Source organism: Somniosus microcephalus, chromosome 17 (genome assembly GCF_052327205.1).
Source record: "Somniosus microcephalus isolate GS21.2 chromosome 17, FLI_Smic_1.0, whole genome shotgun sequence".
In the NCBI taxonomy this organism is placed as follows: domain Eukaryota; kingdom Metazoa; phylum Chordata; class Chondrichthyes; order Squaliformes; family Somniosidae; genus Somniosus; species Somniosus microcephalus.
In genome coordinates this window covers 7,411,454-7,544,130 of record NC_141003.1, presented here as the reverse complement: position 1 = coordinate 7,544,130, position 132,677 = coordinate 7,411,454, and the positions used below count along the sequence as shown (strand labels likewise).

Sequence of the window (132,677 nt, the reverse complement as noted above, 5' to 3'; positions counted from 1 at the left end):
AAAACAGTAAACAATGCATGCAGGGCGGAACTAGGCCAATATCCATTAAATAATCACTATCCAAAAAAGAGCCACCAAATTTTGGAATCACCTACAAATGAGCAACCCCCAATGCTATCACTACGACGCCCTGAAATGCCAAGAGCTGACCATAAAGAAGAATACCCTCAGTCAACTAGTCCTGGGACTCAGTGAAGTAACTACTAACAATACTAACAATAACCAGCCCCAGGACAGTGACAGGGTAACACAAAGAATTCGACCCCAACACAATCGTCGCTAAGCAAAAGGAAAAATATCTGACATATTGGGCAGAAACAACAAAAACCCAAAGCAAACTCAATTGCTACTTGGCCCTAAACAGACAATACAACATAACTGATTACCTGACCATGGTAAAGGATAACAAACTGAGAAGAACCTTGACAAGGTACAGACTTAGCGAACATAGCCTAGCGATCGAAAAAGGCAGACACAGGCAGACCAGGCTGCAAGAGAAGACAGGATATGCGCTCACTGCAGTCAGGAGTAGTAGAGACAGAGATGCACTTCCTCACAGCCTGTGGAAAATATCAGGGCATCAGGGAGAATTCTACCAAAAATTCTCACAAATATGCCCTGAATTCAGAAATCTGAATGACAACCAAAAACTCCCATCCTACTGGGGGAGGAGAGAAGCTGTGTAACACTATGTTACAGCTTGCCATGAACAGAGGGACAACCAGTAAACTAAGACAAGAGTATATATAAACAAGGCGAATGTATATTTATACACTCAGGGATATACCTGTTTATACACTGTATGAATAGAACTGCGTTTATGTGTTCAACCATAAATGTATTTTGATGCTTTGGCAACATAAGATGTACCTTATCATGCCAATAAAGCGATTGAATCTGAATCTGAGCGAGGGGGCGGGGAGGGGGGGAGAGCGAGGGGGCGGGAGGGGGGGGGAGAGCGAGGGGGCGGGAGGGGGGGAGAGCGAGGGGGCGGGAGGGGGGGAGAGCGAGGGGGCGGGAGGGGGGAGAGCGAGGGGGCGGGAGGGGGGGAGAGCGAGGGGGCGGGAGGGGGGGAGAGCGAGGGGGCGGGAGGGGGGGGAGAGCGAGGGGGCGGGAGGGGGGGGAGAGCGAGGGGGCGGAGGGGGGAGATCGAGGGGGCGGGAGGGGGGGAGAGCGAGGGGGCGGGAGGGGGGAGAGCGAGTGGGCGGGAGGGGGAAGAGCGAGGGGGCGGGAGGGGGGAGAGCGAGGGGGCGGGGGGGAGAGCGAGGGGGCGGGAGGGGGGGAGAGCGAGGGGGCGGGAGGGGGGGAGAGCGAGGTGGCGGGAGGGGGGAGAGCGAGGGGGCGGGAGGGGGAGAGCGAGGGGGCGGAGGGGGGGAGAGCGAGGGGGCGGGAGGGGGGGAGAGCGAGGGGGCGGGAGGGGGGGAGAGCGAGGGGGCGGGGGGCAGAGCGAGGGGGCGGGAGGGGGGAGAGCGAGGGGGCGGGAGGGGGGGAGAGCGAGGGGGCGGGAGGGGGGAGAGCGAGGGGGCGGGAGGGGGGGAGAGCGAGGGGGCGGAGGGGGGGAGAGCGAGGGGGCGGGAGGGGGGGAGAGAGAGGGGGCGGGAGGGGGGAGAGAGAGGGGGCGGGAGGGGGGGAGAGAGAGGGGGCGGGAGGGGGGAGAGAGAGGGGGCGGGAGGGGGGAGAGAGAGGGGGCGGGAGGGGGGGAGAGAGAGGGGCGGAGGGCGGGAGAGCGGGAGGGGGGGAGAGAGAGGGGGCGGGAGGGGGGGAGAGAGAGGGGGCGGGAGGGGGGGAGAGAGAGGGGGCGGGAGGGGGGGAGAGAGAGGGGCGGGAGGGGGGGAGAGAGAGGGGGCGGGAGGGGGGAGAGAGAGGGGGCGGGGGGGAGAGAGGGGGCGGGAGGGGGGGAGAGAGAGGGGGCGGGAGGGGGGGAGAGAGAGGGGGCGGGAGGGGGGAGAGAGAGGGGGCGGGAGGGGGGAGAGAGAGGGGGCGGGAGGGGGGGCAGAGAGAGGGGGCGGGAGGGGGGGAGAGAGAGGGGGCGGGAGGGGGGGAGAGAGAGTGGGCGGGAGGGAGGGGGAGAGAGGGGGCGGGAGGAGGGGGAGAGAGGGGGCGGGAGGGAGGGGGAGAGAGGGGGCGGGAGGGAGGGGGAGAGAGGAGGCGGGAGGGAGGGGGAGAGAGGGGCGGGAGGGAGGGGGAGAGAGGGGGCGGGAGGAGGGGGGCGGGAGAGAGAGGGGGCGGAAGGGGGGAGAGAGAGGGGGCGGGAGGGGGGGAGAGAGAGGGGGCGGGAGGGGCGGGAGGGAGGGGGAGAGAGGGGGCCGGGAGGGAGGGGGAGAGCGGGGGCGGAGGGAGGGGGAGAGAGGGGGCGGGAGGGAGGGGGAGAGAGGGGGCGGGAGGAGGGGGAGAGAGGGGGCGGGAGTGAGGGGGAGGGGAGGGAGGGGGACAGAGGGAGGGGGCGGAGGGAGGGGGCGAGAGGGGGAGGGAGGGAGGGGGAGAGAGAGGGAGGGAGGGAGGGGGAGAGAGAGGGAGGGAGGGAGGGGGAGAGAGAGGGAGGGAGGGAGGGGGAGAGAGAGGGAGGGAGGGAGGGGGGAGAGAGGGAGGCGGAGAGAGAGGGAGGGAGGGAGGGAGAGAGAGGGAGGGAGGGAGGGGGAGAGAGAGGGAGGGAGGGAGGGGGAGAGAGAGGGAGGGAGGGAGGGGGAGAGAGAGGGAGGGAGGGAGGGGGAGAGAGAGAGGAAGGGAGGGGGAGGAGAGAGGGAGGGGAGGGAGGGGGCGGGAGGGAGGGGCGAGAGGGGAGGGAGGGAGGGGGAGAGAGGAGGAGGGAGGGAGGGGGAGAGAGAGGGAGGGAGGGGGGGAGAGAGAGAGGGAGGAGGGAGGGGGAGAGAGAGGGAGGGAGGGAGGTGGAGAGAGGGAGGGAGGGAGAGGGAGGGAGGGGAGAGAGAGGAGGGAGGGAGGGAGGGGGAGAGAGAGGGAGGGAGGAGGGGGAGAGAGAGGGACAGAGGGGGGAGAGAGAGGGAGGGAGGGAGGAGGGGAGAGAGAGGGAGGGAGGGGGGAGAGAGAGGAGAAGGGAGGGGAGAGGGAGGGAGGGAGGGGGAGAGAGAGGAGGGAGGGAGGGGAGAGAGAGGGAGGGAGGGAGGGGAGAGAGAGGGAGGGAGGGAGGGGGAGAGAGAGGGAGGGGGAGAGAGAGGGAGGCGGAGAGAGAGGGAGGAGGGAGGGAGGGGGGAGAGAGAGGGAGGGAGGAGGGAGGGGGAGAGAGAGGAGGGAGGGGGGGAGGGAGGGGGAGAGAGAGGGAGGAGGGAGGGGGAGAGAGAGGAGGGAGGGAGGGGGAGAGAGAGGGAGGGAGGGGGGGAGAGAGAGGGAGGGAGGGAGGGGGAGAGAGAGGAGGGAGGGGGGGAGAGAGAGGGAGGGAGGGGAGAGAGAGGGAGGGAGGGAGGGGGAGAGAGAGGGAGGAGGAGGGAGAGAGAGGGAGGGAGGGAGGGGGAGAGAGAGGGAGGGAGGGAGGGGGAGAGAGAGGGAGGGAGGGAGGGGAGAGATAGGGAGGCGGAGAGAGAGGGAGGGAGGGAGGGGGAGAGAGAGGGAGGGAGGGAGGGGAGAGAGAGGGAGGGAGGGAGGGGGAGAGAGAGGGAGGGAGGGAGGGGGAGAGAGAGGGAGGGAGGGAGGTGGAGATAGAGGGAGGGAGGGAGGGGGAGAGAGAGGGAGGGAGGGAGGGGAGGGAGGAGGGGGAGGGGGAGGGAGGGAGGGAGGGGAGAGAGAGGGAGGGAGGGAGGGGGAGATAGAGGGAGGGAGGGAGGGGGCGAGAGAGGGAGGGAGGGAGGGGCGAGAGAGGGAGGGAGCGAGGGGAGAGAGAGGGAGGGAGGGAGGGAGAGGGAGGGAGGGAGGGGGAGAGAGAGGGAGGGAGGGAGGGGGAGAGAGAGGGAGGGAGGGAGGGGGAGGGAGAGGGAGGGAGGGAGGGGGAGAGAGAGGAGGGAGGGAGGGGTGAGAGAGGGAGGGAGGGGAGAGAGAGGGAGGGAGGGGGAGAGAGAGGGAGGGAGGGGGGAGAGGGAGGGAGGGGGAGAGTGAGAGAGGGAGGGGGTGAAGAGAGGGACGGAGGGGGAGAGAGAGGGAGGGGGAGAGAGAGGGGGAGGGGGAGAGAGAGGGGGAGGGGGAGAGAGAGGGGAGGGGGAGAGAGAGAGGAGGGTAGAGAGGGGGGAGAGAGAGAGAGAGGGGGAGAGAGAGAGGAGGGGGGAGAGAGGGAGGGGGGAGAGAGAGGGAGGGGGGAGAGAGGGAGGGTGGGAGAGAGAGGGGGAGGGGGGAGAGAGAGGGGGAGGGGGGGAGAGAGAGGGGGAGGGGGGAGAGAACATAGCCTGGCGATCGAAAAAGGCAGACACAGGCAGACACGGCAGCCAAGAGAGGACAGATATGCTCTCACTGCAGTCAGGGAGTGGTGGAGACAGAGATGCACTTCCTCACAGCTTGTGGAAAATATCAGGGCATCAGGGAGAATTTCTCCCCAAAATTCACAAAAATATGCCCGGAATTCAGAAATTTGAATGACGACCAAAAACTCCCATACCTACTAGGGGAACAGAGAAATTGTGTAACCTTAGCGGCACACTATGTTACAGCTTGCCATAAACAGAGGGACAGCCATTAAATCTAAAAAAAGAGCATATACAAATTATATGAATGTATATTTATACACTCAGGGATATATCTGTTTATACACTGTATGGATAGATCTGCGTTGATGTGTTCAACCATAAATGTTTTTCGATGCTTTGGCAACATAAGATGTACTTTGTCATGCCAATAAAGCGATTTGAATTGAATTGAATTGAATTGAGAGAGGGAGGGGGGGAGAGAGGGAGTGGGGGGGAGAGAGGGGGTGGGGGGAGGGGGGAGAGAGGGGGTGGGGGGAGGGGGGAGAGAGGGGGTGGGGGGAGGGGGGAGAGAGGGGGTGGGGGAGGGGGAGAGAGGGGGTAGAGAGGGGGTGGGGGGAGGGGGGGTGTGGGGGGAGGGGGGGAGAGGGGGTGGGGGGAGGGGGGGTGGGGGGAGGGGGGGAGAGGGGTGGGGGGAGGGGGGGGAGAGGAGAGAGGGGGTGGGGGAGGGGGAGAGAGGGGTGGGGGGAGGGGGAGAGAGGGGGTGGGGGGAGGGGGAGAGAGGGGGTGGGGGGAGGGGGGAGAGGAGAGAGGAGAGGAGAGAGGGGGGGAGAGAGAGAGGGGGGGGGAGAGAGGGGGGGTGGGGGGAGGGGGGGAGAGGAGAGAGGGGGTGGGGGGAGGGGGGAGAGGAGAGAGGAGAGGAGAGAGGGGGGGAGAGAGAGAGGGGGGAGAGAGGGGGGGTGGGGGGAGGGGGGGAGAGGAGAGAGGGGGGGAGAGGAGAGAGGGGGGGAGAGAGGGAGGGGTGAGAGAGGGACGGGAGAGAGGGAGGGGGGAGAGAGGGAGAGAGGGGGGGGCAGAGGAGAGAGGGGGGGGAGAGAGGGAGGGCGGGGAGAGAGGGGGGGGGGAGAGAGAGAGGGACGGGAGAGAGGAGAGGGGTGAGAGAGGGAGGGGTGAGAGAGGGAGGGAGAGTGGGCGGGGGAGGTGGGGAGGGAGGGAGGGGGAGAGCGTTTTCTGACACCGCACAGGGAGCGGGCGGTTTCGGGGCTCGGAGGCGGGTCCATGCGGAGGTCGGGCAGCCGCCAGCGAGCAGCGAGCAGGGAGCAGCGAGCTGGGTGATGCGGATCGCCAGGAGATCGCGGGACGGAGCAGCCTGAGCCCCGGGCTGTGGGACATGCTGAGGGACCCTGTCCGGAGAGCCGCGGCCACCGATTCACTCTGACTGCAGCGGCTCGGGGATGTGCCGCACACCGAAGATGAGCCGGCTGTGGGTGGCCGCTTGCGTCCTCCTGTCGCTGGGCTGCCAGCCCGGCCTGCCGGTAGGTACCGAGACTTGTCCATGGGGTAGAGACAGCGAGGAGGGTCCCCAGGAACCCGGGGAGGCTGGTGTAGACCAGCCAGGCTGGAGATGGGACCAGCGGGCAGTGTCTGCGCTCACTCCTGCTCATGTACTGTCGGTGCTTCTCCCCAGAGAGTTTCCCCCAGGTTGTGAACACAGTGAAGTGAGCTCACAAACCGGGAACATTGGAGCCTTGGAGCGGCCGGTGATGGATCTTGGCTCTGATCTCTGAAGCTGAGGATTCCTTCTCATAAGCAACTCAGACTGAGAGCGAAATCTCAGACCACCACTACTGCCAATACTAATAGGTTCGGCTTTGCCATGGAGACGAGCCAACTGACCAATCTCAGGGAAAATAACTGGACCAGGACAATAAACTGACCAATCTCAGGGAAAATAACTGGACCAGGGCAAAACACTGACCAATCTCAGGGAGCGCAGTAACTGGACCAGGGCAATAAACTGACCAATCTCAGGGAAAATAACTGGACCAGGGCAAAAAACTGACCAATCTCAGGGAGCACAGTAACTGGACCAGGACAACAAACTGACCAATCTCAGGGAGCGCAGTAACTGGACCAGGACAATAAACTGACCAATCTCAGGGAGCGCAGTAACTGGACCAGGACAACAAACTGACCAATCTCAGGGAGCAGAGTAACTGGACCAGGACAATAAACGAACCAATCTCAGGGACCGCAGTAACTGGACCAGGACAACAAACTGACCAATCTCAGGGAGCGCAGTAAGTGGACCAGGACAACAAACTGACCATTCTCAGGGAGCGCAGTAACTGGACCAGGACAATAAACTGACCAATCTCAGGGAGCGCAGTAACTGGACCAGGACAACAAACTGACCAATCTCAGGGAGCGCAGTAACTGGACCAGGACAACAAACTGACCAATCTCAGGGAGCGGAGTAACTGGACCAGGACAACAAACTGACCAATCTCAGGGAGCGCAGTAACTGGGCAAGGACAACAAACTGACCAATCTCAGGGAGCGCAGTAACTGGACCAGGACAATAAACTGACCAATCTCAGGGAGCATAGTAACTGGACCAGGACAACAAACTGACCAATCTCAGGGAGCGCAGTAACTGGACCAGGGCAATAAACTGACCAATCTCAGGGAGCGCAGTAACTGGACCAGGACAACAAACTGACCAATCTCAGGGAGTGCAGTAACTGGACCAGGACAACAAACTGACCAATCTCAGGGAGCACAGTAACTGGACCAGGACAATAAACTGACCAATCTCAGGGAGCGCAGTAACTGGATCAGGACAACAAACTGACCAATCTCAGGGACCGCAGTAACTGGACCAGGACAACAAACTGACCAATCTCAGGGAGCGCAGTAAGTGGACCAGGACAACAAACTGACCAATCTCAGGGAGCGCAGTAACTGGACCAGGACAACAAACTGACCAATCTCAGGGAGCGCAGTAACTGGACCAGGACAACAAACTGACCAATCTCAGGGAGCGCAGTAACTGGGCAAGGACAACAAACTGACCAATCTCAGGGAGCGCAGTAACTGGACCAGGACAATAAACTGACCAATCTCAGGGAGCATAGTAACTGGACCAGGACAACAAACTGACCAATCTCAGGGAGCGCAGTAACTGGACCAGGGCAATAAACTGACCAATCTCAGGGAGCGCAGTAACTGGACCAGGACAACAAACTGACCAATCTCAGGGAGTGCAGTAACTGGACCAGGACAACAAACTGACCAATCTCAGGGAGCACAGTAACTGGACCAGGACAATAAACTGACCAATCTCAGGGAGCGCAGTAACTGGATCAGGACAACAAACTGACCAATCTCAGGGACCGCAGTAACTGGACCAGGACAACAAACTGACCAATCTCAGGGAGTGCAGTAAGTGGACCAGGACAACAAACTGACCAATCTCAGGGAGCGCAGTAACTGGACCAGGACAACAAACTGACCAATCTCAGGGAGCGCAGTAACTGGGCAAGGACAACAAACTGACCAATCTCAGGGAGCGCAGTAACTGGACCAGGACAACAAACTGACCAATCTCAGGGAGCGCAGTAACTGGACCAGGCAATAAACTGACCAATCTCAGGGAGCGCAGTAACTGGATCAGGACAACAAACTGACCAATCTCAGGGAGCACAGTAACTGGACCAGGACAACAAACTGACCAATCTCAGGGAGCGCAGTAACTGGACCAGGACAATAAACTGACCAATCTCAGCGAGCACAGTAACTGGACCAGGACAATAAACTGACCAATCTCAGGGAGCGCAGTAACTGGACCAGGACAATAAACTGACCAATCTCAGGGAGCGCAGTAACTGGACCAGGGCAATAAACTGACCAATCTCAGGGAGCGCAGTAACTGGATCAGGACAACAAACTGACCAATCTCAGGGAGCGCAGTAACTGGACCAGGACAACAAACTGACCAATCTCAGGGAGCGCAGTAACTGGACCAGGACAACAAACTGACCAATCTCAGGGAGCGCAGTAACTGGATCAGGACAACAAACTGACCAATCTCAGGGAGCACAGTAACTGGACCAGGACAACAAACTGACCAATCTCAGGGAGCGCAGTAACTGGACCAGGACAACAAACTGACCAATCTCAGGGAGCAGAGTAACTGGACCAGGACAATAAATGAACCAATCTCAGGGACCGCAGTAACTGGACCAGGACAACAAACTGACCAATCTCAGGGAGCGCAGTAAGTGGACCAGGCCAACAAACTGACCCAATCTCAGGGAGCGCAGTATCTGGACCAGGAAAATAAACTGACCAATCTCAGGGAGCGCAGTAACTGGACCAGGACAACAAACTGACCAATCTCAGGGAGCGGAGTAACTGGACCAGGACAACAAACTGACCAATCTCAGGGAGCGCAGTAACTGGACCAGGACAACAAACTGACCAATCTCAGGGAGCGCAGTAACTGGGCAAGGACAACAAACTGACCAATCTCAGGGAGCGCAGTAACTGGACCAGGACAATAAACTGACCAATCTCAGGGAGCATAGTAACTGGACCAGGACAACAAACTGACCAATCTCAGGGAGCGCAGTAACTGGACCAGGGCAATAAACTGACCAATCTCAGGGAGCGCAGTAACTGGACCAGGACAATAAACTGACCAATCTCAGCGAGCACAGTAACTGGACCAGGACAATAAAATGACCAATCTCAGGGAGCACAGTAACTGGACCAGGACAACAAACTGACCAATCTCAGGGAGCGCAGTAACTGGACCAGGACAACAAACTGACCAATCTCAGGGAGCGCAGTAACTGGACCAGGACAATAAACTGACTAATCTCAGGGAGCACTGTATCTGGACCAGGACAACAAACTGACCAATCTCAGGGAGCGCAGTAACTGGACCAGGACAACAAACTGACCAATCTCAGGGAGCACAGTAACTGGATCAGGACAACAAACTGACCAATCTCAGGGAGCACAGTAACTGGACCAGGACAACAAACTGACCAATCTCAGGGAGCGCAGTAACTGGACCAGGACAATAAACTGACCAATCTCAGCGAGCACAGTAACTGGACCAGGACAATAAACTGACCAATCTCATGGAGCACAGTAACTGGACAGATGGAGCTCAATGTTGGGGAACATAGGGTCTGATGAAAGGGAGGAACTGATAGAAATCAGTATTTGTAGGGAAGTGGTGTTAGGGAAATTGATGGGATTGAAGGCCGATAAATCCCCAGGGCCTAATAATCTACATCCTAGGGTACTTAAGGAAGTGGCCCTGGAAATAGTTGATGCTTTGCTGATCATCTTCCAGCATTCGATGGAATCTGGAACAGTACTCATGGATTGGAGGGTAGCTAATGTTACCCCACTATTCAAAAAAGGTGGTAGAGAGAAAATGGGGAATTACAGCCTGACGTCGGTAGTGGGGAAAATGCTAGAGTCCATTATAAAGGATGTAATAGCAGAGCACTTGGAAAACAGTGACAGGATCAGACAAAGTCAACATGGATTTACAAAAGGTAAATCATGCTGGACTAATCTATTGGAATTTTTTGAGGATGTAACTGGTAGAATAGGTAAGGGAGAACCAGTGGATGTGGTGTATTTGGACTTTCAGAAGGCTTTCGATAAGGTCCCGCATAAGAGATTAGCGTGTAAAGTTAAGGCACATGGGATTGGGGGCAAGGTATTGACTTGGATAGAGAACTGGTTGGCAGACAGAAAGCAAAGAGTTGGAATAAACGGGTCTTTTTCTGAGTGGCAGGCAGTGACTAGTGGGGTACCGCAGGGATTGGTCCTTGGACCCCAGCTATTCACAATATATATTAATGATCTAGACAAGGGAACTAGATGTAATATCTCCAAATTTGCAGACGACACAAAGCTGGGTGGGCGTGTGTGCTGTGAGGAGGATGCCGAGAAACTCCAGGATGATTTGGACAGGTTGGGTGATTGGGCAGAAGCATGGCAGATGCAATATAATGTGGATAAATGTGAGGTTATCCACTTTGGTGGCAAAAACAGGAAGGCAGATTATTATCTGAATGGCAATAGATTGGGAGAAGGAGAAGTGCAACGAGACCTGGGTGTCCTTGTGCACCAGTCGCTGAAGGTAAGCATGCAGGTGCAGCAGGCGGTTAAGAAGGCAAATGGCATGTTGGCCTTCATAGCGAGAGGGTTTGAGTACAGGAACAAGGATGTCTTGCTGCAGTTGTGCAGGGCCTTGGTGAGACCACATCTTGAGTATTGTGTGCAGTTTTGGTCGCCTTATCTGAGGAAGGATGTTCTTGCCATGGAAGGAGTTCAGCAAAGATTCACCAGGCTGATACCTGGGATGGCAGGAATGATGTATGAGGAGAGATTGGGTCGATTGGGCTTGTACTCGCTGGAGTTTAGAAGAATGAGAGGGGATCTCATTGAAACTTATAAAATTCTGACAGGACTGGACAGACTAGATGCAGGAAGGATGATCCCGATGGTCGGGGAGTCCAGAACCAGGGGTCACAGTCTAAGGATAAGGGGCAGGCCATTTAGGACAGAAATGAGGAGGAATTTCTTCACCCAAAGAGTGGTGAACCTGTGGAACTCTCTACCACAGAAGGCAGTAGAGGCCAATACATTCAATATATTCAAGAAGGAGTTGGATATATTTCTTAAGGCTAAAGGGATCAAGGGGTATGGGGAGAAAGCAGGGACCGGGTACTGAATTTGGATGATCAGCCATGATCGCATTGAATGGCGGAGCAGGCTCGAGGGGCTGAATGGCCTACTCCTGCTCCTATCTTCTATGTTTCTATGTAATGTGGGAAAGTGTGATGTCATCCACTTTGGACCTAAGAAAGATAGATCAGAATATTTTCTAAATGGCGAGAAGCTCGGATGAGCAAAGAGATTTAGGATCCAAATACAGAAATCACTAAAAGCTAGCGGACAGGTACAAAAATAAATATAAAAGGCTAATGGTATGTTGGCCTTTACCTCAAGAAGGCTGGAATACAAAGGGGTGGAAGTTCTGTTACAGCTGTACAGAGCTCTGGTGAGCCTCCACCTGGAGCGCTGCATTCAATTCTGGGCCCCGCACCTCAGGAAGGATATATTAACTTTGGAGGGGCGCAGTGCAGATTCACCAGAATGATACCGTGGCTAAAAGGGTTAAGTTATGATAACAGGTGGCATGGACGAGGCTTGTATTCTCTTGAATATAGATGATTAAGGGGTGTTCTAATTGAGGTGTTTAAGATAATTAAAAGATTTGATAGGGTAGAGAGAGATAAACCATTTCCCCTTGTGGGGAGTCCAGAACAAGGGGGCAGAACCTTAAAATTATTGTTAGGTCATTCAGGATGAGGTCAGGAAGCACTTCTTCACACAAAGGGTGGTGGAAATTTGGAACTCTTTACCCTATTGGTATGTTGGCCTTTATTACAAGAGGATTTGAGTATAAGAGTAAAGACGTCTTACTGCAATTATATAGGGTCCTGGTGAGACCACACCTGGAGTATTGTGTACAGTTTTGGTCTCCTTGCCTAAGGAAGGATATACTTACCATCGAGGGAGCGCAACGAAGGTTCACCAGACTGGTTCCTGGGATGGGGGGATTGTCCTATGAGGAGAGATTGAGTAGACTAGGCCTATATTCTCTAGAGTTTAGAAGAATGAGAGGTGATCTCATTGAAACATACAAAATTCTTCCAGGGCTTGACAGGGTAGATACAGGGAGGATGTTTCCCCTGGCTGGGGAGTCTAGAACCAGGGGTCACAGTCTCAGGATAAGGGGTCAGCCATTTAGGACTGAGATGAGGAGAAATTTCTTCACTCAGAGGGTGGTGAATCTTTGGAATTCTCTACCCCAGAGGGCTGTGGAGGCTCAGTCGTTGAGTATATTCAAGACAGAGAGCGATAGATTTTTGGATATTAAGGGAATCAAGGGATATGGGGATAGTGCAGGAAAGTGGAGATGAGGTAGAAGATCAGCCATGATCTTATTGAATGGCGGAGCAGGCTCGAGGGGCCGAATGGCCTACTCCTGCACCTACAGAAACATAGAAACATAGAAGATAGGAGCAGGAGTAGGCCATTTGGCCCCTCGAGCCTGTTCCGCCATTCAATGAGATCATGGCTGATCATCCAAATTCAGTACCCTGTCCCTGCCTTCTCTCCATATCCCTTTAGCCTTAAGAAATATATCCAACTCCTTCTTGAATATATTTAATGAATTGGCCTCTACTGCCTTCTGTGGTAGAGAATTCCACAGGTTCACCACTCTCTGGGTGAAGAAATTCCTCCTCATCTCTGTCCTAAATGGCTTACCCCTTATCCTTAGACTGTGACCCCTGGTTCTGGACTCCCCGGCCATCGGGAACATCCTTCCTGCATCTAGTCTGTCTAGTCATTCCTGCCATGGCCTTGTACAACTGCAGCAAGACATCCTTGTTCCTGTACTCAAACCCTCTCGCTACGAAGGCCAACATACCATTTGCCTTCTTAACCGCCTGCTGCACCTGCATGCTTACCTTCAGCGACTGGTGCACAAGGACACCCAGGTCTCGTTGCACTTCCCCTTCTCCCAACCTATTGCCGTTCAGATAATAATCTGCCTTCCTGTTTTTGACACCAAAGTGGATAACCTCGCATTTATCCACATTATACAGGAGACTTTGGTTTATCCGGAACCTCGATCTACCGGCAGAAATCAGGAGCCGTTTTGTTAGGTTTTTTTTCTTCTCGTGGCTTTTTTTTCAACAGTCAGGCTCTGGAAAGTCTCTCTGAAGCTGTTGCTAAGCTACAGAGACGCTTCCAAGGTATGGGCCGACTGTTTAGAAGCTGTTGCTAAGCAACAGTGTTTGTTGTCAGATACGGAGATGAAAACCTCCGTATGCTTCAACATTAACTTTGTATGTCCGGCAGTTTTGATAGACCGGCAACAGCTCGGTCCCGTCGGTGCCGGATATAACAAAGTTTCCTGTATTGCATCTGCCATGCTTCTGCCCAATCACCCAACCTGTCCAAATCATACTGGAGTTTCTCGGCATCCTCCGCACAGCACACACACCCACCCAGCTTTGTGTCGTCTGCAAACTTGGAGATATTACATCTAGTTCCCTCGTCTAGATCATTAATATATATTGTGAATAGCTGGGGTCCTAGGACCGATCCCAGTGGATTTCTTATGTTCTTATGTTATGGTCTTATTAAGTTATTGAGGCTGGGGGTCAATTGAAAATTTCAAAACTGAGATTGACAGATTTTTGTTAGGCAAGGGGATTAAGGGTTACGGAACCAAGGCGAGTAGATGGAGTTAAGATACAGATCAGGCATGATCTAAGTGAATGGTGGAACAGGCTCGAGAGGCTGATTGGCCTCCTCCTGTTCCTTTGTTTCTGTGACCAAGGGCAACAAACTGACCAATCTCAGGGAGACTGAGACATGGTTGCAGGGTGACCAAGGTTGAAAACTAAATAGTCCAGGGTACTTGACTTTTATAAATAATGGGCAAAATGGAAAAGGAGGTGGGGTAGCCCTGATAATAAAGGATGCGATAAAGGCAGTAGGGAAAAATGATCTTAGCCCATAAAAACAGGATGTAGAATCAGTATGGGTGGAGCTACAAAATAACAAAGGACAGAAAACACTGGTGGGAGTGGTTTATAGGCCCTCCAACAGTAATCATAGTGTTGGAAAGTGTATAAATCAGGAAATTAGAGGAGCATGTAACAAGGATAGGTAATGCAATAATCGTGGACTTTAATCTTCATATAGACTGGACAAATCAAATTGGCAAAAGTAGCTTGGAGGATGAGTTCATGGAATGCATTCGAGACAGTTTTTTAGAACAATATGTCGAGGAGCCAACTGGGGAACAGGCTATTTTAGATCTAGTATTGTGTAATGAGACAAGGTTAATAATAATCTTATCGTAAAGGAACCTCTGGGGAAGAGTGGTCATAATATGATAGAATTTCATATTAAGTTTCAGAGTGATGTGGCTAAGTCCGAAACTAAGGTCTTAAATTTAAACAAAGAGAATTACGGAGGTATAAGGGGCGAGTTGGCTGAGGTAGATTGGAACATTAGATTAAAAGATATGATGGTAGATAAGCAATGGCAAACAATTAAAGAAATAATTTAGAATTCTCAACAAATATACATTCCCTTGAGGAATAAAAACTCCACTGGAAAAATGGTACAGCCTTGGCTAACTTAGAGAAGTTAAGGATAGTATTAGATTAAAAGAAGAAGCTTACAATGTTGCCAAAAAGAGTAGTGAGTCTGAAGATTGGGAGGGTTTTAAAAATCAGCAAAGGATGACCAAGACATTGATAAAGAGGGAGAAAATAGAATATGAGAGTAAACTAACAAGAAATATGAAAACAGATTGTAAGAGCTTTTATAATTATGTAAAAAGAACAGATTATCGGAAGTAAACGTAGATTCCCTTAGAGGCACAGGCAGGAGAAACTATAGTATGGAATAAGGAAATTGAAGAAATGTTAAACAAATATTTTGTGTCTGTCTGCACAGAAGAAGACACAAAGAATATACCGGAAATTGTGGGGAACCATGGGTGTAATGAGAGTGAGGAACTTAAAGTAATTAATATTAGTAAAGAAAAATTACTGGAGAAATTAATGGGACTAAAAGCCAACAAATCCCCTGGAGCTGACGGCCTACATCCTTGGGTTTTAAAAGAGGTGGCTGCAGAGATAGTGGATGCATTGGGTTTGATCTTCCAGAATTCCCTAGATTCTGGAATGGTCCCTGTGGATTTGAAGGTAGCAAATGTAACCCCACTGTTCAAGAAAGGAGGGAGAGAAAAAATTGGGAACTTTAGGCCAGTTAGCCTGACATCAGTAGTAGGGAAAATGCTCGAATCTATTATTAAGGACGTGGTAACAGGGCACTTGGAAAACCACAATATGATTGGGCAGAGTCACCACGGTTTTACGAAAGGGAAATCATGTTTAAAAAATCCATTCGATTTTTGAGGTTGTAACGAGCAGGGTAGATAAGGGGAAACCAGAGGATGTAGTTTATTTGGATTTTCAGAAGGCATTCGATAAGGTGCCACACAAGAGGTTGTTACACAAGATCAGGGCTCATGGGATTGAGGGGAATATATTAGCATGGATTGAGGATTGGTTAACAGACAGAAACAGAGAGTAGGAATAAACGGGTCATTTTTGGATTGGCAGGCTGTAACTACTGGAGTGCAGCAAGGATCAGTGCTGGGGCGTCAGCTATTCACAATCTATATCAATGAGCTAGATGAGGGGACCGAGTGTAATGTATCCAGGTTTGCTGATGATACAAAGCTCGGTGGGACAGTAAGCTGTGAGGAGGACGCAAAGAGGCTGCAAAGGGATCTAGACCGGTTAAGTGAGTGAGCAATAAGGTGGCAGATTGAGCATAATGTGGAGAAGTGTGAGATTATTCACTTTGGTGGGAAGAATGGAAAAGCAGAATATTTTTTAAAAGGTGAGAGACTAGTAAATGTTGGTATTCAGAGGGATTTGGGGGTCCTTGTACATGATCACAGAAAGTTAATATACAGGTTTCTTTAATTTATTCATTCCTGGGATGTGGGTGTTGCTGGCAAGGCCAGCATTTATTGCCCATCCCTAGTTGCCCTTGAGAAGGTGGCGGTGAGCCGCCTTCTTGAACCGCTGCAGTCCGTGTGGTGAAGGTGCTCCCACAGTGCTGTTAGGGAGGGAGTTTCAGGATTTTGACCCAGCGACGATAAAGGATCGGCGATATATTTCCAAGTCAGGATGGTGTGTGACTTGTAGGGGAACTTGGAGGTGGTGGTGTTCCCATGCACCTGCTGCCCTTGTCCTTCTAGGTGGTAGAGGTCGTGGGTTTGGGAGGTGCTGCTGAAGAAGCCTTGGCGAGTTGCTGCAGTGCATCTTGTAGATGGTACACATTGCAGCCATGGTACGCCGGTGGTGGATGGGGTGCCAATCAAGCAGACCGCTTTGTCCTGAATGGTGTCGAGCTTCTTGAGTGTTGTTGGAGCTGCACTGCACAGGCAAGTGGAGAATATTCCATCACACTCCTGACTTGTGCCTTGTAGATGGTGGAAAGGCTTTGGGGAGCCAGGAGGTGAGACACTCACCGCTGAACACCCAGCCTCTGACCTGCTCTTGTAGCATAGATTGATTCCTGGGATGAGGGGGCTGTCCTATGAGGAGACATTGAGTAGATTGGGCCTATACTCTCTGGACTTTAGAAGAATGAGAGGTGATCTCATTGAAACATATGAGATTCGTAGAGGGCTTGACAGTGTAGATGCAAGAGGTTGTTTCCATTGGCTGGAGTGTCTAGAACTATGGGTCAGAGTTTCACACGCAGCCAGTGTCGGAGCAGTGAATGACTGACTGCAACTTCAGGATTTTCACGTTAGAATGCGCATGCACTAAATCCCAAAGTTGCGGTCAGTTTCAAAGTAACAGTGAACGCTGTTCGTTCGCCGTTCTTACCCACTGCAAATTCCGGGCCAGTAACTAGACAGGGGCATCAAGCTGAACTTGGAATAATTTTAGATTGAGGGTGACACTTGGAATGTGCACATTTTCACAACCATGAATTGGATTGATGTGTTTCACTTCATGCATCAAAATCCACGCTTAAAGATTACTCGATTTGAAAATAATTTTACGCCTGAATAACATTTGTGTTAGTTTTATATTTATTGATTGATCATTTTCTTTAAAGTAGTTTCGCCTCTCTCGTTATGTCAGACCGAGTGAAAGTGGATTGAGTACATCAGGAACTTTTGATAGCATTTTCGGGCAGTGGCCTACAATGGTGTGTAGATTGTGTGGGACGTGCTGGGTGCTGATCGTAACTTGGATTCCTGCTTGTGTCCTTTTCAGAATCGACAGACGTGACCGGGGTGAGGCGGCACTGTGAGTCCGGAGCCTGTAACCCTCGGCTGGGCAACCTAGCAACGGCCAGAGAGCTGCTGACCAGCACCACCTGCGGCATTAACTCCACCGAGCTCTTCTGCTCCTACTCCGGGAGGGGCTGTGAGAATCTGCCCGAATGCGAGAAGTGTAGTTCGGCCCGTGGCCACCGCCATTCCCACCCACCCACTGCGATGACCGATTCCTCATTCCGGTTCCCAAACACCTGGTGGCAGTCGGCCCAAGGGAGGCACAGGGAGATCATCCAGCTGGATCTGGAGACCCACTTCTACTTCACCCACCTCATCATGATCTTTAAGTCCCCCAGGCCCGCCGCCATGGTCCTGGAGCGTTCCCAAGACTTTGGTTCCACCTGGAAACCCTACAAGTATTTTGCCAGGAACTGTAGTGACACCTTCAGGCTGCCAGACGATCGGAACCAGGTTGGGGCGATTTGTACTTCCAGATATTCAAATCCACTCCCTTGTACCCGAGGAGAGGTAAGAACATTACCCCTGTTTATCAGAATGACACTGACTTAGGCTGTAAATGACCAGTGGCCAAATTAGTGACTCCTCGGTGGGACATCCATCAGTGCCCTATTTAAGACAGAAATAACCTGCATTTATATAGCGCCTTTCACATCCTCAGGACATCCCAAAGTGCTTCACAGCCAATGAAGTACTTCTGAAGTGTAGTCACTGTTGTAATGTAGGGAAACGTGGCACCTCATTTACGCACAGCAAGCTCCCACAAACAGCAATGAGATAAATGACCACTTAAGCAGTTTTTTGATGGTGCTCGTTGTTGGATAAATATTGGCCAGAACACCGGGGATAACTCCCCTGCTCTTCTTCGAATAGTGCCATGGGATATTTTACACCCACCTGAAAGGGCAGACGTGGCCTTTGTTTAATGTGCACTCCCCCAGTACAGCACTGGGAGTGTCAGCCTAGATTTGGGTCATTGAATATATTTAAGGTGGAGATAGACAGATTTTTGAACAGTAAGGGAGTGATGAGTTATGGGGAGCGGGCAGGGAAGTGGAGTTGAGGCCAAGATCAGATCAGCCATGATCTTATTGGATGGCGGAGCAGGCTCGAGGGGCCGAATGGCCGACTCCTGCTCCTACGCCTTATGTTTTTATGTATTATGTGCTCAAGTCTGGAGTGAGACTTGAACCCACAACCCACAAGCCTGACACCTAAATGACATAAATGAAATACTCATGCATTCCAACCAATTACTTTACCAATGACAAGCCAACTATGAGTACACCTGTTACAGTGCATGAATAGTTACTATTACTCGTACTTAAAAAAATATTGACACATTTAATTCATCTCCCTTATATATCAAGCGACTCCACATTAAGGGTGGTGCACTTGTCAGCTCATTTGACTGAATGTTTGAGTTGTGATTGGAAGTTATGCTCGGCGAGCAGGGTGGACATCAGGAGTTAGGTTAAGTTACAGAGTAACAAAATCTTCTTTGGGCCACTTTCACGATGTTTTTCACACTTCACACCTGGAATGTTGACCTTTTCATCGCGTCTCCCAGCTCAGTGCCAATGTGGGTGCTTGAGAAGTGTGAGAAACATCATTATTTCAGATTGGCCAGCACACTGATCGAATTTGCTTTTCACAAACTCAACGGGAGGACATCTTGATTAGCGGGTGATTAAAAAAAATGAAAACCTTCACAAAACTGTTCTTTCTAAAGGGGGAACATATCCCCCTCAGCAAGTCTTCAAGCATCTTCATAACAAACGTGATACTGATGACCACGTATGGTAGAGTATGCTGAACCACAGTAACCAGACCTGGAATGTGACCACAGCCTTGCTAAGATGTGGTTGCCATTTCCTGATCCTCCACAACCTGTCTTTCCAGTGTAACAACCGAGGAATAAAATTACCCATGTGTCAAAACTACATTCCCAGTAAGAGATAATCCACCCATTAACTTTAATAGATGGAAAATCGTGAATTTTACCCCTAAAGACTAATATATATGCTGGAAATTTCCTCGGGTTTCTCCCGATCGGCAGCCTAGAAGAGCGGCATGAACCTTGTTTACATGTCGTATCCGGGGAGGGAGGTTCCACCGATCTTACTCTGATAAGACGGCAGCCAATCAGGAGTACCCCTGAGGAAATTCCCGGCGATAGTCTACACCTAACTTAAGGAAAATAATTCGCTGGCTCCCTATATTAGTTTCTGTAGTCTGATTTCCATCCATCGCCTACCCCTTCTAATACACCACTTCAATATTCCCAATAGGTTCACCGTGTTTATTGTTTTTTTTTTAAATGTGTGTCACTTATGAGTGAGCTGATTGTTTATCTGATTTTCAAGGACCAATAAGCAAGCCACAAGTCAGGACTGGTTTCACTTATTTTCAACACGTGTTACCTTTTGTAAAGGGCTGTAAAATGAAACCACCAGAATATCATTATTCCCAGTTTAAAAGGATTCCTGCCTCCAATCAGTCTCTAGATCTTTAAAAGCTGCAATATCAGTTTGCAGGAATAACACCGCTCACTCTCTTCCATTAGGATGTCACAGCAGGACATGACAGCAGGCAGTGTGGTATCCGAGATAGAGTAACGACTGAGAGGGAAAGGAAGATTGGCATTGTTAGCTGTGGTCATTTGAAATCGTTTCTGACTTAAAATAGCAAATTTCGAAGTCAGACAATAGAGATAACTCGCATTTATATAGCGCCTTTCACAGCCTCAGGATGTCCCAAAGCACTTTACAGCCAATGAAGTACTTTTTGAAGTGTAGTCACTGTTGTAATGTAGGAAACGTGACAGCCAATTTGCACACAGCAAGATCCCATAAACAGCAATGTGATAATGACCAGATAATCTGTTTTAGTGATGTTAGTTGAGGGATAAATATTGGCCCCAGGACACTGGAGATAACTCCCCTGCTCTTCTTTCATGGGATCTTTTACATCCACCTGAGAGGGCAGACAGGGTCTTGGTTTAAAGTCTCATCCGAAAGACGGCACCTCCGACAGTGCAGCACTCCCTCAGCACTGCACTGGAGTGTCACCGTAGAATATGGGCTCAAGTCTCAGGAGTGGCATTTGAACCGCTGACCTTCTGACTCAGAGGCGAGTGTGCTACCACTGAACCACAGTAACTGTCAATCATATTGTGAATGTGTTGAATGTTGTCTCTCCGTGCTCAGATCAACTTTGGGTTGAACCACACTACTCTGAATACAGGCCGTTTACTCCTGGGCTGAATCCGTTTCCCAGTCTACCTCTGGACTGACTCTCGGGGGGGGGGGGGGTGGGGCTTGCCATTTCCCACCTCCTCTCCATAGACCCAATCTCTGTGAGGTCAGGCACTTTCTCTCCCATCCTGGGCGCTGGGCCTTCCCACTCTCCCAGTATCGGCCCTTGTGCTCCCTTCACTGGGGAAACGGAATCAGTGGGAGAGTCAGCAGTGGGCTGCTCTCATGGCAGCCAGTATTGGAGAGGAACTGAGAGGTCAGGGAATAGGTGTGCTGGCCCATCTCCTCAACCATGTGTGACCCCCTGGTGCAGGGAATCCAGCAAAGGGCAGAAGGAAAAGAGAGTGAGTCTCATTGTCAAAGAGAAGACCGCTCTAAATGGTGTAAACTCTTTCAATGTAGATGAGCCATAACCTTACCAGTATAAACACCTGTCACTTTCCAGGATTTTCAATCATTCAATTCTTCATGGAAAAGATTTGCGATTGAGTTCTGTCTCAGCATTATGTTTTAAAACAAAGTGAATTTGCACACATTTTTACAAAACAAAAACCCAGACTGCAACACTGAGACGGAGGGGTTTGATGTGTTCATGATTCAGCTATCCTATCTATTGCCTATAACGGCCAGGGACATTAAGCAGTTCGTTATCTCATCACCGATGGCCTATCAAAGCATCCACACCTATTATGGTAGCGATGATTCCATTCATATGAGCCCAGCATGAGATATCTGCCGATAATACTGGAACTACTGGTCTCAGACCAGAAGCTGCTTATGGCTTCGAGCCTGCTTGCACTGGCTAGCTGGGACTGCAAACCACATGCCCAGGACAGTGTTCTGCGAGTGTGTGATTACACATCTGCACAGAGCTCCTCTTCCAGTAGTTCATGGTAAAGGTAGAGATAGCACAGGTGGCAGTAACGACACCATCTGAACATTTAACTGAACTCCTGGTAGGTTGATAAGTGTTCAGGAGAGCTGAGGGACCCCAGGGCACTTTGTACTCCCAGTTTGCCATGACACTGAAGTTACTGCCCATGCCATGTCAGTCCCAAGCAGTGCGAAATGACCTCCTTCCCCGGGAGGTCACTCTGCTTATCTCTGGAGTTCTGTTGGCTCTGGCGCTGACTCTCGAGTTACACTGCAACATGTCAATGTGAAGCAGAAATCGCTTTGGAGCAACGTAGCGGTTGAGCCAGATCAACTTTGTTCTTCAGCCCATCGAACCCAAAGGATCATTTATTTTTACGGCTCGTTTAATTATTAAAATGACATCGAGAGTACAGCACAGGAACAGGCCATTCTGCCCAACTGGTCTGTGTCGGTGTTAATGCTCCACACAAGCCTCCCCCCACCTCTCTTCATCTCACCCAATCAGCATATCCTTCTATCCCTTTCTCCCTCATGCGTTTATCTAGCTTCCCTTTAATTGCATCTCTGCTCTTCGCCTCAACCACTCCCTGTGGTAGCGAGTTCCACATTCTCACCACTCTCTGGGTGAAGAAGTTTCTCCTGCATTCCTTATTGGATTTATTAGTGACTATCTGATATTTATTGCCCCTAGTCTTGGATTCTCCCACAAGTGGAAACTCCTTCTCTACGTCTACCCTATCGGACCTCTTCATAATTTTAAAGACCTCCATCAGGTCACCTCTCAGTCTTTTTTCTAGGAGAAAGAACCCCAGCCTGTTCAATCTTTCATGACTGAAAAATTACCTTTATCGATTGAAATGGAGAGTTTTTATGTGTCCTTGAATTGTCGGCTTGTCACTCAAATCATTGGAAGAAGCTGAAAGTTGAAATCCCTGCACTAAAATCAACACCATCAACTCCCAAAGAAAGGGATTCATGTTATGAAGTATCCCGAGTGAAATTCTTGGCACTCTGAGCAGTTGGCCAAGTTGAATAATGAATGTGTTACCCAGCGATACCCCAGTCAATGACTGCGTCTGGGGGAGTTCAAACTTACTCCCCACTTAAACAGTTACTGTGAGCTCACAGGAGACTGAACAATGGAAGAAAAATCTATTATTTAATTCTCTTCAATTCCGAGTGATATCAGTCAAGTAAAGAATGATTTACCTGACTGAGAAAGTAGCATTGTGAGTCAAATAGAACCACATTTAAATGACATTTATAAAAAGAAGATTTAGAACACTCCTCACATGGTTGTCTACTCATCGCTCTCCCTCCTTCCAAAGACTTTGGGGCCTCTACCACGCTACCCCACACCTACCACCACATCCCAAATGGCGGTCCCGAGGAGTGGCAGGAACTGGGGCAGACAGGAGGGGACTGGGAGGGGAACCCGGGAACATGGTACCCACCCCTGCCAGCCTTTACTTGTGGTGCGCTGGGAACGGGCAGTCACCAGTGGTCCAAGTGGGGGATGGGGAAATCAGCAACAACAACAACAACTTGTATTTATATAGCAGCTTTAACATAGCAAAACATCCCAAGGCACTTCACAAGACTATTATAAGACAAAAAATCTGACACCGAGCCACATAAGGAGAAATTAGGGCAGGTGACCTTGGTCAAAGAGGTAGGTTTTAAGGAGCGCCTTAAAGGAGGAAAAAGAGGTAGAGAGGCAGCAAGGTTTAGCCGGGAATTCCAGAGCTTAGGGCCCAGGCAACAGAAGGCACAGCCACCAATGGTTGAGCGATTATAATCAGGGATGCTCAAGAGGGCAGAATTAGAGGAGCGCAGATATCTCAGGGGGTTGTGGGGAGATTACAGAGATAGGGAGGGGTGAGGTCGTGGAGGGACTTGAAAACAAGGATGAGAATTTTGAAATCGAGGCGCTGCTTAACCAGGAGCCAATGTAGGTCAGCGAGCACAGAGGTGATCGGTGAACAGGACTTGGTGCGAGTTAGGACACGGGGCAGCTGAGTTTTGGATGACCTCAAGTTTACGTAGGGTGGAATGTGGGAGGCCAGCCAGGAGTACATTGGAATAGTCAAGTCTAGAGGTAACAAAGGCAGGGATGAGGGTTTCAGCAGCGGATGAGCTGAGGCAAAGGCGGAGACGGGCGATGTTACGGAGGTGGAAATAGGTGGTCTTGGTGATGGCGCGGATCGAGATCCAGAGGTGGGTGGGGTAGGGTGGGGGGCAGCAGTAATCCGAACCGCCCCCAGCTCTCCCACCGTTTCCTCCACAATCCCACCGGGGATCCCAGTGGAACATCCAGCCCATTGTGTCCAACTGTCACTCTCTGTTCTAAGGTTGACAGTAAACCCCAGATTGAGGGGGGTTTCTGCCGATCCTGCACCGAACCTACAGCAGCAGAACGGGAAGAATAAAGCAGCTGACAGGGTCGATAGAGAGAACCTGTTTCCTCTGGTGGGGGGAGTCCAGAACAAGGGGGCAGAACCTTCAAATTAGAGCCAGGCCGTTCAGGGGTGATGTCAGGAAGCACTTCTTCACACAAAGGGTAGTGGGAATCTGGAACTCTCTCCCCCAAAAAGCTGTTGAGGCTGGGGGTCAATTGAAAATTTCAGAACTGAGATTGTTAGATTGTTGTTAGGAAGGGTATTAAGGGTTACAGAACCAGGGCGGGCAGATGAGATACAGATCAACCATGATCTCACTGAATGGCGGAACAGGCTTATGTTCCTACGTTTCTAGAAACCCCTCGAGGAAATTCTCAGAAAGAAACTTACCAGCAAGAAAAGGTGGGATTCACTAATGATACTTGAGTTCGAGAAGACTTTGAATGTGGCCCAAGCTCTGTGAATGGGGGGAATATCGGTGAATGGGGAGAATATCGGTGAATGGGGGGAATATCGGCGAATGGGGTTATCTGTGAATGGGGGGTTTATGTGAATGGGGTTATCTGTGAATGGGGGGTTTATGTGAATGAGGGGTTTCTGTGAATGGGGGGAATATCTGTGAATGGGAGGTATCGGTGAATGGGAGGTTTCTGTGAATGGGGGTATCTGTGAATGGGAGGTATCGGTGAATGGGGGGCGTATCAGTGAATGGGGGGTTTCTGTGAATGGGGGGAATATCTGTGAATGGGAGGTATCTGTGAATGGGGGTTATCTGTAAATGGGGTTATCTGTGAATGGGGGGGTTCTGTGAATGGGGGGAATATCTGTGAATGGGGGGGTTTCTGTGAATGGGGGGAATATCTGTGAATGGGAGGTATCGGTGAATGGGGGGAGTATCAGTGAATGGGGGGTTATCTGTGAATGGGTGGGGGTTCTGTGAATGGGGAGGGTATATGTGAATGGGTGGGGTTCTATGAATGGGGGGGTTCGGTGAATGGAGTAATGACGTATTACTGTACTTAGGTTAGAAAGGATCAGCCTTGATGTGCGACGGGTGCAGTGCAGCCTCTGTGCACGTGCTAATCCTCTAATATCAGGTTGTTCCGTGCAGTAATTCTGTCATCATAAAAACACATTAATTTTCAACTTTTCGTTAGTCGCACGGAAGATTGTGAAGCTGGGTGAAATTACCGGTCATTAGTTTGCACGCATCTCTGAAATACACCACACATGTGATAATTCCAGTTGAAAGATCAACTGCAAATTTGCACTCACATCAAAGAATGAAAGTGCTTCAGGGTGTGGGTCACTGAGGTATTGAAGAATTTGAAAAGAATTCTGAAACATGTTAACTCACGCACTGTGCAGAGGGGTGATTACACTCCATGTGTTTGTACCGTGTTTGACAAAACTGAAAAATGTTTCACCTTTATCACAGTCACTGGCTCACTCCCTTGTTGCTGTGGAGACGGGGCTTCACAATAAGCTGCTCACTCCACAATTGATTCCTCTCTGGAAGGCCGATGGGTGCAGGGTACCCGCGTCCCGTCTGCCAGACGAAAGGATCCTGTGATTCTCCCCACCCGGCCCAGTCACACTCCCAGTGCAAGCCCATCACCCGGTGGGGCTTGAGCCTTGAGTAAGGCGGGACGCGGGAGTACAGCGGTAGGCCATAAAAGCCTCAGGGCCCTATAGCGACATACCCTGGCCACTGGTACGATGGCTTGCTCCCCATCTCACTCACAGCGGCATTCTTTCACCCCCACCCATCAGTTCACACACACTTCCCCCTTCTTCAAGTTTATGGATCCCTGCTCCACCACCACCCCCCCCCCCCCCGCCCTCACCCGGTCCACTAATAGTCTTCTCCCTTGTCCCCCTCAGCTGGTACCTTCATATGCACAGTGGGTGGTGGTGAGCTATTTGACTACACAAGGCGTCACACCTGAGCCCACACCTGACTACCCAGCAGCCACGTTTTCCAACAGGGGTTGCTGGATGGTGATCAGCAGTGTGTCCCGCCCCGATTCTCCCCTGCCTGGTCCAGGGATACAAAGGCAAATGAATAGAAACATTGGAACAGGAATCGGTCATTCAGCCCCTCGCACCTGTTTCGTCATTCAATTCGATCATGTCTGATCTGTACCTCAACCCCGTTTATCCACCTTAGTTCCCTATCCCTCGATACCCTTACCTAACCAAAATCTATCAATCTCAGGCTTGAAAGCTTCAATTGTCCCCCAGCATCCACAGCCTTTTTGGGGGAGAGAGTTCCAGAATTCCACTGCCCTTTGTGTGAAGAAGTGCTTCCTGACATCACCCTGAACGGCCCGGCTCTAATTTTAAGGTGATGCCCCCTTGTTCTAGATTCCCCGCACCAGAGGAAAGAGTTTCTCTCCATCTACCCTGTCAAATCCTTTTATCATTTTAAACACCTCGATTAAATCACCCTCAACCTCCTAAACGCAAGGGAATACAACCTGTCTTCATAATTTAACCCTTTTAGCCCTGGTATCATTCCGGTGATTCTGCGCTGCTCCCCCTCCGAGGCCAATCTATCCTTCCTGAGGTGCGGGGCCCAGGACTGAACACAGTGACTCCAGATGGGGGTCTGTCCAGAGCTCTGTACAGCTGAAATATCACAAAATGTAGCATGTGTAGAGCTGCATTTATATAGCACCTTTTACGACCTCAGGACATCCCAAAAATGCTTTACAGCCAACAAAGTACTTTTGAAGTGGAGTCACTGTTGTAATGTAGGAAACGCGGCAGCCAATTTTTGCACAGCAAGCTCCCACAAACAGCGATGTGATAATGACCAGAGAATCTGTTTTAGGTGTTGGGTGAGGGATAAATATTGGCCGGGACACCGGGGAGAACTCCCTGCTCTTCTTCGAATAGTGTCATGGGATATCTTACTCCCTCAGCACTGCACTGGAGTGTCAACCTGGAATATAGGCTCAAATCTCCGACGTGGAACTTGTACCCACAACGCTCTGACTCAGGTGAGAGTGCTACCACTGAACCACAGCTGGGGTCTAGCCTGCACAGTCTCTTTCAACGTTGAACCTTTATGCTCTCCTTTGTTTGAGGAAACCTGGTCTTGGAGCAGCCTAGCAAGTAGTCAATGTTCACAAGCTGCCGACTTGGTAAACAGGAAACCCTTTAAATCGCAAGTATTTCATTTGTTTCTGCAAATCTCTTTTATCCAGGGTTTTTTTTTACTTTTTATTTTTACTTAGTGGACTTTGGCCTGAATTTACATCGAATCATATAATCTCACAGCACAGAAGGAGGTCACTTGGCTCATCGTGTCAGTGCCAGCTCCCCCCAGCTCTTTCCCCAGAGCCCTGCAAATTTCTCCTTTTCATTTATTTATCTAATTTCCTTTTGAAAGTTACTCCTGAATCTGCTTCCACCGCCCTTTAAGCAGCGCGTTCCAGATCATAATTTATCTCCGTTTGGTTCTTTTGACAATTATTTTAAATCTGTGTCCTCTGGTTACCGACCCTTCTGCCACTGGAAACAATTTCCTCTTATTTACTCTATCAAAACCCTGCATGATTTTGAACACCTCTATCAAATCTCTCCTTAACCTTCTCTGCTCTAAGGAGAACAATCCCACCTTCTCCAGTCTCTCCACATAACTGAAGTCCCTCATCCCTGGTACCATTCTAGTAAATCTCTTCTGCACCATCTCCAAGGCCTTGACATCCTTCCTAAAGCGCGGTGCCCAGAATTGGACACAATACTCCACAATACATGTCAGGTCCAGTCAGGTTGTACAGTGTTCACACAGAATAGATACTCTACAGATGGCGATGAACTCTGCAGGCCTGGGTCGCATTGCGCAACAGAAGGTCACTGTGTGTCCGTGGGGAACAGAAATGACCAAGTGCTACACCGACTCATTCTCCCCTCCCACCCCGATGTACTTTATTAATCAATCTCCCATGGTCAAGACCCAATGCAGTCTTCAGGGGAAATGTGGTTAGAGGGCGGATGATAGTTGGACCCATTCAGTCCTCATTTTAAAGTCATGCATTCTGCTCTTATTTTTATACTTTTATTATTTCTATTATAAATTCCTATGTCCACATTTATAATGGCCACTGCCTATGTAAACGTGTCACACTGTAATTACACCCTCCCACCAGTGGTGGCGCCAGTTTCCATTATAAATATGGGCATAGAAATCTGTAATGGAAAGTTGACAGAAAACTTCCGTAAAAGATTTCTAACACATTATAGATATGACACATGCTGTAGTGATCTGTACAGTGATCAAATATTCTGTCACGCTCAGCACTACCTGATGTCTAAGTTAAAATCTTGTTGTTTTCATTCGTTAAACAGCAATTAAACAGCTTGAGCAAGACCTATACTTAGCAGAATGGATAAACACAGGAATTACAAGCCTGCAACCTAACCTCATAATCAAGTCTTGATGCAAAGCTTCAATGGTGTATATTCATTAACTGACACTGGATTACTGCCATAATTTACTCTCAGATTGCTGCCAGCAGTTTTGAACAACACGCAGCATTTTCTCTTCCCTTTTCCAATGTTCTCTTTTCTCCCCTGCTGCCCTGTGGGTTCTGTGCCGGGGCACTGGTCGCCCTTCAATAACTCACCCAAATTGGCCACTCGCCATGTGTGACCCTAAATAGAGAAAGCTGGTAGGGGTCACAGCTAATGCTGTCCTCATTGAGTATCCGCACACTTTGCCCTTTGTAACAGGGATCGCTGGATAGCGAGCAGGAAAAAGGAAGCAGAAGTAGGAAGCAGGAGCCCCCGGCTGACTTTTTCCTGAGTGCTGAGACTGAATGTAACAGATCAATTAATTCAGAATGGAATCTTTTTGATAATCATTCTCGGCATCTGGGTGTCGCTGGCAAGGCCGGCATTTATTGCCCATCCCTAATTGCCCTTGAGAAGGTGGTGGTGAGCCGCCTTCTTGAGCCGCTGCAGTCCGTGTGGTGAAGGTACTCCCACAGTGCTGTTAGGGAGGGAGTTCCAGGATTTTGACCCAGCGACGATGAAGGATCAGCGATATATTTCTAAGCCAGGATGGTGTGTGACTTGGAAGGGAACTTGCAGGTGGTGGTGTTCCCATGCGCCTGCTGCCCTTGTCCTTCTGGGTGCTGGAGGTCTCGGGTTTGGGAGGTGCTGCCAAAGAAGCCTTGGCGAGCTGTGAGTTCAAATCCCACCATATAGACAGTACACACTGCAGCCACCGTATGTTGGTTGATGTTTAGGCTACTGGATGGGCTGGCGATCAAGTGGATTGCTTTGTCCTGGATGGTGTTGAGCTTCTTGAGTATTGTTGCAGCTTCACCCATCCAGGTAAGTGGAGAGTATTCCATCACACTCCTGACTTGAGCCCTCCCGCTCTGTGTGGCGCAGTATCACTCTTTTAGATTGTCCACTCTCAGGGGAATATAACAGACCATTTACATTACATCTATCTCTCTGACATACAGGTTGTCTGATCCACTTTGAATTTACTGCCAGTAATTGTTACCTTTAGATAAAAGATTGAGAAATATTAATTGCCTGATTTTCATTTTACTTCAAACTGTTTCGATATGCTGCTCTGTGAGTTGATGTGAAAATTAAAACTCATCCGCAATAAACCTTCAAAAGAGAGCAGCCCTCTCAGGAAAGCGTCAAATGCAATCAAACTGTGCACCTCACATCATTTGGATACCCGAGGGACCCGGGATTAGAGTTTTTATAAACATAAATAAACATTAAGTAGTTGATATGAAAACAGCTCGGGGAAATGTTTACACAACGGCACCAACTCAACAGTCAGACATATAGTCATCGAGTTATACAGCACAGAAAGAGGCCCTTCGGCCCATCGTGTCCGAGCCGGCCATCAAGCCCTGTCTAATCTAATCCCATTTTCCAGCACTTGGTCCGTAGCCTTGTATGCTATGGCGTTTCAAGTGCTCATCTAAATGCTTCTTGAATGTTGTGAGGGTTCCTGCCTCTACCACCCTTTCAGGCAGTGAGTTCCAGATTCCAACCACCCTCTGGGTGAAAAAGTTTTTCCTCAAATCCCCCCTAAACCTCCTGCCCCTTACCTTGAAACTATGCCCCCTGGTTATTGACCCCTCTACTAAGGGGAAAAGTTCCTTTCTATCTACCCTATCTATGCCCCTCATAACTTTGTACACTTCAATCAGGTTCCCCTTCAGCCTTCTCTGCTCCAAGGAAAACAACCCCAGCCTGTCCAGTCTCTCTTCATAGCTGAAGCGCTCCAGCCCAGGTAACATCCTGGTGAATCTCCTCTGCACCCTCTCCAATGCAATCACATCCTTCCTATAGTGTGGCGACCAGAACTGCACACAGTACTCCAGCTGTGGCCTAACTAGCATTTTGTACAGCTCCATCATAACCTCCCTGCTCTTATATTCTAGGCCTCGGCTAATGAAGGCAAGTATCCCATATGCCTTTTTAACCACCTTATCTACCTATCTACCTGTGATTAAAACTTGCATTTATCATTCTCTTGTCAGCTGTGGCTCAGTGGGCAGCACACTCGCCTCGCGTCAGAAGGTTGTGGGTTCAAGTCCCACTCCAGAGACTGGAGCACATAAATCTTGGCTGACACTCCAGTGCAGTGCTGAGGGAGCGCTGCACTGTCGGAGGTGTCGTCTTTCGGATGAGACGTTAAACCGAGGCCCTGTCTGCTTTCTCGGGTGGCGGTAAAAGATCCCATGGCACTATTTCAAAGAAGAGCAGGGGGAGTTATCCCCAGTGTCCTGGCCAATATTTATCCCTCAATCAACATAACAAAAACAGATTATCTGGTCATTATCACGTTACTATTTGTGGGAGCTTGCTGTGCGCAAATTGGCTGCCGCGTTTCCCACATTACAACAGTGACTACACTTCAAAAGTACTTCATTGGCTGTAAAGCGCTTTGAGATGTCCGGTGGTCGTGAAAGGCGCTATAGAAATGCAAGTCTTTCTTCTTTCTTTCCTCATCTTCAAATCCCTCCACGGCCTCGCCCCTCCCTATATTTGTAACCTTCTCCAGCTCTACAATCCTCCGAGAACTTTGCATTCTTCCAACTCTGGCCTCTTGTGCATCATCCACTCTCTTTTCCCCACCATTGGCAGTCGTGCCTTCAGCTGTCTGGGACCTAAACTCTGGTATTTCCTCCTTAAACCTCTCCACCGCTCTCTACTCCTTTAAGACCCTCCCTAAAACCTACCTCTTTGACCAAGCCTCTCCTAATATCTCCTTCTTTGGCTCTCTATCAAACTTGTCTGATTACGCCCCTGTGAAGCACCTTGGGTCATTTTCTTACATTAAAGGCGCTATATAAATGCAAGTTCTTCTTGTTATAAAGTGCCATTAATATAAAAAAACATCCCACGGAGCTTTGGAGCAGAAACAGATGGCCGGCAGTGCCAGGTGACTTATGGACGATGACCATAATTGGAGAGATGGGTTCTGAGGAGGGTTTTAAAGGCAGGAAGGGAGGTAAGAAGACAAAGGACACTCAGGCTAGGAACTGCAGTGTGTAGGGTCAAGACCGCTGAAGGCAGTGCCACTGAAGGTGGAGCAGGGATGGGGATGAGGAATATATAGGAGCCCAGATTCAGAGGGCAAAGGGATGTGTAAAAGAGGATTTCATAGATAGGGTTGGGGTGAGACAAAGAGAGATTTGTAAATGAGGATAAGAATTTGATACACTGGGGGACAGGGAACTACTGAGAGTCAATGAGGACGGGATGGAAGGACCGTGGGACAGGGTGCGGGCAGTGGAGTTTTGATTGCATAGAGTGGGTCTCGGGGCCAGTGAGGATGGCGCTGGAGAAGTTGGGTTCGGAGGTAACCAATGCAGCCATGGAGTGAGGTAAGGGGTGGGGGTGAGGTAAAGGGCGGGGGTTGAGGTAAGGGGCGGGGGTTGAGGTAAAGGGCAGGGGTTGAGGTAAGGGGCGGGGGTTGAGGTAAGGGGCGGGGGTTGAGGTAAGGGGCGGGGGTTGAGGTAAAGGGCAGGGGTTGAGGTAAGGGGCGGGGGTTGAGGTAAGGGGCGGGGGTTGAGGTAAGGGGCGGGGGTTGAGGTAAAGGGCAGGGGTTGAGGTAAGGGGCGGGGGTTGAGGTAAAGGGCAGGGGTTGAGGTAAGGGGCGGGGGTTGAGGTAAGGGGCGGGGGTTGAGGTAAGGGGCGGGGGTGAGGTAAAGGGTGGGGGTTGAGGTAAGGGCGGGGGTTGAGGTAAGGGGCGGGGGTTGAGGTAGGGGCGGGGGTTGAGGTAAGGGGCGGGGGTGAGGTAAGGGGCGGGGGTTGAGGTAAGGGGCGGGGGTGAGGTAAGGGGCGGGGGTTGAGGTAAGGGGCGGGGGTTGAGGTAAGGGGCGGGGGTTGAGGTAAGGGCGGGGGTTGAGGTAAGGGGTGGGGGTTGAGGTAAGGGCGGGGGTTGAGGTAAAGGGCGGGGGTTGAGGTAAAGGGTGGGGGTTGAGGTAAGGGCGGGGGTTGAGGTAAAGGGCGGGGGTTGAGGTAAAGGGTGGGGGTTGAGGTAAGGGCGGGGGTTGAGGTAAAGGGCGGGGGTTGAGGTAAGGGGCGGGGGTTGAGGTAAGGGCGGGGGTTGAGGTAAAGGGCGGGGGTTGAGGTAAGGGGTGGGGGTGAGGTAAAGGGCGGGGGTTGAGGTAAGGGCGGGGGTTGAGGTAAGGGCGGGGGTTGAGGTAAGGGGTGGGGGTGAGGTAAAGGGTGGGGGTTGAGGTAAGGGGCGGGGGTTGAGGTAGGGGTGGGGGTTGAGGTAAGGGCGGGGGTTGAGGTAAGGGGTGGGGGTTGAGGTAAGGGGCGGGGGTTGAGGTAAAGGGCGGGGGTTGAGGTAAGGGGTGGGGGTGAGGTAAAGGGTGGGGGTTGAGGTAAGGGGCGGGGGTTGAGGTAGGGGTGGGGGTTGAGGTAAGGGCGGGGGTTGAGGTAAGGGGCGGGGGTTGAGGTAAGGGGCGGGGGTTGAGGTAAAGGGGTGGGGGTTGAGGTAAGGGGCGGGGGTTGAGGTAGGGGCGGGGTTGAGGTAAGGGGTGGGGGTGAGGTAAAGGGTGGGTGTTGAGGTAAAGGGTGGGGGTTGAGGTAAAGGGTGGGGGTTGAGGTAAGGGGTGGGGGTTGAGGTAAGGGGTGGGGGTTGAGGTAAGGGGTGGGGTTGAGGTAAGGGGCGGGGGTGAGGTAAGGGTGGGGGTTGAGGTAAGGGGTGGGGGTTGAGGTAAGGGGCGGGGGTTGAGGTAAAGGGCAGGGGTTGAGGTAAGGGGCGGGGGTTGAGGTAAGGGGCGGGGTTTGAGGTAAAGGGCGGGGGTTGAGGTAAGGGCGGGGGTTGAGGTAAGGGGTGGGGGTTGAGGTAAGGGGCGGGGTTTGAGGTAAAGGGCGGGGGTTGAGGTAAGGGCGGGGGTTGAGGTAAGGGGCGGGGGTTGAGGTAAGGGCGGGGGTTGAGGTAAGGGGTGGGGGTTGAGGTAAGGGGCGGGGTTGAGGTAAGGGGCGGGGGTTGAGGTAGGGGTGGGGGTTGAGGTAAGGGCGGGGGTTGAGGTAAGGGCGGGGGTTGAGGTAAGGGGCGGGGTTGAGGTAAGGCCGGGGGTTGAGGTAGGGGCGGGGGTTGAGGTAAGGGGTGGGGGTTGAGGTAAGGGGCGGGGTTGAGGTAAGGGGCGGGGGTTGAGGTAAGGGGCGGGGGTTGAGGTAAAGGGCGGGGGTTTAGGTAAGGGCGGGGGTTGAGGTAAGGGGCGGGGGTTGAGGTAGGGGCGGGGGTTGAGGTAAGGGGCGGGGGTTGAGGTAGGGGCGGGGGTTGAGGTAAGGGGCGGGGGTTGAGGTAAGGGGCGGGGGTTGAGGTAAGGGCGGGGTTGAGGTAAGGGGCGGGGTTGAGGTAAGGGGCGGGGGTTGAGGTAAAGGGCGGGGGTTGAGGTAAAGGGCGGGGGTTTAGGTAAAGGGCGGGGGTTGAGGTAAGGGGCGGGGGTTGAGGTAAAGGGCGGGGGTTGAGGTAAAGGGCGGGGGTTGAGATAAGGGGCGGGGGTTGAGGTAGGGGTGGGGGTTGAGGTAAGGGCGGGGGTTGAGGTAAGGGGCGGGGGTTGAGGTAAGGGGTGGGGGTTGAGGTAAGGGGCGGGGGTTGAGGTAAGGGGCGGGGGTTGAGGTAAAGGGCGGGGGTTTAGGTAGGGGCGGGGGTTGAGGTAAGGGGCGGGGGTTGAGGTAGGGGTGGGGGTTGAGGTAAGGGGCGGGGGTTGAGGTAAGGGGCGGTGTTGAGGTAAGGCCAGGGGTTGAGGTAGGGGCGGGGGTTGAGGTAAGGGGCGGGGGTTGAGGTAAGGGCGGGGGTTGAGGTAAGGGGCGGGGGTTGAGGTAGGGGCGGGGGTTGAGGTAAGGGGTGGGGTTGAGGTAAGGGGCGGGGGTTGAGGTAAGGGGCGGGGGTTGAGGTAAGGGGCGGGGGTTGAGGTAAGGGGCGGGGGTTGAGGTAAGGGGCGGGGGTTGAGGTAAGGGGCGGGGGTTGAGGTAAGGGGCGGGGGTTGAGGTAGGGGCGGGGGTTGAGGTAAGGGGCGGGGGTTGAGGTAGGGGCGGGGGTTGAGGTAAGGGGCGGGGGTTGAGGTAGGGGCGGGGGTTGAGGTAAGGGGTGGGGGTTGAGGTAGGGGCGGGGGTTGAGGTAAGGGGTGGGGTTGAGGTAGGGGCGGGGGTTGAGGTAAGGGGCAGGGGTTGAGGTAGGGGCGGGGGTTGAGGTAAGGGGCGGGGGTTGAGGTAGGGGCGGGGGTTGAGGTAAGGGGTGGGGGTTGAGGTAAGGGGCGGGGTTGAGGTAAGGGGCGGGGGTTGAGGTAAGGGGCGGGGGTTGAGGTAAAGGGCGGGGGTTTAGGTAAGGGCGGGGGTTGAGGTAAGGGGCGGGGGTTGAGGTAGGGGCGGGGGTTGAGGTAAGGGGTGGGGGTTGAGGTAAGGGGCGGGGGTTGAGGTAAGGGGCGGGGGTTGAGGTAAGGGGCGGGGGTTGAGGTAAGGGTGGGGGTTGAGGTAAGGGGCGGGGGTTGAGGTAAGGGGCGGGGGTTGAGGTAAGGGGCGGGGGTTGAGGTAAGGGGTGGGGTTGAGGTAAGGGGCGGGGTTGAGGTAAGGGGCGGGGGTTGAGGTAAGGGCGGGGGTTGAGGTAGGGGCGGGGGTTGAGGTAGGGGCGGGGGTTGAGGCAGGGGCGGGGGTTGAGGTAAGGGGTGGGGTTGAGGTAAGGGGCGGGGTTGGGGTAAGGGCGGGGGTTGAGGTAAGGGGCGGGGTTTGAGGTAAGGGCGGAGGTTGAGGTAAGGGGCGGGGGTTGAGGTAAGGGGCGGGGGTGAGGTATGGGGCGGGGTTGAGGTAAGGGCGGAGGTTGAGGTAAGGGGCGGGGGTTGAGGTAAGGGGTGCGGGTTGAGGTAAGGGCGGAGGTTGAGGTAAGGGGTGGGGATTGAGGTAAGGGGCGGGGGTTGAGGTAAGGGGTGCGGGTTGAGGTAAGGGCGGAGGTTGAGGTAAGGGGCGGGGGTTGAGGTAAGGGGTGCGGGTTGAGGTAAGGGCGGAGGTTGAGGTAAGGGGTGGGGATTGAGGTAAGGGGCGGGGGTTGAGGTAAGGGGTGCGGGTTGAGGTAAGGGGCGGGGGTTGAGGCAAGGGCAGGGGTTGAGGTAAGGGCGGGGGTTGAGGTAAGGGCGGGGGTGAGTGACGCTGCAGTGGGGTAAGCGAGTGCCCTTGGACAGGATGTGGGTTTTGAAGCACAAACGAGAGATTGAAGTTACAGCAGGGACGGTCGTGTAGTGGCTAAGTTACTGGACTAGTAATCCAGAGAACTGAGTTCTTATCCCACTGCAGTAGTTTGTGAATGTTTAATAAATCTGGAAGTAAAAAGCTGGTTTCAATAAAAGTGACAATGAAGCTGTCGGATTGCCGTAATAGAAACAGGAGTAGGCCATTCAGTCCCTCAGGCCTGCTGCACCATTCAATTAAGCTAATATTCTGGAATCCCTATCCGAGACAGAAACCAGGCACTAGAATCCCCCCCCACCCCATGACACAAGTTAGCGGCCAGCACCACCGCCCCACCCCCGCTCCACCAGCGGAGGGAAAATCCCCCCTTGCCCCTTCCTCCCTCTCTCTGTCTGCTCCCTCACTCCCATGCCCCTCCTTCTCTTTCACTCTCCTCCTCTATTCCTTCTCTCCTCCTCTCCCCTCCCTTCCCCTCCTTTCCCCATTCGTCCTCTCCTCCTTCCCTTCCCCTCCTCTCTCTCCCTCCCCTCTACTCTTCCTTCCCTTTCCCCTTCTGTCCCCATCCCCCACTCTACAGTCCCGTCCCCTTCCCACCTCTCCCCCACACCTCCCCTCCCCTCTACTCCTCCACCCTCTCTCCCTCCCCTACCGATCCTTTCCCCTCCCCTCTTTCCTCCCTTCCTCCACTATCACCCTCCTCTTGTCCATTCCCGTTCTCTACTCCCTTACCGCTCATCCCCTCCTCTCCTCTCCCCCATTCCTCCCTTCCTTTTCCTCTGGTCTCTCGTCACTCCCTCCCATCACCTCTTCTCCTTTCCTCCTCTCTTTCCTTGCTCATCTACCCTCCTCCTTCCCTCCCTTCTCTTCCCCCTCTCCTTTCTACCCTCCTCTTTTCTCCTCTCCCTCTCTATTCCACTCCGCTCTCCTTGCCCCCCCCACCCAATCCCCAGCCTCACTCCGCCTGCTCCCTCTCTGCCCTCCACCTCTCCTTTCCCACCCCACCTGCCTCCTTTCTCCTGCCCCACTCCCCCAACCTTGTCTCCCCACCCTCCAACTCTGCTTGATCTGGAAGGGTCCCTTGATCTTAACTCCCTGTGTGCAATATCAAGGGAGGTCGAACAGTATTGCCTTATTTTCCATCCTATCACCCTGGGCGCTGGTCTCCTCTGTTACAACTGAATAGCTTGGTGCCACTTTCAATTGGTTCTTCCGAGACCCTATCAGAGACCAAGTCCAGCCCCGTTCTCCATTACGATATTTAGAAGCAGGTGGCTAAAGCTCTTTCAGGATTTTGCCCTGTTCAGCAAGGCACAGATTTTAAGAACATAAGAACAGAAGAAATAGGAGCAGGAGTAGGCAATGTATCCCTCGAGCCTGCTCCGCCATTCAACAAGACCATGGCTGATCTTCTACCTCATCTCCACTTTCCTGCACTATCCTCATATCCCTTGATTCCCTTAATATTCAAAAATCTATCGATGTCGGTCTTGAATATACTCAACGACTGAGCCTCCACAGCCCTCTGGGGTAGAGAATTCCAAAGATTCACCACCCTCTGAGTGAAGAAATTCCTCCTCATCTCTGTCCTAAATGGCCGACCCCTTATTGTGAGACTGTGACCCCTGGTTCTAGACTCCCCAGCCAGGGGGAAACATCCTCCCTGCATCTACAGTATCAAGCCCTGTAAGAATTTTGTATGTTTCAATGAGATCACCTCTCATTCTTCTAAACTCTAGAGAATATAGGCCTAGTCTACTCAATCTCTAGAGTTTAAACATTTCTCCAGATTATATACCATTTGCCATGTTCTTGCCCACTCACTTAGCTTGTCTATATCCCCTTGAAGCCTCTGCATCTTCCTCACAACTTACATTCCCACCCAGCTTTGCCCACAGAAGGCAAGGGCTTGGAGTTGATCTTGTCCTCATGTTGTCACCTCCATGAAAGGAAATAAAATCTTGTAAGTTAAAAAACAATCACCAAACTACCCCGAAAGGTGCAGGTAAATTCCAAGGGGGAACCTGAGTCATTGCCGGTGCAAATTCGGGTGTGCCAGTACTCTACCCCATGTTTGTGGAAAGGGTTTCACACTCACCCAGACCACCATGTAAACTCTACCCAGAGCTTGGTGTCTTTGACCCAGATTTTAGAAGCTGCATTTTGGTCAGTCTGACACTACCAGTCTCCTAGGCAGTGGGGCCTTTACCCTCATGGGGTGGGCTGATGGAAGGAGAACTATAGGTCAAGCCATGCCTGCACCCCTCCAGTCTAAGAGCATCTAATCTGTATCCATATCTACCAGTGGGTTAATAGATGGGGAGGAGGGGGGCGTGGGGATGGGGTTGTCTGTTGATCAGGGTAGGACAGAAACTTAGAAAGACTGGCACCCAGGCTGCTCTTACACATCTCATAGTGACCAGCTACAGAGCAGCACTGCAAGAGGCTTCAGAGTGGTTTGTTTGCTAATTTTTTTTTTATTATTCATTGATGGGATGTGGGCGTCGCTGGCTGGCTAGGCCTGCATTTAGTGCCCATCCCTAATTGCCCTTGAGAAGATGGTGGTGAGCCGCCTTCTTGAACCGCTGCAGTCCATATGGTGCAGGTACACCCACAATGCTGTTAGGAAGGGAGTTCCAGGATTTTGACCCAGCGACAGTGAAGGAACGGCGATACAGGTCCAAGTCAGGATGGTGTGTGGCTTGGAGGGGAACTTGTAGGTGGTGATGTTCCCATGCGTCTGCTGCCCTTGTCCTTCTAAGTGGTAGAGGTCGCGGGTTTGGAAGGTGCTGTTGAAGGAGCTTTGGCGAGTTGCTGCAGTGCATCTTGTAGATGGTACACACTGCAGCCACAGTGCGCCGGTGGTGGAGGGAGTGAATGTTGAAGGTGGTGGATGGAGTGCCAATCAAGCGGGCTGCTTTGTCCTGGATGGTGTCGAGCTTCTTGAGTGTTGTTGGAGCTGCACTCATCCAGGCAAGTGGAGAGTATTCCATCACACTCCTGACTTGTGCCTTGTAGATGGTGGAAAGGCTTTGGGGAGTCAGGAGGTGAGACACTCGCCGCAGAATTCCCAGCCTCTGGCCTGCTCTTGTAGCCACAGTATTTATATGGCTGGTCCAGTTCAGTTTCTGATCAATGGTAACCCCCAGGATGTTGATAGTGGGGGATTCAGCGATGGTAATGCCATTGAATGTCAAGGGGAGATGGTTAGAGTCTCGCTTGTTGGAGATGGTCATTGCCTGGCACTTGTGTGGTGCGAATGTTACTTGCCACTTGTCAGCCCAAGTCTGAATGTTATCCAGGTCTTGTTGCATTCTCTCAGTGGGATGCAATACATAAGACAGAAAGGGAAGGGAGTGGAGGAGAGAGGAGGGGAAGGGGATGGGAGGCCAGGAGAAGGGGAGGAAATGGGAGGAGAGAGAAGGGTAGGAGATGGGGAGGGGAGGGGAGAGGAGGGGGGGAGAGAAGAGGGGAGGAGGGGGAGGAAAGGGCGGGAGGAAATTGGAGGGAAGGGGAGGGAGGAAAATAATAAATACTTTACAAAAGCAAAGCACTGTGCCAGATTGACTTATGGTAGCACTCTCCCCTCTGTGTTAGACGTTCGTGGGTTTAAGCCCTGATCCAGGATTTAAGCATATAATCCAGGCTGACACTCCAATGCAGTACTGAGGGAGTGTTGGACTGTACTGAGGGAGTGTTGGACTGTACTGAGGGAGTGTTGGACTGTACTGAGGGAGTGTTGGACTGTACTGAGGGAGTGTTGCGCTGTACTGAGGGAATGTTGGACTGTACTGAGGGAGTGTTGGACTGTACTGAGGGAGTGTTGGACTGTACTGAGGGAGTGTTGGACTGTACTGAGGGAGTGTTGCGCTGTACTGAGGGAGTGTTGGACTGTACTGAGGGAGTGTTGGACTGTACTGAGGGAGTGTTGGACTGTACTGAGGGAGTGTTGGACTGTACTGAGGGAGTGTTGGACTGTACTGAGGGAGTGTTGGACTGTACTGAGGGAGTGTTGGACTGTACTGAGGGAGTGTTGCTCTGTACTGAGGGAGTGTTGGACTGTACTGAGGGAGTGTTGGACTGTACTGAAGGAGTGTTGGACTGTACTGAGGGAGTGTTGGACTGTACTGAGGGAGTGTTGGACTGTACTGAGGGAGTGTTGGGCTGTACTGAGGGAGTGTTGGACTGTACTGAGGGAGTGTTGGACTGTACTGAGGGAGTGTTGCGCTGTACTGAGGGAGTGTTGGACTGTACTGAGGGAATGTTGGACTGTACTGAGGGAGTGTTGGACTGCACTGAGGGAGTGTTGCCCTGTACTGAGGGAGTGTTGGACTGTACTGAGGGAGTGTTGCCCTGTACTGAGGGAGTGTTGGACTGTACTGAGGGAGTGTTGGACTGTACTGAGGGAGTGTTGGACTGTACTGAGGGAGTGTTGGACTGTACTGAGGGAGTGTTGGACTGTACTGAGGGAGTGTTGGACTGTACTGAGGGAGTGTTGGACTGTACTGAGGAAGTGTTGTAATTCTGCCAGTATCTCTGCCACTCTTCAGCTGGTTGATTGGAGTCATTGAGAAATCCATTCACTGAGTTTTATTCATCCCCTCTAGAGAAGAGCCTTACCTTCATTCAGTGGCTCCCTTCAACAACCCAATTAAGACCTTGTGTTCAAATCCCTCCATGGCCTCGCCCCTCCCTATCTCTGTAACCTCCTCCAGCCCCACAACCCTCTGAGAACTCTGTGCTCCTCCAACTCTTATGTGTCCCCCACTTCTGTCACCCCACCATTGGCGGCCGTGCTTTCAGCCGCCTAGGCCCTAAGCTCTGGAATTCCCTGCCTAAATCTCCCCGCCTCTATATATCTCTCTGCTCCTTTAAGATGCTCCTTAAAACCTATCTCTTTGACCAAGCTTTTGGTCACTTGTCCTAATATCTCCTCATGTGGCTCGGTGTCAAATTGTGTCTGATTACTCTACAAAGCAGAACCTTGGGTCATTTTCCTATCTTAAAGGCACTATATAAATGCAAGTTGTTGTTGTTGAATTCAGTGTTTGGGGAATGTGGGAGTCCTCCTGGTCTTAGACTGTTCAAACAAACTTTTAGGGCTCGATTTTAATTGCCTGAGGAGGCAGGTCTGTTGTGAAAATCGGGAAAAATGGCTTCAGACACCCAACCCGCCTCCATCCTGCCCCCACCCGACGTTCGTGAGTGTCTGTTCAGCCGCTCCCAAACTGACCCGTCTCCAACCGGTGGGACAGGTAGTTAAGGCAGTTGACAGCCTGTTAAATGCCTTGCTAATCCTATTTTCATTATCCTGCTTCTGGCTCCTGTTTCCTGACTAGTCAGAAACAGGCCAGGTTTAAGGAGACGAGTTGCTGGAGGACATGATTTGTGTGCATTGGTGGAGCGCTTTAAAAGCGCCGCTGAAACATGGCTGACATTCAAATGCAACAACTTTGCTGTTGTAGGTATGGGATAAGATTTTGCACACCTACTGACTGTTACGTCCGTGTATAAGAAGACACAGACTGCGGAGAACGGTACAATAGGTGTTTACTCAACGTGGCTCACACTGCAACTGAACTGTACAGATTACTACTCAGTGTTATATACAGGTGTGGTCACTGCCGGTACTACAGTATACATAAGCTGTAAAAAGTAGTTCCCCCCCTTAAAGGTACATACATTACAATTCCTCCCCTTTTAGATTAACAGTACCATAACACTCATTTAACAATTAAATATCAAACTAATTACAATTAACACTTTTAACATGCAACATTAGCTGAAAATAGTCTATTTATAAATTCAGTCTTTGGGGAGGCTTCCTGATCCTTTCTGGATAGCGCCTTTCCCGAGTGTCTTGCTCTTGGTGCGGAGGTGATTCTGGCCCCCTGTCGTCGGTTGGTTCATCAGCTTCCGATGCTACTGTTTCTGGGGTAGATGCGACCTGTACGTCGGGTTCATCACCAGGTACGTATGGGCGAGGCATGGGGTTGACTTGCTCCTGTGACTCTAGGATCTGGTCAGCATGGCGTCTCACGATGCTCTCCCCAACATCCACTGTGTACATTAGTGGGCCCTGCCGTGTGCATATCGTTCCTGGCTGCCATTTTTCTGTTCGGTAGTCGCGGGCCAAGACTGGTTGCCCTACATTGAAGCTCCTTGTTGGCTTCTCATGGATGTGCTGGACTTGCTTACTCTCAACATCTCTTCGTACGTTTGGTCTGAGCAAATCCAGGCGAGATCTTAACCTTCGGTTACATCATGGCTGGGGCCTGGTTGGTGACTGCATGTGTCGCATTCCGGTAGGCGAACAGGAAATTGTCCACCTTGTGCTGCAGCGGAATGTTGTCATTGTACATAGCCTTTATTGCCTTCTTAAAGGTTTGTACGAACCTCTCAGCCAATCCATTTGTGGCTGGATGATACGGGGCGGATGTGTAATGCCTTACCCCATTCTTTTTCAAGCACCTCTGGAACTCTTCGGACACAAACTGTGGTCCGTTGTCAGAGCAAACCTGTTCTGGCAAGCCATTCCTGGCAAAAATGGTCCGTAGGACTGCAATAGTTTTCTCCGTGGTGGTGGAGGACATTTTGATGACCTCAGGCCATTTCGATTGCGCATCCACGGCTATTAAAAACATTGAGTCCATGAATGGACCAGCAAAATCAATATGCACCCATTGCCATGGAGATGAGGGCCACTCCCATGGGTGTAGAGGGGCCTGTGGTGGTGCATTTTGGACATTCTGGCATCCTGAGCAGCTCTTGGTCAGGTCCTCGATTTGTTTATCGATTCCCGGCCACCACACATAAGCCCTGGCTAGGCTTTTCATTTTTACCCCTCCCAGATGACCCTCATGAAGCTCATTGAGCACTCTATCCCTTAACTTGGGTGGAACTACCACTCGGGATCCACACATCAAGGTCCCCCGGCACACTGACAGCTGTTCTCTCCTTGTCGAGAATGCTGGCAACAGTAAGTCGCCATGTGCTGGCCATCTCTTCACCGTCAAATCATATACCCGAGACAGTGTCGGGTCATTTCGGGTTTCCTTTTCGATACAAGCGTTAGTTACTGGTAGGTATTCAACTATAGTCCAATGGAATATTTCGACAGGATCCACTGCTGGTGCTTCCTCCGCAGTAGGCAGTGGCAGGCGTGATAGCCCATCAGCATTTCCATGCTGTTTCGTGCCCTTATATTCAATCTCATAGTGGTGCGCCCCTAGAAAAAGTGACTGTAGTGTATGTAACTGTTCTACCTTTAAGAGAACTATTGTATGTAACCGTTCACCTTTAAGAGAACTATTTTAGGTGTGGCACTACTTTATCTTGGCTGCTGTATACTGTAATACCGACGGTGACCACACCGGTATATAAGTGCTGTGTCAGGATTTATTGGGCAGATTCGCCCTGACCTTCGAATAGTAAAGTCCTGTTTAAGTTACTCTTGTAGTCTGTGTATTACTTCGCTATACAACCCACAGACTTTACAATGACCATCTTTGTAGTCGTTGCGCAGTCATCACCGGAACGCCCTTCTTCGGATTAAAAATGGAGACAAGTGGCTGGTGATCAGTCAGCAAGGTGAATTTCTGCCCGTGCAGATAGTGATTGAACTTTTTCACTCCCCACACTAGGCTGAGGGCCTCCCTGTCAATCTGGGCGTAGTTACGCTCGGCTGAGGTTAGTGATCGTGACGCAAAGGCTATTGGCCTCTCTGAGCCGTCCGAGAATTTGTGCAACAGCACCGCTCCAATGCCGTAGGGTGACGCATCACATGCCAACCAAATTGGTAATGCTGGGTTGTAATGGGCCAATACCTCTTTCGATGTGATTAGTGTTTTGCTCTTCTGGAAAGCTCGTCTACATTCGTCACTCCACTTCCATGGCACCCCAGTTTGCAGTAGGGTGTTCAGTGGGTGTAGTATTGTAGACAAATTTGGCAAGAACTTATGGTAGTAGTTTACCAGCCCGAAGAACGACCTCAGTTGTGACACATTTTCCGGTGCTGGAGCCTTGACTACTGCCTCAATCTTCTCTGGGGACTTATGTAACCCCTCTTTATCAATAACGTGGCCACAATACGAGATTTGTTTTCTAAAAAACTCGCATTTGGGGCGGTTAGCTCGGAGCCCATATTCCTGCAATCTAGTGAGCACCTGCTCCAGGTTGGCAAGGTGATCACTGTCATTTTCGTCCGTGACCAGGATATCGTCCAAATAACACTGGGTCCCTGGGATCCCTTGCAGGACTTGTTCCATTGCCCTCTGCCAAATAGCCGGAGCTGATGCTACCCCGAATACCAGCCGGTTGTATTGGTAGAGACCTTTATGGGTGTTGATTGTGAGGTATTTTTTTGATGCTTCTTCCACCTCCATTTGCAGATACGCCTGGGCCAGATAGCGAGGCGAAAATATCTTCAATCCGCGGAAGTGGATATTGTACGGTGTGAAGGACCGGGTTCACTGTTACCTTAAAGTCCCCACAGATGCGAACCTTCTTTGGTTCCCCAGGCGTGCTGCTCAACGACTTTTTCATCACAGGGACGATGGGTGTAGCCTACTCGCTCCAGTCTACCTTGGACAGTACACCTGAACGTTCCAGACTCTCCAGCTCTGCTTCAACGGCTGGGCGGATTGCATAAGGTACCGGTCTGGCTGTAAAAAAATTTGGGCTTGCGTTTTCTTCAATTTTAATCGTCGCTGTCATGCCTTTTAGTGTTCCGAGTCCTTGCTGGAACACTTCTTTCACGTCAGTTAGGATCTTTGACAGTCGCCCAGGTGTGACGTCGTCATCCTTTTTGTCAGCCACAGTCAGTGCCTGTATGGAATGCCAATCCAGTTGTATTTTCCGGATCCATTCACGTCCCAGTAATGGTGGTCCTCCATCTTGCAATACATACAGGTCTAGTTTTGGTGTTTCCTTACCGTTATATATAACGGTCACCCTTATTTTTCCTTTGGGGTAGACTTTTTGCCCCGTGTACATCTTCAAAATAATTTTTGTGTCTCTCAAGGGTATGTGTGAGACTAGCCGCTCGTAGTCCCGTCGGTTTATGACTGTTAGGGCTGATCCTGTGTCCAATTCCATCTTTACCTGGACTCCTGTTATCTTGAGAGTGACCCAAATGGTTCGGTGATCCTCCGTTGTGATCACATTATGTAGTTTCAGACAACTCAGTTCCCTGCTTTCGGAGTCGTTATCACTCTTTTGTTCGTCTGAACTATTCTCCGTCATCTTATGTACCTTCTGGTACTTTCCTTTGGTAGGTTTCTTATTGCTGGTTTTCTTTCCTGACCTGCAGACTCGTGCTATGTGTCCTACTTTTCCACACTGTCTGCACACTTTGTCTTTGAACCAGCAATCATTCTGGTCGTGTGGTGTTCTGCCGCAGCGATAGCACTTCTCTGTTCCATATGACATTTCGTTTGTGCCATATTCTTGCGGTCTCTGTTGTATCTCTGCAGCGCCCCGTGCTGCTGCTTCATATGATACCGCAATGCTGAAAGCCTTTTCCAGCATAAGGTCCTTTTCAGATAAAAGCCGTTTCTGGGTTCCTTCACTTTGAAGCCCACACACAAACTTGTCCCTTAAGGTATCTGCCAGTCCCGCTCCAAACTGGCAGTGTTTCGATAGTTTGCGCAGTTCTGTTAAATAATCAGCATTGCTTTCATCCTTATGCTGGTTCCGTTTGTGAAACTTGAATCTTTCTGCTATCAGCAGCGGTGTGGGGTTTAAATGTTCCTGTAGTATCGTTACTATGTCTTCAAAACTCTTTTCCATTGGCTTCGTTGGGGTTACTAGATTTTGTAATAAACCATACATCTTTGCACCTATTAAATTTAACAATACCGACGCTTTCTTGTCATCTGACACCTCATTTGCCTTGCAGTATACCTCTATTCGTTCGACATATGTAGTCCAATCTTCGACTTCACTTCATACTGCCACTCTTCAGCAGTTTGGGTGTAGTTTAAAATGGTGTCTCCCAATGGCTTAAAATGGCGTCTCCCGTGCTTTCCTTCCTCCCCCGCTGCTGCCAACACCGCTCCCGGCGGTTCTCGTGGCAATGGCGGCGCCCTGTAGGTTTCACGCGCTTCTCCTGCACTGCTGCCAACGCCGCTCTCGGCGGTCCTCGTGGCAATGGCGGCGCCTCGCGGGTTTCTGCGCGTCTCTCTCTCCCTCTCTTCGACGCTGCTCGGCCCCTGAACACCAGCTGCGCCCTGTGCGCTCTGCCCTCTCTCTCTCTCCCCCGTCGACGCTGCTCGGCCTTTTGCTGTGCCGCTCGGTCGGGCTCTAGCCCGCCGCTGTCTGGGAAGGGTCTGCGCACTACCTATTGCCAGCCCGTTTCGCTGGACCACCTCGACTGGAAAGCCAAACCAGACTCTCGACAGCCTCCCCCGCAATTCTCGAGTCTCTGCTGGATGACTGGGCGGTTGCCTGTGGTCGACGCCCGAGTCTCTGGCCTTGACCTCCAATCCACTGATCTCCAGGAACGAATCCCCGGGAGGTGATGCAGAGTTGCAGGTAGGTTCGAACCTGCCTCGTCGCCAATGTTACGTCCATGTATAAGAAGACACAGGCTGCGGAGAACGGTACAATAGGTGTTTACTCAACGTGGCTCACACTGCAACTGATCTGTACAGATTACTACTCAGCGTTATATACAGGTGTGGTCACTGCCAGTACTACAGTGTACATGAGCTGTAAAAAGTAGTTCCCCCCCTTAAAGGTACATACATTACACTGACCTTCTGACCTTTCAAGCTGAAACCCATCTGCAGTGTGTCGTGAATGGAATAATTTCAGGCCACTTTGACTGTGCGCTTGCAAGATTGTTGCCTCAAATGAAATCTATAGCAAGGGGATGGGAAACATTTATGTCCTCTCATCCTGGTCCTCATAACCGGAGGAGTAGCAGCCACGTGGCTCAGCGCCGATCTTCCTGGGCAGAGGAGGAGGAGGACGAGGGGTGCCTTGCATGCCCTGTTGTGACCAATGCAGCATCCCTCCAGTTCACTGCTGCCCGTCAACCAGGGTATGCACACTGCCATGCCATATTAGCATAAGTTTACTCTTCAACCATAGGTGGCCACCATATGGCTCTGTAATTGCAGGCGACACTTGTCCAACGCCATACTTCATCTCTGCTATACCCGGTTATTTCCCATCACTTTTACCATCAGCATTACAAATGCAAGTCGCCCTGAGCCTTCAATGCGGTTTTACCATTTCCCATAACACATAGGCCACACAATCAACTGTTTGACATAATTTATCTTTAACACATGACAAAAGGATAATAAACCAGCAAGAGTCAGAGAAAAAAAGAAACATCACCCAAGTGAGTCCCCTTGTGACTATAGGTGCTAAATCTCTCTCTTACGCGTGCTTCTACGTGGTGCTTCCCCTGTGGCTTCAGCAGATGTAGAGGCACCTTGCTGACTCGGATGCTGCGCCTGCTTAGACGCCTTTGGGGTTGGGAGCCTGGGAAGGCTCTTCAACAGTCTGCTCTTACTGTGGCTGTACAGGAGCTGAAATGGCCATCTCAGTTGTCTCTGCAAAGTGGGTCTCTGACCGAGGGCTCCACAGTGGCATGGTCGTATGAGCACTTTGAGAGGAGCCCACACTTCCTTCTGTCCTGTCAACAACATCCCTCTCATGGGTTAGCCACACCTCAGTGCTGGCAAGTGGCAGGAGAGCACCTTGCTGCATTTCAGGTGGGCCCTGAGGACCCGTATCTGCACTGGCAGACCTCCTCAAAAGGACATCCATGAAGCTCTGGTCTCTCTGCTCAATAGCTGCCCATCTCTCCTCCAGAGATGTCATTCTATTCTGAACAATCACCATGTTTTCCTGACTCTGGCGACTTATTTCCTCCATGGCAGTAGCCATCCTTTCCACAGAGGTATCCATCCTTTCCATGGAGGGTGCCATCCTTTCCACGGAGGTTGCCATCCTATCCATGGTGGTGTGTTCATGCGCCATTGCCTCCACCATGGCAGTGCTGATGTTGGAGATGGACTCCTCCATTCTCTCCACACTCGCACTAACCCTGGAGGCAAACCCTTCCAGAGACTGCTGCACTTGTTCCTGTATTTGACGAACCGCTCTTTTTCTGGATGGCCCCAGAGGCACAGCGTCTGCAAGCAGCTCAGCAGAGCTAGGAGAGTCCTGCGACCTCCGCCGAGGACTCTCCACTGCTGTCGCTGTCTCCACCATCTTGTGCGCTGTGATAGACCAGGTGGCAACACTACTCTAACTCGCGAGGGCCCCACCGAGGGGTGCGTTGCTGCGCTGGTGCTGGATGCGCTGAGTCCTGGTGACGCTGCTCCCTCAGAGGCTTCAGTTTCCTCTGAGGAGATGTCTGGTTCTTCGTCCTGGATCGTGGGGAGGGGGGCGATTGATGGTCCTGTGGGAGAGTAAAGGCTTGAATTAGACATCTGATATTGATGTAGCAGACACATCCTTTTGAGCAGATGATACAAAGCCATTCTCTATGAACATCATATTCCATTGCTTTCTGAGAGGGATGAAACTCTATTATGTCACCAGCTTCCTCTAGTGTGCCCGTCTCTCCATCGCCCACTTCCAGGTCCTCGCCACCTCCAACAATCTCGTTTGCTGCCTCCTCAGTACTAGTCAATGTTGCAAGGGTAGGTGTTCCTCCTCCAGTCATTGCTCTCTCCCTCTTACTGTGGGCTATCTTTTCCTGCAAGGAGGGACTTAAGCGGTGTTTCAGCCACTGTGATGGAGTGAGGGTCAATAATCCCTACCATGGAAGCTTTGAGGGAGACGAAGATGGGGTAAGGTGCGTTGTTAGTTGTCACTGCATGACAGTGAGAGCGAGTCTAAGGAGTGCATAGGCAGGATGGTGAAGTGATTCAGTGCAGAGACAGAGATGGATAGGAAAGGGTGCAAGGGAAGTAAGAGTAAGGTGGGATATGGAGGAGGAGGCTTACAATGCAGAGTGCTGGTGATGAGAAGAGAAGGGAAGCAGAGTGAAGGCAAGTGAGAGGGGATACTCACTTTTGATGTTCTCACAAGATCATTAAACCTTTTGCGCCACTGGATCCATGAGCGCGCATAAATGCATATTGCACTCACCTCCTGAGCAATGCGCAGCCAGGCTGCCTTGGTCTGCTGAGGAGGTTTCCTCCGGCCATCAGGAGGGAAGAGACTCTCCCTGCGCCCTCTGACAGGATCCACAAGAACTTGGAGGGGCTCATCATTAAACCGAGGAGCTGCCTTGCCTCTGGAAGAAGTCATAGCGTTTAAATCAAGTGCAGGAAACCACAATGGAAAGGCTCAGCCTGGAGGGCAGCTTTAAAAGCAGCTGCTATGATGACGTCATCAGAGGTGGCCAGCCGACCCGATCCCACTCATTGGACCGGCCAGCACGCCTCCATGAAATGAACAAGCTCATTGAATCAAAATCGGACATCAGCAGCTGATCCCGCCGGAAGCGGCTCCCGAACCCGTCCACCACGTAACCCGACTCCAACCCGCCTCGGGAATTAAAATCGAGCCCTATACTGTCTGTAATGCTTCCGATTAATTCTAACCTCATCACCCAATAATCTGACCTTCGGCCGGCAGGCTGGCGTGTGCTTGTATTCTGTTAAAAAGTGGACCTGATTTCAGTCCCCGTTGTCTGACTTTTCTTGTGCCTCTCCTCTTTAAACAGGTTATATTCCGTGCTCTCTCTCCGCCGCACTCTGTAGACGACCCATACAGCGTTCAAGCTCAGGACCTGTTGAAAGTCACCAACATCCGCGTGCGACTGCTTAAACGCCAGCCGTGTCCCTGCCCGGGCCGCGCAGCCAGCCTCAAACCCCAGCCGTTTGCGCACTACGGAGTCTACGACTTCATCGCGATGGGGAGCTGCTTCTGTAACGGCCACGCTGAGCAGTGCGAGCCAGCCGAGGGGTCCAGGCCGGCGTGGGGCGGGACGCCGACCATGGTATGTATGTTCACTGTAACACCGCAGAGAGTCTGTACACAGGAGAGGACAGGCTCGGGATAGGAGAGGTGTTGTCATTAACGCAGCGATTTCTAGGGTGCTTTGATTTCCGTCTCACCCACAGACTTGCAGTAGATCCCTTTGTTTACCATGTTGCTGCAGGTTTAAAGAAATAATTTACATTTTGTATAATGCATTTCATCTCCTCAGGACATCCCAAAGTACTTTACAGTCAATGAGTTGCTTTTACATAGAATTACATAAAACACAGAAACAGGCCATTCAGCCCAACTGGTTCATGTCGGTGTTTATGCTCCTCACGAGCCTCCTCCCACCTACTTCATCTCACCCTCTCATCATATCCTTCGATTCCTTCCTCCCTCATGTGTTTATCTAGCTTCCCCTTAAATGCATCTATGATATTCGCTTCAACTACTCCCTGTGGTAGCGAGTTCCACATTCTCACCACTCTCTGGGTAAAGAGAGGGCAGCACGGTGGCATAGTGGTTAGCACTGTTGCCTCACAGCACCAGGGACCCGGGTTCGAATCCGGCCTCGGGTGACTGTCTGTGTGGAGTTTGCACATTCTCCCCGTGTTTACGTGGGTTTCCTCCGGGTGCTCCGGTTTCCTCCCACAGTCCAATGATGTGCGGGTTAGGTTGATTGGCTATGATAAATTGACCCTTAGTGTTAGGGGGATTAAATACGTGGGGTTACGGGGATAGGGTGGGATATGTGTTGGTGTAGGGGTTACGGGGATCGGGTGGGATATGTGTTGGTGCAGGCTTGATGGGCCGAAATGGCCTCTATCTGCACTGTGGGGTTTCTGTGATTTTGTGATAAAGGAGTTTCTCCTGAATTCCCTATTGGATTTATGAGTGACTATCTTATATTTATGACCCCTAGTTCTGGTCTCCCCCACAAGTGGAAACATTCTCTCTATGTCCACCATATCAAATCCTTTCATAATTTTAAGGACCTCTATCAGATCACCCCTCAGCCTTCTCGTTTCTAGCTATCCCTAGGTATAACCTCTCAGTTTTGGTATCAGTCTTGTAAACTAATTGTTGTAATATCGGCAGACAGAGCAGCTAATTTGCATGCAGCAAGGTCCCACAGACGGGGAAATAAATGACCTGATGACCAGTTTGGCGATGTTATTTGAGGGAAGAATGTTGGCCAGTACCCCACTCGTCTTTGGATAGTGCCACGGCATCTTTATCAGCCTCAGATTAATACCTCCTGTGACAGACGGCATCTCCGACAGTGCAGTGCTCCCTCAGCACAGTACTGGAAATGTCAGCCTGCATTACAGTAAGAATTGTAGCCCCACACACCAACACGGGAGTCCACCCGCTCTATGTACATGTAAATACCCGTACTGAGAAAAGCCAGGCCTATTTCACTGAAAGATATTGCCCGAAGGCTCTCAGTAAAAAATCTCCAGCTTGCAGAAAATAATAATTCAAGTCTCACCTTTCAGTCATTGTGTTTTTGGTTCATTTGTCAATTAATCCTGTTGTGAAAATTCTGCATCATTCCCACCCCACCCCATCCCACCTCATCCCACTTCATCCCACCTCATCCCCACCTCATCCCCATCCCATCCCATCCCATCCCACCCCATCCCACCTCATCCCCACCTCATCCCCACCTCATCCCCATCCCACCCCATCCCACCCATCCCACCTCATCCCCACTTCATCCCACCCATCCCACCTCATCCCACCCCATCCCACCTCATCCCCACCCCATCCCACCCAATCCCACCCCATCCCAACTCATCCCTGCTCATCCCAACCTCAACCCCACCCCATCCCACCCCATTCCCACCTCACCCCAACTCATCCCAACTCATCCCCACCTCATCCCCACCCATCCCACCCCATCCCCACCTCATCCCCACCCCATCCCACCCCATCCCACCTCATCCCCACCTCATCCCCACCCATCCCCACCTCATCCCCACCCCATCCCACCCCATCCCACCTCATCCCCACCCCATCCCAACCCAGCCCACCTCATCTCCACCTCATCCCCACCCATCCCACCTCATCCCACCTCATCCCCTCCTCATCCCCACCCCATCCCAACCTCATCCCCATCTCATCCCACCTCATCCCCACCTCATCCCCACCTCATCCCACCTCATCCCCACCTCATCCCCTCCTCATCCCCACCCCATCCCACCTCATCCCAACTCATCCCCACCTCATCCCCACCTCATCCCCACCCCATCCCCACCTCATCCCTACCTCATCCCACCTCATCCCACCTCATCCCCAACTCATCCCACCCCATTCCACCCCAGCCCCACCTCATCCCCACCTCATCCCACCCCATCCCACCTCATCCCACCCCATCCCACTCCATTCCACCCCATCCCACCTCATCCCCACCTCATCCCCACCTCATCCCACCCCATCCCACCTCATCCCACCCCATCCCCACCCATCCCACCCCATCCCACCTCATCCCCACCTCATCCCCACCCCATCCCACCCATGCCACCTCATCCCCACTTCATCCCACCTATCACACCTCATCCCACCCCATCCCACCTCATCCCCACCCCATCCCACCTCATCCCCACCCCATCCCACCTCATCCCCACTCATCCCAACTCATCCGCACCTCAACCCCACCCCATCCCACCCCATCCCCACCTCATCACAACTCATCCCACCTCATCCCCACCTCATCCCCACCCCATCCCCACCCCATCCCACCCCATCCCACCTCATCCCACCTCATCCCAACTCATCCCCACCCCATCCCCACCTCAGCCCCACCCCATCCCACCCCATCCCACCTCATCCCCACCCCATCCCAACCCAGCCCACCTCATCCCCACCTCATCCCACCTCATCCCCACCCATCCCACCTCATCCCCTCCTCATCCCCACCCCATCCTCATCCCAACCTCATCCCCATCACATCCCACCTCATCCCCACCTCATCCCCACCTCATCCCCTCCTCATCCCCACCCCATCCCAACTCATCCCAACTCATCCCCACCCCATCCCCACCTCATCCCCACCTCATCCCACCACATCCCACCTCATCCCCACCTCATCCCACCCCATTCCACCCCAGCCCCACCTCATCCCCACCCCATCCCACCCCATCCCACCTCATCCCACACCATCCCACCCCATTCCACCCCATCCCACCTCATCCCCACCTCATCCCCACCTCATTCCACCCCATCCCACCCCATTCCCACCTCACCCCAACTCATCCCAACTCATCCCCACCTCATCCCCACCTCATCCCCACCCATCCCACCCCATCCCCACCTCATCCCCACCCCATCCCACCCCATCCCACCTCATCCCCACCTCATCCCCACCCCATCCCACCCCATCCCACCTCATCCCCACCTCATCGCCACCCATCCCACCCCATCCCCACCTCATCCCCACCCCATCCCACCCCATCCCACCTCATCCCCACCCCATCCCAACACAGCCCACCTCATCCCCACCTCATCCCCACCCATCCCACCTCATCCCACCTCATCCCCTCCTCATCCCCTCCTCATCCCCTCCTCATCCCCACTTCATCCCACCTCATCCCACCTCATCCCCACCTCATCCCATCCCACCTCATCCCCACCTCATCCCCACCTCATCCCAACCCCATCCCACCTCATCCCAACCCCATCCCCACCTCATCGCCACCTCATCCCCACCTCATCCCCACCTTATCCCATCTCACCACCATCCCACCTCATCCCCACCTTATCCCATCTCATCCCCACCCCACCTCATCCCACCTCATCCCCACCTCATCCCATCCCACCTCATCCCCACCTCATCCCATCCCACCTCATCCCATCCCACCTCATCCCCACCTCATCCCAACCCCATCCCACCTCATCCCAACCCCATCCCCACCTCATCGCCACCTCATCACCACCTCATCCCACCTCATCCCCACCTCATCCCCACCCATCCCACCCCATCCCACCTCATCCCCACCCCATCCCACCCCATCCCCACCTCATCCCCACCTCATCCCCACCTCATCCACACCTCATCCCACCTCATCCCCACCTCATCTCCACCTCATCCCCACCTCATCCCCACCTCATCCCATCCCACCTCATCCCAACCCCATCCCACCTCATCCCCACCTCATCCCCTCCTCATCCCCTCCTCATCCCCACCTCATCCCACCCTCATCCCCACCTCATCCCATCCCACCTCATCCCCACCTCATCCCCTCCTCATCCCCTCCTCATCCCCACCTCATCCCACCTCATCCCCACCTCATCCCCACCTCATCCCAACCCCATCCCACCTCATCCCATCCCCACTTCATCCCCACCTCATCCCATCTCACCACCATCCCACCTCATCCCCACCTTATCCCATCTCATCCCCACCCCACCTCATCCCACCTCATCCCACCTCATCCCCACCTCATCCCATCCCACCTCATCCCCACCTCATCCCATCCCACCTCATCCCCACCTCATCCCACCTCATCCCCACCTCATCCCCACCTCATCCCAACCCCATCCCCATCTCATCGCCACCTCATCGCCACCTCATCCCACCTCATCCCCACCTCATCCCCACCTCATCCCATCCCACCTCATTCCCACCTCATCCCACCCCATCCCACCCCATATCACCCCAGCCCACTGATATACCTATCAATTCCTCCAATAAAAGGCGAAGAGTTACGAAGGTGACTAAAGGTTTTTATTGACTAAATAACAGAGCCCACTCTCGTGGGTGATCCGATCCAAGCAGGAGGAATACCAGCCAGTCGCTCACCTTTATACCTGGCCTGGTGGGTGGAGCCAAGGCGGAGTCGGCAGTGGTCATCCCAGGTATAGCAGTGTGGCAAGAGGCGACCTCGTACCGTGATACAATAGTGGTCAGTGATACAGTTATAACGAACAGTGGTGAACAGTGCTAACTACTAACAGTGATACGATAGTGAACGTGGTTTACCACATTCACCCCTTGTTTAGAATTAAGTCCGGCGGGGTGAAGTGTACTACCAATTCTGGTAGGTCAGTCTGTCCGGAGGCTTCGTAAGCCTCTCCGATCGCCGCAGCGGTGGTGTTGCCTTATCCGGTGCTGGTGCCTTATCCGGTGTTGATGCTGGTGTTTGCGTGGTCGGCGAGGGCTCGTGGGGTTCCGGCATGCCGTCTACCTGGACTGAGGTTGGGGGGGGTGGTGGCGGTGTTTCCGGATCGGCTGAGGGTGCGAGGTCTCGTAGGGAGACAGTGTCCTCCCGCCCGTCTGGGTACGCCACGTAGGCGTACTGGGGGTTGGCGTGCAGGAGGTTCACCCTCTCGACCAGGGGGTCCGTTTTATGGGTCCTCACGTGTTTCCGCAGCCAGACCGGCCCCGGGGCGGTCAGCCAGGTTGGTAGAGTGGTTCCCGTAGTCGACTTCCTGGGGAAAACGAACATTCGTTCATGGGGGGTGGTGTTAGTGGCCGTGCAAAGTAATGACCGGATGGAGTGCAGCGCTGTCGGGAGGACTTCTTGCCAGCGGGAGGTTGGGAGGCCCTTAGACTTTAAGGCTAAGAGGACGGCCTTCCATACCGTCGCGTTCTCTCTTTCCACCTGACCGTTACCTCTGGGGTTGTAGCTGGTGGTCCTGCTTGCTGCAATACCTCTCTCTAGGAGGAATTGCCGGAGTTCCTCGCTCATGAAGGAGGAGCCCCGGTCGCTGTGTATATAGTTCGGGAACCCGAACAAGGCGAAGAGGGCATTCAGGCACTTAATGACCGTGCTACTGGTCATGTCGGGGCAGGGGAAGGCAAAGGGGAAACGGGAGTACTCATCAACGATGTTGAGGAAGTACACATTACGGTCAGAGGACGGGAGGGGCCCCTTAAAGTCGATGCTCAGGCGCTCGAAGGGGCGGGTGGCCTTGATCAGGCTTGCTCGGTCCGGCCTATAGAAGTGCGGTTTGCACTCCGCACAGGTCTGGCAGTTCCTGGTCATGGTCCTGACCTCCTCGATGGAGTAGGTCAGGTTGCGGGCCTTAATGAAATGGTAGAGTCTGGTGACTCCGGGGTGGCAGAGCTGGTCGTGGAGGGTCTGAAGCCTATCGATATGCGCGCTGGCGCATGTCATTCGTGAAAGGGCATCAGGGGATTCGTTCAGCTTGCCTGGCCGGTACAAGATCTCATAATCGTAGGTGGAGAGCTCGATTCTCCATCTCAAAATCTTGTCATTCTTGATTTTGCCCTTCAGCTTGTTATTAAACATGAAAGCCACCGAACGCTGGTCGGTGAGGAGGGTAAATCGTTTGCCTGCCAGGTAGTGCCTCCAGCGCCGTACTGCCTCCACGATCGCCTGGGCCTCTTTCTCGACCGACGAATGTCGGATCTCGGGGCCCTGTAGGGTCCTTGAGAAGAAGGCCACTGGCCTCCCCTCCTGGTTTAGGGTGGCGGCTAAGGCGAAGTCGGATGCGTCGCTCTCCACCTGAAAGGGGATGGACTCGTCCACTGCGTGCATCGTGGCCTTGGCTATGTCTCCCTTAATGAGGGAGAAGGCCGCGCACGCCTCCTCCGTGAGGGGGAAGGAAGTGGCTTTCAGGAGGGGTCTGGCTTTGTCCGCGTAATTGGGTACCCATTGGGCATAGTAGGCGAAAAGCCCCAGGGTTCTCCTAAGTGCTTTAGGGCAGTGGGGGAGGGGTAGCTCCATGAGGGGGCGCATTCTTTCTGGGTCGGGGCCGATGATTCCGTTCTCCACTACGCAGCCGAGGATGGCAAGGCGCGTGGTGTTAAACACGCATTTCTCCTTATTGTAGGTGAGGTTCAGCCGTTGGGCCGTACGGAGGAATTTCTCCAGATTCGCGTCATGTTCCTGCCGGTCGCGGCCGCAGATAGTGACGTTATCTAGGTAGGGGAATGTAGCCTGCAGTTCGTTCTGGTCAACCATCTGGTCCATCTCCCTTTGGAAGACCGAGACCCCATTAGTGACACCGAAGGGGACCCTAAGGAAGTGGTATAGGCGCCCATTCGCCTCGAAGGCGGTATACTGGCGGTCCTCAGGGTGGATAGGGAGTTGGTGGTAGGCCGACTTCAGGTCGATGGTCGAGAATACTTTATACTGTGCAATCTGATTGACCATGTCAGATATGCGGGGGAGGGGGTATGCGTCCAGCTGGGTATATCTGTTTATGGTCTGGCTGTAGTCGATGACCAGGCGGTTTTTATCGCCGGTCTTTACGACTACGACCTGGGCACGCCAGGGGCTGCTGCTCCCCTCGATAATGCCCTCTTTCAGGAGGCGCCGCACCTCAGAGCTAATGAAGGCTCTGTCCCCGGCGCTATACCGCCTGCTTTTGGTAGCGACGGGTTTGCAGTCAGGGGTAAGGTTAGCAAACAGAGAGGGTGGCGGGACCTTGAGGGTGGAGAGGCTGCAGGTGTTACGCGGTGGGCGGTTTAACGTTTGCTGGTTGTTGACTGTGAGTGGGGGGAGGGGTCCACCGTATGCTAGGGTTACGCTTTGGAGGTGGGATTGGAAGTCCAGCCCTAGTAGGACGGCAGCGCAGAGATGGGGGAGGACGAGGAGTTTAAAGTTTTTATACTCCGTGCCCTTAACCGACAGGGTCACGACACAGTAGCCGCTGATGTCCGTGGCGTGGGACCTCGATGCCATCGAGATTCGGCTGCGCGTTGGTAGGACAGAGAGGGAGTAGTGGCTCACCGTGTCTGGGTGGATGAAGCTCTCCGTGCTTCCGCTGTCGAACAGGCAGGTCGTGGCGTGGCCGTTCACTTTGATGTCCATCATTGACTTGGACAGATGGTGCGGGCGGGCTTGGTCCAGGGTGACGGAAGCTAGTGTGTAGCTGAGCGAGTCGTTGTCATCTGCGGGCGAGGCGGTCGGGCGTGGTGAGTAAAATGGCGTCTCCCACGAGGTAGGGCCCCATGAGGCACTATTGGGGTCGGTTGCCTTAATCAAAGATGGCCGCCCCCATGACTCATGTGTGGGGATGCTGGCCTCAGTTGCCCTAAACAAAGATGGCCGCCCCCATGACTCATGTGTGGGGATGCTGGCCTCAGGTGCCCTAAACAAAGATGGCCGCCCCCATGACTCATGTGTGGGGATGCTGGCCTCAGTTGCCCTAAACGAAGATGGCCGCCCCCATAGTTCGCATGCGGCACTGCTGGCCTCTGAGGATCCGCTCCTGCAGGCCTTGGAGAAGTGGCCTTTCTTCAGGCAGGTTTTACATATGGAGTTCTTGGCTGGGCAGCGCGACCTCGGGTGCTTCTCCTGGCCACAAAAAAAACAGCCGGCGGCCCGATCGCGGATGCCCGATGTCGGGGCCGGTGCCGGGGGTGGCGGGGCCGGTCGGGTCCGGGACGCCGACGCAGAGGTAGGTCCCGGGGGCGGCGCTGGGAAGGGTGCTGTGGTAGGGGTCGGGCCCGAGTCCCAGGGTCGCGAGCAGTACCTGGTGAATGCTTCCTGATCTTGGTGGGCCACTTCCAGGGAGATAGCGAGGGCTTCAGCTTTTTCCATGCTGAGGTCTTTAGCTTCCAGCAGTCTTTGCCGTGAGTACTCGGACCGTAGGCCTTTCAGGAATGCGTCGCGGATATTATCTTCAGTATTTTCGGCTGCCGACACCGATTTAAACTCACAGTTCCTGGCGAGTGCATATAGCGCCTGTGAGAATTCGGCTACTGATTCTCCTGGCTGTTGCGGCCGTGATCTTAGGAGGTGCCTAGCGTACATGTAGTTTACCGGGGTCCGGTACTTCTGTTTCAGCAGGTTGATGGCGGTCTCGTAGGTAGTCATGTCCTCGATGAGAGTGTATACTCTCGGGCTCAGTTGTGCCTGCAGGACACTTAGTTTGGATGCCTGAGGGACGCTGGATTCTCTCAGGTATGATTCGAAGCAGACCAGCCAGTGTTTAAAGTCTGCGGCTGAGTTTGCTGCTCGTGGGTTCAGGTCCAGGTACGGCGGTCTGAGGGCTCGCAGCCAAGCTGGCTGGTGTGGCTGTGCTCCTGGGAGCTGCGCTGGTGGCTCCTCCGCCGGTTGTGACTCGTTGTCGGACATCATTAAATTTAGTCAATAAAATTGATATACCTATCAATTCCTCCAATAAAAGGCGAAGAGTTACGAAGGTGACTAAAGGTTTTTATTGACTAAATAACAGAGCCCACTCTCGTGGGTGATCCGATCCAAGCAGGAGGAATACCAGCCAGTCGCTCACCTTTATACCTGGCCTGGTGGGTGGAGCCAAGGCGGAGTCGGCAGTGGTCATCCCAGGTATAGCAGTGTGGCAAGAGGCGACCTCGTACCGTGATACAATAGTGGTCAGTGATACAGTTATAACGAACAGTGGTGAACAGTGCTAACTACTAACAGTGATACGATAGTGAACGTGGTTTACCACACCCACCTCATCCCCACCTCATCCCCACCTCATCCCCACCCATCCCACCCCATCTCACCTCATCCCACCCCATCCCACCTCATCCCACCCCTTCCCACCTCATCCCACCCCATCCCACCCCATCCCACCCCATCCCCACCCCATCCCACCCCATCCCACCCCATCCCACCTCATCCCACCTCATCCCCACCCATCCCACCTCATCCCCTCCTCATCCCCACCCCATCCCAAACTCATCCCAACCTCATCCCCATCTCATCCCACCTCATCCCCACCTCATCCCCACCTCATCCCCACCTCATCCCCTCCTCATCCCCTCCTCATCCCCACCCCATCCCAACTCATCCCAACTCATCCCCACCCCATCCCCACCTCATCCCCACCTCATCCCACCACATCCCCACCTCATCCCACCCCATTCCACCCCAGCCCCACCTCATCCCCACCCCATCCCACCCCATCCCACCTCATCCCACACCATCCCACCCCATTCCACCCCATCCCACCTCATCCCCACCTCATCCCCACCTCATCCCACCCCATCCCACCCCATCCCACCTCATCCCCACCTCATCCCCACCTCATCCCCACCCCATCCCACCCCATCCCACCTCATCCCACCCCATCCCACCTCATCCCACCCCATCCCACCCCATCCCACCTCATCCCAACCCATCCCACCCCATCCCACCTCATCCCCACCTCATCCCCACCCATCCCACCCCATCCCACCTCATCCCCACCCCATCCCACCCCATCCCACCCCATCCCACCTCATCCCCACCTCATCCCCACCTCATCCCCACCTCATCCCCTCCTCATCCCCACCTCATCCCCACCTCATCCCATCCCACCTCATCCCAACCCCATCCCACCTCATCCCCACCTCATCCCCTCCTCATCCCCTCCTCATCCCCACTTCATCCCACCTCATCCCACCTCATCCCCACCTCATCCCCACCTCATCCCATCCCACCTCATCCCCACCTCATCCCATCCCACCTCATCCCCACCTCATCCCAACCCCATCCCACCTCATCCCAACCCCATCCCCACCTCATCGCCACCTCATCGCCACCTCATCCCCACCTCATCCCCACCTTATCCCATCTCACCACCATCCCACCTCATCCCCACCTTATCCCATCTCATCCCCACCCCACCTCATCCCACCTCATCCCCACCTCATCCCATCCCACCTCATCCCCACCTCATCCCATCCCACCTCATCCCCACCTCATCCCAACCCCATCCCACCTCATCCCAACCCCATCCCCAACTCATCGCCACCTCATCGCCACCTCATCCCACCTCATCCCCACCTCATCCCCACCCCATCCCACCTCATCCCCACCTCATCCCCACCTCATCCCCACCTCATCCCCACCTCATCTCCACCTCATCCCCACCTCATCCCCCACCTCATCCCATCCCACCTCATCCCAACCCCATCCCACCTCATCCCCACCTCATCCCCTCCTCATCCCCTCCTCATCCCCACCTCATCCCCACCTCATCCCCACCTCATCCCATCCCACCTCATCCCCACCTCATCCCCTCCTCATCCCCTCCTCATCCCCACCTCATCCCACCTCATCCCACCTCATCCCCACCTCATCCCCACCTCATCCCAACCCCATCCCACCTCATCCCATCCCCACCTCATCCCATCTCACCACCATCCCACCTCATCCCCACCTTATCCCATCTCATCCCCACCCCACCTCATCCCACCTCATCCCCACCTCATCCCATCCCACCTCATCCCCACCTCATCCCATCCCACCTCATCCCCACCTCATCCCCACCTCATCCCACCTCATCCCCACCTCATCCCCACCTCATCCCAACCCCATCCCCACCTCATCGCCACCTCATCGCCACCTCATCCCACCTCATCCCCACCTCATCCCCACCTCATCCCATCCCACCTCATTCCCACCTCATCCCACCCCATCCCACCCCATCCCACCCCAGCCCACCTCATCCCCACCTCATCCCCACCTCATCCCCACCCATCCCACCCCATCTCACCTCATCCCACCCCATCCCACCTCATCCCACCCCTTCCCACCTCATCCCACCCCATCCCCACCCCATCCCACCCCATCCCACCTCATCCCACCCCATCCCACCCCATCCCACCTCATCCCCACCTCATCCCCACCCATCCCACCCCATCCCACCCCATCCCACCTCATCCCCACCTCATCCCAACCCCATCGCCACCTCATCGCCACCTCATCCCCACCTCATCCCACCTCATCCCCACCTCATCCCCTCCTCATCCCCACCTCATCCCACCTCATCCCCACCTCATCCCATCCCACCTCATCCCCACCTCATCCCATCCCACCTCATCCCCACCTCATCCCAAACCCACCCCACCTCATCCCAACCCCATCCCCACCTCATCGCCACCTCATCGCCACCTCATCCCACCTCATCCCCACCTCATTCCCATCTCACCACCATCCCACCGCCATCCCACCTCATCCCCACCTTATCCCATCTCATCCCCACCCCACCGCCATCCCACCTCATCTCCACCTCATCTCCACCTCATTCGCCACCTCATCCCATGGGATCCCTAACCCCCCCCCAATCTCACCACAACCCCCAACTCATCCCACCCCACCCCACCTCAGCTCCACTAATGGCCCCTGGGAAGACACCTGAGTCGCCTCAGAATGCCTCAGTACAGTACGCCATTGGATCATGGCTCTGCCAATAGGAAATATGCCAGGACGAGTGGCATGCCCACACCTTCCTGAGAATTGGAAACGTGACAATGAGAGGAAATTCACCGCCTGCAATTCTAGTGTCATCGCCAATCAGAGCTCCAGTTTATACTGGGTGTCAAAACAGAAACCGTTGAACATTCTCCTCTGTCTGAAATCCGGGTTAAAGGGCTCAGGGAACAGGAGCTCTGGTCTACAAGGAAGCTAGGCGATGACATACGGAGAACCGCTTGATTTGCCCTTCCACAGATGGTGCAACCAACTGAAAATATGGTTTCCATATTTAAGAAAAGATATACTTGCTCTCGAGGCGGTTCAGAGAAGGCTCACTCGGTTGATTCCGGAGATGAGGGGGTTGACGTATGAGGAAAGGTTGAGTAGGTTGGGCCTCTACTCATTGGAGTTCAGAAGAATGAGAGGCGATCTTATCGAAACATATAAGATTGTGAGGGGGCTTGATCGGGTGGATGCGGTGAGGATGTTTCCACTGATGGGTGAGACTAGAACTAGGAGGCATAATCTAAGAATAAGGGGCTGCCCTTTCAAAGCTGAGATGAGGAGAAACTTCTTCACTCAGAAGGTAGTAAATCTATGGAATTTGCTACTCCAGAGAGCTGCGGAAGCTGCAACATTAAATAAATTTAAAATGGAGATAGACAGTTTCCTAGCAGATAAGGGAATTAGGGGTTACGGGGAAAGGGCAGGGAAGTGGACGTGAGTCTAGATTCAGATCAGCCATGATCCTATTGAATGGCGGAGCAGGCCCGAGGGGCCGTATGGCCTACTCCTGCTCCTATTTCTTATGTTCTTATGTTTTTATAAGAAAAGGAAAAGAATTTTATTTATGCAGCATCTCCTGTTTCTCAAAAATGGTCTCAAAGTGCTTCACAGGCAATGAATTACTTTGAAAGGCAATGGCTGTCGCAATGTAGGCAAATGTGGAAGCACTTGTGTGCACAGCAAGATTCCACAAACGGCGACAAGGTAAGTGATCTGTTAGTCCAATGGTGGTGGTGCTGGTTGAGGGGAGAAACGTTGGCCGGGACACTGGGAGAACTCCCTACTGTTCTTCAAGTAGTGCAGCGGGATCATTAATGTTCATCTAAACCTCCTGATCAGACAGCCTGAATTTACAATGGAGCACTCAGTACCTCACGGGATGGCCCTTAGACTGTGTAACCAAATTCTGGAGAACACCACCAAGTGAGCCAAGTTGACACAGGATGAGCCCAACCTAAGTAGTTGAGCAACAGCATTTAACATCAACCACATTTTAAATACATATAACTAACTGGTACCATCGCCAAAACCAACAATGACAGGCTTCAATTAAATCCAAGACCAGTATTTAAATATGTCTAGCACTTCATGCCATTGAGGTAATTTGCTGTACTTTCACCTGTTGGATCAGCATTCGTAAGTAAAAAGAAAGGTTTGCATTTCTATAGCGCCTTTCACAACCTCAGGACCTCCCAAAGTGCTTTACAGCCAATGAAGTACTTTTGAAGTGAGGTCACTGCTGTAATGTAGGAAACATGGCACGCAATTTGCGCACAGCAAGCTCCCACAAACAGCAATGATCTAAATGACCTGATCATCTGATTTAATGATGTCAGTTGATGCCAGGACACCACGGAGAACTCCCCTGTTTTTCAAATAGTGCCGTGGGATTTTTTTACATCCACCTGAGAGAGCAGACGGGGCCTCGGTTTAACGTCTCATCCAAAAGACGGCACCTCCGACAGTGCAGCACTCCCTCAGCACTGCACTGTTGTAATGTAGGGAAATGTATAAGCCAGTTTGCACACAGCAAGGTTCCACAAACAGCAATGAGATAAATGACCAGATAATCTGTTTTAGTGATGTTGGTTGAGGGATAAGTATTAGCCAGGACAGCTGGGAGAACTCCCTTGCTCTACTTTGAATACTGTCATGGGATCTTTTACGTCCATCTGAAAGACGGCACCTCCGACAGTGCAGCACTCCCTCAGCACTGCACTGGAGTGTCAGCCTAGATTATGTGCTCAAGTCTCAGGAGCGGTGTTTGAACCCACGAACTTCTGATTCAGAGGCGAGAGAGCTACCACTTGGCTACGGCTGACAATCATGTTCAAAATGACAGGATGGAAATTTCTTCCCTTTCTCAGACCTAAAGGTCTTCGCAAAAGTGAGCTTGGGCCATCTTAACCCAATACATAATGCAGCGCACAACTCAGAGCTGCCCATAATTCAACACAAGTTAGCATTAAAGTGTCAACTTCATTTTTTTTTTAATTCGTTTATGGGATGTGGGCGTCGCTGGCAAGGCCAGCATTTATTGCCCATCCCTAATTGCCCTTGAGAAGGTGGTGGTGAGCCGCCTTCTTGAACCGCTGCAGTCCGTGTGGTGAAGGTACTCCCACAGTGCTGTTAGGGAGGGAGTTCCAGAATTTTGACCCAGCGACGATGAAGGAACGGCGATATACTTCTAAGTCAGGATGGTGTGTAACTTGGAGGGGAACTTGGAGGTGGTGGTGTTCCCATGCGCCTGCTGCCCTTGTCCTTCAAGGTGGTAGAGGTCGTAGGTTTGGGAGGTGCTGGTGAAGAAGCCTTGGCGAGTTGCTGCAGTGCATCTTGTAGATGGTACACACTGCAGCCACGGTACGCCGGTGGTGGAGGGAGTGAATCTTTAAGGTGGTGGATGGGGTGCCAATCAAGCGGGCTGCTTTGTCCTGGATGGTGTTTAGCTTCTTGAGTGTTGTTCGAGCTGCACTCATCCAGGCAAGTGGAGAGTATTCCATCACACTCCTGACTTGTGCCTTGTAGATGGTGGAAAGGCTTTGGGGAGTCAGGAGGTGAGACACTCACCACAGAATACCTAGCCTCTGACCTGCTCTTGTTGCCACAGTATTTATATGGCTGGTCCAGTTAAGTTTCTGGTCAATGGTGACCCGAGGGATGTTGATGGTGGGGGATTCGGCGATGGCATTGCCGTTGAATGTCAAGGGGAGGTGGTTAGACTCTCGCTTGTTGGAGATAGTCGTTGCCTGGCATAGAGACCACAAAGTTGGCAAGTGTTGGAAATACTTGTCAGACTGATACAATTTTTTAATGAGGTAACAGAGAAGATGGATGAGGGCAGTGTTGTTGATGTTGTGTATATAGACTTTCAAAAGGTGTTTGATAAATTACCACTTAACAGGCTTGTTAGCAAAACTGAAGCCCATGGGATAAAAGGGGCAGTAACAGTATGGATACAAAATTGCCAAAGGATAGAAAACAGAGTTGCAGTGAATGGCTGTTTGTTGGACAGGAGGGAGGTATACAGTGGTGTTCACCAGGGTTCAGCAATAGGACCACTGCTGTTTTTGATATACATTAATGACTTGGACTTGGGCACAATTTTGAAATTTGCAGATGACACAAATCTTGGAAGTGTAGTAAACAATGAGGAAGATAGTAATAGATTTTAAGGGACATAGACATGCTGGTGGAATGGGTGGACTCATGGCAGATGAAATTCAACGCAGAAAAGTGTGAGATGATATGATTTGGTAGGAAGATTGAGGAGATACTATACATGCAAAGTGGTACAATTTTATAGAGGGTGCAGGAACAGAGAGACCTGGGGGTGTTTGTACACAAATCTTTGAAGGTAGCAGGACAGGTTAACAAAGCAGTTACTAAAGCATATGGGATACAGATAGCACTAGAGTAAGAGATAGTACGGTATTAGGTGGGGTCAGACTAAGAAAATACAAGAAGGTCTAAGATAGGATTACAGTGCATGTATGTAAATGCACGAAGTGTGGTAAATAAGGTTGGTGAGCTACAGGTGCAAATAGCCACAAGGGAATATGATGTTGTGGCAATAATGGAGACCTGGCTCAAAAAAAGGCAGGATTGGGTACTAAATATTCCTGGATATAAGGTGTTCAGGAAAGATAGGGAAGGAAAGAAAGGAGGTGGGGTGGCAGTATTGAATAAAGAGAATATTACAGTGCTGGAGAGAGGATGTCCTGGAGGGATCAAGGACACAATCTATTTGGTTAGAGTTGAGAAACAATAGAGGTGCCATTACACTACGAGGTGTATTCTATAGGTCAGCAACTAGTGGGAAGGATATAGAGGAGCAAATTTGCAGGGAAATTACAGAGAGGTGCAAGAACTATAGAGTAGTGATAATGGGGAACTTCAACTATCCTAATATAGACTGGAATAGGAATAGTGTAAAGGGCAGAGAGGGGGAAGAATTTCTGAAGTGTGTTCAGGAGAACTTTCTTGATCAATACGTTTCCGGCCCAACAAGGAAGGAGGCATTGCTGGATCTGGTTCTGGGGAATGAGGTGGGTCAGGTGGAGCAAGTGTCATAGAAACATAGAAGATAGGAGCAGGAGTAGGCTATTCAGCCCCTCGAGCCTGCTCCGCCATTCAATAAGATCGTGGCCGATCTTCTACCTCATCTCCACTTTCCTACACTATCCCCATATCCGTTGATTCCCTTAATATTCAAAAATCTATCGATCTCTGTCTTGAATATACTCAACAACTGAGCCTCCACAGCCCTCTGGGAATTCCAAAGATTCACCACCCTCTGAGTGAAGAAATTTCTCCTCATCTCAGTCCTAAATGACCGGCCCCTTATTCTGAGACTGTGACCCCTGGTTCTAGACTCCCCAGCCAGGGGAAACATCCTCCCTGCATCGACCCTGTCAAGCCCTGTAAGAATTTTGTATGTTTCAATGAGATCACTTCTCATTCTTCTAAACTCTAGAGAATATAGGCCTAGTCTACTCAATCTCTCCGGATAGGACACTCCCCCCATCCCAGGAATCAGTCTGGTGAACCTTCGTTGCACTCCCTCTATGGTAAGTATATCCTTCCTTAGGTAAGGAGACCAAAACTGTACACAGTACTCCAGGTGTGGTCTCACCAGGGCCCTATATAATTGCAGTAAGACGTCTTTACTCTTATACTCAAATCCTCTTGTAATAAAGGCCAACATACCATTTGCTTTCCTAATTGCTTGCTGTACCTGCAGGTTAACTTTCAGTGATTCATGTACAAGGACACCCAGGTCCCTCTGAACACCAACATTTCCCAGTCTCTCACCATTTAAAAAATACTCTGCTTTTCTATTTTTCCTACCAAAGTGGATAACTTCACATTTCTCCACATTATATTCCATTTGCCATGTTCTTGCCCACTCACTTAGCCTGTCTATATTCCCTTGAAGCCTCCTTGCATCCTCCTCACAACTTACATTCCCACCCAGCTTTGTATCGTCAGCAAACTTGGATATATTACATTTGGTCCCCTCATCCACATCATTGCTGTAGAATGTGCGCCATCTTGGCTTGCAAGAGAAACTAATGTGTTTGAGTCAGAGTCCAGCTATGTGTTTGGGAGATATGCCTGCCGTAGTTGAATAGCTGTGATTGTAGGCAAGGCGTGAGATGTGGATGTGAGTTTGAGTAGGTGAAGATGCTTGGTGGGTGAGTGGTGGGTGAGTGGTGGGGGTGTGGTGATTTGTGCAGTGTGCACAGACTGAGGTTCAGATGCTGGTATGTAGGAGCTGTTGAAGCATGTACTTACCCTGACCACCCGACTGAGGTTGTTGAATTTCTTGCGGCACTGTGTCAGGCTGCGTTCCACCACACTACTGGCCGAGACCTCCTGGGCCACTTCCCTCCACATTGCCCTGAAGACCTGGGGCAATGGCCTCCTTCCAGTGGCCGGGAACAGCACGGCCCTCCTTCGCTCCACTCCAGCCACCAATGCCTCCAATGCCACGTCTGTGAACCGACGAGCTCTCTCCCTGCAAGTGGGATCAGCCATCACGATCAGGGGATTGAGTTCCTTGCGGGTCGCCTTCACAGCCAGTACTGCTGATAATGAGGATCTGCACAATGATACAACCTCCCCTTTAAGAGCTGGAAGTAACCAGTGTGAAGGATCATTCCCGATTGCCTTGCACCAGAAATTCATTATCGCTCTGCTGGCAGCGCCCCTGTAGCGCCCTAATGAGGTCATTAGCGCCCCAGCTCTCTCCAGGAGCGCTAACAGCCAATTTAGCGCAACCTCAGACTCATTAGCGCCTGGTGCTAATTTTTCACGATTTCAAAATTTAGCGCCCCAAACAGGTGATACTGAATTTCTCCCCCATAAGATTCTGAGGGGGATTGACAGGGTAGATGCTGAAATTGTTTCCCTTGGCTGGCGAGTCTAGAACTAGGGGGCAGAGTCTCAGGATAAGGGGTCGGCCATTTAAGACTGAGATGAGGAGGAATTTCTTCACTCAGGGTTGTGAATCTTTGGCATTCTCTACCCAAAGGGCTGTGGATGCTGAGCCATTGAGTATATTCAAGGCTGAGATCGATAGATTTTAGACTCTAGGGGAATCAAGGGATATGGAGATCGGGTGGGAAAGTGGAGTTGAGGTCAAAGATCGGCCATGATCTTATTGAATGGCGGAGCAGGCTCGAGGGGCCGAATGGCCTACTCCTGCTCCTAATTCTTATGTTCATATTGTAAACAGTGATGACTCCTGATGTGACGGCAGTAGCTGATCCAGGACTCAGATCCATGTAGTAGGGCAATGAGGACAACAGCTTGCTCTAGAGCGCCTTTCGTTGGCAGACTCACCCCTCGTTCCTGCCAGAGTCTCGACTCGAGTTTGCCAAAGGCGGAGCTGGCCCTGCCAATCCGGCGAGTGACACCGTCGTTCATTGTGTCGTTCCGCGAGGGAACACCACCGAGGGAGCAGAATTTGTCCGTGACCTTAAGTGGTACGTTATCGATTGTAACCACAGTGGGTGTGACTTGGTGACCAGGTCCTTCAATGACTGGAAATGCTTTGGGTCGTCCTGAGATCCAACCAATGACGGACTTTTGTGGTGTGGTCACTGTTGTAATGTGGGAAACGTGGCAGCCAATTTGTGCACAGCAAGCTCCCACAAACAGCGATGTGATGATGACCAGATAATCTGTTTTAGTGATGTTGATTGAGGGATAAATATTGGCCAGGTCACTGGGAGAACACCCCTGCTCCTCTTCAAACAGTGCAGTAGGTACAGGTCTCTGTATAAGTGGGCCTATTGTGACCATTGAACAGTGTTCCACACTGACTCTGAGTAACTGCGTAAAGAATAAATCATGGTAATAGGGGAAGCTGGGAGACAACAGTAGCATTTAGAATTATGTGGATACACTTTCCCTGTAAGCTTTAAGATATTTAATCGGCTTATAGGGATTAGCCTCACTTCTCTAATATGTAAGGGATGAGATTTCGTGTTTACATTTCTTTGTTGAACAAGGCACTTATAAACCGAAAGTAGTGCTCATCAAATGATTCCCTGATTCAATTGTTTAAGTGCTCTTTCAAAGAGGCTGGGAGCTAGTTGGGCTAATTACAATTATATCTTGGAAATGCTGAAGAAAAAAATAATGACACAATGAAACGGTGAGATTAACTTTTTACCTCCAGTCATTAGCCGAGCAGAAAATCAAAGGTAATTGTATATCTGAGTGAAGTGAAAACATGCAGTCAGAGCAATGGTTGATAAAGTGGCAGTGATGGATTAGCAGGTTAGTGACACCGGTCCAGCACTCTGAGTGGCTGGGTCGTGAACTGCCCCTCCCCCCCTCTGGTCGGGTCCTGAACTGTGCCCTGCAGTTAAGAGGAGGCCGTGGGAGGTCGTGAGCATAGATTCCCAGAAGTAGGAAAATCGGAAGGAAATCACCCTGGGCTGCATTCACCACCGCCCCGCCCCCCCCACCACCACCTCCGTAATGGTCGGTTGCTTAGCAACATCGGTAGTGGTCTGAGGCCAGATTATAGGAAAGATCTTTCATCGCCCATGAATGAAAGAGCACATTGTGCCTGGAAATATTGGCGGAGGGAATGTTGGGAATGAGTTGGTGTCTCGAGAAGTACGGAGCTCGTAACTGGAACACTGAGCAAGCCTAATAGTCAGTGATTGAGAGGTCGTGACCCCACTGAGAGTCAGCGCTGAATACGAGAGGGATTAAGCTAGAGCTAGGCCAGAACACCAACAATCCACACCCATATAAACCGACTCCTTTCCCTGAGCCTCACTGCTGCCGCCTGGGAGTCTTTGTCCATTGATACCACTCCCAGTAGGCAGTAGATGGGTACTGGAGTTATACTGACAGCAGTGTGAACAGGGAAGCACAGTCTTCCGGGTTGCTGAAGGGACCAGCCACATGGGATCTGTGTTAGCTGTGACTCAGTGGGTAGCGCCCTCGCCTCTGAGTCAGAAGGTTGTGGGTTCAAGTCCCACCCCAGAGACTTGAGCACAAAATCTCTAGGCCGGTGCTCCCGGCGCTGCACTGTCGGAGGTGCCCTCTTTCACATGCAATGTTAAACCGAGGCCCCGCCTGCCCTCTCAAAAATCCCATGGAACTATTTTGAAGAAGAACAGGAGAGTTCTCCCTGGTGTCCTGGCCTGCGTTTATCCCTCAACCAACATCACTAAAACACGTTATCTGTTCATTTTCACATTGCTGTTTATGGGACTTTGCTGTGCGCTAATTGCCTGCCATATTTCCCCACGTTACATTGGCTGTAAAGCGCTTTGGGACGTCCTGAGGTCGTGAAAGGCGCTGGAGAAATGCAAATGATTTATTTCTTAGTGGTTATGGGGAGTGAGTAAAAGATGGGGATCAGACTAAATGACTCCTGGAGAAACATTGGGGCAGATTTGATGGGCTGGATGGCCTGGTCATGGTCCCGTATGTTAAAATCGCTACTATATTCAACTGATGTGTAAACAAGATATTTAACACACTGATGGACTGTGGTGATTAACTACATGATAAAAAAATAATCTCCCTCTATTCCCAAAACAGTCTGTCCTGAGTTAGTTTCACTCCAATTCCTGCCGTTTTCAGAAAATGTTACAAACCGTGACGCACGGCTGTGGTCTGGTTTCAGAGACAGAAACGCATGACAAGGGGCCGGCTAAGAGTTTCAGAGGAGCAAGACCCTCTTCCCCAGTCTGTGAGCCTACCCGACATCTGCCAGTGTGCCCACAGTTCTATCCTTCACTCCATCTGAGCTGGAGAGGATCATGGAGATGGACAATCTGCAGAGAGCGACTACAGCAAACAAGAGCCCGCTGAATTTCCTGCCTCACTGTGTCCTCATTGTACTTGTTACTGTGAACCTCATATAATCCTTCCTTCCTTCTCTCGCCCTTTAAACCCCCTTCTTCCACCCAGCACACAACCCATCATTCCTCAACTGAAAGCAGAAGCTGGAATCGAGTGGTTCTGGTCCTGGACTAGCCACCCCACCATGACAACTTGTGTCATTGAATTCAATACATTTCTGGGCTGGGTTGTTAAACTGACCATGAAAGCTGCCGGATTGTCACAAAAACCCAACTGGTTGATTGATGTCCTTCAGAGAAGGGAACCTGCCACCCCTACCCGGTCTAGCCTACAGGTGATTCCAGTCCCACATTACATGGTTGACTCTTGATGCCCTCAGGGCATCGAGGAATGGGCAATAAATACTGCCTTGGTGTCAGGCGTGCCTCAGTGGTAGCACTCTCCCCTCTGAGTCAGAAGGTTGTGGGTTCAAGTCCCACTCAAGAATTGAGCACATAATCCAGGCTGACACTCCCGTGCAGTGCTGAGGGAGTGCCGCACTGTTGGAGGCGCCGTCTTTCAGATGAGGCATTAAACTGAGGCCCGGTCTGCCCCCTCAGGTGGACATAAAAGATCCCACGGCACTATTTGAGAGCAGGGGATTTCTCCCCGGTGTCCTGGCCAACATTTATCCCTCAACCAACATCACTAAAACAGATTATCTGGTCATTTATTTCATTGCTGATTGTGGGAGCTTGCTGTGCGCAAATTGGCTCCCACGTTTCCTGCATTACAAAGGTGACCACTTCAAAAGTATTTAATTGGCTATAATGTGTTTTGAGACGTCCTGGGGTTGTGAAAGGCGCTACATAAATGCAAGTTTCCTTTTTTTCTTGCAGTACGTCACTGGCTGACCACCTCCTTCCCCAGTTGACTGGGTTCTCCATTCATTTCTTTGACAGGTCCATGGCAAGTGTATTTGTAAGCATAACACTGAGGGCGAGCACTGTGAGAGCTGTGCTCCTCTGTACAACGAGCACCCTTGGAGGCCAGCAGATGGGAAATGGGGAGCTGCAAACCAGTGCCGGAGTGAGTAATGAGATGGCTGCACTTCTCGGGGATCTTCTTGGGGAGGGCGCAGAGGAGATTTACCAGAATGATACCTGGGATGAGGGACTTCAGTTATGTGGAGAGACTGGTGAAGCTGGGGTTGTCCTCCTTGGAGCAGAGAAGGTTAAGGAGAGATTTAATAGAGGTGTTCAAAATCATGAAGGGTTTTGATAGAGTAGAGAGGGAGAAACTGTTTCCACTGGCAGGAGGGTCAGTAACCAGAGAGTTAAGATAATTGACAAAAGAACCAGAGAGGAGAGGAGGAGGAATTTTTTACGCAGCGAGTTGTGATCTGGAATGCGCTGCCTGAAAGGGCGGTGGAAGCAGATTCAATAGTGACTTTCAAAAGGGAACTGGATAAATACTTGAAAAGGAAAAATTTGCAGGGCTATGGGGAAAGAGCAGGTGAGAGAGATTAATTGGAGAGCTCGTTCAAAGAGCCGGCACAGGCACCATGAGCCGAATGACCGCCTTCTGTGCTGTATCATTCTCTGATTCTAACAAACAAGGGTTAGAAGCAGGAACAACCAGAGAGAGACACGACTCTGGATAGATCCCAAGCACGCGCCTGTGGAATAAATTGATGAGCACAGTGCCGAGGCCAGCGTTGGGCAAAGGCGGGGGGATTCTCCTCCACAACCCTGCCCGAAATCAGTGAGGAACGAGGCAAATTCGGGCGATGTGGCCTACCGCCACCTTGCCACCTCACCACCCTGACCGCGGTGCCCCTGCCCCCAGTGCCCGGATCCCCGGGGGTGGGAGAGTGGGATTTTTCCCGGGTCCCCAGCGGATTTCATGCAGGGGCTGGCGGCTGGCCCCTCCGGAGCAGCGGTGAAGGTCGCAGGTTCCCCCCAGTGGATGGACAGGGCACTGCAGCGGCCTCCTCTCCCGCCGAGCACTCACCTGCTGTAGGCCTCAGTCTCGGCCCCTGGCTACAGGCCGCGCTTGCTATCTCGCTGTGCGACCCACTGTCCCCTGAGCCCTCGGAGAGCTTCGGAAACACTTTTACAGTTTTTAACAGGGCGTGAGTGTGGCGGACATCAGGAGGGAAGGATACTGTCTCTACTCTAACCTCCCACCCTCGCCCCCACACGCCCCACTCTTATCAGGCGCGGTGGGTGAGGGTTAAAGTCAGGGCTTGTGTTCAGTAGGTTAGATAAGTGGTTAAAGGAAAGGGGGAATAAAGAGATATGGGAACAGAGCAGGTACATGGGATTATGATACTGTTCATGTGGAGGATAAAGACCAGCATGGACTGGTTGGGCCGAATGGCCTGTTTCTGTGTTGAAATTTCTACGTGTTTCTAAGTTACTCGAGGGAAAACTTAAAAGTGGATGGATAAATGATTGATCATTTAGTTCTTTCTAATGAGGTTGTTCTAACAGATTTTCATTCTGTCTTGCTCGCTTGAAAGGGCTGTAACCCCACCGTCTCTCCCCTTCTGACAGAATGCAAGTGCAATGACCACGCTGACAGCTGCCACTTTGACCTCAGCCTGTGGTTGGCATCAGGCAATCACAGCGGCGGACTGTGCGACAACTGCAAGCACAACATGGAGGGGCCGCACTGCCAACGGTGCCAGCCCGGCTTCTACAGGGACCTCAGGGTCCCACTCTCTGCCCCAGACGCCTGCCTGGGTAAGATCATTTCTGCATTAACTTTTGGTGCAAATGTATTGATAAATCCTCAACTGCTTCCTATTTTCTCCGATCGTAGCTTTGGTCTTTGGGAGTCCAGATATGAAGGAGCGTTCCTGTATTGCATTAATGTGGATATTTGTCCAGCTAATCCCTTTACTTTTTTTCTACAACTTAATACCTGAGCAGGTGGAAGCTGATTGTTGGAGAATATTTGAATAATGGTCATTATCTACTGACGGGGTTTGGAACAAGAAACCCTAATGGGTTTCAAGGAGGAACTGGGCAGGTTCTTGGCAACAAAAGGGATCAGTACAGAGGCACCATGGGAGTACTGTGGATAGGTGGGCTAGATGGGCCAAAGGGGGCAGTGGGTGAAATTGGTCTTTGCCAGGAGCCCGTTTTGAAATCAATGGAAACGAAAATCAGACGCAGTGTAAAAGGAGCTGCCGATTCGCCCATTTTAAGCTACTTGCATAGACCTATGTTGACCCCAAGGTCTCCTCCTGCCTGAAGCTGTTAATATGTGATCACATTTGTTCACGTGCGTGCCTATACCTGAGAGGAACATAGGAATTTCTAGATGAGAACGACCATGGCCCATCTAGTTCACCTTCTACCATCCTGAGAGTCCCATGATACAATAATGGCGTTGTTGACTGATCGCAGCAACCAATCTCTATCAATGAGTCTACAACAGACCCAGACATGAGGTGAGGAAAACCCCAGTGGTGGAGAGCTTTGGGAACCAGAGGTCCCGACCTGCTGTCAAAACTTTTTTTTCCCCACCTAACCCGCCACTGATCGCGCCCGGTGCCCCCCGAAAAATTTCCCCCTAGGTAACTATTTTTCAACCCATCTCGGTGAACTTCATATAAACTGGAGCGCTGCATCTAGTCAGGGAATGGTTCCAGCCCAGGGAGGACCATTTAAAAATAATAACATAGGAAAAGGTGGAGGCCATTCAGCCCCACGAGCCTGTTCAATTAGATCATGGCTCATCTGTATCTCAACTCCATTGAACTGTCTTTGCTCCATATCCCTTAATACCCTAACCCAACAAAAGTCTGTGGAACTCAGTCTTGATCGCTCCAATTGACCCCAGCAATCACAGTCTTTTGGGGGAGGTGAGTTCCAGAGTCCCACCACCGTTTGTGTGAAAAAGTGCTTCCAGATATCGCTCCGGAACAGCCTGGCTTTTAAGGTTATGCGCCCTTGTTCTGGACTCCCGGCCAGAGGAATTAGTTCTTCCTCACTGGCGGAATGAAGTGTGTATTTCATTCTCTCTCTCCCTCACTCTGCCTGTCGCTTCTTCGGTATATAAACGGGCACAGTGTGACGGACTCTGCTCTAACACCGCCCCGGGTATATAAACGGGCACAGTGTGACGGACTCTGCTCTAACACCGCCCCGGGTATATAAACGGGCACAGTGTGACGGACTCTGCGCTAATACCGCCCCGGGTATATAAACGGGCACAGTGTGACGGACTCTGCTGTAACACCGCCCCGGGTATATAAACGGGCACAGTGTGACGGACTCTGCTCTAACACCGCCCCGGGTATATAAACGGGCACAGTGTGACGGACTCTGCGCTAATACCGCCCCGGGTATATAAACGGGCACAGTGTGACGGACTCTGCACTAACACCGCCCCGGGTATATAAACGGGCACAGTGTGACGGACTCTGCGCTAATACCGCCCCGGGTATATAAACGGGCACAGTGTGACGGACTCTGCTCTAACACCGCCCCGGGTATATAAACGGGCATAGTGTGACGGACTCTGCTCTAACACCGCCCCGGGTATATAAACGGGCACAGTGTGACGGACTCTGCTCTAACACCGCCCCGGGTATATAAACGGGCATAGTGTGACGGACTCTGCTCTAACACCGCCCCGGGTATATAAACGGGCACAGTGTGACGGACTCTGCTCTAACACCGCCCCGTGTATACAAACGGGCATAGTGTGACGGACTCTGCTCTAACACCGCCCTTGGTATATAAACGGGCACAGTGTGACGGACTCTGCTCTAACACCGCCCTGGGTATATAAACGGGCACAGTGTGACGGATTCTGCTCTAACACCGCCCCGGGTATATAAACGGGCACAGTGTGACGGACTCTGCTCTAACACCGCCCTGGGTATATAAACGGGCACAGTGTGACGGACTCTGCTCTAACACCGCCCCGGGTATATAAACGGGCATAGTGTGACGGACTCTGCTCTAACACCGCCCCAGGTATATAAGCAGGCACAGTGTGACGGACTCTGCTCTAACACTGCCCCGGGTATATAAACGGGCACAGTGTGACGGACTCTGCTCTAACACCGCCCCGGGTATATAAACGGGCACAGTGTGACGGACTCTGCTCTAACACCGCCCCGGGTATATAAACGGGCACAGTGTGACGGACTCTGCTCTAACACTGCCCCGGGTATATAAACGGGCACAGTGTGACGGACTCTGCTCTAACACCGCCCTGGGTATACAAACGGGCGCAGTGTGACGGACTCTGCTCTAACACCGCCCTGGGTATATAAGCAGGCACAGTGTGACGGACTCTGCTCTAACACTGCCCCGGGTATATAAACGGGCACAGTGTGACGGACTCTGCTCTAACACCGCCCCGGGTATATAAACGGGCACAGTGTGACGGACTCTGCTCTAACACCGCCCCGGGTATATAAACGGGCACAGTGTGACGGACTCTGCTCTAACACTGCCCCGGGTATATAAACGGGCACAGTGTGACGGACTCTGCTCTAACACCGCCCTGGGTGTACAAACGGGCGCAGTGTGACGGACTCTGCTCTAACACCGCCCTGGGTATATAAACGGGCACAGTGTGACGGACTCTGCTCTAACACCGCCCCGGGTATACAAACGGGCGCAGTGTGACGGACTCTGCTCTAACACCGCCCTGGGTATATAAACGGGCACAGTGTGACAGACTCTGCTCTAACACCGCCCCGGGTATATAAACGGGTACAGTGTGACGGACTCTGCTCTAACACCGCCCTGTGTATATAAACGGGCACAGTGTGACGGACTCTGCTCTAACACCGCCCCGGGTATACAAACGGGCACAGTGTGACGGACTCTGCTCTAACACCGCCCTGGGTATATAAACGGGCACAGTGTGACGGACTCTGCTCTAACACCGCCCCGGGTATATAAACGGGTACAGTGTGAGCGACTCTGCTCTAACACCGCCCTGGGTAGATAAACGGGCGCAGTGTGACGGACTCTGCTCTAACACCGCCCTGGGTATATAAACGGGCACAGTGTGACGGACTCTGCTCTAACACCGCCCCGGGTTTATAAACGGGCACAGTGTGACGGATTCTGCTCTGACACCACCCCGGGTATATAAACGGGCACAGTGTGACGGACTCTGCTCTAACACCGCCCCGGGTATATAAACGGGCACAGTGTGACGGACTCTGCTCTAACACCGCCCCGGGTATATAAACGGGCACAGTGTGACGGACTCTGCTCTAACACCGCCCCGGGTATATAAACGGGCACAGTGTGACGGACTCTGCTCTAACACCGCCCTGGGTATATAAACGGGCACAGTGTGACGGACTCTGCTCTAACACAGCCCTGGGTATATAAACGGGCAGAGTGTGACAGACTCTGCTCTAACACCGCCCTGGATATATAAACGGGCACAGTGTGACGGACTCTGCTCTAACACCACCCCGGGTATATAAACGGGCAGAGTGTGACGGACTCTGCTCTAACATCGCCCCAGTATATAAACGGGCACAGTGTGACGGATTCTGCTCTGACACCACCCCGGGTATATAAATGGGCGCAGTGTGATGGACTCTGCTCTAACACTGCCCCGGGTATATAAACGGGCAGAGTGTGACGGACTCTGCTCCAACACCGCCCCAGTATATAAACGGGCGCAGTGTGACGGACTCTGCTCTAACACCGCCCTGGGTATATAAACGGGCACAGTGTGACAGACTCTGCTCTAACACCGCCTTGGGTATATAAACGGGCACAGTGTGACGGACTCTGGTCTAACACCGCCCTGGGTATATAAACGGGCACAGTGTGACGGACTCTGCACTAACACCGCCCCGGGTATATAAACGGGCACAGTGTGACGGACTCTGCTCTAACACCCCCCTGGGTAAATAAACGGACAGTGTGACGGACTCTCCTCTAACACCGCCCTGGGTATATAAACGGGCACAGTGTGACGGACTGCTCTAACACAGCCCTGGGTATATAAACGGGCAGAGTGTGACAGACTCTGCTCTAACACCGCCCTGGGTATATAAACGGGCACAGTGTGACGGACTCTGCTCTAACACCGCCCTGGGTATATGAACGGGCACAGTGTGACGGACTCTGCTCTAACACCACCCCGGGTATATAAACGGGTACAGTGTGACGGACTCTGCTCTAACAACCAGCCCGGGTATATAAACAGGCACAGTGTGACGGACTCTGCTCTAACACCCAGCCCGGGTATATAAACGGGCACAGTGTGACGGACTCTGCTCTAACACCGGCCTGGGTATATAAACGGGCACAGTGTGACGGACTCTGCACTAACACCGCCCTGGGTATATAAACGGGCACAGTGTGACGGACTCTGCTCTAACACCGCCCCGGGTATATAAACGGGCACAGTGTGATGGACTCTGCACTAACACCGCCCCGTGTATATAAACGGGCACAGTGTGACGGACTCTGCTCTAACACCACCCTGGGTATATAAACGGGCACAGTGTGATGGACTCTGCTCTAACACCGCCCCGAGTATATAAACGGGCACAGTGTGACGGACTCTGCTCTAACACCGCCCTTGGTATATAAACGGGCACAGTGTGACAGACTCTGCTCTAACACCGCCCTGGGTATATAAACGGGTGCAGTGTGACGGACTCTGCTCTAACACAGCCCTGGGTATATAAACGGGCGCAGTGTGACGGACTCTGCACTAACACCGCCCCGGGTATATAAACGGGCACAGTGTGACGGACTCTGCACTAACACCGCCCCGGGTATATAAACGGGCACAGTGTGACGGACTTTGCTCTAACACCGCCCCGGGTATATAAACGGGCAGAGTGTGACGGACTCTGCTCCAACACCGCCCCGGGTATATAAACGGGCACAGCGTGGCGGACTCTGCTCTACCACCGCCCCGGGTATATAAACGGGCACAGTGTGACGGATTCTGCTGTAACACCGCCCTGGGTATATAAACGGGCACAGTGTGACGTACTCTGCTCTAACACCGCCCCGGGTATATAAACGGGCACAGTGTGACGGACGCTGCTCTAACACCGTCCCGGGTATATAAACGGGTACAGTGTGAGCGACTCTGCTCTAACACCGCCCTGGGTAGATAAACGGGCGCAGTGTGACGGACTCTGCTCTAACACCGCGCTGGGTATATAAACGGGCACAGTGTGACGGACTCTGCTCTAACACCGCCCCGGGTATATAAGTGGGCACAGTGTGACGGACTCTGCTCTAACACCGCCCCGGGTATATAAACGGGCACAGTGTGACGGACTCTGCTCTAACACCGCCCCGGGTATATAAACGGGCACAGTGTGATGGATTCTGCTCTGACATCACCCCGGGTATATAAACGGGCACAGTGTGACGGACTCTGCTCTAACACCGCCCCGGGTATATAAACGGGCGCAGTGTGACGGACTCTGCTCTAACACCGCCCCGGGTATATAAACGGGCACAGTGTGACGGACTCTGCACTAACACCGCCCTGGGTATATAAACGGGCACAGTGTGACGGACTCTGCTCTAACACCGCCCCGGGTATATAAACGGGCACAGTGTGACGGACTCTGCTCTAACACCGCCCCGGGTATATAAACGGGCACAGTGTGACGGACTCTGCTCTAACACCGCCCCGGGTATATAAAGGGGCACAGTGTGACGGACTCTGCACTAACATCGCCCTGGGTATATAAACGGGCACAGTGTGACGGACTCTGCTCTAACACCGCCCTGGGTATATAAACGGGCGCAGTGTGACGGACTCTGCTCTAACACCGCCCTGGGTATATAAACGGGCGCAGTGTGACGGACTCTGCACTAACACCGCCACGGGTATATAAACGGGCACAGTGTGACGGACTCTGCACTAACACCGCCCCGGGTATATAAACGGGCACAGTGTGACGGACTCTGCTCTAACACCGCCCCGGGTATATAAACGGGCAGAGTGTGACGGACTCTGCTCTAACACCGCCCCGGGTATATAAACGGGCACAGTGTGACGGACTCTGCTCCAACACCGCCCCGGGTATATAAACGGGCACAGCGTGACGGACTCTGCTCTAACACCGCCCCGGGTATATAAACGGGCACAGTATGACGGATTCTGCTCTAACACCGCCCTGGGTATATAAACGGGCACAGTATGACGGACTCTGCTCTAACACCGCCCCGGGTATATAAACGGGCAGAGTGTGACAGACTCTGCTCTAACAGCGCCCCGGGTATATAAACGGGCACAGTGTGACGGACTCTGCTCTAACACCGCCCTGGGTATATAAACGGGCACAGTGTGACGGACGCTGCTCTAACACCGTCCCGGGTATATAAACGGGTACAGTGTGAGCGACTCTGCTCTAACACCGCCCTGGGTAGATAAACGGGCGCAGTGTGACGGACTCTGCTCTAACACCGCCCTGGGTATATAAACGGGCACAGTGTGACGGACTCTGCTCTAACACCGCCCCGGGTTTATAAACGGGCACATTGTGACGGATTCTGCTCTGACACCACCCCGGGTATATAAACGGGCACAGTGTGACGGACTCTGCTCTAACACCGCCCCGGGTATATAAACGGGCACAGTGTGACGGACTCTGCTCTAACACCGCCCCGGGTATATAAACGGGCACAGTGTGACGGACTCTGCTCTAACACCGCCCTGGGTATATAAACGGGCACAGTGTGACGGACTCTGCTCTAACACCGCCCCGGGTATATAAACGGGCACAGTGTGACAGACTCTGCTCTAACACCGCCCTGGGTATATAAACGGGCACAGTGTGACGGACTCTGCTCTAACACCGCCCTGGGTATATAAACGGGCACAGTGTGACGGACTCTGCTCTAACACCGCCCTGGGTATATAAACGGGCACAGTGTGACGGACTCTGCTCTAACACAGCCCTGGGTATATAAACGGGCAGAGTGTGACAGACTCTGCTCTAACACCGCACTGGGTATATAAACGGGCACAGTGTGACGGACTCTGCTCTAACACCACCCCGGGTATATAAACGGGCGCAGTGTGATGAACTCTGCTCTAACACCGCCCCGGGTATATAAACAGGCAGAGTGTGACAGACTCTGCTCTAACACCGCCCCGGGTATATAAACGGGCACAGTGTGACGGACTCTGCTCTAACACCGCCCTGGGTATATAAACGGGCACAATGTGACGGACGCTGCTCTAACACCGTCCCGGGTATATAAACGGGTACAGTGTGAGCGACTCTGCTCTAACACCGCCCTGGGTAGATAAACGGGCGCAGTGTGACGGACTCTGCTCTAACACCGCCCTGGGTATATAAACGGGCACAGTGTGACGGACTCTGCTCTAACACCGCCCCGGGTTTATAAACGGGCACAGTGTGACGGATTCTGCTCTGACACCACCCCGGGTATATAAACGGGCACAGTGTGACGGACTCTGCTCTAACACCGCCCCGGGTATATAAACGGGCACAGTGTGACGGACTCTGCTCTAACACCGCCCCGGGTATATAAACGGGCACAGTGTGACAGACTCTGCTCGAACACCGCCCTGGGTATATAAACGGGCACAGTGTGACGGACTCTGCTCTAACACCGCCCTGGGTATATAAACGGGCACAGTGTGACGGACTCTGCTCTAACACCGCCCTGGGTATATAAACGGGCACAGTGTGACGGACTCTGCTGTAACACAGCCCTGGGTATATAAACGGGCAGAGTGTGACAGACTCTGCTCTAACACCGCCCTGGATATATAAACGGGCACAGTGTGACGGACTCTGCTCTAACACCACCCCGGGTATATAAACGGGCGCAGTGTGATGGACTCTGCTCTAACACCGCCCCGGGTATATAAACGGGAAGAGTGTGACAGACTCTGCTCTAACACCGCCCCAGTATATAAACGGGCGCAGTGTGACGGACTCTGCTCTAACACCGCCCTGGGTATATAAACGGGCACAGTGTGACGGACTCTGCTCTAACACCGCCCCGGGTATATAAACGGGCACAGTGTGACGGACTCTGCTCTAAAACCGCCCTTGGTATATAAACGGGCACAGTGTGACAGACTCTGCTCTAACACCGCCTTGGGTATATAAACGGGCGCAGTGTGACGGACTCTGCTCTAACACCGCCCTGGGTATATAAACGGGCACAGTGTGACGGACTCTGCACTAACACCGCCCCGGGTATATAAACGGGCACAGTGTGACGGACTCTGCTCTAACACCCCCCTGGGTATATAAACGGACAGTGTGACGGACTCTCCTCTAACACCGCCCTGGGTATATAAACGGGCACAGTGTGACGGACTGCTCTAACACAGCCCTGGATATATAAACGGGCAGAGTGTGACAGACTCTGCTCTAACACCGCCCTGGGTATATAAACGGGTACAGTGTGACGGACTCTGCTCTAACACCCAGCCCGGGTATATAAACGGGCACAGTGTGACGGACTCTGCTCTAACACCCAGCCCGGGTATATAAACGGGCACAGTGTGACGGACTCTGCTCTAAAACCGCCCTGGGTATATAAACGGGCACAGTGTGACGGACTCTGCTCGAACACCGCCCCGGGTGTATAAACGGGCACAGTGTGACGGAATCTGCTCTAACACCGCCCCGGGTATATAAACGGGCACAGTGTGACGGACTCTGCACTAACACCGCCCTGGGTATATAAACGGGCACAGTGTGACGGACTCTGCTCTAACACCGCCCCGGGTATATAAACGGGCACAGTGTGACGGACTCTGCTCTAACACCGCCCTGGGTATATAAACGGGCACAGGGTGATGGACTCTGCTCTAACACCGCCCCGAGTATATAAACGGGCACAGTGTGACGGACTCTGCTCTAACACCGCCCTTGGTATATAAACGGGCACAGTGTGACAGACTCTGCTCTAACACCGCCCTGGGTATATAATCGGGTGCAGTGTGACGGACTCTGCTCTAACACAGCCCTGGGTATATAAACGGGCGCAGTGTGACGGACTCTGCACTAACACCGCCCCGGGTATATAAACGGGCACAGTGTGACGGACTCTGCACTAACACCGCCCCGGGTATATAAACGGGCACAGTGTGACGGACTTTGCTCTAACACCGCCCCGGGTATATAAACGGGCAGAGTGTGACGGACTCTGCTCCAACACCGCCCCGGGTATATAAACGGGCACAGCGTGGCGGACTCTGCTCTAACACCGCCCCGGGTATATAAACGGGCACAGTGTGACGGACTCTGCTCGAACACCGCCCCGGGTGTATAAACGGGCAGAGTGTGACGGACTCTGCTCTAACACCGCCCCGGGTATATAAACGGGCACAGTGTGACGGACTCTGCTCTAACACCGCCCTGGGTATATAAACGGGCACAGGGTGATGGACTCTGCTCTAACACCGCCCCGAGTATATAAACGGGCACAGTGTGACGGACTCTGCTCTAACACCGCCCTTGGTATATAAACGGGCACAGTGTGACAGACTCTGCTCTAACACCGCCCTGGGTATATAATCGGGTGCAGTGTGTCGAACTCTGCTCTAACACAGCCCTGGGTATATAAACGGGCGCAGTGTGACGGACTCTGCACTAACACCGCCCCGGGTATATAAACGGGCACAGTGTGACGGACTCTGCACTAACACCGCCCCGGGTATATAAACGGGCACAGTGTGACGGACTTTGCTCTAACACCGCCCCGGGTATATAAACGGGCAGAGTGTGACGGACTCTGCTCCAACACCGCCCCGGGTATATAAACGGGCACAGCGTGGCGGACTCTGCTCTAACACCGCCCCGGGTATATAAACGGGCACAGTGTGACGGATTCTGCTGTAACACCGCCCTGTGTATATAAACGGGCACAGTGTGACGGACTCTGCTCTAACACCGCCCCGGGTATATAAACGGGCACAGTGTGACGGACTCTGCTCTAACACCGCCCTGGGTATAAAAACGGGCACAGTGTGACGGACGCTGCTCTAACACCGTCCCGGGTATATAAACGGGTACAGTGTGAGCGACTCTGCTCTAACACCGCCCTGGGTAGATAAACGGGCGCAGTGTGACGGACTCTGCTCTAACACCGCGCTGGGTATATAAACGGGCACAGTGTGACGGACTCTGCTCTAACACCGCCCCGGGTATATAAACGGGCACAGAGTGACGGACTCTGCTCTAACACCGCCCCGGGTATATAAACGGGCACAGTGTGACGGATTCTGCTCTGACACCACCCCGGGTATATAAACGGGCACAGTGTGACGGACTCTGCTCTAACACCGCCCCGGGTATATAAACGGGCACAGTGTGACGGACTCTGCACTAACACCGCCCTGGGTATATAAACGGGCACAGTGTGACGGACTCTGCTCTAACACCGCCCCGGGTATATAAACGGACACAGTGTGACGGACTCTGCTCTAACACCGCCCCGGGTATATAAACGGGCACAGTGTGACGGACTCTGCTCTAACACCGCCCCGGGTATATAAAGGGGCACAGTGTGACGGACTCTGCACTAACATCGCCCTGGGTATATAAACGGGCACAGTGTGACGGACTCTGCTCAAACACCGCCCTGGGTATATAAACGGGCGCAGTGTGACGGACTCTGCTCTAACACCGCCCTGGGTATATAAACGGGCGCAGTGTGACGGACTCTGCACTAACACCGCCACGGGTATATAAACGGGCACAGTGTGACGGACTCTGCACTAACACCGCCCCGGGTATATAAACGGGCACAGTGTGACGGACTCTGCTCTAACACCGCCCCGGGTATATAAACGGGCAGAGTGTGACGGACTCTGCTCTAACACCGCCCCGGGTATATAAACGGGCACAGTGTGACGGACTCTGCTCCAACACCGCCCCGGGTATATAAACGGGCACAGCGTGACGGACTCTGCTCTAACACCGCCCCGGGTATATAAACGGGCACAGTGTGACGGATTCTGCTCTAACACCGCCCTGGGTATATAAACGGGCACAGTATGACGGACTCTGCTCTAACACCGCCCCGGGTATATAAACGGGCAGAGTGTGACAGACTCTGCTCTAACACCGCCCCGGGTATATAAACGGGCACAGTGTGACGGACTCTGCTCTAACACCGCCCTGGGTATATAAACGGGCACAGTGTGACGGACGCTGCTCTAACACCGTCCCGGGAATATAAACGGATACAGTGTGACGGATTCTGCTCTAACACCGCCCTGGGTATATAAACGGGCACAGTATGACGGACTCTGCTCTAACACCGCCCCGGGTATATAAACGGGCAGAGTGTGACAGACTCTGCTCTAACACCGCCCCGGGTATATAAACGGGCACAGTGTGACGGACTCTGCTCTAACACCGCCCTGGGTATATAAACGGGCACAGTGTGACGGACGCTGCTCTAACACCGCCCCGGGTATATAAACGGGCACAGTGTGACGGACTCTGCTCTAACACCGCCCTGGGTAGATAAACGGGCGCAGTGTGACGGACTCTGCTCTAACACCGCCCTGGGCATATAAACGGGCACAGTGTGACGGACTCTGCTCTAACACCGCCCCGGGTTTATAAACGGGCACATTGTGACGGATTCTGCTCTGACACCACCCCGGGTATATAAACGGGCACAGTGTGACGGACTCTGCTCTAACACCGCCCCGGGTATATAAACGGGCACAGTGTGACGGACTCTGCTCTCACACCGCCCCGGGTATATAAACGGGCACAGTGTGACGGACTCTGCTCTAACACCGCCCCGGGTATATAAACGGGCACAGTGTGATGGACTCTGCTCTAACACCGACCCGGGTATATAAACGGGCACAGTGTGACGGACTCTGCACTAACACCGCCCTGGGTATATAAACGGGCACAGTGTGACGGACTCTGCTCTAACACAGCCCTGGGTATATAAACGGGCACCGTGTGACGGACTCTGCTCTAACACCGCCCCGGGTACATAAACGGGCACAGTGTGACGGACTCTGCTCTAACACCGCCCCGGGTATATAAACGGGCACAGTGTGACGGACTCTGCTCTAACACCGCCCCAGGTATATAAACGGGCACAGTGTGACGGACTCTGCTCTAACACCGCCCCGGGTATATAAACGGGCACAGTGTGACGGACTCTGCTCTAACACCGCCCTGGGTATATAAACGGGCACAGTGTGACGGACTCTGCTCTAACACCGCCCTGGGTATATAAACGGGCACAGTGTGACGGACTCTGCTCTAACACCGCCCTGGGTATATAAACGGGCACAGTGTGACAGACTCTGCTCGAACACCGCCCTGGGTATATAAACGGGCACAGTGTGACGGACTCTGCTCTAACACCGCCCTGGGTATATAAACGGGCACAGTGTGACGGACTCTGCTCTAACACCGCCCTGGGTATATAAACGGGCACAGTGTGACGGACTCTGCTGTAACACAGCCCTGGGTATATAAACGGGCAGAGTGTGACAGACTCTGCTCTAACACCGCCCTGGATATATAAACGGGCACAGTGTGACGGACTCTGCTCTAACACCACCCCGGGTATATAAACGGGCGCAGTGTGATGGACTCTGCTCTAACACCGCCCCGGGTATATAAACGGGAAGAGTGTGACGGACTCTGCTCTAACACCGCCCCAGTATATAAACGGGCGCAGTGTGACGGACTCTGCTCTAACACCGCCCTGGGTATATAAACGGGCACAGTGTGACGGACTCTGCTCTAACACCGCCCCGGGTATATAAACGGGCACAGTGTGACGGACTCTGCTCTAAAACCGCCCTTGGTCTATAAACGGGCACAGTGTGACAGACTCTGCTCTAACACCGCCTTGGGTATATAAACGGGCGCAGTGTGACGGACTCTGCTCTAACACCGCCCTGGGTATATAAACGGGCACAGTGTGACGGACTCTGCACTAACACCGCCCCGGGTATATAAACGGGCACAGTGTGACGGACTCTGCTCTAACACCCCCCTGGGTATATAAACGGACAGTGTGACGGACTCTCCTCTAACACCGCCCTGGGTATATAAACGGGCACAGTGTGACGGACTGCTCTAACACAGCCCTGGGTATATAAACGGGCACAGTGTGACGGACTCTGCTCTAACACCCAGCCCGGGTATATAAACGGGCACAGTGTGACGGACTCTGCTCTAACACCGCCCTGGGTATATAAACGGGCACAGTGTGACGGACTCTGCTCGAACACCGCCCCGGGTGTATAAACAGGCACAGTGTGACGGAATCTGCTCTAACACCGCCCCGGGTATATAAACGGGCACAGTGTGACGGACTCTGCACTAACACCGCCCTGGGTATATAAACGGGCACAGTGTGACGGACTCTGCTCTAACACCGCCCCGGGTATATAAACGGGCACAGTGTGACGGACTCTGCTCTAACACCGCCCTGGGTATATAAACGGGCACAGTGTGATGGACTCTGCTCTAACACCGCCCTGGGTGTATAAACGGGCACAGTGTGATGGACTCTGCTCTAACACCGCCCCGAGTATATAAACGGGCACAGTGTGACGGACTCTGCTCTAACACCGCCCTGGGTATATAAACGGGCACAGTGTGACGGACTCTGCTCTAACACCGCCCTGGGTATATAAACGGGCACAGTGTGATGGACTCTGCTCTAACACCGCCCCGAGTATATAAACGGGCACAGTGTGACGGACTCTGCTCTAACACAGCCCTGGGTATATAAACGGGCGCAGTGTGACGGACTCTGCACTAACACCGCCCCGGGTATATAAACGGGCACAGTGTGACGGACTCTGCACTAACACCGCCCCGGGTATATAAACGGGCACAGTGTGACGGACTTTGCTCTAACACCGCCCCGGGTATATAAACGGGCAGAGTGCGACGGACTCTGCTCCAACACCGCCCCGGGTATATAAACGAGCACAGCGTGGCGGACTCTGCTCTAACACCGCCCCGGGTATATAAACGGGCACAGTGTGACGGATTCTGCTGTAACACCGCCCTGTGTATATAAACGGGCACAGTGTGACGGACTCTGCTCTAACACGGCCCCGGGTATATAAACGGGCACAGTGTGACGGACTCTGCTCTAACACCGCCCTGGGTATAAAAACGGGCACAGTGTGACGGACGCTGCTCTAACACCGTCCCGGGTATATAAACGGGTACAGTGTGAGCGACTCTGCTCTAACACCGCCCTGGGTAGATAAACGGGCGCAGTGTGACGGACTCTGCTCTAACACCGCGCTGGGTATATAAACGGGCACAGTGTGACGGACTCTGCTCTAACACCGCCCCGGGTATATAAACGGGCACAGAGTGACGGACTCTGCTCTAACACCGCCCCGGGTATATAAACGGGCACAGTGTGACGGATTCTGCTCTGACACCACCCCGGGTATATAAACGGGCACATTGTGACGGACTCTGCACTAACACCGCCCTGGGTATATAAACGGGCACAGTGTGACGGACTCTGCTCTAACACCGCCCCGGGTATATAAACGGACACAGTGTGACGGACTCTGCTCTAACACCGCCCCGGGTATATAAACGGGCACAGTGTGACGGACTCTGCTCTAACACCGCCCTGGGTATATAAACGGGCGCAGTGTGACGGACTCTGCACTAACACCGCCACGGGTATATAAACGGGCACAGTGTGACGGACTCTGCACTAACACCGCCCCGGGTATATAAACGGGCACAGTGTGACGGACTCTGCTCTAACACCGCCCCGGGTATATAAACGGGCAGAGTGTGACGGACTCTGCTCTAACACCGCCCCGGGTATATAAACGGGCACAGTGTGACGGACTCTGCTCCAACACCGCCCCGGGTATATAAACGGGCACAGCGTGACGGACTCTGCTCTAACACCGCCCCGGGTATATAAACGGGCACAGTGTGACGGATTCTGCTCTAACACCGCCCTGGGTATATAAACGGGCACAGTATGACGGACTCTGCTCTAACACCGCCCCGGGTATATAAACGGGCAGAGTGTGACAGACTCTGCTCTAACACCGCCCCGGGTATATAAACGGGCACAGTGTGACAGACTCTGCTCTAACACCGCCCCGGGTATATAAACGGGCACAGTGTGACGGACTCTGCTCTAACACCGCCCCGGGTATATAAACGGGCACAGTGTGACGGACTCTGCTCTAACACCGCCCTGGGTATATAAACGGGCACAGTGTGACGGACGCTGCTCTAACACCGTCCCGGGAATATAAACGGGTACAGTGTGACGGACTCTGCTCTAACACCGCCCTGGGTATATAAACGGGCACAGTGTGACGGACTCTGCTGTAACACAGCCCTGGGTATATAAACGGGCAGAGTGTGACAGACTCTGCTCTAACACCGCCCTGGATATATAAACGGGCACAGTGTGACGGACTCTGCTCTAACACCACCCCGGGTATATAAACGGGCGCAGTGTGATGGACTCTGCTCTAACACCGCCCCGGGTATATAAACGGGAAGAGTGTGACGGACTCTGCTCTAACACCGCCCCAGTATATAAACGGGCGCAGTGTGACGGACTCTGCTCTAACACCGCCCTGGGTATATAAACGGGCACAGTGTGACGGACTCTGCTCTAACACCGCCCCGGGTATATAAACGGGCACAGTGTGACGGACTCTGCTCTAAAACCGCCCTTGGTCTATAAACGGGCACAGTGTGACAGACTCTGCTCTAACACCGCCTTGGGTATATAAACGGGCGCAGTGTGACGGACTCTGCTCTAACACCGCCCTGGGTATATAAACGGGCACAGTGTGACGGACTCTGCACTAACACCGCCCCGGGTATATAAACGGGCACAGTGTGACGGACTCTGCTCTAACACCCCCCTGGGTATATAAACGGACAGTGTGACGGACTCTCCTCTAACACCGCCCTGGGTATATAAACGGGCACAGTGTGACGGACTGCTCTAACACAGCCCTGGGTATATAAACGGGCACAGTGTGACGGACTCTGCTCTAACACCCAGCCCGGGTATATAAACGGGCACAGTGTGACGGACTCTGCTCTAACACCGCCCCGGGTGTATAAACAGGCACAGTGTGACGGAATCTGCTCTAACACCGCCCCGGGTATATAAACGGGCACAGTGTGACGGACTCTGCACTAACACCGCCCTGGGTATATAAACGGGCACAGTGTGACGGACTCTGCTCTAACACCGCCCCGGGTATATAAACGGGCACAGTGTGACGGACTCTGCTCTAACACCGCCCTGGGTATATAAACGGGCACAGTGTGATGGACTCTGCTCTAACACCGCCCTGGGTGTATAAACGGGCACAGTGTGATGGACTCTGCTCTAACACCGCCCCGAGTATATAAACGGGCACAGTGTGACGGACTCTGCTCTAACACCGCCCTGGGTATATAAACGGGCACAGTGTGACGGACTCTGCTCTAACACCGCCCTGGGTATATAAACGGGCACAGTGTGATGGACTCTGCTCTAACACCGCCCCGAGTATATAAACGGGCACAGTGTGACGGACTCTGCTCTAACACAGCCCTGGGTATATAAACGGGCGCAGTGTGACGGACTCTGCACTAACACCGCCCCGGGTATATAAACGGGCACAGTGTGACGGACTCTGCACTAACACCGCCCCGGGTATATAAACGGGCACAGTGTGACGGACTTTGCTCTAACACCGCCCCGGGTATATAAACGGGCAGAGTGCGACGGACTCTGCTCCAACACCGCCCCGGGTATATAAACGAGCACAGCGTGGCGGACTCTGCTCTAACACCGCCCCGGGTATATAAACGGGCACAGTGTGACGGATTCTGCTGTAACACCGCCCTGTGTATATAAACGGGCACAGTGTGACGGACTCTGCTCTAACACGGCCCCGGGTATATAAACGGGCACAGTGTGACGGACTCTGCTCTAACACCGCCCTGGGTATAAAAACGGGCACAGTGTGACGGACGCTGCTCTAACACCGTCCCGGGTATATAAACGGGTACAGTGTGAGCGACTCTGCTCTAACACCGCCCTGGGTAGATAAACGGGCGCAGTGTGACGGACTCTGCTCTAACACCGCGCTGGGTATATAAACGGGCACAGTGTGACGGACTCTGCTCTAACACCGCCCCGGGTATATAAACGGGCACAGAGTGACGGACTCTGCTCTAACACCGCCCCGGGTATATAAACGGGCACAGTGTGACGGATTCTGCTCTGACACCACCCCGGGTATATAAACGGGCACATTGTGACGGACTCTGCACTAACACCGCCCTGGGTATATAAACGGGCACAGTGTGACGGACTCTGCTCTAACACCGCCCCGGGTATATAAACGGACACAGTGTGACGGACTCTGCTCTAACACCGCCCCGGGTATATAAACGGGCACAGTGTGACGGACTCTGCTCTAACACCGCCCTGGGTATATAAACGGGCGCAGTGTGACGGACTCTGCACTAACACCGCCACGGGTATATAAACGGGCACAGTGTGACGGACTCTGCACTAACACCGCCCCGGGTATATAAACGGGCACAGTGTGACGGACTCTGCTCTAACACCGCCCCGGGTATATAAACGGGCAGAGTGTGACGGACTCTGCTCTAACACCGCCCCGGGTATATAAACGGGCACAGTGTGACGGACTCTGCTCCAACACCGCCCCGGGTATATAAACGGGCACAGCGTGACGGACTCTGCTCTAACACCGCCCCGGGTATATAAACGGGCACAGTGTGACGGATTCTGCTCTAACACCGCCCTGGGTATATAAACGGGCACAGTATGACGGACTCTGCTCTAACACCGCCCCGGGTATATAAACGGGCAGAGTGTGACAGACTCTGCTCTAACACCGCCCCGGGTATATAAACGGGCACAGTGTGACGGACTCTGCTCTAACACCGCCCTGGGTATATAAACGGGCACAGTGTGACGGACGCTGCTCTAACACCGTCCCGGGAATATAAACGGGTACAGTGTGACGGATTCTGCTCTAACACCGCCCTGGGTATATAAACGGGCACAGTATGACGGACTCTGCTCTAACACCGCCCCGGGTATATAAACGGGCAGAGTGTGACAGACTCTGCTCTAACACCGCCCCGGGTATATAAACGGGCACAGTGTGACGGACTCTGCTCTAACACCGCCCTGGGTATATAAACGGGCACAGTGTGACGGACGCTGCTCTAACACCGCCACGGGTATATAAACGGGCACAGTGTGACGGACTCTGCTCTAACACCGCCCTGGGTAGATAAACGGGCGCAGTGTGACGGACTCTGCTCTAACACCGCCCTGGGCATATAAACGGGCACAGTGTGACGGACTCTGCTCTAACACCGCCCCGGGTTTATAAACGGGCACATTGTGACGGATTCTGCTCTGACACCACCCCGGGTATATAAACGGGCACAGTGTGACGGACTCTGCTCTAACACCGCCCCGGGTATATAAACGGGCACAGTGTGACGGACTCTGCTCTCACACCGCCCCGGGTATATAAACGGGCACAGTGTGACGGACTCTGCTCTAACACCGCCCCGGGTATATAAACGGGCACAGTGTGATGTACTCTGCTCTAACACCGACCCGGGTATATAAACGGGCACAGTGTGACGGACTCTGCACTAACACCGCCCTGGGTATATAAACGGGCACAGTGTGACGGACTCTGCTCTAACACAGCCCTGGGTATATAAACGGGCACCGTGTGACGGACTCTGCTCTAACACCGCCCCGGGTACATAAACGGGCACAGTGTGACGGACTCTGCTCTAACACCGCCCCGGGTATATAAACGGGCACAGTGTGACAGACTCTGCTCTAACACCGCCCTGGGTATATAAACGGGCACAGTGTGACGGACTCTGCTCTAACACCGCCCTGGGTATATAAACGGGCACAGTGTGACGGACTCTGCTCTAACACCGCCCTGGGTATATAAACGGGCACAGTGTGACGGACTCTGCTCTAACACAGCCCTGGGTATATAAACGGGCAGAGTGTGACAGACTCTGCTCTAACACCGCCCTGGGTATATAAACGGGCACAGTGTGACGGACTCTGCTCTAACACCACCCCGGGTATATAAACGGGCGCAGTGTGATGAACTCTGCTCTAACACCACCCCGGGTATATAAACGGGCAGAGTGTGACGGACTCTGCTCTAACACCGCCCCAGTATATAAACGGGCGCAGTGTGACGGACTCTGCTCTAACACCGCCCTGGGTATATAAACGGGCACAGTGTGACGGACTCTGCTCTAACACCGCCCCGGGTATATAAACGGGCACAGTGTGACGGACTCTGCTCTAACACCGCCCTTGGTATATAAACGGGCACAGTGTGACAGACTCTGCTCTAACACCGCCTTGGGTATATAAACGGGCACAGTGTGACGGACTCTGCTCTAACACCGCCCCGGGTATATAAACGGGCACAGTGTGACGGACTCTGCTCTAACACCGCCCTGGGTTTATAAATGGGTACAGTGTGACGGACTCTGCTCTAACACCGCCCTGGGTATATAAACGGGCACAGTGTGACGGACTCTGCTTTAACACAGCCCTGGGTATATAAACGGGCAGAGTGTGACAGACTCTGCTCTAACACCGCCCTGGGTATATAAACGGGCACAGTGTCACTGACTCTGCTCTAACACCGCCCTGGGTATATAAACGGGCACAGTGTGACGGACTCTGCTCTAACACCGCCCTGGGTATATAAACAGGGACAGTGTGACGGACTCTGCTCTAACACCGCCCCGGGTATATAAACAGGCGCAGTGTGATGGACTCTGCTCTAACACCACCCCGGGTATATAAACGGGCAGAGTGTGACGGACTCTGCTCTAACACCGCCCCGGGTATATAAACAGGCACAGTGTGACGGACTCTGATCTAACACCGCCCCGGGTATATAAACGGGCACAGTGTGACGGACTCTGCTCTAACACCGCCCCGGGTATATAAACGGGCAGAGTGTGACGGACTCTGCTCTAACACCGCCCCGGGTATATAAACGGGCAGAGTGTGACGGACTCTGCTCTAACACCGCCCTGGGTATATAAACGAGCGCAGTGTGACGGACTCTGCTCTAACACCGCCCTGGGTATATAAACGGGCGCAGTGTGACGGACTCTGCTCTTACACCGCCCCGGGTATATAAACGGGCAGAGTGTGACGGACTCTGCACTAACACCGCCCCGGGTATATAAACGGGCACAGTGTGACGGACTCTGCTCTAACACCGCCCCGGGTATATAAACGGGCAGAGTGTGACGGACTCTGCTCCAACACCGGCCCGGGTATATAAACGGGCACAGCGTGACGGACTCTGCTCTAACACCGCCCCGGGTATATAAACGGGCACAGTGTGACGGATTCTGCTCTAACACCGCCCTGGGTATATAAACGGGCACAGTATGACGGACTCTGCTCTAACACCGCCCTGGGTTTATAAATGGGTACAGTGTGACGGACTCTGCTCTAACACCGCCCTGGCTATATAAACGGGCACAGTGTGACGGACGCTGCTCTAACACCGTCCCGGGTATATAAACGGGTACAGTGTGAGCGACTCTGCTCTAACACCGCCCTGGGTAGATAAACGGGCGCAGTGTGACGGACTCTGCTCTAACACCGCCCTGGGTATATAAACGGGCACAGTGTGACGGACTCTGCTCTAACACCGCCCCGGGTATATAAGTGGGCACAGTGTGACGGACTCTGCTCTAACACCGCCCCGGGTATATAAACGGGCACAGTGTGACGGACTCTGCTCTAACACCGCCCCGGGTATATAAGTGGGCACAGTGTGACGGACTCTGCTCTAACACCGCCCCGGTTATATAAACGGGCACAGTGTGACGGACTCTGCTCTAACACCGCCCTGGGTATATAAACGGGTACAGTGTGACAGACTCTGCTCTAACACCGCCCCGGGTATATAAACGGGCACAGTGTGACGGACTCTGCTCTAACACCGCCCTGGGTATATAAACGGACACAGTGTGACGGACTCTGCTCTAACACCGCCCCGAGTATATAAACGGGCAGAGTGTGACAGACTCTGCACTAACACCGCCTCCAGGTATATAAATGGGCACAGTGTGACGGACTCTGCTCTAACACCCAGCCCGGGTATATAAACGGGCACAGTGTGACGGACTCTGCTCTAACACCGCCCTGGGTATATAAACGGGCACAGTGTGACGGACTCTGCTCTAACACTGCCCCGGGTATATAAACGGGCACAGTGTGACGGACTGTGCTCTAACACTGCCCCGGGTATATAAGCGGGCACAGTGTGACGGACTCTGCTCTAAGACCGCCCTGGGTATATAAACGGGCACAGTGTGACGGACTCTGCTCTAACACTGCCCTGGGTATATAAACGGGTACAGTGTGACGGACTCTGCTCTAACACCGCCCTGGGTATATGAACGGGCACAGTGTGACGGACTCTGTTCTAACACCGCCCCGGGTATATAAACGGGCACAGTGTGACGGACTCTGCTCTAACACCCCCCTGGGCATATAAACGGGCAGTGTGACGGACTCTGCTCTAACACCGCCCCGGGTATATAAACGGGCACAGTGTGAAGGACTCTGCTCTAACACCGCCCCGGGTATATAAACGGGCAGAGTGTGACGGACTCTGCACTAACACCACCCCGGGTATATAAACGGACACAGTGTGATGGACTCTGCTCTAACACCGCCCCGGGTATATAAACGGGCACAGTGTGACGGACTCTGCTCTAACACCGCCCCGGGTATATTAACGGACACAGTGTGACGGACTCTGCTCTAACACCGCCCCGGGTATATAAACGGACACAGTGTGACGGACTCTGCTCTAACACCGCCCCGGGTATATAAACGGGCACAGTGTGACGGACTCTGCTCTAACACCGCCCCGGGTATATAAACGGGCACAGTGTGACGGACTCTGCTCTAACACCGCCCTGGGTATATAAACGGGCACAGTGTGACGGACTCTGCTCTAACACCGCCCTGGGTAGATAAACGGGCACAGTGTGACGGACTCTGCTCTAACACCGCCCCGGGTATATAAACGGGCACAGTGTGACGGATTCTGCTCTGAAACCGCCCCGGGTATATAAACGGGCACAGTGTGACGGACTCTGCACTAACACCACCCCGGGTATATAAACGGACACAGTGTGATGGACTCTGCTCTAACACCGCCCCGGGTATATAAACGGGCACAGTGTGACGGACTCTGCTCTAACACCGCCCCGGGTATATTAACGGACACAGTGTGACGGACTCTGCTCTAACACCGCCCCGGGTATATAAACGGACACAGTGTGACGGACTCTGCTCTAACACCGCCCCGGGTATATAAACGGGCACAGTGTGACGGAGTCTGCTCTAACACCGCCCCGGGTATATAAACGGGCACAGTGTGACGGACTCTGCTCTAACACCGCCCTGGGTATATAAACGGGCACAGTGTGACGGACTCTGCTCTAACACCGCCCTGGGTAGATAAACGGGCACAGTGTGACGGACTCTGCTCTAACACCGCCCCGGGTATATAAACGGGCACAGTGTGACGGATTCTGCTCTGAAACCGCCCCGGGTATATAAACGGGCACAGTGTGACGGACTCTGCTCTAACACCGCCCCGGGTATATAAACGGGCACAGTGTGACGGACTCTGCTCTAACACCGCCCTGGGTTTATAAATGGGTACAGTGTGACGGACTCTGCTCTAACACCGCCCTGGGTATATAAACGGGCACAGTGTGACGGACTCTGCTTTAACACAGCCCTGGGCATATAAACGGGCAGAGTGTGACAGACTCTGCTCTAACACCGCCCTGGGTATATAAACGGGCACAGTGTCACTGACTCTGCTCTAACACCGCCCTGGGTATATAAACGGGCACAGTGTGACGGACTCTGCTCTAACACCGCCCTGGGTATATAAACAGGGACAGTGTGACGGACTCTGCTCTAACACCGCCCCGGGTATATAATCAGGCGCAGTGTGATGGACTCTGCTCTAACACCACCCCGGGTATATAAACGGGCAGAGTGTGACGGACTCTGCTCTAACACCGCCCCGGGTATATAAACAGGCACAGTGTGACGGACTCTGATCTAACACCGCCCCGTGTATATAAACGGGCACAGTGTGACGGACTCTGCTCTAACACCGCCCCGGGTATATAAACGGGCAGAGTGTGACGGACTCTGCTCTAACACCGCCCCGGGTATATAAACGGGCAGAGTGTGACGGACTCTGCTCTAACACCGCCCTGGGTATATAAACGAGCGCAGTGTGACGGACTCTGCTCTAACACCGCCCTGGGTATATAAACGGGCGCAGTGTGACGGACTCTGCTCTTACACCGCCCCGGGTATATAAACGGGCAGAGTGTGACGGACTCTGCACTAACACCGCCCCGGGTATATAAACGGGCACAGTGTGACGGACTCTGCTCTAACACCGCCCCGGGTATATAAACGGGCAGAGTGTGACGGACTCTGCTCCAACACCGGCCCGGGTATATAAACGGGCACAGCGTGACGGACTCTGCTCTAACACCGCCCCGGGTATATAAACGGGCACAGTGTGACGGATTCTGCTCTAACACCGCCCTGGGTATATAAACGGGCACAGTATGACGGACTCTGCTCTAACACCGCCCTGGGTTTATAAATGGGTACAGTGTGACGGACTCTGCTCGAACACCGCCCCGGGTATATAAACGGGCAGAGTGTGACAGACTCTGCTCTAACACCGCCCCGGGTATATAAACGGGCACAGTGTGACGGACTCTGCTCTAACACCGCCCTGGCTATATAAACGGGCACAGTGTGACGGACGCTGCTCTAACACCGTCCCGGGTATATAAACGGGTACAGTGTGAGCGACTCTGCTCTAACACCGCCCTGGGTAGATAAACGGGCGCAGTGTGACGGACTCTGCTCTAACACCGCCCTGGGTATATAAACGGGCACAGTGTGACGGACTCTGCTCTAACACCGCCCCGGGTATATAAGTGGGCACAGTGTGACGGACTCTGCTCTAACACCGCCCCGGGTATATAAACGGGCACAGTGTGACGGACTCTGCTCTAACACCGCCCCGGGTATATAAGTGGGCACAGTGTGACGGACTCTGCTCTAACACCGCCCCGTGTATATAAACGGGCACAGTGTGACGGACTCTGCTCTAACACCGCCCTGGGTATATAAACGGGTACAGTGTGACAGACTCTGCTCCAACACCGCCCCGGGTATATAAACGGGCACAGTGTGACGGACTCTGCTCTAACACCGCCCTGGGTATATAAACGGACACAGTGTGACGGACTCTGCTCTAACACCGCCCCGAGTATATAAACGGGCAGAGTGTGACAGACTCTGCACTAACACCGCCTCCAGGTATATAAATGGGCACAGTGTGACGGACTCTGCTCTAACACCCAGCCCGGGTATATAAACGGGCACAGTGTGACGGACTCTGCTCTAACACCGCCCTGGGTATATAAACGGGCACAGTGTGACGGACTCTGCTCTAACACCGCCCCGGGTATATAAACGGGCACAGTGTGACGGACTCTGCTCTAACACCGCCCCGGGTATATAAACGGGCATAGTGTGACGGACTCTGCTCTAACACTGCCCCGGGTATATAAACGGGCACAGTGTGACGGACTGTGCTCTAACACTGCCCCGGGTATATAAGCGGGCACAGTGTGACGGACTCTGCTCTAAGACCGCCCTGGGTATATAAACGGGCACAGTGTGACGGACTCTGCTCTAACACTGCCCTGGGTATATAAACGGGTACAGTGTGACGGACTCTGCTCTAACACCGCCCCGGGTATATGAACGGGCACAGTGTGACGGACTCTGTTCTAACACCGCCCCGGGTATATAAACGGGCACAGTGTGACGGACTCTGCTCTAACACCTCCCTGGGTTTATAAATGGGTACATTGTGACGGACTCTGCTCTAACACCGCCCCGGGTATATAAACGGGCATAGTGTGACGGACTCTGCTCTAACACTGCCCCGGGTATATAAACGGGCACAGTGTGACGGACTGTGCTCTAACACTGCCCCGGGTATATAAGCGGGCACAGTGTGACGGACTCTGCTCTAACACCGCCCTGGGTATATAAACGGGCACAGTGTGACGGACTCTGCTCTAACACTGCCCTGGGTATATAAACGGGTACAGTGTGACGGACTCTGCTCTAACACCGCCCCGGGTATATGAACGGGCACAGTGTGACGGACTCTGTTCTAACACCGCCCCGGGTATATAAACGGGCACAGTGTGACGGACTCTGTTCTAACACCACCCCGGGTATATAAACGAGCAGCGGGGCCAGGAGAGGCCTCAGAGCAGCGGCGGCAGGTAGCGAGAGCGGCGGACCTGTGGGAGACTCGGCGGTGGCGGTGAGGTAATAAAAGCGGCAGCGGGGCCAGGAGAGGCATACCAAACTCCAGTCTGCGAGCTCGTGGGTAGCAGAGAGGTAAAAAGTATTCGGGGTGTGACGTCACCAGGGAGCAGGTAAGTGATTGGTTGGTGAGTATTTCTCTCTTTTCAATAGAAGCTTGAATTCTGTGGTGTTAAATTTCTAGGGTCTCTGTGTTGTAGTGGGGACAGTTGGTAAATAAAGCGCCCTAGAGTATACCTGTAACTGGGGTATTGAATAAATTTTTTAATTAATTAAAGGAGTAAGTCATGGCAGGAGAGCTCAGCCCCGTGTTCTGCTCCTCTTGCTCCATGTGGGAAGTCAGGGACGCTGCCAGTGTCCCTGGCGACCATGTGTGCGGGAAATGCATCCAGCTGCAGCTGCTTGTAGACCGCATTGCGGCGCTCGAGCTGCGGGTGGATGAGTTTTGGAGCATGCGCGATGCTGAGAGGGTCGTGGATAGCACGTTTAGCGAGTTGTTCACGCCGCAGGGTAGGGCTGCACAGGCAGAAAGAACTTGGGTGACCATCAGGCGGAGCAACAGAGGCAGGCAGGAAGTGCAGGGGCCTCCTGCGGACATCCCCCTTTCAAACAGGTGTACCAAGTTGGATACTGTTGAGGGGGATGACTCACCAGGGGAAGGCAGCAGCAGCCAGCTTCCTGGCACCAGGGACGCTTCTGCTGCTCAGAAAGGGAGGAAAAAGAGTGGGAGAGCAATAGTGGTAGGGGATTCTATCGTAAGGGGAACAGATAGGCGTTTCTGTGGCTGCAAACGTGACTCCAGGATGGTTTGTTGCCTCCCTGGGGCCAGGGTCATGGATGTCACTGAGCAGCTACAGGGCATTCTTAAGGGGGAGGGTGAGCAGGCAGAGGTCGTGGTCCACATTGGGACCAAGGACATAGGTAGGAAGGGGGATGAGGTCCTGCATCAAGAATTTAGGGAGCTAGGTAGCAGATTAAAAAACAGGACCTCAAAGGTTGTAATCTCTGGATTACTCCCAGTGCCACGTGCTAGTGAGTATAGGAATAGGAGGATAGAACAGATGAATGCATGGCTAAAGAGTTGGTGCAGGAGGGAGGGTTTTAGTTTCCTGGATCACTGGGCCTGCTTCTGGGAAAGGTGGGACTTGTACAAGTCGGATGGGTTGCACCTGAACCAGAGCGGGACAAATATCCTTGCGGGGAGGTTTGCTAGCACTGTTGGGGGGGGTTTAAACTAACTTGGCAGGGGGATGGGATACAGAGGGGAGCTGAAATAGGGGGTGATGTGCTGCCAATTATAGAGAAAAAAACAAGTCAGCTTGGTAGACAGGGCAAATATACAAGGGCAAGGCTGGATGGCATCTATTTTAATGCAAGGAGTCTTGCAAATAAGGTGGATGAACTGAAGGTGTTGATAAACACATGGGAGTATGATATTGTTGCTATCATGGAGACATGGTTGAGGGAGGGGCAAGACTGGCAGCTCAATATTCCGGGGTACAGAATCTTCAGGCGAGACAGAGGGGGAGGTAAAAGAGGAGGGGGTGTCGCAATATTAATTAAGGAGTCAGTTACTGCAGTAAGGAGGGATGACATATTAGCAGGTTCCTCTAATGAGGCCATATGGGTGGAGCTTAAAAACAAAAAGGGGGCAAGCACTTTGCTGGGAGTGTACTATAGGCCTCCAAACAGTCAGGGGGAGATAGAGGAACAGATATGTAGGCAAATCTCAGAGAAATGTGCAAATAATAGGGTAATAATAATGGGGGATTTCAACTTCCCCAATATTAACTGGGATAGTCAGAGTGTGAAAGGCACAGAGGGTGTAGAATTCTTAAAGTGCATCCAGGAGAGCTTTTTGAGCCAGCATGTAGAAAGTCCTACAAGAGAGGGGGCGGTACTGGACCTAATTCTAGGGAATGTGGCCGGCCAAGTGGAAGAAGTGCTAGTAGGTGAGCACTTTGGTGACAGTGACCATAATATGGTGAGATTTAAGGTGGTCATGGAAAAGGACAGGGATGGGCCGGAAATAAGGGTTCTAAATTGGGGGAAGGCCAATTTTAATAGGACAAGGCAGGATCTGGCCAAAATGGACTGGGATCAGCTACTTGTAGGAAAATCCGCATCGGAGCAAGGGGAGGCTTTCAGAAGGGAGATTGAGATCATACAATGGCAACATGTTCCCGTAAAGGTCAAGGGTGGTTCCAAAAACCACAGGGAACCTTGGATGTCAGGGGATATACGAGAATGGATTAGAAAAAAAAGGAGGGCTTTTGGCAGATACAAAAGGCTAAAGACGGAGGAAGCCCTAGAGGAGTACAAAAAGTGCAGGGGGATACTTAAAAAAGAAATTAGGAGATCAAGGAGGGGCCATGAAGTAACACTGGCGAGCAAAATAAAGGAAAATCCTAAGATGTTTTATAAGTATATTAAGGGTAAGAGGATAACTAGGGAAAAAATAGGGCCCATTAGGGACAAAAGTGGCAATCTGTGTGTGGAGCTGGAAGATGTAGGAGGGGTTCTAAATGAATTTTTTGCATCTGTTTTCACTATGGAGAGGGACGATGTAGACATAGAAATAGGGTGGGGGGACTGTGATATGCTCGAACATATTAACATCGAGAGGGAGGAGGTATTGGCGGTTTTAGCAGGCCTAAAAATGGATAAATCCCCAGGCCCGGACGAAATGTATCCCAGGCTGCTGTGTGAGGCAAAGGAAGAGATTGCGGGGGCTCTAACACATATATTCAGGACCTCTCTGGCCACAGGGGATGTGCCAGAGGACTGGAGAACCGCTGATGTAGTACCATTATTCAAGAAGGGGAGTAGGGAAAAACCGGGGAACTACAGGCCAGTGAGCCTAACATCAGTGGTAGGAAAATTATTGGAAAAAATTCTGAGGGACAAAATTAGTCTCCACTTGGAGAGGCAAGGATTAATCAGGGATAGTCAACATGGCTTTGTCAAGGGAAGATCATGTCTGACCAATTTGATTGAATTTTTTGAGGGGGTGACTAGGTGTGTGGATGAGGGTAACGCAGTGGATGTGGTATACATGGATTTCAGTAAGGCCTTCGATAAAGTCCCGCACAGGAGACTGGTCAAGAAGGTAAGAGCCCATGGAATCCAGGGTGCCTTGGCACATTGGATACAAAACTGGCTTAGTGGCAGAAGGCAGAGGGTGATGGTCGAAGGTTGTTTTTGTGACTGGAAGCCTGTGGCCAGTGGGGTACCACAGGGATCGGTGCTGGGTCCCTTGCTGTTTGTGGTCTACATTAATGACTTGGATATGAATGTAAAAGGTATGATCAGTAAGTTCGCGGATGATACAAAAATTGGTAGGGTGGTAAATAGCGAGGAGGGTAGTCTCAGTCTGCAGGACGATATAGATAGGTTGGTCAGATGGGCGGAACAGTGGCAAATGGAATTTAACCCGGAAAAGTGTGAGGTGATGTACTTTGGGGGGACTAACAAGGCAAGGGAATACACAATGAATGGTAAGACCCTAGGCAAGACGGAGGGTCAGAGGGATCTGGGTGTGCAAGTACACAGATCCCTGAAGGCGGCGGAACAGGTGGATAAGGTGGTAAAAAAGGCATATGGGATACTTGCCTTCATTAGCCGAGGCATAGAATATAAGAGCAAGGAGGTTATGATGGAGCTGTATAAAACACTGGTTAGGCCACAGCTGGAATACTGTGTGCAGTTCTGGTCGCCACACTACAGGAAGGATGTGAACGCTTTGGAGAGGGTGCAGAGGAGATTCACCAGGATGTTACCAGGGCTGGAGCGCTTCAGCTATGAAGAGAGACTGGGCAGATTGGGTTTGTTTTCCTTGGAGCAGAGGAGGCTGAGGGGGGACATGATTGAGGTGTACAAAATTATGAGGGGCATAGATAGGATGGATACTAAGGAGCTTTTTCCCTTAGTAGAAGGGTCAATAACTAGGGGGCATAGATTCAAGGTAAAGGGCGGGAGGTTTAGAGGGGATTTGAGAAAGAACTTTTTCACCCAGAGGGTGGTTGGAGTCTGGAACTCACTGCCTGAAAGGGTTGTGGCGGCTGGAACCCTCACAACATGCAAGAAGCATTTGGTTGAGCACTTGAAATGCCATAGCATACAAGGCTACGGACCAAATGCTGGAATATGGGATTAGATTAGACAGGGCTTGATGGCCGGCGCGGACACGATGGGCCGAAGGGCCTCTATCCGTGCTGTATAACTCTATGACTCTATGACTCTAACACCGCCCTGGGTATATAAACGGGCCCAGTGTGACGGACTCTGCTCTAACACTGCCCCGGGTATATAAACGGGCACAGTGTGACGGACTCTGCTCTAACGCTGCCCTGGGTATATAAACGGGCACAGTGTGACGGACTCTGCTCTAACACCGCCCCGGGTATATAAACGGGCACAGTGTGACGGACTCTGCTCTAACACCGCCCCGGGTATATAAACGGGCACAGTGTGACAGACTCTGCTCTAACATCGCCCCCGGGTATATAAACGGGCACAGTGTGACGGACTCTGCTCTAACACCGCCCCGGGTATATAAGCGGGCACAGTGTGGCGGACTCTGCTCTAACACCGCCCCGGGTATATAAACGGGCACAGTGTGACGGACTCTGCTCTAACACCGCCCCGGGTATATAAACGGGCACAGTGTGACGGACTCTGCTCTAACACCCAGTCCGGGTATATAAACGGGCACAGTGTGACGGACTCTGCTCTATCACCCAGTCCGGGTATATAAACGGGCACAGTGTGACGGACTCTGCTCTAACACCGCCCCCGGGTACATAAACGGGCACAGTGTGACGGACTCTGCTCTAACACCGCCCTGGGTATATAAATGGGCACAGTGTGACGGACTCTGCTCTAACACCGCCCCGGGTATATAAACGGGCACAGTGTGACGGACTCTGCTCTAACACCGCCCCGGGTATATAAACGGGCACAGTGTGACGGACTCTGCTCTAACACCGCCCCGGGTATATAAGCGGGTACAGTGTGACGGACTCTGCTCTAACACCGCCCCGGGTATATAAACAGGCACAGTGTGACGGACTCTGCTCTAACACCGCCCCGGGTATATAAACGGGCACAGTGTGACGGACTCTGCTCTAACACCGTCCCCGGGTATATAAACGGGCACAGTGTGACGGACTCTGCTCTAACACCGCCCTGGGTATATAAACGGGCACAGTGTGACGGACTCTGCTCTAACACCGCCCCGGGTATATAAACGGGCACAGTGTGACGGACTCTGCTCTAACACCGCCCCGGGTATATAAACGGGCACAGTGTGACGGACTCTGCTCTAACACCACCCCGGGTATATAAACGGGCACAGTGTGACGGACTCTGCTCTAACACCACCCCGGGTATATAAGCGGGTACAGTGTGACGGACTCTGCTCTAACACCGCCCCGGGTACATAAAAAGGCACAGTGTGACGGACTCTGCTCTAACACCGTCCCCGGGTATATAAACGGGCACAGTGTGACGGACTCTGCTCTAACACCGCCCTGGGTATATAAACAGGCACAGTGTGACGGACTCTGCTCTAACACCGCCCCGGGTATATAAACAGGCACAGTGTGATGGACTCTGCTCTAACACCACCCCGGGTATATAAACGGGCACAGTGTGACGGACTCTGCACTAACACCCAGTCCGGGTATATAAACGGGCACAGTGTGACGGACTCTGCTCTAACACCACCCCGGGTATATAAACGGGCACAGTGTGACGGACTCTGCTCTAACACCGCCGCGGGTATATAAACGGGCACAGTGTGACGGACTCTGCTCTAACACCGCCCCGGGTATATAAACGGGCACAGTGTGACGGACTCTGCTCTAACACCGCCCCGGGTATATAAGCGGGTACAGTGTGACGGACTCTGCTCTAACACCGCCCTGGGTATATACACGGGCACAGTGTGACGGACTCTGCTCTAACACCGCCCCGGGTATATAAACGGGCACAGTGTGACGGACTCTGCACTAACACCACCCCGGGTATATAAACGGGCACAGTGTGACGGACTCTGCACTAACACCCAGTCCGGGTATATAAACGGGTACAGTGTGACGGACTCTGCTCTAACACTGCCCCGGGTATATAAACGGGCACAGTGTGACGGACTCTGCTCTAACACCGCCCCGGGTATATAAACAGGCACAGTGTGACGGACTCTGCTCTAACACCGCCCCGGGTATATAAACGGGCACAGTACCTGGGTGTGCAGGTCGGGGAATTGGGCACAGAGGTCCGGGTGCCACAGCTCTCCTAATATTCTGGTAAATAACTTCAATCACCAGAAGTGCTTTCTTCCAACTGCAGCCCCGTTGAGTGAGTCTCAGCTGAGAGCTGAGCCCTGCAAAATATACCCACCTGCACATATCAAATAGACACTGTTGTTGGGCCTGTGACCTCAATACTCATATTCACACGGCATATCTATGTGAACTTTAAACTTTAATATAGTAAGAGGAAGAGCACAGAGTGCGAGTGTTTTTGATCACTGAGTGCTTTATTTCCTTGGTTGCTGAATGGTGGGGGATACTTGTCAAATAATCTACACGTGAAGTGCATTTACTTGTATTGCACGTAAGGTATTTTCTACTAAATTTAGTGTGTGTGGTTAAAATGGTGTCGCTGTAGCTTCATCTGTGGCTAGGCTGTGGCTCAGTGGGTGGCACTCTCTAGGTGGGAGGGGCTAGGAGTGAGCCAGGTGTTACTGGTTGCCTGATTGCAGCTGGGTGGTGGAGGAAGTTTTGTAAAAAGTTGGTGGTGGGTTTTGGGGTTTTGTTTTCAGGTTTTAGGGCCTTTTTGGCCCACAAAAAACAGCCAGATGGCTGCTGAGGGGTCCGGAGTGCCGGGCCCCTCAGAGGACAATATTCCCGAGAGGAATTTTATTAGGAAAGAAACTGTGGTGGGAAGGGGAAAAAAAAGGTCCAAAGATTTGGGCCGGGACCTCAGGAGGTTTGGTAAAGAAAATACGGTGGTGGTGCAATGTGAAGATAAGAAGATTCGAGCCTGGGATATAATCCAGGCGGTTCATGAGGACTGTGGTGAGGGAAGCTGTTTTGCCTGCCGACCAAAACCAAATGTGGGATTTGAGGTGACGGTCAGTGGCCGTGAGGAGGTGGAAAAACTGCTACTCAGTCTGAAAGTTGGTGAGAAATACTTGGAGGTGACTCTGCTATATTCAGAGGAGGTGGTGGTTTCATTTTTGAACTTGCCTGTGTACATCGAGGATGAAGTGCTGAGCAAAAAGTTGGAGTTGTGGGACGTTAAAATCTGTTCCGAAATAAAGAAGAGGTACTATCCGGGAACACGGGTAGCAGACGGAACCCGGTATGTAAAGGTGCGGTTCTCAGAGGGGGTGAGGTCTTTGCCGTACAGTATGAAGTTCAAGACACTGGAAGGAGTGCAGTACTTTTGTGTGCTGCACGATAACCAAGTAAAGGTGTGTTACTATTGTCTGGGACATGACCATCTCGCAAGAAACTGTCCTGATTTGTATTGTTACAATTGCAGTGAGTCGGGACATATCGCGCGGAGCTGCAAGGCAGAGAGCTGTGGGGTGTGTCATAAAGGCCCCACCCGCTGTGAGTATGTGGCAGAAGGGAGCGAAATGAGTGATGAGGAGATGGGAGAAGGAGAAGGAGAAGAGTGTGGAACGGCCGGAGGTGCGGTGCAGTCAGAGGACACAGCCAGTAAAATGAAGGAAAAAGCAGCACAGGAAGAGGCAGAGGAGATCAAGATGGAGATGGCGGAAAACACAGCGAGTGCTGTGGAGGGGAACAAAGACAGCAGCGGGCAGCAAGGGTCGAGTGCAGACTCGAGCCTTAGTGCGGTTCGGCTCCCCCTGGGGAGTCTGGTGTCTGCGGGGGGAGAGGAGGCGGGAGCGGGGTGTGTGGTGGATGTGAGTGCTCCGGGGAGAGGCGGGGAGTCGGATATTTTGGTGAGCGGGAGGGGGCAGGGCGGGGAGAGGGTGCAAGAGGCAGGAGCCTTAAAGGGACAGCAGGATGGGATCGGCGAGATAGAGACGTCAGAAGGGAACAATTTAGGTGCGCCATTGTCCCATGGAGTGAGGGAACAAGGTGCAAGGGTCAGAGGTGGAGACGTGGTCGAAGGGGGCGGCACAGTGGGAGAAACTGCGATAGCAGGAAGACTCTCTATGGGAGATGAAGTATCTGACGGGGAGCAGGATTATGTATCTGACAGGAAGCAGGCACAGGGGGTTGCAGAAGAGCTTGAGTGTGAGGAATTAGAGGGGGACAGAGACATGGAAGTCGGGGATGGGGAGGCATCATGTGGAAAGGGAAAGGTTAGTGAGGGGCAGAAGGAGGGAGAAAGGGCAGCTCCTGGGTCCAAACTTAAGGCAAGGAAGAGGCTGAAACAGCAGGGAGGGGTCAAACAGGAGGTGAAAAAGAGCCGGAGGCTGCAGGAAAAAGCAACAGCTGCCCGAAAAGTTGAGAAGGAGCATGTGAGGAGGGAAGGGCCAGAGATTAAATGATGGGGAGATTATTGGGCATACTTCCCTTCTTTGGAGCCATGATTACATTGGTCTCGATCAATGTGAACGGACTGAGGGGTGAGAAGAAATTGCAGCAGTTGTTGCAGGGTTTTAAAGGCACGGACTTGTGTCTGCAAGAAACCTTTTGGGATGAGGATATCCTAGAAAGAGTTCAGAAGGTTTGGAAGGGAGAGGTGTTTGCAAGTTGTGCAAACAATAACTGTAGAGGGGTGGCTGTTTTGGTGAGTCCGTCCATAGAAGAGAACGTTGCCTTGGTGGACAAGGACACTGAGGGGAGATTTTTACGGCTAAGGGTAAAATTGGAGGGATTTAATTGCGATCTCTTTAATATCTATGCACCGAACGACCATTGCAAGCGTCGTGAGTTTTTTCGGGGGTTATTCACTGAAGTGGCAGAGGTGGAAAATCCTTGTATAGTGGGGGATTTTAATGTATTTTTATCTTGGATGGACATTTTAGCCCAGATGACCCTTAAAGATGATAACTCCAGAGGGATGATTATAAAAATGATGGCAAATTTAAATTTGAGAGACTTATGGAGGGACCGGAACCCCATAAAAAGGGAGTTCTCCAGAGCAGGTTGGGTGGGTGATGTTTTAAAACGGAGCCGAATAGATTTTGTGTTAATGCGGGAAGGGTTAAGTTCGGAGGTGATGGAGATTTATTATAAAAAAGTATTTTTTAGTGATCACTCGGCTTTGGTTCTTAGAATTAGGAACAGCAGAGTTAAGATCGGTTCAGGGGTGTGGATTTTAAACAATCAATACCTGAAAGAAAGTGCTTATAAAGAAGGGATTATAAATCTAATAAAGAATGCTCAGAAGGAACTTTTGTTCTTGAAAGAAAGAAGAGTTTGGTGGGACAATTTCAAATATGAGGTAAAAGTTTTTTTGGTACGTTATGGGAAAAAGAGGGCGGCAGCTAACCGTCATCGAGAAGAGAATATAAACAAAAGGTTTATGGATGTCTGTAAAGCAGTTGACGGAGGGGATAAGGGAGCTGAGACTAAGTTCCGGGTGCTAAAGGAAGAGTGGGAATTATTGCAAGCTGAAAAATGCAAGGGGGCCATTCTCCGTGCAAAGGCTAGAGATGCATTGGAGGGCGAAAGATGCACTAGATATTTTCTGGAGCAAGAGAAGCTGTGACAGAGATTATCGTTAATTGAAGAGTTGAAGGTTGGGGAGAAGATCATTCATGAAAGTGAGGAGCTTTTGGAGGCGGCTAGCAGCTTTTATCAAGAGCTATATACAAAAGAAGACATTTCCAATTTGGAGATGGAGAAGGTTACTGCTTTTATTGAAAAGGGTTTAAAAGAGGATGAGAGAAGCATGTGTGTTAAAGAAGTAGGGTTAGCGGAAATAAAAATAGCAATAAGTGGAATGAAGGGGGGGGGAAAGCCCAGGGTCCGATGGACTAAGTGCAGAATTTTATAAGGAATTTTTTGAGATTTTAAGTCCATTGCTCTTAGAAGTTTTTAAGGAAATTAATATTGAGGGAAGCCTGGCCCTATCTATGAGGAGAGGTATCATAAGCTTAGCTTATATAAAAATAAAGGGGATAGACGGGATCTGAAGAATTGGAGGCCCATCACACTATTAAATGTGGATTATAAGATCTTGGCGAGGGTTATGGCAAATCGTTTGAAGGAGGTGTTACCGGAGATAGTTTGGCCCTCTCAGTCCTATGGAGTCATAGGCCGGGACATCGCAGACTCTGTGGTCTCAATCCGAGATGCGATAGAGCTCATGGAAGAGAGTGGGAGGGAGGCTTATGTATTAAAGATAGATCAAGAGATAGGGTCTCTCATGAGTTTTTATTGAAGGTTTTGGAAGCATTTGGTTTCAAGGAAAATTTCATTCAGTGGATAAGGATTTTTTATTCAAAGATATTTAGCTGTGTTAAATGTAATGGTTTTTTATCTAAGTATGTTCTGATACAGAGATCAGTGAGACAGGGTTGTCCCCTGTCCCCATTGCTGTACACATTGGTAGCAGAACCATTAGGTTACATGATGCGAAAGAATCAAGGTGTAGTTGGGATTGTGGTACCCAGTTCTGGGCTGGTGTCGGTGATACACCAATATGCAGATGACACAACCTTAACATTGAGAAATGGGGAGTCAGTGAGGAAAGCTATGGAGGTAGTGGAGGAATATTGTAGAGCTTCAGGTGCCAGAGTGAATTATAGTAAGTCCCAATGCCTGGTTGCAGGGAGGGGTAGGGGGGAATGCTTGGGGGTATGTCCCTTTAAGGTGGCGGAGGTTTTGGAAGTTCTGGGGGTGCATATGGGGTGCAAGAAAGACAGGGAAGAAGTGGATCGATTAAATTGGGAACCGAAGGTTATGAAAATTAAAAAGATTTTGGGAAGATGGGAAAGAAGGTGGTTGAAAGTGCAAGGAAGAGTGACAGTGGTGTCTGCTCTCCTGCTATCTAAGCTATGGTACTTATTGACGGTGGAGGATATTCCCGAGTGGGCAGAAAAGTCCATCCGAGAGACTTGTGTGAGGTTTTTATGGGAAGGGAAACCAGCCTTGGTGGCTTACAATACCATCATTGGACGGAGAAATCAGGGAGGACTCAATTTCCCAGATATTGATTTGAAGAAAAAATCCTTTAGAATCAAATGGGTGAAGAGATTTCTTCAGAAGTCAAATACAAGTTTTTGGAAGAGTTGTTTTGAGCATTTTTAAAAACGAAGTGGGTAGGAGGGCAGGGGATATTGTATATGGAATACAATAATATGTTTTTGAAATCGATTAAACTTCTCCCTAGGTTTTATAAGGGGGTTGTTGAGACTTGGGCTCAATTTTTAAAAAGTGTGCAGTTTATGCCCAAGGGGGCTGAGGAATTTTTAGAACAGCCCTTATTTTTGAACAGGTGGGTCAACATCGAAGGAGAGGTTTTATTTAATCAAGCTTTTATAAAAGCTGGGATTATATCGGTGAAAGATGTATTATACGAGGTGATTCCAGGTTGGTTGCCGGAAGCGATAGTGAGGGACATGGTGTGGGAGGAGGATCAGGAGGTAGAAGGAAAAGCAATAGGAATCATGTATGAGAAGATTGTGAGGGCAATGCCACAGGATTGGATGGAAGAAATAAATGCGGAAATCTCCAAAGGAAGTAAAATGCGTCCTGCTTTTCCAAGCTTTGTACTGGAGAAAGGGGGAGAGTTGGTCCAATTTGACAACTGTAATACTCGAGATTTCTATGAGGTATTCAGAGAATGGAGATTCAAAACACCTGCTGGTCAGGAGTTTTGGCAGAGTATATACCCACAGCTGGACTTCAACAGGATTTGGAAGGGAGTGTGGGCGAATTTTAAATGCCCAGAATGGATTGAACTGGATTTCAAATTGGCTCATAACCGGATTTTTACCATGACGGTCTTGTGCAAGATTGGATGAGTGGAGGCGGCAACTTGCCCAATGTGTGGGACACAGGATGAGACTCTGTCCCATTTACTGGTGTTATTTCCACAGTTAAATGACTTTAAGTACTATGTTCGACAGTTGTGTGAAGCTTTTTTGCTGGGTGGGGACCGAAGAGCGAGAATGGGAATTCCGTGGGACTCAATTTTGAGATGGGGATTGCAGGAGAGTCTGCCTGAGTCTAGCGGAGCGGCAATTAATTTAATGTTCAGTTTGGCTAGATTCATGATTGTGCAAAGAAGGAATGCTCTGTTTTTTAAGGGGAGGAGAATCAATCTAAAAGAGTATTTTAAATATAAACTAAAAGATCATTATAAGGCTCTGTGGATGTTTTATTCAGAAAGGAATTTAAGGATAGTATTTTACAACCAATTTTTAAAGTACAATCGATTAATACATGTTACAGGAGACAAATTAAACTTCAGGTTTTGATGTTAAAATGTGGTGGCGGAATGGCTGTGCAGGGCGGTGGAATTGATTTGTATCATACAATGTAATGATCAAGATGTTGTAAATGTTCTTAATGTTCAATAAAGTATAATATTTAAAAAAAAAGTGGGTAGCACACTCGTTTCTGAGTCAGAAGGTTGTGGGTTCAAGTCCCACTCTAGGGACTTGAGCACATAAAGCTAGGCTAACACTCCTGTGCAGTGCTGAGGGAGTGCGGTGCTGTCAGAGGTGCCGGATGAGAAGTCTGCTCTCTCAGGTGGATGTAAAAGATCCCACGGCACTATTTTGAAGAAGAGCAGGGAAGTTATCCCCGGTGTCCTGGCCAATATTTATCCCTCAATCAAAAAGCAGATTACTTGGTCATTATCACCTTGCTGTTTGTGGGAGCTTGCTGTGTGCAAATTTGCTGCCGCGTTTCCCACATTACAACAGTGACTACACTCCAAAAGTACTTCATTGGTTGTAAAGCGCTTTGAGACATCTGGTGGTCATAAAAGGCACTATAGAAATGCAAGTCTTTCTTTTTAGGCAGTGATTTCCATTGGGCAACACTGATGTAAACATAGTCTCCCTCCAGTTTCCCATCCTTTCAATGGCCTCCTGTTTGCAATTCCCCGTGATTATGGGATGGAGATCAGGCACTTAGTGGTGTGAAGGGGAGACAGGCGTAACCTCATACAGCAGCACATCATAGCAGTGTGCCCTGTTATGTCACACCAAGAGGGACACTAGCACACTAAAGTCTTGTATCTCTAGTCAGCGAGCACAATGCAGCTTCAGACTGGAAGCTGATTTACTGCTAGCACAAGCCACAGTACGTTTTGGGACAGTAGTGTCGTTTTATTTATTCATTCACGGGATGTGGCCGTCGCTGGCAAGGCCAGCATTTATTGCCCGTCCCTAATTGCCCTTGAGAAGGTGGTGGTGAGCCGCCTCCTTGAACGGCTGCAGTCCGTGTGGTGAAGGTACTCCCACAGGGAGGGAGTTCCAGGATTTTGACCCAGCGACGATGAAGGATCGACGATATATTTCCAAGTCAGGATGGTGTCTGACTTGGAGGGGAACTTGGAGGTGGTGGTGTTCCCATGTGCCTGCTGCCCTTGTCCTTCTAGGTGGAAGAGGTCGCGGGTTTGGGAGGTGCTGCTGAAGAAACCTTGGCGAGTTGCTATAGTGCATCTTGTAGATGGTACACACTGCAGCCACGGTGCACCGGTGGTGGAGGGAGTGAATGTTGAAGGTGGTGGATGGGGTGCCAGTCAAGTGGGCTGCTTTGTCCTGGGTGGTGTCGAGCTTTTTGAGTGTTGTTGGAGCTGCACTCATCCAGGCAAGTGGAGAGTATTCCATCACACTCCTGACTTGTGCCTTGTAGATGGTGGAAAGGTTTTCGTATTGGACAATAATTTCAGAATGTGAATTCAGTTTTTGAAAAAAATCTCAAAATGAAAATCTAGTTGTCATAAAAATCCAACTGGTTCACTGATGTGCTTTAGGGAATGAAACCTGCCGGCCTTACCCGGTCTGGGCCTATATGTGACTCCAGACCCACACCAATGTGGTTGACTCTTAACAGCCCTCTGAAGTAACCTAGACATTCAGTAAGTTGTCTCAAACTTTTTCAGGGCAACCAGGGATGGGAAAGAAATGCTGGTTTTGCCAGGGAAACCCACATCCTGAGAATATTTTTTTTTTTTTAAACATCCGTTACCAATTACTCAAAAGTAGTAATCTCTGGATTACTCCCGGTGCCACGTGCTAATGAGTATAGAAATAGGAGGATAGCGCAGATGAATGCGTGGCTGGAGAGATGGTGCAGGAGGGAGGGCTTTAGATTCCTGGGACTTTGAGGCCAGTTCTGGGGGAGGTGGAACCTGTACAGGCTGGACGGGTTGCACCTCAAGAGGGCCGGAACCAATGCCTTCATGGGGAGGTTTGCTAGTGCAATTGAGGAGGGTTTAAACTAATTTGGCAGGGGGATGGGCACCAGGATTAGAAAGGGGAAATAAAGTGCTCAACTGATTGGCAGAGGCAGAGAGCACTAGAGTAAGAAATTGTAAGGTATTAGGTGGGGTCCAACTAAGAGAGAATACAAGAAGGTCTAAGATAGGTTTACAGTGCATGTGTGTGAATGCACGAGGCGTAGTAAACAAGGTAAGTGAGCTGCAGGCATCAAATAGCCACATGGGGATATGATGCTGTGGCAATAACTGAGACTTGGCTCAAAAAAAGGGCAGGATTGGGTATTAAATATTCCTGGATATAAGGTGTTCAGGAAAGATAGGGAAGGGAAGATAGGAGGTGGTGTGACAGTATTGGTCAAGGAGAATGTTACAGTGCTGGAGAGGGAGGATGTCCTGGAGGGGGTCAAGGACAGAATCTATATGGTTAGAGTTAAGAAATAATAGAGGTGCCATTTCACTACTAGGTGTATTCTATAGACCACCAAATAGTGGGAAAGATATAGAGGAGCAAACTTGCAGAGAAATTACAGAGAGGTGCAAGAACTATCGAGTAGTGATAATGGGGGACTTCAACTATCCTAATATAGACTGGGATAGGAATAGTGTTAAGGGCAGAGAATGGGAAGAATTTCTGAAGTGTGTTCAGGAGAACTTTCTTGATCAGTACATTTCCGGCCCAACAAGGAAGGAGGCATTGCTGGATCTGGTTCTGGGGAATGAGGTGGGTCAAGTGGAGCAAGTGTCAGTAGGTGAACATTTAGGGAACAGTGGTCATCGTATCATAAGGTTTAGATTAACTATGGAAAAGGTCAGGGAGCAACCTAGAGTAAAAATGCTTAATTGGATGAAGGCCAATTTCAGTGGGATTTGAACGGATCTGGCCCGGGTAAACTGGAATCAAAGATTGGCAGGCAAAACTGTAATGGAACAATGGGCTGCCTTTAAAGTGGAAATAGTTCAGGTACAATTGAGGTACATTCCTACTAGGGGGAAAGGTAGGGCAACTAAAGTCGGGGCTCCCTGGATGATGAAACAGATCGAGAATATGATGAAGCAGAAAAAGAACGTGTACGACAGATGTCAGGTTGCAAATACATCTGAGAATCAGGCTATATATAGAAAGGTCAGAGGAGAAGTGAAAAAGAAAATAAGAGGGGCAAAGAGAGGGTATGAGAATAGAATGGCAACCAACATAAAAGGGAATTCAAAAGCCTTCTATAGGCATATAAATAGTAAAAGGGTAGTAAGAGGAGGGGTGGGGCCGTTTAGGGACCAAAAAGGAGACCTACGCATGGAGGCAGAGGGAATGGCTGAGGTACTAAACGAGTACTTTGCATCTGTCTTCACCAAGGAAGAGGATGCTGCCATAGACATAGTAAAGGAGGAGGTAGTGGAGATACTTGATAGGATAAAAATTGATAAAGAGGAGGTAATAGAAAGGCTGGCTGTACTTAAAGTAGATAAATCATCAGGAGCGGATGGGATGCATCCTAGGATGCTGAGGGAATTGAGGGTGGAAATCGCGGAGGTACTGGCCATCATATTCCAATCCTCCTTAGATACGGGGGTGGTGCCACAGGACTGGAGAATTGCGAATGTTACACCATTGTTCAAAAAAGGGTGTAAGGATAAATCCAACAACTACAGGCCAGTCAGTTTAACCTCGGTAGTGGGGAAGCTTTTAGAAACAGTAATCGGGGATAAAATTAACAGTCACTTGGACAAGTATGGATTAATTAAGGAAAGCCAGCATGGATTTGTTAAAGGCAAATCGTGTTTAACTAACTTGATTAAGTTTTTTGATGAGGTAACAGAGAGGGTTGATGAGGGCAATGTGGTTGATGTGGTGTACGTGGATTTCCAAAAGGCGTTCGACAAAATGCCACATAATAGGCTTGCCAGCAAAGTTGAAGCCCATAGAATGAAAGGGACAGTGGCAGCATGGATACGGAATTGGCTAAGTTATAGGAAACAGAGAGTAGTTGTGAACGGTTGTTTTTCGGACTGGAGGAAGGTATACAGTGGTGTTCCCCAGGGGTCGGTTCTAGGACCACTGCTTTTCTTGATATATATTAATGACTTGGACGTGGATGTACAGGGCACAATTTCAAAATTTGCAGATGACACAAAACTTGGAAGTGTAGTCGTCGTCGTACGTGTCTTCATACTGTTCCCTTTGGGGAACTGTATGAAGTGGTGGAAGGATTTCTGGCCGCGATTAACGCTCCTTCCGTGACCACAACCATCTTCGTACCAGCCATTAGGGTGGTTAGTCCTATGGCGGGAGGGTTTTACGGGCTCCCACAACCCATACGAGGGGGGGGACCACCCACACCCACGGACGCAAGTATCCCGCTGGATGTCAACCCAGAATTTAGAGCCGGAGCTCTGACTCCACTTGCCGGGATTGTCTGGAGTGGGGTTCGAAACCCTACGCCTTCTGGCCCAGCGGCGGGGATGCTATCGCTACGCCAAAGGCCCACTCCTGGAAGTATAGTGAACAGTGAAGAGGACAGTGATAGACTTCAGGAAGACATAGACAGGCTGGTGAAATAGGCGGACATGTGGCAGATGAAATTTAACGCAGAAAAGTGTGAAGTGATATATTTTGGTAGAAAGAATGAGGAGAGGAGATATAAACTAAAGGGTACAATCCTGAAGGGGGTGCATGAACAGAGAGACCTGAGGGTATATGTGCACAAATCATTGAAGGTGGCAGGGCAGGTTGAGAAAGCGGTTAAAAAAGCTTACGGGATCCTGGGCTTCATGAATAGAGGCAAAGGGCTGGATTTTGATTCAGGGGCAGGCTGGGGTCGTGTAATCCGCATTTCGTGTTAGCCACCTGATTATAAATCGATGTGGGAGATGGATGCGATTTTAACTTAATTGGCCAATTGAGTTCCAGCGTGTGGGAACCCATGGCCAATGAGTGTTTCCAGTCTGAAAGTCGCCTCCGATGACGTCGTCATTGCTGCTGCATTTAAGGTCTGCAACAAGCCTTGCTTCTTCTGCAGACTGCCAACCTTCTGGCCTTTGCAGTGAGAGGGTCCTGGAGGAAGAATGGCCAGCCAGAAACCTAGGGCTGCTCCCAGGTTTGATGACGTTGCCTTGCAGGCTTTAGTAGAGGGAGCAAGAGCTCATAAAGAGGTGCTCTTCCCTTCTTCAGGGAGGAAGAAGCCTCCCCAGCAAACCAAGGCTGTGTGGATCCAGGTGGCAGAGGAGGTCAACTCATTATCAGTAACCCGCAGAACCTGGCTTCAGTGCAGGAAGAGATTTCATGACCTTCTGCACACTGGAAATGTGAGTATGAATTTCCCATCACCCTCAATCTGATCCCCATTGCCTTTCCTCACCAGCACTCAGCTTTAGCAATCTCTTCCTCCACATCCCGCTTGACACTGACATCCCTGCACCCTTACCCATTCCCTCTCTCTCTATGGTCACATTCACCTAACTATTCGACTATGCAGCCCTCACACTCCCTGTCACTGTGATGCTATGAAAACAACTGACAACACACAGGGAGGGCCCGTGGTCTTGCCACCTCACTCCATCTTTGTCTCCTTCTAAGTATCTATGCTATGGATTCTCTACACTCACTCCTTCATTCTCACTCAACCTCCACTTGTCTCCCTCATTGCAGGAAAAGAGAGCTCACAATAAGAGAGAAAGAGTGAGGACAGGAGGAGGGCCACCCTCAGTAGCCCACCTCACCCTCTGGGAGGAGGTGGTCCTGGAGATCGTGGGAGTGGAGGAAGATGCGCAAGTGGGGGACGGACAGACTGGTACATCACAGCAAGCTGGTGACAGAATAGTTTTCCATCTCTCTCATTGACATTGCATGAGTCGCTGATAATGATTCTGAAGCTCTAACAGATGGACTTATGATCATCTGCAATATGCAATGTGCATGTAACCTTGGCCTCACATCTCTGACTCTTTCCTTTACTCCCCCATAGGACCATCGCAAGCACCCGTCCCCACTATCCAGGAGGAAGAGCCTGAGCCTCAAGACTCCTCAGAGGAAGCTGCAACCTCTGAGGGCACAGCTTCAGCAGAATTCAGCGCACCCAGCACCAGCGCACTCACACCTCGGTGGGACCATCGCGAAATAGAGTAGTGTTGTCACCTGGTGTATCACAGCTCACAAGTGAGCATCAGCAGATTGTGGAGACAGGGACAGCAGTGGAGAGTCTTAGTCGGAGGGTGCAGGACTCTGCCAGCTCGGCTCAGCTGCATGTCGACCCTCTGCCTCTGGGTCCATCCATAACATCAGCGGTGCTGGAACTCCAGGAACAGATGCAGGAGTCTCTGGCAGGTTTTGTCTCCAGGGTCGATGCGAGTGTGGAGCAAATGGAGGAGTCCATTGCGAACATGAGCAGAGCCTTTGTGGAGTCATTGACGCATGAACGCATCACCATGGAAAGGATGGCAACCTCCATGGAGGTGATAAGTCGCCAGAGTGCAGAAAACATGGTGAGTGTTCTGAATAGAATGACATCTCTGGAGGAGCGATGGCCATCTATTGAACAGAGAAACCAGACCTTCATGGAAGTCCTTCTGAGTAGGACTGCCAGTGCAGATACAGGTCCCCATGGCCCCCCTGATGTGCAGCAAGGTGCTCTCAAGCCACTTGCAAGCGCTGAGGGGGACCTGACCCATGAGAGGGAAGTTGGTGGCAGACATCAAGGAAGTGGGGGCTCCTCTCCAAGCGCTCACACTTCCATGCCACTGCAGAGCCCTCGGTCAGAGCCCCACCAGAGTCCACACCCATCTGAGATCGGCGTCTCAACCCCTGCACAGCCACAGGAGCAGCAGGCTGTTGATGAGCCCTCACAGGTTCGCAACCCCAGAGGACGCCCGCCAAAGGTGTCAAGACAGGAGCAGCAAGAAAGTGAGCAAGGGGCCTCCACATCTGCTGAAGCCACAGGGGAAGCACCACGTAGGAGCATGCGTAAGAGAAAGATACTGCACAAATAGTCACAAGGGTAGTCACTTGGGTGAAATTTGATGTTTTATGTTAAAAAGCCATCAGATGATTACTGTAAATAAAAAATCTGATGGCTACTGCTGTAGTTGTGGCGTGTGTCATTTCGCGAATGGGACTTCCACATTGAGGGCTTAGGATTACTTGGTATATGCCTCAGTTCAGGAAGTGCTCAGTGAAAGTGGTGAGAGGGGTTTCCCAGGAGGTCACACTGGAGATGGGTGTCAGGCTCCAAACTTCCATAGCTGTGGTTATGCCTTCTAAAAGTTCCCCCACACCTGAGACAACAAAGTCCTGCCACCTGCAAATGATGGCTGATCAAATCTCCTATTTAATGGTGGAGCTGCAACTGATAGTCAGCAATCCAATTGTGCTCCCGTCAGGTTTCATCGTCGTGTTTCAGAACAGGCATGTTTCACGTGGGAAAAGGGTTAAAATCACTAAGGCCTATCAAAATGGCATTATAGAGGCAATTTAGTGCTTGTTAATGGCCTTAACGGCCTATCCCGCCTCTTGGAGGCGGGACGGAGACGGGACCAGTAGACACGATTTAATGAAAATTGCTTGGAGGTGGGATGGAGGCGGGGTTGGGCCCGCCCGCCAGTTTTTGCAATTTTAACCCCCCCACACGCCTCCAATCCCGCCTCAACGGCCCGATGAAAATCAAGCCCATAGAGTACAAAAGTGTGGAAATTATGATGAACCTGTATAAAACACTGATTCAGCCCCAACTACTAGGTGTATTCTATAGACCACCAAATAATGGGAAAGGTATGGAGGAGCAAATTGTGTTGTGTCCAATTCTGGGCACCGCACTTTAGGAAGGATGTGAAGGCCTTATCACAGAAATCACAGAAACCTCACAGTACAGATAGAGGCCATTTCGGCCCATCGAGCCTGCACCGACACATATCCCACCCTATCCCCGTAACCCGTAGAGAGGGTGCAGAAAAGATTTACGAGAATGATTCCAGGAATGAGAGACTTCAGTTATGTTGATAGACTGGAGAAGCTGGGGTTGTTCTCCTTGGAGCAGAGAAGATTGAGAGGAGATTTGATAGAGGTGTTCAAAGTCATGAGGGGGTCTAGACAGAGTAGATAGAGAGAAACTGTTCCCATTGGCAGAAGGGTCGAGAACCAGAGGGCGCAGATTTAAGATGATTGGCAAAAGAACCAAAGGCGACATGAGAAAAACTTTTTTACGCAGCGAGTGGTTAGGATCTGGAATGCGCTGCCTGAAAGGGCGGTGGAGGCAGATTCAATCACCGCTTTCAAAAGGGAGTTGGATAAGTATCTGAAGGAACGAAATTTGCAGGGTTACGAGGAGAGGGCAGGGGAGTGGAACTAGCTGAAGTGCTCTTGCAGTGAGCCAGCACGGGCTCGATGGGCCGAATGGCCTCCTTCCGTGCTGTAACCATTCTATGATTCTACTCTGGGGGAAGGGAATCACACCCCAGATACTATCCAATGTATCACACGATGTATGAGACTATTTCCCACAATATGTATGCAAGTTCTAATTGTTTTGTGCTGGAAATATATCTGAACGTTGTACCCAGCAGGTTACTGCGCCCAGTGGTCAATAATTAGCCAATATTGTTGCAAGAAGCAGAGTGACCAGCAGCAGAGCGATGTGAAGCGTGCTCCGTGTCCTGCTCATTGTTATTAAGTCATGAGTGCGCTGAAAGCCTTCTCTTTATTTCTTTCGCTCCAGCCTGCTCGTGCCACCCCATTGGCTCTGCCACCTTGCCCTTATGGCCCAACACCCCCTGCGACCCCGACACCGGTGACTGTTTGTGTAAGCCTGGCGTGGCTGGGCCCCGCTGTGACAGGTGTATGCTGGGATACTGGGGTCTCGGAGAGTATGGCTGCCGACCATGTGACTGCGCGGGAAGCTGTGACCCGTACACCGGGGACTGCACCAGCAGGTGGGTACACGGTCAGCCCTGGGAGGGCACAATTCCGCTTGGCTCAACGGAAAGAAAAAAGATGCACCAGTTTAGAAGGTTTAATTGTCGAGCATTTGCGTAACTGTGATATGGGTGCTGGACGAGCAACCTAGAGCTCGTGAGGGCAAATCCCATCACGACAAGTGGAATTGAATTCAATAATTCCAGGAATCTGTGGGCTGGCACCAGGAAAAAATTACCATCAAAGCTGCCGGATTGTCGTAAAAAGCCAACTGGTTCACTGATGTCCTTCAGGGAAGGGAGCCTGCCGTCCTTACCCGGTCTGGGCCTACTCGTGGCCCCAGTCCCAGACTATGTGGTTAACTCTTAATGCCCTCTGAAGTGACCTTGCTTACTGTACAGTGCAAGCTGCTGTCTGGATCATAGGAACAGACGAGCAGGAGGAGGCCGTTCAGCCCCTCGAGCCTGTTCCACCATTCAGCTAAATCAAGGTTGATCTGCACCTCAATTCCATTTAGCCGCCTTTGTTCCATATCCCTTGATACTCTTACCGAACAAAAATCTATCGCTCTCAGTCTTGAAAATTTCAATTGATGCCCCCAGCATTCACAGCCTTTTGGGGTGAGAATTCCAGATTTCCACTACCTTTTGTGTGAAAAAATACTTCCTGATTTCCCTCCTAAATGACCTGGCTCTAATTTTAAGGTGATGCCCGCTTGTTCTGGACTCCCCCCACCAGAGGAAATAGTTTCTATTTCTCTACCCTGTGCAATCCCTTTATCACCTTAAACACCTTGCTCACATCACCCTCAGTCTTCTAAACACAAGGCAATACAAGCCCAGTCTATGCAACCTGTCCTCATAACTTAACCCTTTAATCCCCAGTATCATTCCACAAATCTGCACTGCACCCCCTCCAAGGCTAGTATATCCTTCCTGAGATACGGTGCCCAGAACTGAATGCAGCGCTCCAGGTGGGGTCTGACCAAGGCACCAGACAACTGCAATATCACTTCATCCCCTTTGTATTCCAGCCCCCTCAAGATAAAGGCCACCTTTCCATTAGCTTTTTGTACCTGTGCGCTAGTTTCCTGGGGGTGGGGAGGGGGGCGGGGCGGAGGTTAACACTCCAAACTCACATCCTGTAGACTCTGAAGTGGCCCAGCAAGCCAATCAGTTGTATCAAACCTCAGGGCAACCGGGGATGGCTTGTTAATGCCGGCCTTGCCAGCGACGCCCACGTCCCAAGAACGAATAAAAAAACTCTAGATGTAAATTCAACAGGTCACTGACTCCTTTAGGGTAGCAGAGAAATGTAATACACACACATCATTAAAGGATCTACTGCCTTGCATGGTCGACAGGATGTGCATGTGAACTCCTTCCCCCTTAAAGTAACTATTACTGAGGCACTGCTTGGGACCCGCGAGGGGAGATGGGGAGGTGCTGCCCCCCCCTCACAGTAGCACAGACGTGTGGACTCAAGCAGAGTGACCTTGAGAGGTGCCACGTGGGGTCCAGACAGCCCACTCCCACCCTCCATACAGGGGAGAGATTCTCCCCCCCACCCCCCACCCCCAAACTGTGCACCAAGCAAGAGCAGAAAGTGGGGTGGGGGGGAAACAGCTTCAAATACAAATTGTAAAGTGTGCTAATTAAGATGCCCTGGCGAGCAGGAGACGAGCTGACATCCAGCAGGGTACCTGCGTCCAATGGGAGTGGAGTGGACCCTCCCCATGGTGTCTAGCCAGTTCTCCTGGTAGGGGGTTGGGAGTCAGGCTGACAACCTGTCCACGTACTGAGGGACTTTGTTACGGAAACACACGAGAAGGAGAATGCTAGATCTGGAGTGGAAGAAACGGGCTGCCATCATGGGCCACAAGTGATTGAAGAGAAGACCAATTAAGAGAAAAAATATTTGAATTTCCTTCACCCTATTGACATGTCTTCATTGAATCTGACAGCCCTGCAGATGTAGGCTGGTACCACGGGTCTGCAGACACGACACAAAACCAGGGCCTTTCCTCCGCACTCACTGCAAGAGAACCCACCTGGAACTGGGAGGACGAGCAAGGTTTCTCCGCTCTTCGGCATTCAGGTGAGAAATCTCATTCCTCAAATTCGCATCAAAATCCATGCCAAAGATTCCCGTTTCCCGGTTCATTATTATTGACTCAAATGTAGGTTTGTGCTATTTGTGATCTTGACGTTGAGCAATAAAGTAAACCGGGCGATAGTGAGTCGGCCCGTTTGACATCTCTCCGTTGACTTTAATGGGGAGCGATGTGAAGCGGGCTGCCGATTCGCTATCAGCCATTTTACGCCATCACACAAAGTCAGGATCTGCCCCAAACATTACTGCTCTTAAAAGGAATGTGTCTTCACAGCAACAAATAACTTTTCTAAACATGGAGATAGTGCCTGATTAATAGACTGGAATCATAGACTCTTACAGCACACGAGGCCATTCGGCCCATCGTGCCTGTGCCGGCTCTTTGGTAGAGCGATCCAATTAGTCCCACTCCTCTGTTCCTTCCCCATAACCCTGCAATTTTTCCCCTTCAAGCACATATTCAATTCCCTTTTGAAAGTTATTATTGAATCTGCTTCCGCCGCCCTTTCAGGCAGCGCGTTCCAGATCACAACAACTTGCTGCGTAAAAAACTCTCATCTCCCCTCTGGATCATTTGTAAATTATCTTAAATCTGTGACCTCTGGTTACCGACTCTCCTGCCAGTGGAAACAGTTTCTCCTTATTTAGTCAATCAAAACCCCTCATAATTTTGAACGCCTCTACTAAATCTCCCATAAACCTTCTCTGCTCTAAAGAGAACTAGTCACACTGTTTGTTGTGGTAACCTGTTTATTTAAGAATAAACTTAAGGACGCGGTACTGACAAAATGATTGGTGAACTCGAGTCCCCTGACATAGGCTTTGCTTTCATGATTGCTCGCAGTGAGTTCCTGATCTCGGCCTGGTTGTTGACGCTGGAGGGGGAAATTGGGAAAGGCAGCCACCAGTGGTGGAGCCTGGGAATCAGGGTGGGTTCACAGCTTCTCCGTTCAAAGAGTGTGTGTGTGGCGCAAAAATAATAAACAACAGCATCAAATAACTTACAAAAGACACATACGAAAAGACGGACGGGAAAAGGTCGGCCGGTCCATCGAGCCTGTCCCAAACGGTCACAACGTGACTAAGTATCGTGATTCTCAGTGTTCCCCCCCACCACCAGCCATATCATCTCCTGGGAGAGGCTAAGAACCAGATTAAAAACCCTGAGGTGATCAAAACGTGTTCCAGGAGGTCACAGAGAGGTACAAACCCAACGTCCCGCCCACCGTCTGCATGCCGTGATAACAACCACAGCGAGGAGCTCATCCAGCTCCTTCTTCAACAATTGCCGCCAATCCGCACTCGCCCCATGAGCCGGAAACTTGTTCCAAGCGTAAATAACCCTCGGCGCACAGAAAGACCTCCAAAAGCATCAAATCCAGTGTAGTTTATACGCAGCATGGCCCCTTGTTTTCTCTACACTATCTAGCTCAGATAGACACAGCCGAGAGATGGTTAGTTGTGCACAGACTGGGTGCCAGTGGCAGTGATCTGGGTGTTGGAGAACTCCAATCACTTGGCGCCTGCTCGTATCTCAGTTCTAATCGTTGGCCGATTGGGCACAAACGTGAACACCTCACAAAGACCAGGTGTCCATCTTTGATGAAATCAAAAATAACAACAGAAAATGCTGGAAAAACTCAGCAGGCCAGGCAACATCCGTGGATAGAGAAATAGAGTCAACGTTTCGGGTCAAAACCCTTTGTCAAGACTAAAGAGGCACAGGGAATGAAATAGATTAAGAGGCCAGGCTGGGAGAGAACAAAAGAGAAGAGACATTAAGAGGTATTCAAAACGAGACGAGATGGTGATAGGACTAGTGGAGACAAAAGACGGCTCTAGATTAGGTGTGAAATGCGCTGGCAGAATGGGAGACAGCTGCCATGTGGGACAGAAAAAAAAGAAAGGGGGGGAAAAGGGCCAAAACAAAGGTGTGGATAAAAAATATAAGTAAAAATGTAATAGGGGCCGAGGTTATGATCTGAAATTGTTGAACTCGATATTGAGTCCGGAAGGCTGTAAAGTGCCTAATCGGAAGATGAGGTGCTGTTCCTCGAGCTTACGCTGAGCTTCCGTAGAACAATGCAAGAGGCCAAGGACGGCGAGGTCCGAGTAGGAATGGGTGGAATTTGATTAAATCAACACCGGCTTCAGCCCCCCCTAGTTGGGGGTAATTTTAACCTAATCCGCCAGGCGTGAAACTGACGGGATCGGGTCAGACTCCCATTTTACACCCGGTTTGATTTTACTCCCCATTGAAGTCATCGGAGGTTAAAATGGGGCCGGGGTGTACAACAGGCGGGAGATGCGATCCTGTCAGTTTCACACCGGGCGGGTTAAAATTACCCCAAATTGTGTCAAAAGGATGTTGATTGTAATTCAAAATGACCAGAAAGTATTCTTGGGAGTAAAGTGAAGTTGTTTTGAAAGGTAACATTTGTGTCAGTAATATTTTTTCCCAGATTTGTTTCGTCTCCATCGAGACTTGCTCAGGCACACATCTGACGCTTTCCCCTCTGAACTCATATTTTAACTGTTCCTTTCAGGGAAGTGTGAATGCAGAAACCAGGTCTTAAGAAATCCCAAAGTATTCTGCAACATGAAGTATACGTTTGGTGAGTTGTGCTCTGCTGGGAGACGGTTGTGTTATTATATTGCAGCTCAAGGACTGAAGACTGAACCCCGTTCCACCAGGATTGCACCCCATTTTTCAGCGTGGGGAGGGGGTGTTTGAGAGCTCTGGGCAGATCTTCTGCCCCCCTCCATCCATGTCAAAGGGGCATGTCTGGGAGGTTCCCCCTCACCCCACTCCAGTACGCCCTTACAAAGCCTCAGCAGAGCTCTCGCCAGCTGAGCACGGGTCTGAGTTCCACTGAGGCCCTTTGAAAGGCCCCCAACCTTTAGAAAGGAGAGGGAACCAATCACAGACAAGGTGGATTACTTTTCTGAGATGCCAGCTCCCTTCTAAGCTGACGACTACTGGGAGTCCTTCAGCCTGGGGCAGGGCTTTGAGGACCTCGGGAGGAGCAGGGCTTTGAGGACCTCGGGAGGAGCAGGGCTTTGAGGACCTCGGGAGGAGCAGGGCTTTGAGGACCTCGGGCAAGGTGGGGCTTTGAGGACCTCGGGAGGAGCAGGGCTTTGAGGACCTCGGGCAAGGTGGGGCTTTGAGGACCTCGGGCAAGGTGGGGCTTTGAGGACCTCGGGCAGGGTGGGGCTTTGAGGACCTCGGGAGGAGCAGGGCTTTGAGGACCTCGGGCAAGGTGGGGCTTTGAGGACCTCGGGCAGGGTGGGGCTTTGAGGACCTCGGGAGGAGCGGGGCTTTGAGGACCTCGGGAGGAGCAGGGCTTTGAGGACCTCGGGAGGAGCAGGGCTTTGAGGACCTCGTGAGGAGCAGAGCTTTGAGGACCTTGGGAGGAGCAGGGCTTTGAGGACCTCAGGCAGGGTGGGGCTTTGAGGACCTCGGGTAGGGTGGGGCTTTGAGGACCTCGGGTAGGGTGGGGCTTTGAGGACCTCGGGCAAGGTGGGGCTTTGAGGACCTCGGGTAGGATGGGGCTTTGAGGACCTCAGGCAGGGTGGGGCTTTGAGGACCTCGGGTAGGGTGGGGCTTTGAGGACCTCAGGTAGGGTGGGGCTTTGAGGACCTCGGGTAGGGTGGGACTTTGAGGACCTCGGGAGGAGCAGGGCTTTGAGGACCTCGGGCTGGCAGTTCTCAACATTTCATTGCACGTTTGCTGGGAAAAAGCTTCTTTGACCAGAACATTACAGAATTATTTCTTGAAATGGAATTCAAAGGAACAGATAACATCTGTTTTATGTTCCTGGAGGAACTCAGCGAGACTAAAACATTTCCTGATTCAGATTTTCTCATCATTTCCAATTAATGAAACACCAAGAGTGTTTCGATAAGCACATCGTGACAGAATTTGATAAATCCTTGAGTTCTGTGTTTAGAAATATTTCTGTAGACACTTGAATAATTGTTGGTACAGTCTTGCCCTGAGTGCCTGCTTTGTCCTAACAAATTTAACATTGTACATTGTTCCTTAGAGATAGATGGTGATTCATTAAAGTCGTTGCTGTAGAATGTCTAATCCAAGAGGAAATAGCAACAAGTGTCAGCCATGGCTCAGTGTGTAGCACTCTCGCCTCTGAGTCAGAACATCCCGCTCCAGAGACTTGAGCACAAAATCCAGGCTGACACTCCCAGTGCAGTACTGAGGGAGTGCTGCACTGTCATAGGTGCCGTCTTTTGGGTGAGATGTAAAGCTGAGGCCCCGTCTGCCCTCTCAGTTGGATGTAAAAGATCCCACAGCACCAGTCAAAGAGCAGGGGAATTCACCTGGTACCCCAGTCAATATTTATTCTAGGTTATCTGTTTTGATTGATTGTGGGACCTTGCTGTGTACAAATTGGCTGTCACAGTTGCCTACATTATCACAATGACTACACTTCAAAAGCACTTCATTGGCTGCAAAGCACTTTGGGACGTCCTGAGGTGATAGGCGCTATATAAATGCAAATGTTTTCTTTCTTATATAACGTGCATGGCAAGTCTACTAATATGCTCACCCTCCTTGCCTTCCTCACTCATAAATAACATGAATTACGTAGAGAATAATGTTTACGCAGGAGTAATTAGGAAGAGGAATATAATCGAATGACTTCATAATTCAACCTCCAAACCTTGTGCTGAGGTGACTGTCCTGAAATTACACCTGTGTACTCACTTCACAAGTAATATAGATACTTTGCAGAACTTGTTATTCTAAAGCACTCCAGATACTGTCTTGTCCGTGTAATGGTGAGTCTAATTCGGTTGAATGATTGTCTATTAATTCTCTTTCATTGGCACAGTCCTGAAAGTAAAGATTCTCTCAGCTCATGACAAAGGGTCACATGCAGAGGTCAACGTGAAGGTCAAGAAGGTGTTGAAACTGACTAAGTTAAAGATTCACCGGGGAAAGCGAGTCCTGTACCCAGAGTCCTGGACTAACAGAGGCTGTACGTGCCCGGTTCTAAATCCTGGTAAGAGGCATGTTAACAACAGAACGCGCAGCACAAGCATATCACCGTCCTGCTGAATATTCATTGCCCAAGGTACACCAAATGAAACCATTCACCCACTGGCAGCAAAGGCTAAACCATCCATTCCGGGCAGGCTGGGCTGCCCTTTAATCACCCATCCCTTTTGGAATCAGTAATGAGTGGGAATAAAGGAATGTCTTCTCACTGCAGCAGCAACCGTTAGTGTTATTCTCTTAATGGTGAGAGAGGAGGAGCTGTGGAGGAGCAGAGAGATTTGGGCGAGCATGTACACACATCACTAAAGGCTAGTGCACGGGTGAAAAAAATAATCAAAAAGGTTAATGAAATGGTGGACTTCATCTCGAGGGGGCTGGAATACAAAGGGCTGGAAGTTATGTTACAGCTGTACAGAGCTCTGGTTAGAGCCCATCTGGAGCAATGCCATCAGTTCTTGTATTCCCTTGAGTTTAGAAGATTGAGGAGTGGTCTAATCAAAGTATTTAAATGATAAAGGGATTCGATAGGCTAGATAAAGAGAAATCATTTCCTCTGGATGGGGGAATCCAGAACAATCTTAAAATGAGAGAGAGGCCATTTAGGAGTGAAATCAGGAAGCACCTTTTCACACTAAGGGCAGTGGAAATCTGGAACGCTCTCCTCAAAAGGCTATGGATACTAGGTGTCAATGGGAACTTTCAACACTGAGACTGATAGATTTTTGTTAGATAATGTTATCAAGGGCTATGGAGCAACGGTGGGTCAATGGAGTTGAGGTACAGATCAGACAGGATCCAATTGAATATCGGAACAGGCTCGAGGGGCTGAATGGCCTCCTCCTGTTCCTAATGTTTCTATGTCTTCAGGTGAGGTTGGGTTAGAAGGTGAGGGATAATTAGACCAGGGTGAACAGATGTAATTCAACCCTCATTTTAGTCATACATTCTGACCTCAGTTTCATATTTCCTTTATCCACAATTCTAATGGGAACTGCCTATGTAAACTTGTCACGTTGTTATTACACCCTCCCGCCAGTGGTGGCACTGCAGGAGGTTTTAATTACAACGTGACATGTTTACATAGGAAGTTTTCATATAAATGTGAACATAAGATTTATAATGGCAAAAGCTGACAGAAAATTTGCACAGACATACGACTTTTAATATATTTTAGCTCTGTCGAATAGCTGGGTTTGCAGCACTTTTAAATGACCATTAAACTGATCTTATTTGTGCATTAATCTTCTGGTTGTTTTCCTGTTCCTTGGAACGAAGTTGTAGTGTCGAACTAAGGCCGAGCATGTTCCAATAAGAAGAGCCCATCAGTTATCCCTGCAGTCCACAGGGGTTAAGGAAATTAAACAGTGCTTTGCCACAGTGACTTTCTGCTCAGGGTGGACCTTGTGCTAACATATTCGGGATATTCTTAAAGAGATTCCATTTAGACCAAGGACAAAGGATTTCAAAGCTTTAATGTTGCATTAATTACTGCCCTTTGCGATGTCAGCATGTCAGCACCGGGCTTCAGACAGACAAATGAGTTTTGTATGTGATGATTCATTAGTCTCTATTTGCCTTGAGCTATCTACGTCGCTAATTGGAAGCTGCCTAACACACTGACAATCACAGATAGCTGGAGAAGCTAGGGACTAGTGTAGTGCCAGGACCAAAATACAAACCCTTCCACCCCCGACCTCCCGAACTCATTGGGTGTGACGAGACCATATAAAAAACTTGGGGGCAAAACATCCCAATTTCAAGGACATCTGACTCCATGTTGAGTCGGACGATTCTTCAGGCATCCCTGGCGGCGACTCAGAAAGGCATTAGGCCCCGCGCATATGTTAATGAGGGGCCTAACACCTATTTTGGGGCCTCGCTGCCAAACTGGGCTGCCCCGAGGCATCGGGCCTGCTCCACGCCGGTTTTCCTGTTACGGATGCGGCCTAGCAAGCGGCCGCCACCGAAAATGTAAATGTTTTTTAATGTTTCCAGTTTGATGTGGAGCGGGGAGCAGCGGGCGTGCTCGTCCCCTCTACACAGCACTCCTGAGGGCCACTGTCGGCCCGCGATTGGCCCCCACTCGTCCTTCCCCACCTCTGGGACTTACCTGAGGGGCCACTGCCAGCAAGGCGGGCAGCCAAGCATTGATCTCTTGGAAATGAGCCCGCAGCCTCTGGACTGGAGGCATGACCGGTGCCGGCGGTTTGCCCAAAGTATTCACCTGAGGCCTGAGGCCTGAGGCCCAATTTAGGGCAAGCCTTGGGCCTCCCAGTTCAGGCGGGCAGTTGGTTATGCAGCCAAAAACGGACCATAACCAATTATCTACCCCTTGAACTCTTTATTTTGGTTTGTAACTTCGATCTGGCACTGAGCTGAGCTTTCATTGAACCTGACGGCTGGAGTGAGGAGCTGCACTTAGACCGGGGTAGATTCAGTTCAAGCTCCTAGATGAAATTGGACTGGCCCAAACTCAACTGAACTGTGCCAAGCCATCACTGCTGGGCTGTTCCCTCATTCCCCATGAGATCCCGCACCGTGCTGTAAGACGTAGAAACAATTGAAGGAAGTTGATGTAATTTCTTCATTCATCGTGCACCCGGCAGCATCAATCCTTTGCCCAGTGCTGATACGATGAGCACTGCGTTGACCCGTGTCTTTCACTCTTCGCAGGTATGGAGTACCTCGTAGCAGGGCATGAGGATGTTCACACTGGCCGGCTGATAGTCAACATGAAGAGCTTCGTACAGGCCTGGAAGCCAGATCTGGGCCGGAGAGTGGCGCACATCTTGAGAGCAGAGTGCTAGTAGTGCCCCAGCGTTTTACGCCAGGATGCTGTTTCCCGATGTGTCGAGCAGGTCTCCGTCCTAAGGGAATGTGTCAGCCACAGGATTGCTACATTCAAAGCTCTAAAACAGAATGCTTGCACATCTAAGCATTTGCTGAGCTGATTGCGAACCAGAGTTGGCCATGAATTCTTTTCTTTCTAAAAGGAAACTCTTGCTTTTTTATATGTAATAACGCACTTTATTATCTGAGGGGTCACGGTGAGGGAGAGATTATTAGATAGGAGACTTGAAAGGTAAATGAGAGAAGGGTGACAGGAGATCTAATCCAGCTGTATCCCCCTCTTCCACCTGTAACGTTGACGTGGACTTTGGCTCTGATGGACTCAGAGGGACTTTGCTTTGAGAGAGAGCTTTGTGTGCTTCCAGACAACGGAACAAAGTCAATTGGAACATTTTGATCCAATAACTGACTCTTGGCTTCTTTCGTGCTGATATCAAGGACTGAACCCTCTGACCAAGGATGAATGAAGCTGGACACTTCAGGTTGTTAACTATAACGCGACGCTTTTCTGACTCCTACCCGTGAGAGACAGTTGCCTCTTGTGGCCAGAAAATGTCCTTAAACAGAATGTGTCGTGTGTTATGGTTCTAATTTTGAGTCTCCATATACCACTGGACTCAGTGTCTAATATTAAAGGTTTTCTGCAAATGAATGATAGTTTTATGTAGACGTACACCTTATGCACTGGACTTAAAAGGGAAAATTGCAGTGTTACATGATGATATGATGCATAGACTTTGAACGATAATGTATAGATATGCGTATGCACTTAGCAGTCCTATGGATTTGCAAAAATTGCCATTTTGCCATTTATTTTTTACTTCTTAATTTACACAATAAAATTGGCAGAAACGTACAGTCACTGTATCCATTCTCTTTTACTCAGTAGTCTTTAAGAAAGAAAAGAAAGACTTGCGTTTATAGAACGATAGGCCCGAAATTCCACTCTTGCACCGCGGTGGCACATCCTGGGCGTAGCAGCCAGTGGGAGAGTGTAGGAAATGAGGCAGATTCCACCCATTGGAAAGGAGGCCTGACTTTCTGGTGGAGGTAGATCTACCACCAGCTCCCCTGCCCCCAGCGTGAAGGGCCGTGACTCAGGAAATCCCCAGGCTTCCCGTGAACTGATAGGCCCAACACAACCTGCCGAGAGGGTGATGGGGCGAATCGCGACCTCAGATCGCTGGAGGGAGCAGGAGGCCGATCCTGGAGGGGATTGATCGCCTTGCTGAGAGGGCCCGCTAGCTCCTTTTGAGGAGCTCCAGAGTTGGGAAGGCCTCTCCGTTGCTGTGAGGCCCCTTCCCGGGCTGGGCCTGCTGCGCCGCAGTGGCCTCGGGGTCACGCCAACATTCCACCGGGAGTCACCCCGACATTCCAGCCCTCCGTCGGAAGGGGCGACACAGAGGTGCGATGCGCTTGCCCCAAACATGCTAATGACCCCCCGGCCTCCGCGATCTGGGACTGGGCCGGAGCCCTCACGTCAGACAGAGTGGGTTCTGCTTCATTCTGCTTGTGACGGGGGAGCGGGACGGTTGGGATTTTGGCCCCAGTGTTTTTAACGTGTCAAATGATAAGGAAAAGAACCCAAGATCTGAGTAAAACACCTCAAATATACCCTGCAGTTAGACAAAGTATTCAAACATTTACGCTGTTTAAGAGTAGAAGGAAAGGCTAGGGGGTTTGTTGCTTCAGTCTGTTCCTTCATCAAGAGTAAAAAGAAAGAACTTACATTTATATAGCACCTTTCATGACCTCAGGAGATCCTGAAGCACTTTACAGCCAATGAAGTATTTTTGAAGTGTAGTCGCTGCTGTAATGTAGGAAACACGGCAGTCAGTTTGCGCACAGCAAGCTCCCACAAACAGCAATGTGATAATGACCAGATAATCTGTGTTAGTGATGTTGATTGAGGGATAAATATCGACCAGGACACCGGGGAGAACTCCCCTGCTCTTCTTCACAATAGTGCCGTGGGATCTTTTACATCCACCTGAGAGCAGACGGGGCCTCGGTTTATTGTCTCACCCAAAAGACGGCACCGCTGACAGTGCAGCACTCCCTCAGTACAGCACTGGAGTGTCAGCCTGGATTTTTGTGCTCAGGTCTCTGGAGTGGGACTCGAACCCACGACCTTCTGACTCCGAGGCGAGGGCGCTGCCCACTGAGCCACGGCTGACACTAGAGTGGATGAACATTGTCCATTCAGCTACTGAAA

General features: G+C 51.8%; 1 protein-coding gene across 1 annotated transcript; it reads left to right on the top strand.

Moving 5' to 3' along the window:
• Window positions 1–17,244: 17,244 nt before the first annotated feature.
• Window positions 17,245–131,318, top strand: ntn4 (netrin 4; the record flags this gene model as incomplete). Its single annotated transcript, XM_086010911.1, has 9 exons — window positions 17,245–17,802; window positions 49,209–49,484; window positions 71,658–71,784; window positions 73,254–73,442; window positions 120,284–120,497; window positions 122,444–122,577; window positions 125,139–125,207; window positions 127,446–127,616; window positions 130,286–131,318. Coding segments are annotated over 9 exons (1,872 nt in total), but the record flags the coding sequence as incomplete, so codon positions are not given.
• Between the last annotated feature and the right edge of the window lie 1,359 nt (window positions 131,319–132,677).